The 144,179-nt window shown below is 39.9% G+C and overlaps 1 protein-coding gene and 1 long non-coding RNA gene across 4 annotated transcripts; one reads left to right on the top strand and one right to left on the bottom strand.

Moving 5' to 3' along the window:
* Nucleotides 1–12,465: 12,465 nt before the first annotated feature.
* LOC119157882 lies at nucleotides 12,466–22,504 on the bottom strand. The gene is made up of 5 exons (XR_005107690.1): nucleotides 21,955–22,504; nucleotides 20,843–21,395; nucleotides 16,777–16,915; nucleotides 14,879–14,929; nucleotides 12,466–13,913 (listed from the first exon to the last, which is right to left on the bottom strand). It is a non-coding gene; the product is annotated as an uncharacterized LOC119157882 (long non-coding RNA).
* A 3,675-nt stretch (nucleotides 22,505–26,179) lies between these two features.
* Nucleotides 26,180–108,506, top strand: TOX3 (TOX high mobility group box family member 3). 3 transcript variants are annotated; one of them, XM_037409260.1, is made up of 7 exons: nucleotides 26,180–27,205; nucleotides 83,525–83,590; nucleotides 87,540–87,794; nucleotides 102,097–102,366; nucleotides 103,725–103,952; nucleotides 105,241–105,321; nucleotides 107,504–108,506. In XM_037409260.1, the coding sequence occupies exons 1-7, from the start codon at nucleotides 27,107–27,109 to the stop codon at nucleotides 108,239–108,241; spliced, it is 1,737 nt and encodes a 578-aa protein (XP_037265157.1). In that variant the 5' UTR covers nucleotides 26,180–27,106; the 3' UTR covers nucleotides 108,242–108,506. The 3 variants fall into 3 exon arrangements, with proteins under 3 accessions (XP_037265157.1, XP_037265156.1, XP_037265158.1); XM_037409259.1 differs by lacking the exon at nucleotides 26,180–27,205 and adding an exon at nucleotides 31,438–32,451; XM_037409261.1 differs by lacking the exon at nucleotides 26,180–27,205 and adding an exon at nucleotides 32,350–32,451 and having other exon boundaries at nucleotides 87,543–87,794.
* Nucleotides 108,507–144,179: the final 35,673 nt, after the last annotated feature.

Raw genomic sequence — 144,179 nt, 5'->3', positions numbered from 1 at the left:
CATGAATTTGCACTTCTACATAATTTTTATAGAGTCTACCTAGTTCACATACTTGTGTTTGGCTGCACAGTTAAGTGGACTATGAAAAAACAAAGTGCATAACCTTCTGTGTATACAAATTGCATGCACATGATTCTGAAACTCAGGTAGCAAGATTTATTTTAAAACTATAAATACAGCTTTGTTTCAAATTTTTTTGCAATGAAGTTTGATGATAATAGTATATTAAAGGAAAACTTTGCAGACCTACAGAGAAATAGGAAATGTATGAGCTCCAGTGAATATCCTAAAGAGACCCAGGCCTTTCCAGGAACTTGGTAACAATGTAAGGTAGTTCAGGTTTGTGTACCTTAAAATTAAAGATTGTTTTTAGCTGCGTGCTCTTGCAAGAATATGTTTATGTTTTGCCTTTACTCCGCCAGAAGAGGAGTTAAGCACATGCCAAAGCATACTGTTCAACGTTCAGTGAGGTCACAATCACGTAGCAGTGGATCAGAAGCATTGGTCTTGTGTCCTTGAGCAAATTATGTAACAATTTATGACTACCTAGTGCTTGAGGTGGTATCTGCTGATTAATCTAAATACAGTCTTACAAACAGACCTTAATGATCAGTATTACTGCTTTTAATAACTTGGTTATATACAAAGGCTTTGGAGCAGGGGTTGCTTTGCTGTTGCTTGGACTTGTCATTGTGGAAGGGAGTATTGATTCACATTTCCTTGGTGCTGCTGTGAAATGAAAACTAAATAACAATTATTAATAATAATTTGGAAATGTAAGTCAAGTGATTATTTTAGTTTCTTAAGATGATTTTCTGTCTTTTTCTTGCTGCTGCTTTGACTATGGAAAGTCACGTTAGGGGAAAGAGAGCTCACTCATTTTTATATGAAAGGCAAAACTGAAATATCTTACTGATCATGAAATTAATGAAAGAATTTTAATACTAAGTGAGCAAACAAAACTAGTGGATGTGACCCTCTGTTACTGTTTAAATGATCATTATGTTTCTGCTTCACAACGTACCTACTGTGTGAGTTAAGCTGTTCCAAGTCTTTTTCATGACTCAGATCAATTAAGAATAGAAGATATCAGTGAATATCAGTGTTTGTGTACTCATAAATACAGTTGCAGTCTTCCTCTAGAGAGTGTATAGATTAGAAGAGGCATTTTCTGGAAGGAATAGACAGAATAGATCTGGATGACAAGAAATTACTAGCGCAGTATTGACAAAGCATTTCCTACATGAAACATAGAAAGTGTATTAATTTGCATGGTATCCAGTAACTATACACTGCATTACTCAGCATGTCATGTACCTACTTGTTTTATTTCCTTATAATGTTATGTGTCTATATAATAGATCATAATTTTCTGCTGATGAAGATGAAAAAACAAAAGGAGTATGAAGCAGATATAACCCAAAAGTAATATCTACTCATACAGGAATATTTCCAATCACTTGTTTTTCGAAGGGATCTCAGGGTTGGACTGAGGGAAACCTATCTCATGTTATTTTAAAATCTTTTTCGCATGCATCTCAGCATTGGAAAGAGCAGTGGAGTCAAAGTAATCTTCATACTGGCTTTCTTATATACAGGCAAAATATCTTTAACAGGGAGAATTACTGCTATTTTCTATTGTGGTTTTATCTAATTCATGTTATTTCACCTGTGTACAGACGACATACTGGGTTGGGTTCATAATGTGTCTGTTATTGTGAATCCACTAACTTCAGCACAGCAGTATGCACAAGCTGAAACCTGTTCTTTGAATCATGTTACACCCAAGTGTAGGCTTATTTGTATTTATGTTAGTTTGGACTGTCTCCCCTTTCTCCTGTCTTCCATTTCTTAAATAGTGAAGATGCTTACCCAAATCATGGGGGAAAAATAATACCTATTGTGTAAAGAAACAGTTATCTGAAAAGAAATAAATCTGTGATACGGTTAATCTTGGACAGGGGAAAGGCATGAACTGCCTGGTGCTCTCCTTGCCTTACTTCTTGTTCTGGATGAAGCATAGCAGGAGAAGGTAAATCATTAGTATGTTACAGGAAAAATGCAGCTCAGTAGTACACTCGGTGGAGCAGACTTACTGAAATGAGTACTGTTAGGAAAACACTATTGCATAGGCAGTGACGGGTCTAAGACTGCTTTTCCAGCCCCTAAATGGTCAATCGTATGCATGTAAATGATCACCAATGTAGCTTTTAGGCTGAAAAGTTTTGACAGAGGTGTTCAAACAACCTCCACGGAGCACTGCAAAGACAAATACTCTTTCTAATGTCATTGGGGGTTACAGATTGTTATTTGCTGAATGAAAATGCTTTCACTCACACAGAACACAGAATTTCATCACATTCATGTATCTGAAATAAGCTGTTGAAAAGGAAGATACTGGAATTCAGAAAGAATTTTCTCGAGTTCTTATGGTGATAATAGGCTCTCTTTCTCTGATGCATCACTCAGCAGGTGTCAGCACTGAAAATGTGGTCCTAAAATTTTCACATGGAGTTTTCTCCATTATGTTATTATTCTTTAAAAATAATATAAATAGTGGGTTTTGTTGAATCCAAGGAAGAAATTTGTTATGACTGTAGAATGTGATTTTGTAGAGGAACAATGTGTAATAGCAAATAGCCAATGAATCATACTTTCCAAACAAAAACTAGTGTAAAAAAAAAGATCAAGGTTTATTATACCTCACTTATTATCCAAGAAAAATGTACCGGCAGATGCAATGTTAGCAAATTCATGGTGCACTGTTCACGTTTCCACAGCAGATGAATGACTGTCATTGATAAACTGGTCAGACAGACTAGAACAAAATAACGTTTATCTTTTACAGATCAAGGATTCACCTTCTTTCTTTTCCAAGAAAAACATGAAAGTTGGAATGAAGTTTATTGGAAGTGATGCGCCTTCATTGTCAATAGCAGGCAAACATGTAGTGGAGTAACAGAAGGTAAGCTCAATGTTCATATTTAATATTTTATTGCTAAGAGGCGTGGGATTCTGCGTCATTCACACTTTTAAGAGCAAGATTGAGCAAGACTCAGTGTTCAGTACCAAGTGATGAGGCCAAATGATTTTTGAAAATTTACTGCGTGGAACAAAATCATTCAACTGCTCAGTGTATCTCAGGGTGTGCGGCATGGACTCAGCAATATGGAAAATAACCATGAGGTCCTCCTTCAGCCATATCTCCTTCTTGCTGGATGGTATTTTTCTTTATGGTATACCTAATGACTCCATGGTTTTTTTGAGGGACATTCCTCAGTGTGTTTAAAATGTTCTTGAACACCACAGGTTATCTTTGTACATCAGAGGAGATGAGCCCATCCACACTGGTAGAAGAGATCTTTGGTCCACACGCCTCCCCCCCTTGCCCCAGTTAGACTGTATGTTTTGGGTACAGGAGAAATGCCATAATAAAATGTTAATATAAGGACAGTTTTTGTGGACTTTGGTTGTCTTCCAATCTTTTGATTTTCTTTACAAGAAAAATACTGTGCCTACATAATGTACTACTCTAAATTTGGAAACAAGGTAATTCCTAAACGATAAATCTGAGAGCTAGGTCCCCGCTTTGGTTTGATTACAGAAAAAGGTTGGAAAAAAATATATCTTTGTCTTTCGGTTCCTGCTATGCAGACTAACTCATCTCCTTGTTCACATTAGTGTGTTTCTTTTATAATACTAAATGTAAACAGGCACTGGAGAACTGAATCCAGTGATGGCTTTAATGGGTACTCACTATATTTGTAGTAGGAAGAGGCAATAACTTAAAACTGTGTGAAACAAGCAGAAGACAAAGTTGGTGGTCTTATAAATCTAATTTTATCCAAAAATTTCCAATTCAATCAAGGATTTGCAGAAAAAAACCCATTCTTTCAATAAATATCTGTTATTCTTTAAAAAAAACACAGCATCGGGGGTACTGAAAAAAAATAAGGGAAAAGGGTTTTTTTGCTGCCACGCTATCTAAAGTGCACAGCCTTTGCAATGAAGAAATCCAGTATAGAAAGTAACTTTTCTGATGAGAGCTGAATAAACACTAGGCAGTTGGGCTTCATTTGCAAACTGTTAAATTTTCAATAACCCTCTTTAAACACTATGATTCTCTACTGTACTTAGCTGATATATTTCTTTTTTGTGGTATGGCTGTGTCCTTTCAATACGTGTTGTCATACCTCTGATAAAATGGAGTTGAGAGTGATGACAAAACCAGAAACATCTGGGAAATGAAAACAGAAAAGCTAAGTGTCAGATAGCAATCAATGGATCACTTACGGCAGTTATGCTTAGAAAGTGAAAGTAGTTCCTATGATGCAATTTGCAGATGATCAGGCTGGTGAAGGGAGTCAGTGCCGCTTCCCTTAGGCTGTTACAGAGATGTCTGTGCAGATGTCTGTCCCAGAAATGCCACGCATTCAGGAGAAGCTGTCAACTCCCTGAGGTACCACCCACTTCAGATGAGACAGAAGAGGGCATATGCCCTGTGGCAGTGCCATCCATTAGAACAGTCTGTGTAAGCTACACTGTAAAGAAATGAGCAAACTGGAACAGAATGAAACATGAATTGTAAAGCATGGAAAAGTTCTCCTTCCAGTCAGTTTAAGCTTCCTGACTCAGTCCAGTCTCGACACCTCTCCACTGACACATAACTTCCTCTGTTTTGCCAGGTCTGCCCTTTCCCATTTGTCCAAGTTTACTTTTTTGTCATTTCAACTTAGCCCATTTTCCTTCTCTACGTTTTCTAGTGCAGTTAATGTAGTGATTTTGCTCCTTTCCTTTTCACATCATGTCCCAAAATCACTTGCCTATATTTCTCTTGCCTCAGTTTGGCTAACGTTTCTCCTATGCAACAATTCAGCTTTATGCGCCACCTCCCCTTAGCGCCCCTTCCCGCCTCCCCCTTATTATTTATTAATAGATTGCACAACTCTTCACCAAGAACCTTGACATATCTTAAAGACGTTCAATAATTAAGCCCCACAATGAGCCTATAAAGGATGCAATTATATTATCTATTTACCAGATGGCTAACCAGGAACAGACAGAAGTTAGGTAAATTGCCCTGGGTTAAAAGTTGGGGAAAGGCAGCACTGGGAATAGAATCCAGTGTCAGTTGAGTTTCTTTGCCAAAAGCTTGTACTACTACAAAGTACATACACCAGCTGTTGGGGAATCGCTGTGCTGGCCCAGAATTGTCCTGTTCTAGCTAAGAGCTTAAGATCTATTATTGAATAGGTTTTCAAACTCAGTCCTTGCCCTTCTCTTTCCTAAGGGGACAACAGAAATTGTAAACTTAAAATAAAAGCCTGCCTATGTTTTCGGGTCTATCCTGTTCTGTAGGTTAGTGAGGTCTATGCATAGCCGTTTTTTTTTTTATTATTATTATAAAATGTGTATTAGCAGCAAAACTGTTTCAAGAAGAGAAGGTCATTGTCTGTCTGTCTATCAATCTATCTATCTATCTATCCTAGTGTGAACCAGTCAGACAGTCTGTCCATAGCATCGAAAAGCTAGGCTAGATTTGTTATCTGTGCAACCATCTGGACTAAATACTAAATTCTCTGTCACCATTAAACAGATGAATCACACTTTGTAAATAGTGAGGTTTTGCTAGAGCTACTTGTTTTGAGAGGTTTGCAAATTCTTAAGCAGTCCTTGTAAGATTAGGTCTTTTTGAGCATGTTCGTCCTATTATCATGTGTATGATCCTCTTTGAGATGTAGAATTTTGAACAGAATATAACCTGTTGAATATTCTAGATGCAGGGTTTGCAGGACATCTGTGAAAGCATTGACATGGTGCTCTAACCATTTTCATGAAATATTTTAGGTTGATTTTAAGCCTTTTTTGGGGAGTCAGTGTTGCATTGCAGTCTCCTAGTCATTACATGATCAATTAATACACTGTGATCTTGAAATCTCATTTTAGAGTAGATATTCTTAATTTTCATGATGGGAATTAATCTATGAAGGATAATGCTTATGGTGGACAAAAGTTCTGATTCTCTGCTGCAAAAAGCTGCAGGCCAAAGCATGATCATTTCTGTAAGGTGGGTCCCATCACCAGACATTGTGTCCCTGCTCTCACTGTCCTAAACTGCACTGCCTCTATGAAGGGAGAGCTGGCGTGCAAAATATTGCCATCATGCAGTTGAAAACATGAAGAAATGCCTTTTGGTCATTTTGCCTTTTGGTTTTTGATGTTTGCCTTGAACTATTTGTGGGTTCCTGGAAGCTTTCCAGTACAAACACTGAGGGCAGTAATCTCCAGGTGTTTGGTGTTCTCAGCAGATATCCAAACCTTCAGGAATTAGTGCGTTCCAGTGCCCGAGGTGGTGCCTTGCAGCAGGGCTAGTTGCAGTATCTTGCGTAAACTCAGTGGAGTTGCAGATCTGTAGGGGCCATTTGACGTTTTTGCAGGAGAAAGACTGAATGCTGAAATATAGATTGTCTTTCTATTTTGTGGAGGAAAGAAAGCCCATCCATATGAAATTGTGCTCATTACTGAGGAAAATAAATTCTTGTCTCTCAAGCAAATGGCCAGCCTTTAGAAGTGGTTAGACTTGCATATCAATTACTAGGGAAAAACACCACCTGTGTACACTAATTATTTCTTTAATGGAAGGTTTTCAGATATAGAGTCAAATTCTCCATTTGCATCAATTGTATGCCAGAAAAATTTCATTGTTGTCAGTGAGATAACTACTGATTTACATTGGTAGGTGTTAGAGTAAATTAGGTGAATAGTATGTTATTGCATACAACAGGAGTGGCATCCATAATAGGTGATGGCTTTAACTTTTAAACATGTACTTTATATATTCTTACGTGATCAATGTCCCTTTAAATACTATTTGAGTTAAATTGAGTACAGTTTTATTTCTTGCCTTTGTCTGATGTTTGTTGACTTTTTACTCTCCTTACTACTGTCAAAAACATTTTGATGCTATAAATAAGAGCATGGATTAAATACATTCTTTGTGACAAGCACTGTGCAGTGTATTCACTTCATTCTTCTAGACGATATATTATCTTTTTTATTATTTTGAATCTGCACTCTTCCGTTATTCTGAAGATCAGTAGAAGTACCTCTGAGACCCAGTTATGAAAAAATGATGTGTCTGTGTGTGTATATATATACACACGTATACATACATATATTATCCTTGTGACAGATATATGCTTGCACCTGAAAATATCCACAGTCATATGAACTACAATTTTAAGGAAGTTGCAGATGCTGTGTTGTTGGTTTTATTCATTGGAGGGGTTCCATACGATGCTGTGATACCATATCTTGTGCTATGATGAGATTGCATATGATTAATAGGATAAATCAATTAGGCTTTAAGTCTTCCTTCTGGCTAAAGAGTTAGGTATGCAAAGGATCAAAATTGGAGAGGTCATCATGCATTGGTTGTACCTCCCTGTGCCCAGGCACTTGGGTTGTGTCTTAATTCCCACCACAGCCAAGCATTCTGCAGTGTCTGATGTTCTGGCAGGTATGTTTATGATTTATACAGATATGACCAAATCTTTTGCACGTGTAAGTTGACCGGCGTGAAACTGTGCCTGTTTGCATTAAAAGAAAATATCACCGATGATGTGCATTATACCCATTGCACAGGGAGACTGATGCCTTTTGAAAATCTGACCTTGTTACTCCCTGTGGTGCACAGTACAGTAAGGATTCACTTTAAATAAAACCAAGATACACACAGGAGGAAGCATCAAGGGCAGTTAGGTATACATTTTAGGTGCAGACAGCAGACATTGGCAGACATTGTATATTTTCAGGTCATATATTTTCACTGACTATTAGGCCAGTGATTTGCAGGCAGGCGGAAGACAGAAAAAGTCTTTCCCTGTGTAACTGTCGTAGGGCTTGCAAAGTCCAGTGACTATGAAGTCTATTCTCGTCTCAGGCAACTCTGTTTTATATTTGTCTTCATTATTGAGCATGCTTCATGTTCTCTTCCTCAGCTCACTGCGGTTTCATTTCTTCATTTTATGTATCAGGAAGCCGGACAAAGTCAGCTGAGCTGGCAGCAGAATTTAGACTTTTATTAAATCAGATAGGAATCATCTCGCTCAGTAATCTGGGAAGACGGTGAAATTTGTGGGTTTGGCACGATGGTCTTTTTTAATTACTGTGGATTTCTGATCTTCTGCATTTCCCTGCAGTTTAGTATATAGTTGTGAACTTGCAACGTGAGTGTCAAACTCCCCTCTAGTGGTTGCTCTACACAGAGAATAAACGTTGATTTACTCGACGAGAACTATTTAACTCTGGACTGAAAAAGATGACAATTCATATGAGTTTCTGATGATTGTGTATAGCAAAATTTGTTTTTTGTCTTTCTTCCTCTTTTAATGATTTAGTTACTTCACATGTTGAAATACTGCAATTAAAACATGACTCATCGTCAAAGCAAACAAACAAACAAACAAAACCAGACAAAAAGAATTATGGCACTAGACTCTGCAAAATGCGAATGTGCCACCTATCGGCGATGGCTCTGCAATTCCTGATCACTCTCCAGCAGGTCAGCAGCAATGTCACCACGAACAATGTCATTCGTCCCATGCAACACAACAGAGCCGCACACAGCCCTGTGCACAGTTGTATTAATGCAGTACTCGTGCGACAACAATATAAAAGCAAGAATTGAGCAATAAGTGTGAAATAAAGAACTGAGTGTTAAAAATGTGCAAAGAATAGAGTGACTCATTAAGTGTCATTAAGATTAAAGAGTTCCATTTCTCGCTAACAGAGTTCTTAGCAGCAGATTGTGGAACCAGAAATATACTCTACAAGGCAGAAGTTTTTTGCTATGTGTGAAGAGGAAAGATATGGTGAACTTGTGTGTTTCTCAGCCATCTGAGCTGTAAATTTGCACCTCTACAATCCTCTCAAGAGAATCTGTTAATAACTTTTTGGAAGCTATTCTGCTCAAATCTTATAAGGCACTAAGATTGGACCTTGCATGCACAGGGTCCATGCATGGAAAGGAAAAAGCCTAGGGACATCTGACTTTGCAAACTCTTTTGTGAAGGTTTTATTTCCCAGTTTTCAAAAGGAGCCTTCGTTCATCCTTTCTGCATATTCAGAATTACATTTGTGTTGATTATACGTTTTACGCAGATACCCCTGGTCTTCTGTAAGTGCCGGTAATTACACTTGTGCATGCAGAAGTGAAGACTATATTTTAAAAGTGTAGTTCTTCTAATTTAATATTCTTAAGTTTTACATAGCAGTTATCAATTTTTCCAACTCTCCAGGATAATATTCAATCACTGCTTATGGTACAGTACCACTTCTACTTCATTTTATTTAGTAGGAAAAAATTTAATTGTAATATTACTGGTTTCCTCAGTCTAAAAAAGAAAACCTGCTGTTTAGTAAAAATTTTCGAAATACGTTTTTGCTCATAATCTTGCTGCTTCCTCACAGCTTAGTTTTGGTGGTGGTTTGGGGTTTTTTTGTTGGGTTGGGGTTTTTTTGTGTGAGTGGCTTAGCTTAGTGAAAGGACAGAGTCAACCCTGACTGGCTGGAATAAGCTAAGCACTGGTGTGTGACATTAAATGTACACACTAGAATGTAAGATGTCAATGAAAACAAAATCAGTTCTGGAGAGATAAGGTAATAATGATAGCTAGCATACAGCAAGCATGATTAAAATACACTGCAGTATAATATATGACTAATCATCTAAAAATATTGTTTTTCCTTAAACTTGAGATTTTGTCAGAATAATAAACCAACCCAGCAACCTAGGTAAAGCTTGGAATGAAGAACCAAAAAAGCACGTTTGAAAAGATGGGGTATGTTGTTATACCCATAAAGATTGTAAAGCAATAGCTGTGTCAGGTCCTCTTAAAAATAATATGCTTTCATCTTATGTCTTAATGTAAGACCGTCTTTTATAGCAGATGTTCGGGGAGCACACCCTCCCTTACGCAATGACAGAAGCATACCAATGCTCCTAGAGAGGTTTACCTTTCAGAACTGACAAGTGTTAAAAGAAAAGGGGGGTGAGAACAGGTTTATAATCTACATCACAGATATGTGGGAAAGGGTTTTAAAATATACTGTGTAAGGGAGAGGAGAAAAAATCAGACACATTAAATAAAATCTATATAAATAGTAACAGTGAAGTCATACAATGATCTTTAGCAAAATAAGCCCCGCTAAAGCAGGCCAGGAGCAGTGAGAGCCTGCTATTTCTTATGGGATGCAGTGATAAAGAAATTACATACTTATTTGAGAGGAACATAAATAAAGATTAATAGGTTAATGAGTTATTTTCCTTTCATTACTATACTATTGTACTTTATTATAATTGCTTTGCACTCATTTAATTAAATTTGAACTAGGGCCAACACAAGATAATTTGTTTTCCCTGTACTAAACAATGAGTATGCAGATTGGAAGTACTGAAGCAGTAATCAGCCCTCTGTTTGCAACACTTTTCTACTCTGAGTAGACATTATAATTGATAATTTGATTGTTGCAGCACTCTGTGCAATATATTTTAAAGCAACATTAACATAATGGAAATTATGTTGTGTGCCTAATCCGAGCTTTTCACTGTGTAAGTATACGAATCCCATTCTGTAACGAATTAGGGCACTATCCACCAAACGTTCGTACAACCTTTGCATGCCTCATTTTGGAATAGAGCTATCTGCTTCTAGTCTCCATGCAATGCCTTCCCTATCAAGTTATATCACTTAAGTTGAACACAAAAAGAGCAAAAGTCACAAGCTAAAACAGCTAAGCTAAGCATTTCAGTAAAAACTGATTTGTTCTGACATAAATCTGTCATTAAAATTAAGTAGTTTTTGTATAGTCCCTGTACAATTCTTGCGTTGTTTCAAAGCAAGATATTTATCCAGTCCATTAGAATTTATCTTTCCATTGTCTCTTTCCAACTTCTGAGAAACCTGGTAGCAATTGACCTGAGTAGCAAAAACATGATGTGACTCAGATATCAAGGTAGGACTTTTCAATACCTGTAACATAAACAAAGCTACCTCAGGCTCGCTTTTTTATATTTTTATATGCATTGGACTTATTTTAGAAAAAACAGTATCATCTGTGCATGTTCTGCAAGAATAAAAAGAAGGCTGGGGTTCTGTTTCATCTTTGCTTTATCCCAATCACGTGCCCACCATGCACTTTTAACATGTTGCTTCCTGGTGCCCCCAGTACCTGCTGAGGACTGCGTACGTCCTGACTGAATGAAATGCTGAGAACGGTGGGACAGTCCTCAGCAGTTGTGTGCCACCTCAGCAGTCACCAAGGTTACCTTGCCTTTCAAGTCTGGGCCACGAAAAAGAAGTGGAAAAACAAAGTGAAGTGCCATGGCTTATAAAACTCTGCCAACACTGAACTTTATTTGTTTTCTGGCAAAATAAGAGTGGCTTTGCTTGCGTAAATGTTTGAGTCACCTCACTTAATATTTGCCTATTTACTTTTACGGCCTGAAGTGTCCCTGTACTGAAAAGGTGAGTTGTGGGTTTGCAAAATAAGTTCAGCTTCTGTGAAAAATTGTTGGTAGAGGAGAGTATTTCACTTACTGTCTTCTAGGGCTGAGCTTGCAAAGCCTCCTATGATCTTCCTTAGGCAAGGAATCCTACTGAAGAATAATCATGATTAGTATTTTAGATAAGTCATCATGAGGTTAAATGCGCCTGTTGGTACGCTAAATGTGTCTGGTCTGGTCTGGTCACTCTGCTAGTGAGTGTGGGGTGTCCAGGTTGCCCGCACAAGCTTCTTTTGTTCTGTACCAGGTTTTCAAAGGAATTTTTTTAAGAAGGCAGGAGACCTGACTGACACTTTTTTGGTTCTAGTGTGTTTCTCTAGGAGAATGCTGTGGGAGATGGTGTCAAAGGTTTTTCCAAGGTCCAGGTGGACAACATCCACAGCCTTTCCCTCAGCCACGAAGATGGTCATCTTGTCATAAAGGGAGATCAGGCTGGTCAGGCAGGACCTGCCTTTTATAACCCACGCTGGCTGGCTCTGATGCCCCAGCTGTCCTGCCCATGCCGCCTGATGGCCCTGGGGGTGATCTGCTCCATAACCTCCCCCAGCACTGAGGTCAGGCTGACAGGCCTGTAGCTCCCCAGGTCCTCCCCTTCCCACCCTTCCTGTAGATGAGCATCCCACCAGCTAACCTCCAGCCTGCTGGGACCTCCCCGGTTAGCCAGGGATGCTGTTAAGTGATGGAGAGTGGCTTGGGGGAGTGCCTCCACCAGCTCCCTCAGGACTCTTGCATGGATCCCATCCATCCCCATGGACTTGTGCATGTTTAAGTGGAGAAGCAGGCCACCGACCATGTCCTCCTGGACTGTGGAGACTTCATTCTGTTCCTCATCCTCAGTCTTCCAGCTCAAGGTACCCAGAGTACCCAGAGGGAAGCTGGTCTTGCTATTAAAGAGTAAGACAAAGAAACCATTAAGTACCTCAGCCTTTTCCTCATCCTCTATGGCAATGTTCCCTGACACATCCAATAAAAGCTGCAGATTATCCTTGGCCCTTCTTGTGTTTCTAATGTATTTATAAAAACTTTTCTTGTTATCTTTTTCAGCAGTGGCCAGCCTGAGTTCTGGCTGGGCTTTCGCCTCTGTAATCTTCACCCTACACAACCTCCAGACATCCTTACAGTCCTTCAGAGCTGCCTGCCCCTTCTTCCAAAGGTGGTAAACTCTCCTTTTTGCCCCGAGTTCTGGCCAAAGCTCTCTGTTCAGCCAGGCTGCTCCTCTTCCTCACCAGCTCGTCTCTTGGCACGTGGGGGCAACCTGCTCCTGCACCTTTAAGCCTTCCTTCCTGAAGAAAGTCCAGCCTCCCTGGACCTCTTGACCCTTCATAATGATTTCCCAAGGCACTCTGTCAACCAGGCTCTTAAACAGACCAAAATTGGCCCTCTGGAAGTCCAAAGTACTGGTTCTGGTCACCCTCCTCCTTACTTCTCTGAGGACTGAAAACTATCACTTCATGATAGCTATGCCCAAGACATTGTCTGATCACCACATCACCCACAGCAGGTCCAGCAGGGCACCTACCCAGCTTGGCTCAGTGACCAGCTGCATCAGGAAGTTATCTTCCACACACTCCAGAACTCATAGGCTTTTTCCTCTCTGCTGTGTTGTATTTCCAGTGGACATCTGGTAAGCTGAAGTCCCCTACGAGAAGAAGGGCTAGCTGTCTTGAGACTTCTCCCAGTCGCTTGTAGAATGTTTCATCTGCCTCTTCGTCCTGTTTGGGTGGCCTGTAACAGAGTCTCACCATGATATCTGCCTTGTTGGCCCTCCCCCTCATTCTTACCCACAAGCACTCAACCCTATTGTCAGCATCATTCAGTTCCAGGCAGTCAAAACACTCCCTGACATACAGAGCTACTTGGATTTTTGGGACTTCTGCAGATTTCCAGCCTTGTAATAGGTACTTGGGGAATCCTGCCCCAGATAGTCTTTCTCTCTCACATACTGAGGTTTCACTAATTTGCACCCTCAAGATCTATTTAAAGTCCAGAAGTAATGAGGTGGACTTCGTGTCAGTAAAATGAGATGGAGCTAACTGCCAGCGGTGAGGCACGTACGTCGGGACGGGGCTCGGAAGCCAGTGTCCCATCTGTAGGTTAGCATGTAGGGGACCTCCTCTCTTCTTCATTCAAAGCCTGTAGGCAGGTTTCTTTCCCACAGATAATAGCACAAAGCACAGGAGCCTTTTGTAACCTGTTTGCTGTGAGGCCTAACCAAAAAGTCTCCTGAGTCTTAATAAAGGTTGCAATCATCCTCAGTGCAGTTCAGTTTTGCAATAAAGGCTGATGCATTTCAGCAGCTTTTGAGTTTCCCAGAGACAGGCTTTGCCTGAGCAAGGAGACATGGGATCTGTGGAAGACAAGGCATCATTTAGTCTTCATCTCAAGGAGTGGTGGGATTTTTCCACACCACCTTAGAATTTGTTACGGTGGGTTATGCCTTCAGAAAAACTAATTTATATTTCTCAAGTAGAAAGTGGATCATAAGTGCTCTCTCTTTTTATACAAAGCCAATGCTATCAGCCCACAAGGCAAATCCAGGGAGGTTTCTGCTTTCCATTTACCGTACTTTTCAATTGATTGGTCAGTGGTGTGTATCCTTTTTCAGTTTCTTTATTCCCTCTCTTTCAGACTTGGTATATCATTGCCTGAAATCCTGAGGGTAACATTATAGATTTCTTTTTCTTTCACACAGAGACCTTTAAACACACAACATGCCTGAATTGCCCCTCCATCTAGCTTTAATTCAGTCTGGGTGTGTAGCCCAAATCACAGACTGAACACTATAATATTGCTTCTTTACACAATTTAAAAGGTTGGACTAAAAAAGGGAACAATCCTTGTCATAGGTGTGCATAACAAATATAGCACAGCTGGAGGTTTAAGAATGGGAGAATATCTCAATATGAGGTGTTACAACCAAGTTTGGTTTGTAATTAAATCAAAAAGTACATGAAAAAAGAAAAGCTTTAGAAAGCATGAGGATCATGGAAAGGTATGGGTGGAAAATAAAATAGGAGATTTTCAAAGCTAAAGTTTTGTAGCTAGAGAATTACACCTGCCATCCAGTGTGGATATTTATTTGGGATAAATAAAATAGCAGTTGAGACTGCTGAAATGCATATATCAATCATCGGCAAGATAAAGCTGGTGGGGAAGATTGAAAGATTACAGAACAAAGGGAAGAGTGCAAGCAAAAGGAACAAAATAAAAGAAGTTTGTGCAAAGAGCTAAGATAAGAGACTTTCTGAATACAAAAGAAACGAGGTCACTGGAGAAAGCAGTAGAGTTTGAGACATTGCAAAGGTAACCTACCTTTGGTTAAGAGAAATGTTTTTCAGATGTTAAGCGTTTTGACTCAGTTTTCTCAATGAAGATAAGGATAATACAAATAAGAAAGAAACACAAACAGAAAAAGAATAAGGCATTAATATAGACACAATACTGACAAAATCCAGGACTTTAAAAAATCAACCCCGATTTCTGTGAGAAGTTCAGACACTCAGGAGCAGACATGAAGGTGCTGACCATGTCATGGGAAATAGCGGCTGGCTGGAAATGCCTGGTGACTTGAAGTGACTTCTAATTCTTGGCAGATTGTAAATCATGCCAGATGTTTTGGACAGTCTGTGGTTACAAGATAATAATTTTGCACACAGCAGTTTCCATTATCCTTGTGTACTATGTGCTTTCTTTTTTTTTTTTTTTTCTAGTTTGCTTTAGAGAGAAGGGCATCAAAATGGGACCAAGTTGAGGCTGATGTGGAGGAGCAGTGATGAGAGGCCACAGACTCATTCTGTTTGAGCAGAGTATTTAATGGTAAATTTAACAAGTAGAGCAGTTGAAGAGGAGAAAGAATCTGCCAAAGCAAGGTTTCCCAGTGCTTTGCTAGTGCTTGTGTTCATCATACCATACATAATCTAACCCAAATTCTTCTATTATAAATACAGTAAGGAAAATTAGACATATGGAGTTTCTGTACAGGCAATTTTGGGTTGTATACACTCTTAAGTAATATGTATCCTATTCATCATCATCCCATACAGTTCCAAATGCTAGGCATATGTAAATTCTCCTTAGAAGGAGAAAACACAAAGATATGCAATGACAATTTTAGATGGAAGTAGAAGTAATTTTAAGAAGCTGACTTAAAAATGTGAGAAAACACAATGAACAGTACCGAGGAGAACAGAAAAGACTATGAGCTCACAATCAAGTAAAGAACATATGAATTATGCCTTCAAAGACAGCACAAACCAATGGACAGCAGTAAGGCTGAAGAGTTTTCAACAGCAAAAAAAGAATGAACAAAAACAATCACAGCAAACTGTGAAATGCAAATACAGAAGCTTCAGGTAGTCTGATATTGGTGAGAGATGACAGTCTTATGGTAACGCTCAAAAGACCAGTCTCTGGTTTCAGTTATTTTAAAGAAAAGTTATCGTACAAACAGACAAGGTTCAAAACCAATGCTAGTATGGTCCAAGGGCAGAGAGACCTTAGTTATTTGTTAAAGTTAGAGAAAGCAGGTCTGTAGAAGAGAGGAAATGAAGAGGTTATCTCACTGAGTCAGAGATAATTCTGAAGGGAATAGGCAGGATAAATGCTACCAGGTTAGTTGAATTCTTCTGAGATGCAAGAAAAAAGGAGCGTGCATGAAAAGAAATCGATGGCAAAAATATTTAGCTGGAATTTCTGACACAAATAGGGGAACAAGTGCATATATAAAATATTTCACTCATGGCAGCAAAAGGAAAAAATATTTGAATCAATGATTTGAAGGGTTAGGGTATATAAGGTTTAAAAATTACAGACATTTAACATTAGCATGTGCAGTGAGCTCTTTTCTTTGCGAATAATTATGCATAATCTTTTTGCAAGGCAGCTCAATTTTAATACAGAGTAAAAGAAGGCAGAAAAACTTTTAAATAGAAATTTTAATTTAGAGGTAGTTATAATTCTGGTTATTGGAAAATTTTATGCAATGATTCCCCAGCAGCACAAGTGTGTTCCATGGAAAGGGGGAGTAAAAGTTACTTCACTAATATATTTTTGTGTCTACCATTTACCCAGTTTGGAAACATGTATAGCAAAAGGCATTGTGTCATCAGAGGAGTTATTTGTTCCTTTAAAAACCCAATAATTTAATCTTGCATCTATGCAGAGGAGTACACAATTGCACACACCAAATAAAACACAACTCAGGAATTTACCTGTTGTAGCTGTGAAGAAAAATTGTAAGAGCACTTCAGGGATGGTGCTTCCTGAGAGCCTCCCTGTTTCACCGGCAGCTCCCCTTATGCTTCAGCCATGGCCCTCTTCTGTAGCACAGCCCTTAATGGAAAGTGCTAACTGGAATGTGAAGTAAAAGGAACACATACATTAATTTCTAACAGGAGACAAGAGACCTCCTGGTTTAATGGCAAAATGGAGCATTCCACCTGTGGGTGCTACAGCCTAACACGTGCTGTATTTGCTTTTATACTTAGGAGTCACGCAAAAGCTCAGATGAGGCTGTAACATCATGCCTACAAATGGGAGCCTTTCTGCCAGGGTGATGATGGATTGTGAGATTCACTCTATCAGACAGAAATCTTAATCTTGAATAAATGAAGCTCAGGTGTCATGCAAGACCACTTCCATGCATCCAAAGGTGACCGTCTGTATAGAAGCTGTCAGCAGAGGTCCCTATGGTCTGCCGAAACCTGGATCTTCCATTTTTCTCTGAGGATATGAAGATGGGCAAAAATGTAAATTAATAGTAAATGATGAAGCAAATTGAAAAGTGGAGAGGTGTATGATTGTAAAGATGATCGAATATTGAATTGCTGTACATTGACACAGGAACATTGATTACTGTAGATTTTAAATATGCTGGGGGGGGGGGGGGGGGGGGCGGCGGGGAGGGGGGCATCCTCTGTCCAGGACATGTGCTTCTAGTATGTGTGCTTAAGAAGTTGAAATAGATGTGCATAACCCTAAAAAAAACCCTATAGACTCAGAACCGTTCCTGAAACCTGCCTAGATTGGGGTTTACTTCACTAAGCTTATAGAAAAGAGAGGATTCTCCCTTCTCCTTCTCAGGCAAAGTGGGTCCCAAATTGGTTTGAATCCTGGTAATCCAGCCTGAGGAGTGAAATATTCTTGAAAAAAGGGGGTACGCTGTCTGCAGTACAGACTATGCCGGGGCTGCTGCCCTTAAAGGCATATCCAAGCTGGCTTTAAATTAGGTTGCTCAGCTAGTAATGTAGCCACGGCAGCACAGAGCCGGCATAGGGCAAGCTGTTTACCCAGTTTTTCAGCCATGGAACAACATTCACATCAGTGAATGCAGTGGAGACATACCCAGAATAAGAATGTGATTTATTCTTTCAATGTGAGAAGCAGCTATATGTTCAACAAAGGCTTTCCTTAGACTAATGGCCAAAGTAGGCCCCAGTGCAGCTCGTCTATAGACTATAGAGAAGAAAGGATTGTTTGTTGAGGCCCAACTGTCCCCAAAAACCAGTCTGCTGAGTGGATTCCGTCATGTATGAGTTCTCTGCTCACTTCATTGTCACGGGTGTTTCCGCAAGCCTGCCATGCACAGCATAACTGGGGAATTTACTACAGCAGTTGCTGATAGAGCAAATAATTCAAAGTCCTGTCACAGCTTGAAAAGAACAGATGACTACTATAAACCAGTTTAATATATATAAGATATTGTTTACTGATGGAATACAGGACAATGTGATTTTCTATAGAACCTCTCATTCTCAAGGAACGGCAAAGCATTTAATGAAGGGATGAGTTAGAGTCGTGGTTGTTCAGGCCAGAGCATGGCTGGTTTAGCGTTTCAATGCAAAATCATTATGTGCTCAGCAGTAGCTCACAGGGCCATGGCCAGCACGGGCTGTCATGCTGAGGCAGGGGACACTGGCCCTGAGATTGTCTTTGTCCCCTTGAACTGTTTGTGGTATTGCTTACCCTCTCCTTGGATGGGTACCAGAGGAAGAAAGAAGGAAACTTTTGTTAATTCTGAGCATTTCCCCAATGCCAATGACAATAACTTTGACCATGTGGCACCTTTAATAGTTAATTGCAAGGGCTGCAACTGGGTGAGCTCTAGTTTGTGTGTAGGAATTCTGTTCTCCACAACTATTTTCTTGGTCAGCATGTGCCTTCTGTATTCTTGTGAAACATGGGCTCTCCTGTTCCAGTGAAGATAGCTACCCTTCCCAAACAGTTGAAACAGCCAAGAAGTACAAGTACACCATTTTCTTTCCCGGGAAACTTGACTTCAGTTATATTTGAAAGCCATTTATGCATCTAATTCATGTAAACTAATGCTCCTGAAAACTGCTGCTTTTTAACCCCAGTTTATTATGTCACTCATTTTGGATGCTACTCATTTCCAGCCTTTTGAAATACTGATTTCGTTTGCATATCTCTAGCACTGATTCTTGGATGTAACAGTGCTGTTTCGTTTGCCTTTCTTAGTATTAGGTTCAGGTTTAGGTTATCATTACAGAAAAGCAAGACCACTCTTCCCAGCAATGATGTGTCTCACCAGTGTATTGCAAGTACATTCAAGCACGTGATGCAGAGCAAATGGTCATGCTTGAACCAGCTTGCATGTTTGAACTGCATGGGTTTGGTGTTTGTACAATTTGCAATAAACTTGGCTGGAAGGGTAAGATGGAAGCAATCACCCTTAAATAAAGGCAATCAGCTGAAGGACGTAGTGTAAATCTAGGAAGCTTGCAGAAGAAGGGAAAAAACGCATGCTTTCAGTTGTCTTAGGTGAAGCTTGGTTATAAACCATGTGCTAGAGCAGAGACTAGTCCAAAAGGGGCTAAAACTGCTGAACCAGAAGATCATACTGCTCATTTGACATAGAAAATGGTTTTACTCTGTTCTGCTGCCTGCCGTCTCTGAATAGCACATGCAAGTTTTCCATTAGTGGGGGAAATTTATTTAGTTGGACTAATATTGTTCTTTTTCTGTCTGTAAATAATACCAAGGTGGCACTGAAATCACAGCTATTAACCTTTGAGATCTATATGGCCTGAAAACAATGGAAATGGCTTTTGTCCTATGCTGCTGTCATTAGGGACATTCAAATCGCTCTCCTTGGTCTGCAGCAGACAGTATTGTTCTTATAATATTCTGGGAACCTGAACCACAGTGTGGATGAAACAAAGCCTACCAAAGCTTGCTGAGCAGATGCACAGCCTTGGATGTTGCAGGCAGTGTGGCTCATCTCTGAATTGCAAGTGTTTCCCGAGTTCAGCTCTGTGGCAGATGAGGCAGAACTCCAGGAGCAGTGTATCTGCCCATGGCTGGCCACACGGTATCCCTGTATGGGCGCTGTGGCTTTATGGTAGCAGCAAGCTGTAGGTAGGTAAACGTTGGGTTTCTGAGGGAGGTAGCTGGAGGCAGAGTTTCATTCCAGAACGCCCTGCAGTTTCTCTAAGCATGCAGCTCTCGGCACAGACGAAGCCCAGGCTTTGTGAGATTCTGACTTACTATTTGTCCCATGCATTATGTACTTACTATGCAGGCACTGGCAACGTGCAGCTGGCAGGACATGAAGATGCCATGGCACCATGGTCAGAAACAGCTGGACTATGATGGTAAAATGCAAAAGATCTGGAAAGACCTGAGAGGATGATTTCTCAAGGGACAGGGAGCAGTTTATGGAAGTTGCTAGCTACCTACAGTAGCTGCTTTGGAGCTGCTGGGGTCTTAGCACATTATTAATGAGGGGCACTGAGTGCCTTTCTTCAGTATCAGTTTTCTGGCAATTATTTCAATACAAATTAAAAAAAAAAAAAATTGTCCATTCCAATTTTTTAAATACTTCCACTCAGTGATTGTTCAGGCAGCTCGCAGTTGTCTGGGAGCTTTGTCTTGAACAAATACATAACAATAGAATATTTGCAATACTATTTTCCCCATTTAAGACATCATACATTGAGGTTGCAATAAAGCAGATGTGGGGGAGCTAACAGTCTTTTCTGGAGAGCCCTGAATTTGCTCTTTCTGGAATGGCATGCTTTTTAAAGCTAAATTACCACTAATCCTTCAACGAGTGAGTTTCAGGACAAATTTTAAGTTACTTGTTGGAGAATATTCATCTAGAGTTATTCTGAATAGATAAATATGAGATTTTTCAGAAGATGATCAATTATTTCCACTTATCCCTCACAAAGAAGAGCAACTATACATCCTGACTGCTGAAGCCAGTAAAAGGCAACAAAAGAAACCCAGTCTAGGCATTTCACAATAGATACTCACATAAATACTCACGATTTATAGGCCAGTAAGGTCTCATGCTTGGGAGCATGAGACACATTCATGGATCCCCAGCTTTGCTCTCCCTGGTCCAGCCCTTGTGTATCATGCTGTGGTGGCTCAGCACAGAACCGTAGCTGCTCTCCAGCCCGGGTGTTTGCTGACCCACACATGGTGAGTGGAGCCCCCGAGCAGGACAGGGGTCATGGCTTCATGATCCGCAAAAGCAGAACTTCTCCTCAGAAGGCTGTTGTGCAGGTCTTCCTCAAATGTGGCTTGTCATTACGGGGCCTCAGGCTTCAGTACTCAGAAATGCGAGCGGTCTGGTTTCAATCCGTGTGAACAGATGCAGGTTTATTGAGAAGACAATACTCATAGGGGTTCTGGTTCAATCACTTAAGCACATCCCTACCTTAGCTGTCTGGTCCATTTAATATGTAATGATACGTACCTTTGGAGAAAGCACAAGCTGTTCATGACACTTAGTGGACAGAATGGGAGGCTGTGCGTGTCAACTTTTTTCTGCTGGAAACTATTCATTCAGGTGACCCTTTTACTGTAAAAGTATGGAATTGGGAGTGAGTCACGCCAAGTCCTTGAGGGGTAGAGTCACCCCATTGCATGCAGAATGTGGAAGAACAGGCGAGAGGGTGGGGAAAAAAGAGCTGCTGCACCCTCGTGCTCCTAATCCCCAAAGCACTGCATCGGGCACCGACGCTCCGCACCCTGGTACGGCGCCCGGGCTGCCGTCGTGTGCTCCTCTTGCTGGCCCAGCCCCGATGCTTCCCCCCACGTTAAGAAGCTGATTTCACAGTACCTCTCTGTGATTGTTTTGCCTGCCTCCCCCCAAATGTCCCATGGTATTGGTGGCCCGCAGTGTCACTGGGCAAATGCCCTTCCCCCTGGGCACACTGTGGGTAAAGCTGCCCCCACTGCCCCCTGTCCCCCTCTCAATTCACCCTGGGGGGAAGAGAAACTTTGCAGAGCTGAAGCCTTGATTGCCACGAAGGGCCTTACAGTTACCTCAGCAGCTGGATGGATGTCACTGGGAGCGAGAGAAGGGAAAAAAATAACCCCACAAAACAAGTTTTGGAAAAATCCTTGTCAGACAATACCTGTTGTAGGAACTGCTTTCAGCGAGATACGAACACATTATCCTTTCCTTTCTGCAACAGTTCTGAGCTGCTTCATTAATAACAGACCTGTTTTGGAGAGTGACAAGATGGGAACCAGCACTGTAATTACACACTGCTCTTTTTGTGAGGACTGCCATAAAAACAACTGTGTATTCTCATTACCTCCAAAGACAAGCAGCAAAACAAATTTCTAACACCTTGCCCTCCATTACAGCTGGACACTGTTCCAGAATGGCATGAATCATTCAAAAGTGAAAATGTAGCCAATAGAAATGTTATTCAGTAGACTTCATACAAAAGAAGGCATTTCTACTTGCCTAATTAAAGGATAATGGAAAAAAATATGTATCTTCTTGGCAGCAGTTGTGGAAGTACATCGCTTTTTTTCTCAAAAGTCAGATCATCATAGCACAAACAATTTGAAAAAGAAAAATGTTTCCTTTTCCTGGAGTTGAGTAATTAAAAACTTTCTCCCTGATCAATTCACCAAACACCAAAGGAGACATTCCATGGCTCTTTAGTACCTGGAATGCCATATTTATTTTTTTTTTCAGTTGAAAAACTGTATTAGAGTTAACCAAAATACACACGGCTTACCTGTGCTCTTTAAATAAAGCAGGGATAATCTTTATCATTACTCTCTTGACTTTGTTTCAACATGCTTTTTAATGCAAATTTCCTAATCTAACTTGTAAAACATTTAATATTTAGAATATACTCCTTTAAGATCCATCAAAAGAGGCAAAGCTGCATAACAATGCCTGGTGCTGGAGCATTGTGAGCCTGCTACAAAGGAATGAGGTGATTCTTTCTTTCAGGTCAGAAGGTCAGGCTTCACTGCATTAATTTTGCTGAGTCTCTTTGTTATTTATAACAAACAAGGTCATTTATTTTCATTTCCTTGTTTCTAATTGCATGCATCTCCTTTGGAGTATGAACTCAGTAAACAGGTGGCTGAAATGCTGGGGAAAATGCTTGAAGCTGTTCCAGAAAAAAGGGCATGTCCCACACTGGTAAAGCAATTTGATGAGTTAGAGATTTAGTCATAGCAGGATGTGCACCTGCTTGAAAGCAAACACGCTTCTCTTTGGCACACACAGATACATGCAAATTAAAAGAGATTATTTCACTCTGAATGGTGGGTTGATATTTGATCAAATTTAACATTGTATATTTTAAATAAAGCCTTGGTGTATATTAGTGAAATACAATCTCTTTTCAGCTGCTTTTGATTTTTTTTCCACTTCTCTTTGATGAGTATTACAAATGAATGATTTTTTTTTCACTAGCTGAGCCTACAAAAAGAGTATGTCTCCGGAGGAGAACTTTATCAGAGAATCTTTATGATGAGAACTACCTCCATGCACTGCAAAAACTGGAATAATGAAAAGCTAGGATGTTTGACTGACAAGGAATAAACCAGATCTTAAATTTTTAATTCTTAAACGAACTCCCACAAATTAAAGGGCATTCATCGCAGTGATAGTAATATGTCTTTTTAATCCAGTAAGACCCACGTTTCCAGGCAGCCCAAACAGAACTCCTAAATATATTCAGGGCAGCTTTGCATAGGTAGTTATTGAATTTGCATTGAATACAGGCAGTATATGGCTAAATCTGTGCCTGCTTTGTCCTGAAAGGGGTAGGTTATGGACTACCTTGATTTTAGGGGCAGTTCAGAATGTGGCAGGAAGCATTAACTGTCTGGCATGGTTGGGCTTTTCTTGCTGATAGTTGAGAAGGGCTGAATCAAGGGAAGCAGAGGGAGCTCGTTTGGCAAGGTCTTCTACTTCCCTAAAGAATGGGAAGGACTGTGCCCTATGTCCCAGGCTCTGTGGCAAGCTCTGGGTTTAAGAAACTACCTCTAAGCCAGGGGGAAATGTGGGATGAAAGCTGGAGAGATGGTCGCGCCATTCCAAGGGACAATTGTTTTGTCCATTTTCTAAGATTGGGTATTCTAAGATTGGTGGGGGGCATTTGGAGGAAGCACCGCAAGGTCATGTATCCTCCTGCTCTCCCTGTCATTTATCTGCAGATTATTTCCTAAGAGTGGTACAGGGAAGGCAATTTGGTTGTAAGGATTATGCTACAGCTTTCATTGTTTAGGATGCATACTGTAGCCTTTCTATGAGAAGATTACTGTCCTGGCTTCTTCTCCATGCAAACACACTTTGTAATTTTAGGGATAAAATATCTTTAAATGGAATGTTAGAGGAAAGAAAATATTTTGTATCTTGAAAAAAGACAAGAATCCAAACCCTTTCTTAGTAGCAAAATATTTGTTTCTTGAATGTAATTATAAATGTCATTGTACATTCTTCCTGACTTCAATGCTTATCTTGAAGAGTTCAGTGAAAATAAATTGTTTTCATGAAAGCAGAGAAGCCATTTGATAAACACACTGTTTCAGAAAATTGTTCCTGAAGCAGAGGTCGTTCTCTCACTTTAAAAGAGAGTATGTTTTAGAAAACAAGCCAGGCAGCAGAAATAAGCATTTTTTTTGTTTCAGTCAATTCATTTTAAAAAGCAATGTGTAAATCACATGGAAAATTCTGCATTGATTATTTTGACTGCTGTAGAACCCTGGAATAAATGGAGTTGAAATGGACTTATATCAAAGAACATTGCATTTAGTAGCAAGTTGGAGTGTTATTTTAGTACTGATTTTTCTTAGATTTGGTTTTGTGATCAGATGTTTTATTAAATATTAGCCGTTCATGGAAATGAGGGCTGATTCTTTAAGAACAGCTTGGCACATACTGTTTATGAGCTTGGGGAAATAGTCTAGAGAACTGGATGAAATCTGTCTTCAGCTTTTCAGTGTTGAAACCCAGTTCATCGAAGCATCAAAAACAGAGGTTCCACTCTATAAAATGAACATAAGTCTCCTGAATGAAAGTATAGCAGTTCAGTTTTGAGATGTTTTTGTGGTCCCTAGATCACACTTCTAGAAATCTGTTTGTTAATTTTTAATCTGATGAATTTATATATGCGTCTGTTACTAAGTCCCAAATTCTATTGTACAAGTACTTATAAAATAGTGTTTTATTTTTTTAATTCTCAGCTAGAATTATGCTGCTATTAATACCAGAATTATTAATATGCTCTCAAAAGACTACATTATTAATTAGGAGACCTAAAGTATAACTAATGAGCCCTTTGGAAGACTACTCCCAGTTATTGTTGGGACCTGATCAATCTGAGTAAAGCTGTATGTCTAATGTGGATAAATTTTTGTTTATCTTCACATATTTTCTAGCATTGGCCACTAATTATTTTACAGTATAACCTGTGCTGGTAGAAGGTGGCATTAATATCATGATAAGTCCCTGCAAAATTTGAAAGGGCCATGAGAACAGCAGCATTCTTAAATAATGGCTTCTTTTTTAAGGCATTACTATGAAACTATGCATGGCTTTTTACTTTAAATCTTGGCAGCATCTCATCAAGTCCTTCAGTGCCTTCCAAGCAATGACCAAAAGCCCATCCCCTCCATACCCACCAACAAAAGATGTGCACTGTGGTCACTGAGAACGTACACAACCGCTTGCACAGCTGCCGGGGACAGCCAGGGCACTGCTGCTCGCAGCTCCCCAGGGTACCACGCAGGCTCTCAAGGGTAAGCGTGCCGTCCCTTTGGGGAAATACAGTATCATTGCATTGAACCCACCAAAGCACAGAAAGAGATTTTCTTGATTACTTCAGGAACATCGCCACAGCCTTATTTAGATGCTTTATAATGAAATGTGTGCACCTGAAATCACCAGAGGTCCTATAGGTATATGCCGTAGATCTCAAATAGCTACCTAATAGAACACTGGATGAAATTAAAACTGAAAAACATGTATGAGTGAATCTGGTGCAGATACAAAGATTAAATGTAACTTTTCACACCTGGAAATACTCTTCATCATATCTTACTAAGACTTTTCAGATAAGTTTCATTAAAATAATTCTTTCAGTAATTAGCTTTGGTTCTCCTGTAAAATGGAAGTTTCTGCCTGACAAATTCCACTAGACTAAGACTGAAATTTAAAGAAGAATTTGGGTTGCTCATGATGAGCATATTTTTCTTTCTGTAGATACTGTCCTTGTAAATTCCTTTAAAAAAGTATATGCCAACAACACACACCACCACCACCCCCCCCCCCCCAGTCATTCTTTTAGTTTAAATTCAGCACATATATGAATGTGGAGAGGGCTGGAAGAGGGAAACAAACAAACAGAAACATACTACACAGCTTTATGTCAACAGATGATATAAATACTATATATATACATATATACACACAGACACACACAGAGCCATCTCTAAGCAAGTTTTTCTGTCTTGCTTTAAAATGGCATCCCTGGAAGAAAGGAGTACATTGCAACAATTTCTTAGTTTCAGTTAAAGCTTTTATTCTTTAATGCTAATCTAGAAATGACACTGTTCCAGTCATTGTTCTCTTAAAGAAGTCAATTTTTATATTACTGGACAGTTCCCTTTCTGTTTTCAGTACTGCAATCAGTTTGTTTTTCAGCGTGGTCTTTATCTCACAATAACTGTATACTAGTATGTCAGGATACTGTAACACTGCAGTCAATAGCAACAGGATATTCACCCTGCCAAAAAGTAATCCTATATTGTCCATTACACACAGGTTATTTTGGAGGGTTGTGGAATACTTTCTTTAAAGCGGCAGAAACCTTTTTGCTGTAACATAGTTCAACACTATTAGTGGTTGTCTCTGCTCTGTAAACAACTCAAATACCTGTTTTTCTGCTAGAATATAGTTAAAGCTGTCATATGTGAGTTGATGTGGTAAAATACTTCAGGTAAGATAAGAGACTTCAGAATCCACAGAAACATCAAAGCAGGCACATGTAAATGTTTGAAAAGTTTAATGTTTGTTTTTCCGAGTTTCACAAAGTGATGCGTTTCCTGACTTGGGCCTGAAAGAAATAGAATTTTCACAAACCAAAACCTTCCAGTTGTCATTATTTTTTTCCCTGCAACACTCCATACTTGTATTTTGAAGTACTGGTTGGTGTTTTTAAGGAATGACTATTAAAAATACTTTTTTTTTTTTTTTAAATCCTTTGATCTACAATTTTTTTAGATGCAGCAACTGAGACAAAGAGAAGGTAAATGATCATCTGGCAGACAAGCACTAGACTCCAGCTCCCCCGATTATTTGGCTGTTCCCATCTGCTGGCTGACATCCCCTCCTTTACTGCAGGAAACATGGTCAGTGACTAATAAGTGTTTATTGATCTCTGCTTGAGATACTTGCTGAGAAATGTAGATATCAATGAGTATTTGATCTGAATTAATGCTAAGAACAAAAGTTTTTTCTTCACTGCCTCATTTATATAGGATATTCATGCCTGCATGATCACTTATAAATGCCAGGCAGCTGACTTTACAATCTGATGAGAAGGGGACTTCAGTGAGATAAACTCTAATGAATTAATATGCCGTTAATTGTACTTTTTCTTAGCCAAAAGTTACCGGTGTAGTTGTTGCTTTGAGGGTTAAGTCAAAATTTTATTGATTCTCAGCAGCTGTACTTGATAAGTAGAATATAGGTCTAATTCAAAGCCCATTGCAATCAATTAAAAGGACTTCCTATTGATTCTAGGAGGCTTTAGATTATTTTCTAAACCAGACCTGGTTGGTGCTCTGTCTTTCTCTTCTTCTCCTGTGTTCCATCCTTTTTGTTTTGTGTCCCTTTCAGCCTCCACATGCTCTGGGAGGAAGGGGCTAAGACACTGCTCCTTAATAAGGTGACATCAGGGATGTTGTATTTGTCCATCTCCTCTCGTTCATCCCAGTTCTCATAGGAGCCAATAGGTGTGGGCCCTGCACTGTGAAAATGAATGTCAGTTTTTTTAAAATGTGGATTCTGCATCGTGACACTGGAGTGAACGGCCGCAGTCCAGTCTCGGTTCATTCCACCCCTTCTCCCCTCATCCTGCCCCCTCACACACGTGCCGTCTTTGCCAGTGAGGGGACATCGGCAGAGACGTGGGGTTGTTGAGGTGCAGTACTCGGGGAAGGCTTGGCTGGCTGGCTGAACGTTTGGGTGTTAGGAAGCTGGTGTGTCTGCTCTTATCTCTGAGCTTTCTTCCTGACTACTACTTGTTGGAGTAAATCTCCTCCCAGTGCCTTTGACTTCTCTATAGTAAAAAGAAAGAAAATGTTACCAAGCCTCTGGTACTTGATAAATCAAATGAGCTGTAACCATTAAGAATGTTCCCGTGCTATATCCCGGTACAAAGAAAAGGACGTGCTAGGCGTGTGTGGGAATCAGCTAGGCCTGGAACATTATATTTACCTGTGCAAGCTGAAAGGTTTCTGAGCAGCAGTGAGAATTTGTGCATGCACACTTTCAAGTTTGTGTGTGACTGATTCACTTCAATACAATTTCTGCACTTACATCAGAAAAGCAGTTTGAGTGTCATTAATGGCTTTTAAAATTGAATTGTGATGATGAGTCAGAAGTATAGCTGAAGATGGAACAAAGTCACAGTTTGTGTGTTACTGCCTGAATCATAATTGTTGGCATCTGTAGGCATATATTCCAATCTTTATGGAACAATGCTTTTCAAAGTTTCTTCGAAATCATGGCTACCTAGGACCAGGGAAATTACTGGAATACTCCGCTTACAGATGCTTACTTTTATTAAACCAGCAGAAAAGAAGGGAATACTTACTCAACATTGCAAACACTTCATATTTTTAACTGCTCTGAAATACGAAAATTAAAAGTAGAATTCCAAAGCCATAGTTTTACTGAAGGACCTTAAAGAGAATAACTTGAGAGAAGAATTTGTTGGATTCCTTTCAAGTGATATGTACAGAAAGATATAAATACTTTTGCTCATATTTCATCTTTAATGTACTTCTGAGATAAATGCATTGTTACTATACATCATGTATATGGATTGAAAGTGTAGCACAGATGACTCAAGTTTACTTATTTTATAAACTATATCAAGGGAGTGTTGAGAAAGGAAAACACACTTCTAGTTTTTTTAGTTTGTAAAATTCTCTCTGGCATGACATCACACAAAACCTAATATTTTGTTTAAGAAGAAAACGAAATTAGCATATATATCCCAGTTTCTCTTCTGTTTTTCTTTAAATCACTCATTAATCTCACTGCAGTCTTTCTAGTTTTGCAAAACACTTAATTTGGGCACTCGGTAGAGGTGCCAAACCTAGATTATAGTCAGGAACTGGAATTTTTTTTAGTTGGAATTATCTCCAAATTTCTGTATTTTAGTTTCATAATTGCATAAATAGACAGTATTCCAAAGCTTTTCACCAAATATATTTTTGGGATAAGTCTTTTGCGTACCTGGAATTTAATTTTATTTTTTTAATTCTGACTTGTTCCATTTCAATTTTACATTAACTTTCTGTGCCAGTAATGTCAAGATGGAATATTTTTGGGTTTTTCTATTGCACCTGTTTTTTTATTTTCTGAAGAAACTGTGTTGGAAATGGTATATTCCATCAGAATACTTAAAATAATCATTATTTACATCACCAGCATTTGCTTATGTTCTGAGTTTAGGACTTCTAACCCAGAGGCAGTAGTTGCCAGCCCACCATGGCACCGTGCCTGCTTCCTGGGTGCCACCTCCTGCTCCGCAGGCGCCTGTTTCTGCCCCTGGAGCGGCGGCCAGCGCCAAGGCTGTGGGACAGGAGATGAGCTGGGCTGGTCAGCCTGGGGGTGCCCTGTCAGGCAGCCCCCACCAGCCAAGGCAGGGTTGTGCAGCAGCCAAAGCGCCTGTAGGCCCCGTGCTGCCCAGAAGCCACGCATTATGTAGGTCTGCAGCCTTTCAGAGGCTCCTTTCAGTACCATAACGGGACCAAACCCTGAACTTGGGAATATTTGCTGCTCATTCCTCACTGAAGCAATCCCGTTCTGAATTCAATGGGAATACGCTTTCAGATTTTGTTAAAAGTGTAGAGCACCAGAGCAAGGCAGTCTGGAAATACCTGTGTTTACATAGCAGAGCACCTCGGAACTTGGTGCCAATGATCCGTTCCCATACCTGAGAATCTGCTTATTCTAACGTGTGCACGTGGGTTTACAGAACGGCTCATCACCCAATGAAGAAAACAAAGCAGGAATTTCTTTATTAGCCTCGGTTGAAATGAGTAGGCTGTGCCTATACACTACCACTTTTCTGTCACTGCTTTGGAGGAACGCTCTAACGCAATGTCACATTCTGAAACAGATTCAGTATCGTCGTGTTTCCGAAAAATTTGTTTCTCTTAGGAGCATAAATTATTTTTGCCACAGGTATGGGGCGTGCCCATGTGAATGCTCTGCGCTGCATGTTCCTCAAGCATTTCCCTTCTAGCAACAGAGGAGATTTTACATTTTTTCCCCTTTGGTTAAAAATGGTTGACACAACAAATATGAAATTGGATTAGGTATTTGACAGAATATTCCTGTCTTCTTTTCTACCAAGACATTTACCACGTACCGATGTATATCTGTGCTATGTTTAATTCTGCTCTTAGTGCCAAATGTCACTTCAGAGATCTTTCTTCACTTCAGACTGTGACACTTCAGGATCAATACCCTGGATAAGGGTGATCTGGTGTTTCCTGTGCTAGCAGGAGCTACATGTGCTGCTGTAAATATTGAAAATCAGATTTCTAGGAGTGGAGTTGGGAAGATGTTCCCTTTCTACAAGTCGTAGCTACTACCTGTTTTACGGTTTGCTCCCCATCTATCTAGACAGTGCAAAATCATGCCTGGACACGAGGAGTGGGGCATTAAGCTCCTGAGCAGCTTCAGTCTGAAGCGGGACTGCAGCACAGGCCCAGGATAGCTGCCCTCGGCAGCCATGGCAGAGACCTTCACAGAACATCTTGCTGCTGTTGTACAGTTAAACCTTGTGTACTTGCGCTGTCGCTGCTATTTGGCAACCGCATGGAGTAAATTCAGTCTGGGGTGTATTTCCAGTTGGGCCATAACCACACAGGTGCCAGCCCCAGACCCAAGAGGCGATTCTCTCCCTGGCATAGAAGCTTTGAGGTTAAGGGCGCATTTTCATCCTTCTTCCTCACATCTTGTCTGCAGGGCACAACTCACCAGGTCAAACAGCCTTTGTACTGCTTTAGTGTTTCCTCCAAAAGTTCTGGAGCGGGATTTTGGGTTAGGGTAGCTCCACGCAAGGCGGCACGTAGGGCTGGGCAGTGCCCATGGCTGACTAAAATCTGGATTGTTGGGGGATGCTTTGAATCAGCATCCAAGGGAGAGCTGAAGAAGGTTTCTGTGAGGCAGGCTACCGTGTCTTAAAGTCCTGCTCTTGTCAGTACGTTTGGAAAAATCTCCTTTTTCTGCCACCAACCTGACGCAGCAAGGCAGCGGTGTCAATCAATAAAGTGCATTACCAAAAAAAAAAAAAAAAAAAAAGGCAGAAAACTGGTGGAAGCGGTGAAAGTTACTCACCTAGAACCTTCCAAGGAAGAGGAGAGCCATGGCAAGGGCCGGCTGCCGCTGCCGGCCCCGCTGCCGGCCCGGGCTGCGAGCAGCGGCGCGGCCCCGCACCGGGCGCCGGGGGGGCAGCGGGCGGGGCGGGGAGGGGCGCGGACCCCGCTCGCTCCTCCCGGAGCGCGGCCAGCGCGGCGCCGGCTCCCTCGGCACTTGGCCCCGCGCTCCCCGCCCGCCCCGGCCGGCGCAGCCCCTGTTGCACCAACTCCGGGGCGGCTGCCCCCTCTCCGGCGGCCGCGGGGCGGCTGTGGCACCGCAACGCCCGGCACCCCCGGCCCCCGCGGGAGGCGGCGGGGACGGGCCCCCCCTCCGCCTTTGTCGGCGGTGCGGGCAGGGGCTGCGGCGGGCAGCGGCCGCCCGTCCGTCGGTCCGGCCGCCCGGACGCGTGGCTCCTTTGTGTACGGCAGCTGCTCCTGAATGCGGAGGCAAAGCCCGTGGCTTGGCACTGAGCTTTTAAAAAACAACAGCCCTCCCTCTCTCCCTCCCTCCCTCTCTCTCTCCCTCCTTCTCTCTCTCTCTCTCCCCCTCCCTCCCTCTCTCCTGCCCTCCCTCCTTCCCTCCCCTCCTCCCGCCGAGGCGGACGGGCACCCACCTGGGCTCCGCCGCCCACCTCTCCGCTCCTCTCCTCCTCTCCTCCTCTCCTCTCTTCTCCTCCTTGTTTACCTGCACTTTTCCTCCGCCTCTTCCCCTCGCTGTCCCCCGCCGTCTCCCGGCCCGCGTTGGTGCCCGCTCCCGGGAAGGCTCGGCGCCCCGCCGCGCCGCTCCCCCGACGCTTTGCCCGCGCCCCAGCCCCGGGGAAGGCACCTGAAGGTGGATCTATTAAACCTCCCGGCGGCCTCTCCAAGTGCACTTCTGGGACCAAAGCACCGGCATGGATGTAAGATTTTACCCGGCTGCGGCGGGCAGCGCGCTTCCCGGAGACCCCTCCAACCTGGACTTTGCCCAGTGTTTGGGTTACTACAACTACAACAAGGTGATTATCCCCGCGGGTGTTAATTCCTCCTGCCCGCTGCCAGGGCCGGTGCCCCGCAAGCCGGGGCTCCGTCGGGGCGGGGAGGCTCGGGGCTGGGGGATGCCCGAAAGCCCGGGGCGGCGGGGCGCGCCCGCGGGGTGCCCGTCCCCGCAAAGTTGGCGGGGGCCGGGGCAGCCGCGCCGCTCCCCCCCGCCAACCCGCCGCGGGGCTCGCCCCGGGGGACCCCCCCGCCAGGCCGCGGCCGGCCTCCGCCTGGCCCCGAGCCGCGAGTTCGAAACCCGCGCAGCCCCGCCGGTAACTTCGGGGTGCGCGTCCCTGGGCGCCGCGGCCGCGGCACAAAAGGCGGCTTTCCCCAGCGCGCAGCGCTCCGCGGCCCGGCCCGGGACTCGCTGGAGTTGTCCCCGGGCTGGCGCCGCAGCGGCTGCCCCGGCGGGTTGGGCAGAGCCCTGATGGAGCTCGGGCGTCCCTGCGAGGGAGGGAGGGAGGGGAAGGGGCGCCTCCCGCTGCTCCGCTCTGCTCCGCCGGGGGATTCCGGCTCGAACTAAGGGGTTACTCCAAGCAGGAGGGTACCGGGGGCGCACCGGCTGCTAGCAGGGGAAGGCAGCCACATCTCGGTGTGCCGAGGATGGGCTGAGAAGTTGCGGTACCACTTCCCCCTGCTTGCACCTCTCTGCGGCATGTGTAGTTTCTGGAGTAAACGTTACGGTCAGAAGCAATAGTCGTTTCCCGGCGCCTACCTTCATTTACCAAAACGTGTTTTAATCATACGGGGATGATTTGTTTCACAAATTGCCCAGATCTGGGAAAGGCAAAGTTAAGAATGACACTGTGAGTCATGCTATTTTGAAAAAGACTTAGCTGTTTGCACTGGGATGTGTCAATAGCACATTGAGCTATTAGCACTGGGCCCTCACACATGCACATAAAGATCCCTTTCACACTCTGTTTTTCCTGGTGCTATGTTTGTCCAACCTCTGGGGCCTTTTGTGAGGCGCTCTACGAGATGCTGGGGAGAAGAAGGGTGCTGCAAAGTCTGAACTTACGTTAAAACCTGGCCTTTTTAGAGTCCTTTCCCAACGGCTAGGTAAAGTTTGATGAAATACAAAGATGACTTTCAGAGAGAGGAGCAACGTGGGCACAAATAAAGAGATTCGGTAGCCGAAGAAAGCTTCTGCTAGAGAAATTGCATCTAGGTAGATGTCGCAGGGGTACTTTCCTGTTGCTCTTTGCGATAACCTCCGGCTTGGTTGCTGCGACGTTCAAGTTTGTCGGTACCGATTTGGTGGCTGCCTGCCTTGTGGAAAGGCACAGAGCTACTTTTCAGCGGAGACACAGCCCAGCGTTCCGTGGAGCGTGCACAGCCCCTGCCTCGCGCATGCTCGCTGGGCTGGGGCTATTAGCATGCTGCTTTGTTAGTAGTTAATATAGAAAGACACAGGAGCATGAATTAAAGATGAAATGTCAGCCTTAACTCTGAATGCTGCTAAGGACTTCAAGAGCTTGAAAAATGCATAGTAAATGTTCGCTGTTATCGGATATGCCAACTAATTTTGGAAACTTGCAACACTTACTGACAAACAGCATGCTTACTGTATATTTCACTTATTCAGTGACTTTATTGTGTTATGCATGGCATGCGTTTTTTCAGGCTGTGTTACAGGTTACTGTATGGGTTCTTTTTTATTTTTTTTAACATCCAGATTCTCAAATGTCTTCTGAAAACCAGTAGTTTATTGTGTCCATTAACTTGCTGCAAACGCACAGTTATATATAACCTTTTGACTGTATTTCCCTTCATGATACAATGAGAACAGAGCACGCATTCAGAAAAAGTCAAAAGTAACTAACTTTTGACCTATTCAAAAACTCATTTCAGTTGCTGTGCTCTCGAACATAATTTTGGCAAGTATCTCGTAGGCCAGGCTTCCAATCTGCAGCAGAAAATATTTTAATTAACAGAGTGCAGCTCATGATGCGTGTGCCTTATAATAGATATCTTTGTATGCAAAAGGCCCGAGCCAGAGCAGGCTGACACATGCAAAACGGTGTTGCTGTTGCTGTGAGCTCTTCTTCAGCTCAGCTGGGAAAGCAGCAACGTGGTGTACAGGTGTTTCAAGGACAGAAGAGGAATTTGTGAATGAGTTCCTAGAAAGGAGGATCTTAACTGCATTAATCTAATCTCATGTTCTGCATTGTTTCTAAACAGTAACTATAGGGATCATTGTAAGTTGGGTGGGTTTGGGTTTTTGTGTTTGTTTTTTGAACTATTCTGACAAAAGAGTACATTTCTTTTGAAATCTTTCCTCCCTCCCTCGCTTTCCGTCCATTCTGTCCTTTCCCCTGTGTTCATAAGGAAAATAAATGATTATTCTGTTAGGCTCTGAGATGACCAGAAGGCATAGAAAAAAAGAGTTGAAATATTTACTCGGCCGAAGTAAATGGGAGAACTGTTATTGATTTCACTAGGGACAGTATTTCACCTCAAGTCTTTCTGAAACTCATTTGAGTAGCCTGCCCACTCATCCGTGCCTGCTTCATTGTTAGGAGCTGAATCCATATTCTCCTTGTGACAGTGACATTGCCTGTGACAACTGCTGGGAAGCAGGAAGTGCGATGGGAAGAGTAAACATGCTGCGTGGTTGTATATATGTGCAAAAGCAGAATTATTTATGGGAAAATATTCTCAGGAACATTAAGACATGGAGTTGATGGCATGTGGCCTACCTGTGGAAAAGCAGACCTTGTGTCACAATGCCTAAAGACACTGAGCATGAAGCCGGTTGGCGTAAGTGCGTTGTCTCGGCCTGTGAGACAATGCTGTCTTCCACCTGCATGCTTTAAACAGATTTTCCCAGGACTGCACAGCCTTTTTCTTCATGCGGGTATAGCACCGGCAGAACCGTGGCAGGCTTACTGATGGCTCCCCGGGCAGGTCTTGGGGTCTCACGTTGCCCGGTGAGCAGAAGACTAGCAGTGGGTGGGGAATGGCAGCGTGAGCCCTGGGCTTGTAACCACATGGGCCTGGGAGCTGCCCCGGCCCGTACCGGCAGGTCCCCTTCGGTTCCATGCCTTCTCCACAACTGCTCTTTAAGAGCAACGTTGTGCTTTTGAAATTGGTTGTCAGTACTGGATAAGTAGATGTAAGGGTAAGGGATGTCGCCTTGGGTTTTTACGGGGGGGAGTGTTAGTTCTGAGTATATGACTTGCGTATCCCTGCCATTATTTGTAGTACAGCAGTTTCTAGAAGATTCTAGATTGGGATTATTTTTGTTGAGAGGGTGTGCAACATGACAAACACACGTGAAGGGCAAAAGAGAAATACGGTGATTTGTCCAAGGTTACACAGTTGGTCACTGACATAATCAGGGCCACAACCAAGGTATTCTGAGATTCAGTCCAGTGGTTTATGCTGAATCTCATTTACTCTAATAGGATTACTTACATGTTTAAAGTAAAGCATGTGCTTAAGTGCTTTGCTGGATCAGGGCCATATTTGATAAGTTTTTAGTGCTGGTGTGAGAGTACATAACTTGACCCTGCATGTGTCTGGCTGGTGGTAGTTTGGGATAACGGCGATCCACCTCCACTTCATGGAATTGCCCAAGTGAAATTGTGGTCTGCCTGCTTCTAGAAGAGTCCTGCTGTCGTGTGCTGAAAAAAACTCACCAAAATGTAGCTATAAGAATTACAGAAAGTTGAAAGAGACCAGCTGTTGTAAAACATTCTGCTTCTGTTTTGAGCCCTTTTACGGTTCTGCAGATGGAAAATGATTTTGGACATTCGCTATGGTTGAGTAGTTTTTTTCTAAACAAACTTTTTCACTTACTAAGTTACATATCACGTACTAAAAATATTTAGGGAATTCATCATAGCAAATACATTTTTTTGTTAAAGGAACCATAATTCTTATAACACAATTTGAAAAAGGGAAAACTCCAAAACCTAAGCACGTACAGCTCAGTGCTTGAGTTATCATTATGTTAAATTCCAGAATTTTTACTTCATTATTTAGCTGTCAACATTTTATAATGTTTATCTCTTCTACACAGATTGTCCTTGAAGGATACAAATTTCAAACATACATACCTTAATTTAGGCACTAGCATACATATGTGAATGTCAGAGCATGATGTTTTGGGCTGAAATATTTTGCATTTCACAAAGGAAGCTCAGGAGGGTTATCTTGTTCTTCCAGAGGTAAAGCAAAGAGAGTGGTAGTTTGGTAGCACGCTAAACTGGGGCTGGAAGTCATTCCTATTAGTGCACGTTGTTAGGAAAAATGGATTACAGTTATGCAAACAATTGAAAATTACTCTTCTTGCAAATTCAGTGTTGCTATATATGCATAGGTTTTTCTTTCATATAGCAGATGGTGGTGAGAGACAATGGGTGCATGTATGCTGTTAAGATAGAAAGCTCACTCATCATCTGCCCTGCATATGTGTTAGTTTACATCTGGGCTTTGCTCTGATGCAGACGGCATGGTCTCTGGTGTCCAGAAGGTGATGCACGCTGCGGTCATGCATGTACCTATGGTCTGACCGTGACAAGGGTGGCCCCAGGTGATGGGAGAGTGCCAGAAAGCACCAAGGAGCTCCCACAGGGTGGAGAGTAGAGATGCATAAGCAGAGACACAAATATGGGTCTCACTGGAGACAGCTGAAGGAAAGGGTTGGGAACGTTCTGTTGCAGTGTCAACTCAGTAAATACCATTTTATCTTCAGTATTTCCCATTGATCTTCTGGCACATGTGGCAGGTATGCTGAACTGCTGCTGTCCCAGAACAGCCCTCCCCTGCCTCCGATGCCTCAAAACCTCAGGACTACGCAGGCAAGTGCTGCTGGGGAGCAAAGAAGTTCCCAAAATACTTGGTTGTCCAATCCAGCATTAAAAATGTTGGATATATGATTCCTGGTGCTTGGAAGAAGAAGTGCAAGGATCAGATGAGTACGTCCACAAGAATAGAAATTATAATTTGTATCCTTACCACGGCTTGCATTATTTCATGAGCAATCATCCCGCAGGTTTCATGACATATTTGGAGAGCTAGCTGTGAAAGGAAACCCCTGTATGCCAAAGGCATCAACTGGGTGAGAACCTGTGTTGCTCAGAATGAAGATGTAGAGTGGTGATACTGGCTGGATTGTGCAGTGTACAATTTTTCTGTTGCTCAAATAATGCAGTTCCTATACTGAATGTACCATCTGTTATCAAGACATAAGGAATTGGTTGTACACAAAGTATACCTAGCAGAAGTCAATTTTAGAAAATATTTTTTCAGAAGTTTTCATTACAATGGGGTTACGATTGTATTAGTAAGATATTTGTAATAATGCACAGTAATATATGAATATATGCTTAGAAGTAGTCTGGAGTATTTATGGCATGTGTGGAAATGACTAGTGGGTGTGTTTTTAAAATAATGATAATTTGTAGCAGTCACAACTCTGATGTGTGGGTGCTGTGGACATGGACACCCACTCACGTCTGGCTCTAGAGTGAGGAAATATTGACTAAATCCATGAGGATGATAAGAGGCTCGTTCCCATAGCATCGCCTGCATCAAGCCTTGGACTTCACGGGGAGGTACCGAGTCCAGCCTAACCCTATAATGAATTATTGTGAATTTCCAATAAAATCCAAAATAGAAAGACAGGAAATAACAGCTTCTATTCTTTGGCAGATAGTGGAGATGAGAGGAGCTTGCGTTGACTGCAAGTTGTGTGACTCATTTGTTGCAGTTTTGTGCGGTGTCTGGCAAAGCAAGGCTAATCGAACTGTGACCTTTGTTTTGTGCTGCCGGCTTTTATTAAATTTACAGTTAATACATGCCTATATATTTGTTGAATTCTGACGCTCCCTCAAAACCTAACTAATGCTATTGAATGATGATAATCTAATTTAAAGAGGAGAAAAATTTGTACAGCACTAATCCTACCTTTTTATCTGTAATCACATTTCTCCTGCCGTAAAATTGAGTCCTGTTGTACAGACCTAATGGCAGGGTTGAATTTTCAAATGCTTCAAACTCTTATCTGATAGCCATCTTCTATACTGTTACCTGTCTGTGTGATGTATTTATAGAGTGCCAGTCACCATAGTATCTTTGCGATGATTGCTACCAAAATTGAGAACTCCGAGGTGAAAATCTAATCAGGACTTTAGATAACAGTGTCACATAAGCGCCTTCTGGTCGTTGCCACTATGCTCCGTTTAGATGAAGGCTTTGATGAGATCATGCTTGCTGCCGTGTTATTCATTATTTATTTTTGTAACAAGATTTCTAGGCCATATCTTTTCCACTGCACGTTAGCACGTGTCAAACCAATCCAAATCCTGTTTTGAATGTGTTCTCTCTGTTTGGACCTGGAACAATGTATGGAAAAATACAGGCATTACAGGGCTGCTGAAGTGGCAAAACCAGGAGGGGGGGACTGTCGTTACACAACTGCTTCTGCCGCAGGTACCTTGGATATCTGAGCAGGTGTTTTCATGAACTTCTTCAGACACTTTGTGGTAATGGGCAGGCAGGGCTGAAAGTACTATTTTCATCACATTAAAAATAAAAATGAGTTTTATGAGCAGAGTGCTGGAGGTATGATTGAGCAGTGCTGCAAACTCGGTTCCGTTGGAAGAGGTATGCTACTAAAACTAGACAATATTGGTTTATTATTCAAAATGAAAAATATCGTACACAATTAATCTATTTTTCAGTTTGTTTGTATAGTTCATGTGCCAGCTATTGGCATCAGAGTTCTCTGTTCACTCCTGCATGGCCAGTTTGCCCAGCAGACCACGTTTTGTTGAATAGCCCTGCATAAGTATGAGGAGGGAAGAGAAAAGCAGTCCATTCTCAAAAAATGCAAGTTGAAGGTATCCTATAATATCCCTTTAAGTTTGGTTAAAACACAAAGACAGAAATCTGATTATTCCCCTCCCCCCCCCCCCCCCCAACATCTCAGCTTTTTTTATGCTCATTGGAGACTGATTCAGTGTGGGCATCTTTCACTTACTTATACGGGCATTACATCAGGCTTGCTCTTGGCATTTCATGGGAGAAATTTGTTATCAATTTGATGTTTTATTTTTGCTGTTGTAAAGTTATAGCTCTTCTTACTGTCTGGGTCACTATGACCATATATTATCGTTCCTGGCCAAAGACTTGTGAGAGCTAAGACTAAATCTTATGGCAAAGAGTGGGTTGTGACATAGTGAAGTTAAAAATGAAGGGTATGTTGGGATGAAATGCCAGGGTTTGGACTGGCAACCTCTAAAGTAAGGGATCTGTTTGTCTTCTGCTTTTTTCAAATTATTTTTTGTTGTTGTTGGCATGACCTTATGTTCTACTGGCTGAGGTGAGAGCTGCAGAGGCAATAGCATGGGTATTTCCTCGCTTTCCTCATCTGCTTTACAAAGTGTGTAATTGATGATTATGTGAAATCATTATGTTAAAGCAGAATATTGCTTGAACAGACACATTTACATTGGGATTTTCTTTTCTCTGTATTTAATATTCTGAAGAGTTCTGATCGTCCGGGCAACCTAACAAAAGGTTGCATGTATGTAAAATTACCAGTACAGTGGGATTTGTGGAAAATGAAGTCTATGTGCAGATGTTTTTGGTCACTTCAAGCAGGTTGTCTTTATCTGTTGGTTTCATTTTCTTACAAAAAATTTTCAAGAGTATCTCTTAAGTACTCTTTTCAGCACTTGAGTTTAGCACTCGAGGTGGATGTAGTTTACACTGTAATTCTGTAAACAATATGACAGAAATTACATATGGATCTAAGAAACCCTAGTTTTAGATATGCAAATAATAAAGTATTAGGGGTTTTTTTGTTTTGGGACGTTTTTGTTTTGTTGTTTTTGGTGAGGTTTTTTTGCAAGGAACCCACGTATGGGAGGCAACTTGAGCTGTATGAGTCATCATTTCTGTCCCAATGGGACAACTCCTAGGTTTAAAGTCACTGAATTATATAAAGGTTTGTAGGTTCAGGACATATTTAAACACCTCAGTATTGATTAACTGTCTAATTTTGATATGAAAAATTGTGTTAAAACCATGCAAAAATCAATTGCCGCATGGTGGAGTAGCTTATTTTCAGAGCGGAACATATTTATCTGCTGTTCTTATGCTACTTTCCTTACATTCATGTGGCTTATATAAATAGTTGAATTTTGAATGGTTTAGGATTCTGTATTTCAGCATTACTCTGTTATTAATAAAAGTGCTTTTGTTATACTGTACTTTTAATCAGTAAACTTTTATTGATAGAGGATTAGCAGACCTCTTTTTTTTAAGCAATTTGCTTTCTTAAATAAAAATTTGATTAAGCGTGGGAAAATAGGCATTGTGTTTGCTCTAGTAGGTTAATGCTGTTACTTTTGTGGGTACTTGGTAAGTGTGTGATAAAATTATATTAATAATAGGTGATATTAATTGCCTGTTGTAATGTAAATATGGGGCTGTCATGGTATTGGTTTGTTCTAGTGAAAAACTTGATAGTTGTGGTTTCCTACCACAACCCAACATGGTTCTGTTTTCTCCTATTCTTTTGCTTGATATGGTTTGAAATACATTAACCTTGCATTAAAATAAAAAAAGAAAAAGCCTACTGTGGCAAAATAAACAGAAATTTACAATGCATTTTCTGTTCTTTTTCACAGCAGAACTGTACGTAAAGGCAAGACTGATCTCAAGACTGCACACTGGACATACCACAAACGGAAATACTTTGTGAGGTGCAAACACAAGAGCTTAATTTAGTCTTGCACTACAAAGTAATCATTAAAGTAAATAGTATGTTTAGACCTATATGACTTTCTGTTTGTGGTTTTCTGAGTGTGTCTTTATCAGTTTATTTTACAAGTACGAATAATTATTAGTGGAAGATACTATTAAGTAAAGGGATTTAACAGACGCTTCTGCTGTGCTTTCCTTCTGACATTTTTAAAACCTACTTAAAGTTATCTTTATTCTCCCGTGGTGGTGCAACTGAGACCCAGGGAGCACGTGTGGAGTGATAAATCAGACTTTACTTTATACAAGGCAGCCTGGCTTCCTAAACGGTGGCTTGCATCATTGCTTCCACGATAGAGACCTGCGTGTTGTTTGTGACATAGCAGAAGCACTGGTAAGGAAAGCCGCCTTTGGTTCTCATACCTTAGTCTAAGCCTTTTTTAACATAATAGCTTTGTACTGGGATCTTGGATGGTGTTTGTAGGGTGTCTAGGGTATTCTGGGGCTTGTTGAAAATATGGAATTGTTGTTTCAAGGATCTGACAAGCTGTATGTCCGTGCGTTCTCAGTTCTGATGGTTGCCTTGCCTTGGTCTTTTTAAAGTAACGTTTGCATCAGATGTGTGCAACAGTGGCTTCAGTGAAGTGTTTCAGTACCCCACGCTCTCCCAGTTGTCATGCCTTAGGGGAATGATGACTTGCTTCTGAGATTGTGCCTTTGTGAAATCAGCTTTGTGGGTGCCTTTCTCTGTGAGGGGACCTTTGGAGCATGCTCTGCGTCAGCACATTCCTTGGGTGGCTCCCTCATGTCCCCTTGGCTCTGCTGCCTGCTTTGGCTTGGGCTTGCTGCCTGACAGCACAGAGCAAAAACCTGACATTCGTGGAGCCACCCACAGCTGGGGCAGAATTTCAGTTGTTGTGCAGCTCTGAACAAGGTGAGAGGCCCGCAGAGTCATCTAGGGCTAGATGTCATTGAGAGACATTAATCAAAGATCATATGAAAGGAAAACATGGTGGTTTGGTTCATTAAATACATACTCAAGTGTGCAAACCAATAACACTTTGATATTTTGCATACACCGGTTTGTGGGATGTCCTCTGTACAGCTTTGGGATCAGTCTTGCTCTTCTACCTGTAATTCCTCCCCAGAAACAGCTATGGAATCATATTGTGGGTTTCTGTGTTTATTTTGCCTCCGTCTCTGGCTATAGCTGCCCAGTTTAAGTAGCAAACTGTTTTTCTAAATTTAGTCAGCAAACAACTTGTGATAGGATAGCAGCCTTTTTCTGTCTTGTCTGTTAGAAAGTGTTTTGAGTAAGGATGGCGAAGATTGGCTTTGATTTCTATCAGCACAAATATATTGCTGGCGATAACGTATCATACGAGTATGCTGCCTATCTTCCTGTATTCTTGTCTCTAGTAAATAGCAGTTTTTCAAGGAAGGTCTCAGAATTTGCCCTTTTGTTAACAGTCTGGTGGAGAGTTTACATACCAGAAAAGATTCCCGATTCTTCACTTGATAATGTATTAAAGGGGTGGTTTTCTTGAACTTTGTGTTGGTTTTTGTAAAGAAAATTGGCAGCTGTTACTTGTAACGCATGTAACTAATAAAATGTGACTCAAAAACGTGACTCTTGTAGAGTCACACATTTTTAAAGCGCAGACAGTGTGTATTGGTCTGCATCACTTGTAACCATCTTCCACTGCCTGGAAAATGTGGGGAGAGGCTGTTTGCTGCTGTGCAGGGCATGTGCATCAGGACACATCCATCTTCTCTGGACATCTTGGGGCTCCTTAACATTGCTCATAACTTTTGGATTGCTAATTAACTGGATTGCACTGTAGCTCTCTGCATCATATTCCATGCCATTTGTGTGTTTATGAGGAATTACTTGGAAATAAAAGTATTTAAGGTTATTCCATCATGAGGCATAAGAGAGAGACAGTGATGATAAAGAACTTGATTCATATTATGACTAACTGCAGGTGAACGTTATGCTGTTATGCCCTATTCTCAGTGTTTCTGTGACTCAAAAATGGTAATAAACTCCATTAAATACCGTGACATCAACACAGTGAGTATTTAAAATACATATGAAAGGATAAAGTATAGAAATAGTAAGAAAATAGAATAGCTATGTAATTTTAGACTGTATAAAATATTTGCAGATCTTTGGAGTTTCATCAATTATCTGCGTGGGTGAGAACTGATAGGAGCATACACCTTGCTTTCTGCCCCCCAGATGTAACCCTTTTCTTTTAAAATAAATGTGAAAGTGAAAAAGAAGGAACAATTTTCATGGAGGAAAATAAATTATAGTCCTTCAGAATCATGAACTCAGATTGATACTTCTCAGCTATAGCGCATACGAGCAATGCACCACAAATCTGGCACAGAATTTTGACAGTAAGAAATATTTGATCTCCTACTTCTTTAACTACAGTTTTCCTATGTCTTCTTATTTTGTTATATTTTACTGTTTTACTCCATCTTCCACACTGCTGTGGTAGGAAGCAATCATTGCATTCTCTGTTGCCAAAGGAAATGACCATTCATTGATTTAGAAAAGAATAGAGAAATGGCTGTGAAACACCTTAATGAGGGACTGGTGGCTAGGGAACACTGCTAAATACTTATAATTTTAGTATTCAGTATTTTCAGGTCTGTCTGAGTTCCTAACCTTCCTGAAGTTCTGAGTGTTTGGGTTTTGTTGTGGGGTGGGGTGGGGAGAAGAGGGTTAAATTACATATTATTCACATTTCAGGATTTCCTGTACATTTTGGAGAACTGATCTTGGGGTCTCATTTGATGAAAAGAAAGGTTCATGTTTGCTTCTCTGTTGGGTTGGCTTGCGGCACCCAAACAGAAGAGCTCCTATTCTGCAGCCTTTTCCCAAAAACTCTAGTTGCCAGGGATCTTTGAATGTAGAAAAAGAAATAACAAGGTTTTAGGTGATGAATCTCAGTAGGTATGCTAGAGCAAGGCTGCTTGCTTTATTGATCCCAACTACCGAAGTTTTCCCTGTGAAGATGATTTATGTTTATCTTAAAAAAAAAAACCACAAAACAATCAATGATACAAACAAACTGAACTTCATGTAAGAACTGATTTAAAACATACTCAACTTTTTCTTTCTCATCCTTTCTAAAATCTTCTATGGATTCAAAAGAAATGGGTGCAGTCCTGCTCTTGCACATAGGAATATATACCCCCTTTGAAGAATAGAGATGTTTCTGCTTTTGAATTGAGCTTCGTAAACTTGCTGGAAAAAAATCAGCTCAGAGGGTGTATTTTGAAGTAGTAGTTTCTTGGGCACTGAACCGTTCATTTCCTAAAAGGGTAAAGTCACTTTGTACCTGCTGATGAGACAGAGGAATCAGTACTGATAGTATGTTACCAACCTTACAGCCTGTCCCCCATGTAAGCATTGCTGTGGCTGCTGGAAAGCACCAGTTCTATTTGGTCCCTTATCCTTACCATAAGCAACACACCTGCTTTGCTGGAAATCATAAAAATGGTCTCCAATTGGTTTAGTCTGCACACTTACTAAATAAATGAACCATTATTATGTTTTCTCCAGCTTAGATGCAAAATGCTACATTCAGCTGCTTCAAATTGAGAAGGTCTAAAGAATCTTCATCTCTGAAGTGTGAAAGAACTGACACATAAAATTGCAGATCTGGTAACAAAGTTGTGGGGTTTATATATATATTTAATAAGTACCGAACAGTTGGAGAATTTATTTTTCTTAAGAAAAGAAGACATAAGGGACCTGAAGTATCTCTGCTTTAACAGTAATGCTGGAAACAGCAGGGTGAGAGAGAAGACCGTGTTGTTCCAAGTGTGGCTGTATAAACACTGGCTATGAGCTGTAAACAATGGGAATGAGAGGAAAACCTTCCGGAGGAGTAGGGTGCTGAGGCAGCCTTCCCGGGATAGTGGGGACAAAGGAGCAGCAGACACTCTCAAGGCGCTGAGTTTATACCAAGTATTGTACTGTGGTTGGCTGAAACAGGGACCAGGGGGTTGATTGTAATTTTAATCTTGTTCAACGTAGATCTTTTAGGCTTCAAGTTTATGTTTGTAAACTTACGGTATTGAAGTTGTGTTATGCACTCTGTGATGACGAGTGAGCCTCTGATTTGGGCGACCATAGACATGAGAGTTATTTACAGACTCAACAATTTTGGAGTTACGCATAATGGCTAGTAAAAAACATTCATGCCTGAAGTCTAATTTTATAGTGAAAACCTATTATAAATGAGATTTACACATGCTGGGGAGTTACCTCATACCTGTGACCATGGAGAGATTACCCAGGTCTTCCTGCAGAGATGGTGTGCTCTTCTGTGGTGCTGGTGGGGAGGGCAAGGCTGAAAGTGTCTGAAAGGTGACGGGAAACCCCCACCTCTGGAGATTTGACAGTCTGCAGAGCCGTGGGAGTGACCGATTACCTGGTTTGTCTTGAGGTGGGTGTTTTGAGAGTGCCCATCAGATAATCATCTGCTTCCTTCCCTCCATGCTCTGCTCACTGGTACCTGCCTCAGTTCAAAGCTTCTAAAAATACTCTGGTCTTGCGGATCTGAATGAGAACTTCATTTCCAAAAAGCGTTTGGACAGCGGAACTAAGCAGCCCTTTGGAGAGGTGTATGAAACACGCCAAAATTTGCAGCCCATTTTAGTGTCCATTTGTGTTCTTTAGCAATGCAAGTCTGTTTCTCTAGAGGCATAAAAATTGAAAGTGATCTTTATTTTGCCTTTAATCCATAAAGACAGAGTATGTAGTCTTGTTTGTGTAAAAAGTTCCATCTGCCAGCACTTATGTAAATATTCCAGCTGCGGAAGGAGCAGCTACTACAACTGTGTGGTTCTTTGCAGATAGACTTCCACCCCAATTTGGACACTTAATTACCTGACCTGATTCATTTGTGTGGCAAAGGGAAGACTCGTATTCCCTCATCCAGTTGGTATTTTTTGCCATTGCAGAACATAACCTTGTAATTTTTAAATTTAAGCAAAGCTGTTGACAGTACCAGTTGGTTTTATATATATGAGAAAAGTGGAATTACAGTAAATTAAGAATAAAATTAAATTATGGATTACTAGTTAATACCAAAAGTACACAGGTACAGCATAATTCCATTCTTTCAAAATTTCGAAAAGTCCAGTTGATAGTCCTATTAGATGGCAATTTGATGCATTTTATACAACTCCTTATATAATTTTATAGAGTATTTGTGCTTGTAGACATAGTAATGATACATATTTTTGTCTAGAGTTGCAAGGAGACTTCTAGCCTAGTTTAACTTTGCTAGACCAGTAAATTAATTCAAAAGGAATTTAGTTCTAAAAGAAGTCTTGTGTCAATTTTCTGTAAGCAAATCGCAAGTTTTTGAGAATGCAGCATGCCCAAGAAATAAGGGTTTGTGCTTTATCCTGTGATGTTCACTTGTATCTGTATTTAGTTCAGTGTACAAAAATGACAGCATAATTTCTTATCTACCGTACAGGGAAATTTCTACTGTCCTCTTACTATTATTATTATTATTAATTTCTAATTACTTTTATGATATATTTTGTATATTGCCTTTTCCTGGCCTATTATATGATAGAAAAATGTAGGTGGCATGTTTGTTCATTTTAAACAAATAATGTCTGGTGACTTCCTAGAGAGTCATCTGGTTAGAGTATATAAACCTGAACCTTCCTCCAATTCATTTTCTTTGAAAAGCTGCATTAAATAAGGGTGGAACTGAGCAGAAGCTGCATGTCAACAGTCAGTATCTTGAGAATTCTTCAACTGGGGTGGAATCAGTTTAGTTATTGTTTACAAAAGAGATGGCCCAAACGTGTGGTACGGTAGTCCAAGACCTGGTAGATCATAGACCTGTTTGAAAGCATCTCATTTGCAGCTCTGGATGTGGCGGGATGATGTTGCTGGAAGCGGTCATTCAGTTGAACTGGTTTTGAGTCTCAGGCTCAAGAAATCTGTAGATTGATTTCAGAAGTCCAAAAAAATTAAAAAAAAAAAAAAAAAAAAAAGCAAATACCTCCTAGTTCTGAGGTTTTATGAATTGGATGGCTCTTTTGGGACACCAGTAGCCTCATTTCTAGAGGTCTGATTGTTTCCAGCATGATTTCTTGGGAATTACTGAACTCTGAAATCTCCCGTAAAGATTTGCTGCTTGGTTATAAGGCAGTTTGAGTGCAAAAATCTTACTGTCAAGTTTCATTGCTGCTGTTTCTTACTGTGTCCTGGGACAGGTATGTAATGCTGTGCAATTAAAGTGTGATTAAAAACCAGTATGCAATTTTTTAAAGAGGGTTCTAGCTTTGTCCTTTTTTGAAGTGTGGGTTCTTTTGTTGTTGGAGTTAAACTTTGAAGCAGGTGGCTATAGCTGATGTAAGTTTTCTTTAAAGTGTCAGTTATCCAAAATAATGATTCTTCCTACTTCAGCTGCTTAATGCTAACAGTAGGATTTTATCTGTTGTGCTTGCCTGTTATATTGGTAATTATTTTACCTGGGCAGAAAAAATGGAAAAGGAATTTTTCTTTCTTGTAAAGTGGACTTTAAAAAAGGGTCTGGGAGACCTGCGAGGCACTTTTAGCATGGCAGAGCCCTGAAGTTCAATGTTGGTGCATTTATCCTTGGCCTAATGTATGAAAACCTTGTTATTGTGTATTGGCTTGAGAGAGAACTGTCTGGGGAGCAGATCCCTTGAAAAGGACCAGTGGGTCCTGGTGGATAGTAACATAAATCAACAACCTGGAGCGAGTTCCTGGTGGGCTGGCAAGACGGTCAGTCCCTGGCACCCTTGCCCTGGGAGCAGAGGCTCAGGGGGTGGGATTTGTCCAGCCTGGGGAAGGGAGGACTCGGGGGACTCGACAGCAGCCCCAGTACCTGCGAGGAGATGGAGTCAGGCCCTTCACAAGGGTACCTGGCAGGAGGATGGGAGGCGGCAGGCACAAGTTGAAGTGAGATATTCAGACTGGACATAACAGGGGGGAAAAAATCACATGGAAAGTAACGGGGTATTGGAATAGGTTGCCCAAAAGGGTTGTGTCTATCCTTGGCAGTTTTTAAGACCTGACTGAAGAAAAGCCCAAGCAATTCCTGACTTTAGCGTGGCCTGTGCTTTGAGCAGAGGTTGATTAAGAGACCTCCTGATGTCCCTTCCAGCCAGAATGCTCCTAGGATTGCACAGGTGAATAGGCAGCAAAGATTAGCTAGATCCTCCCTGTACTATTTTAGAAAGACATGCCTCTGGAAGAGCGGCATTGTTTCACCCTTTGCCTGGAAGGTCCATGCGGTGGGAGAACTGGGCACTTGGTTCATATTCAGGATAGCTATCTTAACTCGTCTGGTGAAGAGTTGGCTTCCAAGTTGAAGAGCCAGGCTGGGGATCCCAGTCCTGTGAGGTGTGCAGGTGTGGACTGGTGTGAGCGAGCTGATAATTGTGACCTGTCTAGAGCATATAGATTTAACATAGCCAGCTGGATACTCCTCCCTTTATAGTTGCATGTTAACTCATGACATCCTAGAATAAATTATTTTTGTTTAGCTCCATGTAATCTTGCTGTGAGGGATTGCAAGTTGGAGCCCATCGGTTTGGTTTGGCAGATTTAACAGTGTAGAAATATAACAGTGTGTAAAGACACTTTCTTTCAAACTCCAGTCTGGAATGTGTTTCACTGGTACCTGTTAGCTTTTTATATATGTGACTAGACTGTTGCTTCTATAATTAAGTTTTAGAGTTTCTTCTTTCTTTCTTCAGAATTGCAGTCACATGATAATTCAATTTTTATTCTCTGTAGTGCTCTTTAGAGGAAGGTAGTTCAGGCACCAGAATTTCCTATAAACCCTGTTACTTTTGACACACAGAAGAATAAATCACAGTAGTTTAGCACAGATTTGGAGATGTAAAGTAGTTTTCCCAGAAAATAAAACTTTGTTGTGCACAACATTCATGGAAGAATCTTTGTCGAAGGAAGCTTTTAACGTAAGTAAGTGTTAATTACTGCATTCTTCATTTCTTCTTCCTCTCTAGTTTGATGCCGATTGCTGGTTGCGTGGAGGCTAAAGTGCTCATGTGTGAGAGGAATGGGGAATATGGTGAACTTTAAAATCATGGACTGAATAATACTTTTAAAAGTCCTGGTTCCAGCCTCAATCTTTGTGGTATGTAATGGTACCCAAAATGTTTGCGTGTGGTAGCGTATTTTGGATTCTACGTTCAAGACACTAGAAAAAGATCTGATTTTCAGAGGATGGGTATTATAGTTATGAAAATGAAGCCCTTTAAAATGTCACATGTCCATGTCCAAACCCCTCCCCCTAATCATCATCTGTATTGTAATAAATTAAGCATTGACTGTTTTAGTGCAATCTGAGAATAGGAAGTGTGAGAATCATCATGGTAGTGATGCAGATCATAGCTACAAGAGAGTAGCCTAATCAAATTGCTTTGTTTGGGGGGCAGGGGGGGTTGGACCCAAACTCTAAAATTGAAAAAAGCTCATGATTGTCCTCCAAACCCAAAGATTTCACTGTCATTGAGATCTACTCCAAACACTGAAAGGCATAGTAGGTTGAAAAAAAAGTATCACCACTTTTATATCTGAGTACATTTAAAAGCAGCTTTTTTATTCTTATTAAAGTATTTTATAATCACATTAATTTATTAATCAGAAATAATTAGCTTTTCCATCTTCAGAGACGTTAGTCACAGACATCCTAGAGAATATGGACCAAGATTTCTTACATCTGGCAAAAACATGGTGCTACCTCTCTGGAAATGGAGTTTTCCCTGTGTTCTTTTGTATTAGTTAATAGAAACCCTCCCTGAAAAAGGATACTCATCAAAGAATGTTTTATGAAACAGAAAAACAGTACTCATAAACCCTGTTGGATTCCAAGAGTTATTACATTTTACATCATATATAGTTTATTTTTCCAGATGCCACAGTTCAAAATAATGTATTTTTAATACTGCTTGTAGAATTCTACAGATTCATAATAGCACGTGACACGTTAATATCCTCTGTGACATCCTACTGGTCATATCCAACTGTGATAAACAGTTGTATATGCTATAAAAGTGACATCTATTATAAAAATAAGGATAATGCAAAAGGATACAAACAATTCCTTAAATTTGTAAAGACTGTTACAAATCTTGAATGTTAATTTGAAGGAAAAAAGTAAATGCTAATGCTAAGTTTATGTCTTCAGTTAATAGTCCTTTATTCCTTCAGGAAAAAAAATCAAGCAGCTATACTTTAAATGAATTTAATGAACTGCAAAGACTGACATTTTCACTATAAAAGTCACACTTCATTTAATGAAGTAGTTAAATATTGATGCTATATTAAAATACAGGCTGAATAAAAATGGCAGTATGGTTTTCAAAATAGGAATTTGAGCTGTTTTTTTCTTGTTATATTGAAAATTTCATGAACTGACAAAAGGGAAATACAGCAGAATATCTCCATAATAAACACAAAGCACTTTGTTGAAATAACATTAAAGTTGAAAGAGACAAACCCGTAAAAGCAAGGAAATTAAGTCACTGTACTCTTAACTCGGCGTCTTTGTGCTTAAGCACTGAATCTCTTTAACAAATGGATCCCACATCATCACCATTAGATGTGCAATATTTTCTAAAATTCTTGAAAACGAAGACAGATTGTAACCCTGTGCCACAGGTGGTACATAAAAGACCTAGCCATGTGTTTACCCAGGATGAATAGTTATATCATGATACTGTTTGATCTTAATTCAAAGTAATTGTGTTTTAAATGCTATGATTTCGATGGATATATTCTGGCAAAGGTATGCTGCCTGTGTTGCGGCTTCCACATATTTTCAGTGATATAATTTGAATTTTCAACTTCATTTTTACATCTGCGCTTTCACCATAACAACGTAACACTGACAGTGGGTAAAGGAATATTGCTGACAAACACGGTTGAGGTTTTTTTCCCAGCTCCAACACCTCTGCGATGGGAAAGGGAAAAGAAAACAAGAATAAGTCTTACCATGGATGTGAGTAGGAATGATGATTGAGTGATGATATGATTGGCTTCACTTTGATGGATTGAATTATGTTGTACTGTACTTCATAAAGCTGTACTAATTCCGACATCAGGCTTCTGTGTAGAGTAAAATACTGAGGATGACATCTTTGGCCTGTTGAAGTCAATGGCAAAACTCCCATTAATTTCAGCTGTCTGTGATTTCATTCTCAGTGGCTGACTTGTAAAACAATGGCAAATTGATTTAGTACATTTTTATTTGTCTTCCTCCCTTGGGAAAGATCTCTACTCCATGTAAAATGATTTGTCTTTTGACTTTGATGCTCTTACTCTGAAAATATAAATTTTAATTCAGGATAAATATAGTCTGATTTCTTCCCCGTACCTATTATCATGTAAACATCAAAGATGATGGAAGAAAGTGGAGCTGTTTTGAAAGTGGTAGGTTGTATACGCAGTTATATACGCAATTATTAATAGAAACCAGTGATAAGGAATGCAGCTTTCCTGTGACAGACTAATGAATCATTTCTGTAACTAGCAGCTCTCAGATGCGGTCTCTAGATGTATTGGTGGAAGTGTGGTTTTTTAGGTGTTTGCTTTTTCCCCCCTTACATGCAAACAGTTTTTCTTTAAAACAACAATAGAAAAGAAAACATTGGAATATGAAGAAGTAATTATATAAATGTATTTGTATTTGGAATATGTGGTATTTGTGTTTATGATAATGATCCTCAAAATTCTTCATAAGATGCTAGATCAGCATCGATTTGCATAGTTATGTCTCTTGGTATTTTGCCACAGCAAGCACTGAAATGATCTACCTAATAGAATATAAAATTTTGTAGGGTGTTATGTAAAATCACCAAAATTTACTGAGACTTAATAGAGCATTGAAGAATTTCTTCCTTTTCTAGACATCCTTCCAGGGAAAGGAAGAAAATTGATGTCAGAAATACATTCATGCTTTTCATTGTCCAGCTCTGCAATAGTTGTGGCTCGTGGTTGCGTCTGATCTGCTTTCCGCTTAAGGCAGCGGTCCCACTGAATAGAAGAGGATAAGGCATAACCCAAAGAGAAACATTTGGTGACGTTTAGCGATCTTTGTCCTTTCGTAGGTACTGCAAAAGGTATCTGAAAAGGTATTTCTATACTGCACGTACCCAATGGTTACATATTAGAATGCTAAAATTAAAACTGTAGCAGTGCTGCTGTCTTTAACAGTAGTATAGGGAAAAAATGTTTTATTAAACACTAATTTCACTAGTTATTTAAGAAGTAGTTGGCTTTGCACACATTAATCTCTTTTTCTTTTTAATTCAAGGTTGATGGTCTAGGTCTTACACATTGTATTTATGAATAGGGCACTCAATAACTATGCAAAATATCTATTTCTCCCGTGGGAATCTGTGCTTTGATATATTCTGATCCTTATTAAATTTAAACAGGATCAAATTTATACAGCTTTGGCAGAGATTTATTAAAATACACTGAGTGGACAGCTTGTGGGAGTGCAGTGTGCTGTAATAACATATGCCTTTTACCAGAGAATAGTAATTATTGAGAATCAAATAAATCTGTAGGAGGTTAAGTATATATGGAAAAGATATCAATTGTAGTTTTCTACAACCAGACAGAAGTACTGTCTGAAGATTTGTTGCTGTATAAAGAAATGAACTACTCTTATAAAGCCCTAAATATCCAAAATGTCATTTACCAACAAAGCTAATATTCATCCAGTCTTCAAGAAATGTTAATGACATTTGCTCAGTAGCATTAAGTTAATTGTTTAGTGCTCTTCAGCTGCATAAGCAGCTATTCAGCTTTATACCAAAGATTTATTAAATGTAATTGAAAATTGTCTTTGTTATGAAGTTTTGTGAATTTCTTTTCTTAATCAGAATCATCATGTCCTTGGAAAGGAAAATCCACAATAAAGGTTTACAAATTAACCACAGAAGTTTTATAAAGTTAAAAATATGTGACATCCATCATTTATCCAGAGTTCAGCAATATTCTGTTTAAGCTTAGACACTTTAGCCTTTTAAATTACTGTATGTGGTAATTTTAGTAGTGCAAGAATTGAAAAATTGATATGTGGGTCAGTAAAAGCAGTAACTTCTGGCATAGCTGTGGTTTGGATGAAGTTACCATATTTTGTAATGCAGTTCTTTGGAATTTCAAAGCTTGAGATATGTAAAAATGACAATTTTGTCAATAAATGTGGAAAAAAAAAAAAAAGACAAGCAAACCATTAGTGGGTAGGTGGGAGGTGACAGTATAAAGCTTATCCCTGTCTTTGCTGCTCCTGGCAAAAAGACTCATGGTTACATGTCCAGACAGGAGGATTTGGAGAAAAGCATTGCAATTTGTGAATCTTGAGGAGGTTGTCCTGTGCTCAAGGAACACAGCAGGGAGAGGTGAGTCGTTCTGGGTCTTGCGTGGTTTGGAGCTTCGCAACAACTTTTTTTGGAAGGCCAAAACAGCGGTCTGCTCAAACACCTCATTGGTTCCTTCAGTTACGTACGGAGTTTCTCTACCTTGGTTTCCATGTCTTCTCTGCCCTTTCAATCTAAAACAGATTTGTATTTAAGCAGTAGTTAAAAAATCTGTAATTTTTTGTGCTGTAGTAATTTGTAATAAGCCATGATCATCATTTTTATGGGTTAGGGATGTTTGAAAGTTAGCAGTATCCCAGTCTGTTCTGTGCGTGCAGGAGTGATTCAGCACTAATGCGACCTTGGGATTCTGCGCTTTGCTAGGGATGGTTTAAGCAAGTAGGGCTTCGTTTGGACTATTCTACTTGCATTTCTCCCTGTGGCATGAATGGAATGGAGTAATTTCAGAGGGAAATGTATTTCTCAGGGCTTAATGTATTAAGAAAGTGACTTTTTAAAGAAAACGCATTTAGATAGAGATTATGTTAATACTAGTACCATCAGAATTCCTCTGTATTTTATTACGAACATCTAGTGAAAGCTGTCTAGTTTCTTGGTAAGAAATGTAAAAGATACTAATTTTGGTGAAAGTCTTTATGCTTGAACAATTGTATCCTTTTAAAAAAATTCACCGATTCACATTGATGTGGATGTGTTACGAATCCAGTTCACTCCTTATCAAATTGGTGGTGGTTCTTTTATTAGTCTTTTATCCTATTATTCTTCTTTTGTCCCATGGTTCCAAACATAGCTCAAGATTTTTCTAAACAAACTAATGAAACCTGATTATTTCAAGCTAGCAAGTGTGCTCTCTTACAATAATGTATGTTCTGTTTCTGCCCTTTATTATAAGAGAAGAAACACTGTGTATTTGTTAAAATAAAAGTCAGGGCATTTGGGTTCCAATCTCATTTCAGTTATTACATTGCTGTATGACCTTGGGCAAGCCGTTTATTGTGCCTGTCCCTCACTGACTTTTTCTATGGAAATAGAGATGATAACATATAGGGACCTCCTGGTAGTGCTCTGAAGCTTAATACATTGCTATCTGGGGAGGGCTCTGGGAGACCTGCCTAGGCACTACCGTGGACTTTTCTATACGTTCGTGCAGATTATGACTGTGTGTAATGCATGTTGTTAAAGATGAAGTAGATATACATAATGTGTATCAGCATGTTTGACTGCCATCCTGTGTAATTATAGTTTATATTAATGAGTCATCTTGTGACACTACTGACATTTTTGTTTTCTGTTCATGATTATAGTAGAATAAAGATGTAGGAAGTAGGAGCAAATTCTTTTTTTTTTAAATCCACAGGTGTTTTGACTCAGAATGTCTTCTTTCTGTGAGTGTCAGGTGGGTTTTTTTGGTTGGTTTTTTTTGTTTTTTTTTTTAAAGTGGATACACTGTAACAATATACATATGTATTTTAATTTATATGGGGTTAACAAAAACTGAATAATTACACTAAAAAGAGGAATTACAAAGTCAAATTACTAGAATAGCAGTCTGCTTACGTCATTATACAGATAGCTATACTGTATGGTAGGTGGCTGCCTAGTTGTCCTAAATTTTCGTGTTTAAGGCTGTATGGAATCAAGTAATTGTGGAATAAAACTGAGAATCTGATGTGCCGCAGTTCTAAGAAAATCTTTATCTCATCTGTTAAATGTTTCTAGGTCATGCTTTTCATTTTCTAAGCCAATTAAAGAAAGCATAATGTTTTACAATGGATTCCTGTTGTGTTTTCTTGGGAATACACTAATTTCCTTTGGCGCAATACAGATTATGGAGTCCTTTGCTTATAAACAGACATGAGACAGTTTCTAGTTTAAGCACAGGGAATTTATTGTTAAAAAAGATAGCTTTATTTGTTGATGGAGACTGGCCACGTTGTGCTGGTTTGTGTTTACTTTTATTAAATCTGATATGTGACAGAAAAATTGTAAATCTTCCGGGGTTTTTAAGTATTTTTATAAGGACAATCATCTTTTGAAATCATTTCCTCTTTTAATGTCTCAAATCAAACGTATTGCGACAAGCTATTAGGCTATGAATTTATTCATTCATTACAGTAAATCAAGTTGGCACAGTGGCTTATAAAAGATCTTCGTCTATATCGGTATCTTCAGGGTCAAACAATCACATTGCTTCTTACTTTGAATTGCTGCTACTGTCTATATGTTTTACTACAGGCCTTAATAGAGAGGAAGATTCTTGACTGTATTGAGGGGTTTATTAAGGATTTAAAAAAATTTCTTTTTTCTTTTTTACCAAAATTTTATCTTGCCTGCAATATTTGGATATTTTGTACAATGCAACGCTAAAAATTGTTTGCAGATGTAAAGCAATTTATGTAATGATTACTTGTGTATGTTCTGTGAAGACAGCATAAGGGAAAGGTAACAGCCTTGTAGTATTTGGAGAAAGCTAAATAATTGTTCTAAAATGTCAGTGGCTGTGACATTCTGAAAACACCGACTTTCTCTTGAATTATGTCTGTTTCTTCTTAGACTTGCATTGATTAATTAATAATGCTCAGATAGTAAAAGTTTTAATTTGAAGATAACATATGAGGTACAAGATATTAATTGCACCAAAGATAACATGCTAATTAAAAGGTTCATGCACAGTTGTTGAAGGTTAACAGCATGCATTGAAATACTTGGAAAAGAAACCTAATTATAATCTCTGAATGCTGTATTTTTGCAAAGGTAGCATCTTTGGTGCTTTCTGATTTTCTTTTTCTGGGGAAGAATTCTTTGCAATGTTCCTTTTGCAGTGAGGTAGTTTGATACAAAAACAGACATTGTAAGGCAATGATTTAAAGCAGTATAAATGGTTCTGCATTGAATATTAGTTCCAAATGTGGTTGCAAAGAGTGTCAAAACAAATATATTTACAGTCACAGTTTAGAAGAGATGCGAATTGCAAACCTCTTGCATCTTTAAAACCAGGACATTGTTTTCAGCTGTTAGATGCCTTCTTTTTAGGTAGAGGAATGACGCACAGTGTAATCAAGGTAATTGATAAGTCTCAAATATTAGTGCCTACAGTTTATGTGGTGATCTGGAGTCTGTCTCGTGGGCCAACCTCTGTCTCATTCTCTTAGCAAAAATGGAAAGGAGAAAAATGCAACTCCTGTGGCTCTCCTGTGATTTATTCTATTGCAGTGCAATTTTCCAGCACAGCAGTTTCTACCATTTCTTCCTCTGTCCTCGGCAACCTTTCAGAAGTTTCAGTGTCACCTTATCTAGCTCACAGGAGTGAAGCGAAAGCTTCTAGCTCGGGAAGGCATTGGTTTTCAGCTACAGGAAGGCTGCAAGTCAGTGCTGGCTTCAGGCTCAGTGCGATCAGTCTGCCACTTGTGCCATGATTAACATAAATAAATAGCATATATAATGCAAGTGTTGTAGTTTAGGGTACAAAGATTATCTCACGTTGAACATTCGTGACTTGCTATGCAGTGGAAACACCTACCTTTACGTTCTGCCTAGATCAAAATGGAACCAACAAATTCACACCAGAATAAAACTAGATTAAGTGGTAGTGAAGTGGGTTCTGAATTCTTACCGGCAGGAAGGAATGGCTTTGGACATCGACTGTGATCACAAACCAGTGTTAACATTCATTAATTGTTGGCTTGGAGGGAGCAGCCATTCTTAAGCTCTCTGAACCATTTATACAATTCACTTACTCAAAGTGCAGGAGCAGTATAACTTATATTTTAAATCATCAAGGTGAATAATGGAAAAAAGTCTCCATGCAAGAAAATTAAGCAAATATTTAAAGAACATAAATCTTCAGTCTTGGCTTTCTCCAGTGCTACTGTGGGCAGCAGCAGCAGTTGCTGCTCTGTGCAGTTATATGCATGTGCAGGGGGAGGTACTGAGTTGCACGTGAATACGATGCGTACAGCTAAAGTAGCTTCATATCACTAATATTGTCCAGTCCTCTTTTAATGAGGAAAAAAAAAAGTCTTAAATTATTTGAGCCAGCCAGATGAGTTATCAGAATAAAATCTATCAGTCCCTTCTGATCACTTGTTTCAGTCTGTGATCCTGTAGTGCCAAGGACTAATTCACCAAATAACATTTCTGTCATTTAGGAACCTGAATGGTTTAGAAGTTTATACCATAGTATGTAGGACTGATGTCTAGACAGAAAGTGTCTAAATCCAAAAGTGTGAGCTTTAGAAATTTCTGCTTTAGTGTTCTTTTCCCTAAAGCCCATAGAAACCTGCAATTTTTTTCAGAAGTGTTTATACCTAGAAAAAGTTCCTGTGTTTCTACAGGCAGCCACCAATGCCATCCGTTTGCAGAAAGCCTGGCAAAGAGAAGACCACAGCTTGACAGGACCTAGATCAAAGAGAAGCTTTGCAGTTGTGACTCCTGCTTTCACTCAGGGCTGTAGCTTCTGCTGGGGAACTCGGATGCCTACGAGTTCTGTGCAGGCAAGAATCACAGAGAGTGTTTTGCAGATGGAGCCCTAAGCCAGCTGAAGGGGACTCTGTTTTAAACATGCCCCTGTTACCCTGGTATTTGTTTGCTGCTTAAGTGTATCTCCAAAGAAAGACTGCTACCTCTTAGTTCAACCTGTAAGTGTGTGGCTTTCTGTTGCTGTTTTTGGTTGTCTGACAAACATTATTTAACAGAAGTACAAGCAAATATCAACAATTAGTTTCTAATCGGCAGTTTTCTATGAATAGAGGCTGTATGAACATTATCACCTTTTTGGCTCCTTAATTTGATACCCAACTGGATGTTAACATATGGCTTGGTGATTATATTTTGGAGCTTGATTTATCCTTATAGATTTTAGTGCTTTTGGCTTATTCTCTTTGGCTTTGAACAACAGTCCTTTAAGTTTTCCTATGTATGTTTTAGTGGTACCTAAAATCCATACCCTGTGATGTTAGAAGCTTTCTTCTTTTTGTTAGATGCTCAGGGCTGAGAGTTATGGAGAAGTTAAGTAAGTTGATCAAGGTCATGCAGACTCAGGTGGCAGAATTAAGAACTGTACATATCTTTTCTTAGCTGTAACTCCATCCTTCCTTTCCTAGTAAGATGCAGAAACCTATAGGTAACTCCCTTGAGACTGTTACATGTGTATCGGTGGTTCCAGGGAAGAAATTAAAAAAAGTGGAATTGGATTGTAATCAGTAAAAGTCCCCAGGCTGGTTACAGTTCCCTGGGCTCAGGAGATTGCACCGTAGCATCAGAACTATTTCCCCCTGCCCCTTGGCACAAGTTGGGGTTTCTGCCATTACCCCATCAGTGTGTCTGAGACCTCTCGAACTCTTCAGGGAATCGTGTTCAAGAAATAAATAAAAGAATCTGTCTTCCAAGAGTAACGATTTCAAATCAGCCGTAACAGATGTGAGAATAACTTACTGTGCCAGAAAAATAAAAATAAAAAAATCACAGGAATATGTTCCTGTTGGTTATTGCTCAGGGATAGAGACACCTTCAGATTTGATTCAAACTTAAATGATGACACGTACCATTGTTTAAAAAAAAGCTTGAAATGAGTGTACATAGACATACAGATTTGAGTTAGAAAAGTGGGGTTTTTCTTAGGGTATTTGTGCTTTTAGTGAAGTGCTTTTACTTGGATGGACATTGTTTAGTTTATGTGCTCTTAATTTTCTTTTTCTCGTCTGCTTTCAGGAACAGACCTTACCATCCAATAAGGTGCAAAGTAATTTCTTCCAAAATAAAAAAAGATCTGAACTACCAGCTATCTAAACAGTAAAAGGCAAAGACATTACATTTTGAAAATCAAAACTTCTGCATATGTTTCTTTCTTAATACACTAAGCCCTACAAAAAAGGTAATGTTTTTGAATGTTTTCCTGAAAAACACTGAAGTGTGTGTTTTGCATCACATGGCATTAAGTTCTTTTCTTGGCATTCAAAATACAGCTTTTTTCAAGGCAGCTTAGTTTGTAGCATCTGGATGTTTGAAAATAAAGAATCCATATTTCATAGTCAATAACAACTTGGGCTTTTTCAGCCTGTAGGTGCCTGGGTAACAACAATTTGATATGGCTGATGCTTCAGTTCAGCGAATGCCCAAGTTTTCCATTAGTCATGATATATTTTTTTTTAACATAGTGTGGTTATATGTAAGAAGATACTCTAACAGCATTCGGAACAGAATGCTGAAAGTGCTTATTTGAGTGGAATGGGCTGAGTTGTCCCTATCTCATTGAGCAAGTGATGGTTAGTACATTGCCCAGTGGTGTGACAACTTTCAGACTTTGCAAATACAGCCTTCAGGGCAACTTACCTAACTGTGGTAACAGCAAAAGTTAGGGCAGTTACCTGTTTCACAGAGGTTATTATGTTGGTGTCATTAATATAAAACCAGAGATCATTATTTCATTGTGACGGGTTCATATCAGGAAATCTGGAAGACTGTGTTTCAAGGAGTTATTGTCTTGGCAAGTCATAAACAAGTCACTTCTGTTCAAAGCTGGTGAGTGTGCTGTGTGGAGGCAGCAGTGAAATTCCATGTTAACAGAATATTCAAGGGACAAAGGACCTTTTCCAGCACCTTTTGATCAGCTCCTTCTAAAGAGAATTGCTGTTATGAGTACTACAGAAAACAGTATGTCAGTGGCACTTATCCTGGAAAGATCATCAGTAACTCTTAGCACAGCATATGTCAGAAGTATTATAGCCACTGTAATAGGTGTTAGGTAGAAAAAAAAATATCTGAGAACAGTTTAAACAAGCTGTAACAAGAACTAAGGCAGATTAAGCTACTACACTAAATGAGGAAGAGATGCTCAATGAAATTATATCCTGAGAACAACATGTGTCAGATGAAAATATATTACTGCCTCGGAAGGAGGGCAGTGTGGGGTTCTTAATTTTAAGCATAATAAACAGCTGGCGTAGCGAACTGGTTTGATGATTCAGGGCTGATTGTTGGGGAGGGGAGAAAAAAAGGGACTTGAATTTTAAAGTATTATAGTTAGAACCCAGCTGTGTAGACCACAGAAGCTGTGTACATGGAATACGTAGTCATTGCTACTGTGGAGGAGTGCGGGAGTGCCTGCCTGCAGGTAGCTGAAATAGGGGACAAACAGTTGTCAAAATCTGGGCCTCTCTAAGCCATACCTGGGAACGAGACTGATGCAGACCATCTGAAATTGCTCTTCCCTCTAGCCCAAGTTGTTCCAAGCATACTGAACTAAAATTGGAAAGAATTCTTTCCTCTGCAGGAACTGGAAACATGCTAGAGGTAAAGCTCAATGTCTTTTTAGGTAAAGTCAATGACTTTCTAGGCACTGCTATGAAGTGCTTAAATTTTGAACCTAGGCATCGAAGTCTTTCCTTGCAAGCTTTTTTTATTGATGCACATTTCATAACTGAACAGGTTCAGTATCACAATGCGGTATCACTGTATTTGTTAAAAGAATCAATGTGTAAAAATCCAGTTTTGAACAAGGGGAGGCTGTCGCTGTGCATACGTAATGATTTGGAAGTCCAAGCCTGCACTTGTAGGCGCTGTATGTTCTGACAGCAAGCGTTACTGTTCACTGGGTGATTAGTTGGCCTTCTACCCTGGATATGTACTACTTACTCTTTTTAATGTGATAGTTACTATTAAATGTTCTCCTAATCACTATTTTGGAAGCCCTGCGCTAGTATAGCAAGCAGCTCTATAGTCCACCTAAAATATGAGTTTTGTGTGTTTTTTCTCCTTGATGTCAGCTTGTGCATCATAATGAAAAAGAGGAAGAGAAAAGCCATGACAGCTTAAGTTTTCTACTACTTTGTACTGAACAGTGCTTAAACGGTATTACAGAAAGGACAAGAAAACTTGCAGAGCCTTTAGGAGAAGTTATTTATTTGTGCTTCTCGATATTTCTACTGGAATATTTGCATTGGGAAGGGAGTTGAAGTGGTTTAGTTTTTAATGTCTTCTCCAATGGTAAGAATGTATCTCTCTGAATTTTGTCAAATCATTATAATAGCTTCACACCTTGTATAACATTTCAGATTTTTGCCATTGTTATAACCTTTGCTAATGAAAATGTCCATTAAAGTGCCACAAATATTTTAACTACATATTCATGCTGTGCTTGAAATTCTGCACATCGTTTTCTAAGCTAGGCCATTAGCATTGATAGATACTGTTATTTTGCAAATCTTCACTTCAGCAATTTGTACATGTCAAATTTAACCACCGCAGAATACCTATATAGAGTAAATAAAACCATCTGAGTTTAGTGCTGTCTATACACACAGCTCTCAGTATCTCTTTTGACGGTTGATAACGATCATGCTGCTAGATGTGTTTTGCACTGTATAATGTGGAACACAGGTCACTATTGGTAAACCTGTTCTAATCATGGCTTCTCAGAACACAAATCCATTAACCTGTAGCGATAACCCTGCTGCAAAGACTTGACACGAACAATGCTGCACTATAAATGATGGAGTTCATGGCTGAACTGCATTTGAAAGGGCATTCTGAATGAAGTTAGGAAAGTAATGTAAAAGAAAAGTTAATGAAATTTAAGATGAGTTGCCTGCTAGCAAGCTCCAGCTGCATACTGAAGTTTCTACTCAGACAAAGGCTAATTCCAACTAGAATATCGCACTAACATATGCATAGCCTAACTCAAGCAATATAGAATACTTTTGCCTCTTTTTTGCTGAAGGTGTTCAGCAAATACTTTTCCAGGTTGCTTCAGTGTCACTCAGTCTTGAAGAATTGAAGAGCCACTTCATAATCAAGAGCTATAGAATAATTCTGGCATGACAGACGATGGTGATGGTAAAGCTGACATTATCATAACACATCATCATCACTTTCGATGAAACGTTCCACAGCAAACATCAGCTAGTTAAGGTGAAAATCCGCTTTGCTTCATGTTCAGCTTCACTTCTTGGGATGGGTGGTGTTTGCTTGGGCTTTTTCCCCCCTCTTAATTCTAGCATATAGGGATTCTCCTATGTGTGTGTGTGTGTGTATGTATGGCTTCTTGGAAGTAGATGAAATGATTGCTTTTTTTTTTTTCCCTTAATCAGGTCTTCTGAGACCTCAGGTTCTGTGACTCGCCTCCTTAGACTTTTGTGTAACAGAAAGTCTCTTGCTGTACGTAGGATCATCTTTGGGGCTGTGCTGAGATCTCTTCTCTCACTTGTGTTTTTTCAACAAGTTCCCTGAAAACTGCTTCAGGCCTCTCTCTTTCATTGTTCAGCATTTTGATTTTTCTAGCTCCCAACCTTGGCAAAACAATTGTTTTAATGTTGTTGCAACCAGGCTTCGTTCAGGAACTGAATCCTGTGAAATACTGAAAAGTCATTGTCATGCTGGAACCAGAGGTTCCGTTTAAAGCATTTGTTTCATTGTTAACTTGATATTAATCTTTCTAGAAGAAATCACCTCAGGCAAAGAGAATTGGTAGGTAATTGGCATGTGGCTGGTTTTGAGAACCCCTGGATCTGCAAGCTGATCTTGCCAAGCCACTTTCTGTTGAGAATCAACTGCCTGCAACAGCCGTAGAGTGAACCAGATGTGAAAACCACTTGTGAAGTTTTTTGATCTCCCTGTCATCATGGAGACATTCGCTCCTTCTTGAGAATGGCCAAGGCCTGTGTCATCGGGGAAGGAAAAGTGACAAACTTGGAACTTGGAAGCAATGCAGAGGGCCTGAAATCTTCAGCATCTCAGATGAGCAAGTGAAAGAGGAGCCAGTTTTTTCCTTCCAAAGAGAAGGCTCAGGGTGTGTTGGTAAAGGCATTTGCAGTCACAGATGCTAGTGCAGATACACGGATGCTCATGCAGATAATACCAGTCCAGCATAATGCTGGATTGGCTGAGGTGAAACCTAATGCCACCAGCGGCTTTCCCGTGAATTGTCCGTCCTCTTGTAAAAGCCTGACAAAAATGTCACCAGGGAGTGTGGTGTGATTGCTCTAATGCTGATGTAAGAACATCTGATTAAAAGGAACTTCAGATCAGCATCCCAGCTTATAGACAAGCATTCCTTCTGTGGTGGAGGAAAATGCACCACCTTAGCAGAGATTATTTAGTTACTACCTGTAATGCATTCTGTAGCCAAGAAATTAAGGTACTTACCATAAATACACCTATGCCAGGTCTTGATTGTACATTGCACACCTGTTAATTTTTCTTGTCCACGCTTTTGGAAGTATTTTCAGTATTTCAGCATAGTTTCTGATACTCATAGAACCCTGTAAAATAATGATAACAAATAAGATGTTCTGTGTCTTCCCTTGGTAAGATACAGTTTGGATGCTTTAAAAAAAAAAAAAAAAAAAAAAAGAGAGTAAAAAATTTAGTGCTATAAATCCAACTTAGCATGACTGAAGTATCTGTTTGTTAAAAGACTTATTTGGTTTGTATAAAAGAAGTCTGGTCATTTTCTGGAGATCTCAGTGAAATCCATCTTACCTCAGTATTGTACATACATATTTTCTGTTTGATTCTGTGGTCTTTACTTGCATTCAGCAGTGTTTTCCTGGATGGGTAAGTCCCTGGTGTGCTTAGCAGCTCTATGGAACCACTCATGTAAGACCTGATCAGCATGAAAAAGGGTTGAAGAACTTACTGCCTAAAAGAAATCTATGTGGGTGTATTTTAATTGCTACATTACCATGACAGTCTACAATATTTATAATTCTAAAGACTTCTTTGAAAAAAGAAAGATAAGCAGCTTGTGTGCAATAGAAAAACAGAGTCAATACATCCGACGTTTGTCAGATAAACATTTTAGATCTACCCTAACGAAGGTATTGCAATTGCATGAATGTCTGTGATAGTTGTAATGTCTAAAGCTTAACACCTTTTGGTGCTTTTAGCCTTTCTGATTTCCCTAAGCGATCATAAAGTTATAAACAGTCTTTCTAGGAGGTCTCTAAGAATCCTGTTAGAAGCTTTTTATTATACTGGCAAATTCATATTGAATTGGTATTCATTTTCACTATTACAGAATAATCGAATCAGTGCTGTTATTATTATACTGTTGAAAAAGAAAATAATGGGGGTGTAATGTAAAACTGGTAATGTGATGAAGAGCTCTTATTGTGTTAAGTTAAGAATGCTATGGCTGCTTGTCCCAGCTTGCTTGGAGCAGCGATTGAGGGAGGAGATGGAGGGTGTCTGGTTTGTGGCAAGAGGTTGCATACATTCTCATTTGAACCTGTAATTGTCTTTCAGTGGCCAAAAGCATGATTGCTTTGCCCACTTGTGCTCTCTGCTGGGCTGTGGTGTGGGTTCTGGGCTGTAAGAACGCTACTGTTCCCACAGTCACTCATACCGTGCTGCCATCTCCTTTTTTTAATCACGACTAGTATATGGTTCTCTCTCCAGAAGGAATGGCTCATATATTCTTTTATGTTCATCTGAGTTTTTTTCCAAAAGGGAATAGAGCTTTTAGAGTACATTGTTAGAAGTACAACAAGCCCCCTGAAGGTTCAAATTTGACAGGGATGTTAGGAGGCAGGTCAAGTGACTGCCTAATGAAGATGAATGGAGAAAATTGCTGGTACAAGAATCACGTGGTGGGTGCTTAGCCCAGGTTGCTGAAAGTGTGATGGAATCTCACAGCTTCATTTATCAGTGTCATATTTGGGCTAAAAGTGAGCAGTATTGTTCTCATTTCTTCCAGATGGATAGGTCAACTTTAATATTTATTGCTCTTGTAGAACATTTGTTTGATGTATTTCCATTAGCTAGGCAATAATAGAAAAGCAGTGGAGAGAAACATAAAACAGCTCCCTTACTCTTCAGCCGAAATATGGCATTCACTAATGTGTAAATATTTCTAGGACTATCACTGTTTTTAAAAAATATTTTTTAATTTGATGACATGATCATATATACTGGAATTTTATAAAAATAATGGAAAAGCCACATCACGAAAATATAAAATATTCTACTTGTGGTCTGTGGTTGTAAATCTTCTAACTTTTCATGAGCTTATAGTGCCTTTCGGGAGTGGCTTTTGCTAAAGAATGTCAACTTTATACACATGTATATATCTGCCTCTATAAAAAAAGACAGAAGAGCACTGTGTTTGAAGGACTGTTGTAAGACTGGAACCATTTTAGCAAAATCAACTTCCAATTTTAGATTTCTAAAATGGAATATAAAGATTTTGTTTCTGTCATATTTTTTCTTCATTTCTGTTGTTGCTAATGACTTTTTCTATGATGGGAAAAGACCACTTAATCTGGGTGGGTGTAAAATTTTAAATAAACAAGGAATCTAACAGTTACAGAATGGTGGCTTGTAGCTAATAGTGGTAACCCCTGGTTACTGTTTATTAACTGATTTTTTTCCCATTTATAGGAATCGGGTTCAAGGTGTTTGACATATATTATTTAATACTGTGGAAGGAAACTTAGCTGTTTGTGAAGCAGGTGTTGTGTTAAGTGCAGTGCAAACATTCTAGCCATATGTTTCTATAATTTAAATTAATTTGGTACAGTCATACTGTTAATCTTTAGTGACTTGTTGATTGGCATTTTGCAGACATATTTCTGGAAGGCACCCAATACCATTTTCTGTAGCCTTTCTGGCAGTAGCAGAGAGTAACATTTCCACAAATTGGAATCTTGTACAGCTCTGGGAAGGGAGCCAAGATTTAAATTAGACAATAACCTCTGCTCTGTATATAGCTTCTATTCTTCAGCTGTAGGGAAAGTGATTTGTTTAATACAGTCAGCTCTGTAGCATATAATAGACTGATATATGAGTCACTCCTTGGCGCTGTGTGTTTCTTAAATTTATATAGATTGAACAACTAGTTGGTAATGTACTTAGTTACAGTTGTGCAAACAATAACTATTAGCAGAGCTGAACAGACCTAGAAAAAATCGCATTTGGTTGGTGTTTGCTCAGATTCTGCAGAACTGTTGTTTTTTAGAACAGTCCTTCTCTTCAGGTGCAGAGGAAACTGTTTCATAAGCATGAGTATTATTTGAGCTTTGGAAAATCAATAATAAAGCTTTTACATCATAGTTTAGTGTTTCTTGCATTTTGTATATGGACATGTGTACACAATGTTCCTTAAAAATAAACGCAGTATCAGGCTGTGTTGTAGCTACATAATTAGGTTGCAGCTCTTTTTGTTTTGCACTTGTATGGTTTTTTTTCCTCTCTTCATGTTAAAATCTGATACTGTCAATGGATATCTGTGAATGCAAAGAATTCTTTTCTTTCCAAACAGCCAGGATCTTGTCTTAAAAGGAGAGCTCTTTACACCATTCGGTTCATGTTTATTTAAAAGCTTAAAATCATTAGACCAAATCTCACTTTTTGTCCAACAGAAAATTGATTTTGCTAACAAAAATGGTGTGGGCCTGAAAGGGAATATTCAGAAATATGCAAATAAGTAGAGATAGAAATCTGTTTGAGCAGCTGAACAAAGCAATCAAATTTTTCCCATTGAAAGTTTATTTAGCTTCACTGTGAGCATTTTTGAACAAAATTATAAACTGCCGTTAGTGAAATACTTCTTTTTATAGGGAAAAGGGGATTCTTTTTAAGTAGGACTATTTTTAATACTCTATGTTTTTCTGCCAGGTTTTATATTTTCAAAATAAAGCACATTGTAAATATTGAACAATACACAGATATATTTCCTAACAGTTTATAGTATGCTGCATATTCTGGGTGGGTTCCAAGCAGTAGTTAGTATAAATGATATGCCAATCAAAATTATTTTTGCAACTATAACCTGTTATAATGCAGTCTCTTATCTGAAGCGTCAACTTGATATAAGCCAGATCTTTTTTCTTAAGCTTTAACTCTTACATGTATAATTTCCCTTGTCCTGAACTAATCCTGCTTCTGGCCCATAAGCTTCTAGGTAGTGCACGACAGCAAAGCACAATTTATCTACTGGTTATATAAATCTTAATCATCACTGCTTCCATTAGGTCATATGCATTTTATTCCTTGGTCAGGTGTGGTTTTTGTGGATATCTGACGTACTTCGATGAGTAAATAAGGTTTGCAAATGTCCCGCATGTCCCTTCCAGGCCAGTTTTCTAATGACTCAGCTTCTGTGTAAAAGGTGGTTTTTCTTAAACAGTCCCCTGTAGCCAGCAAGGTGATTATTACTGAAAAATTGACTATTGCCATTGGTAAATAAAGGTGTGATTTCATAATGTGCCATGTTGGTCATTTTAGCTAGCTTAAGGGGCTCCTTCTGCCGCTCTTCATTCCTGCCCCAGATGAAAAAGAAACCGTAATTGCACTTTCCTCCCCAAATCCTAATGAGTTCAGTATTTCATTTTTGCAGTGGGACCTTAGAAACAATTGTATCAACATAAGCAAAGGGATACTGAATTAAAAAGCAAAAACCTAAACAAATAAGTAGGTGGAGGTTTGAAGCATGATGCATAATGAGATCTCCGGAACTTGTGGCCACTTGACAGCATGGCTGCAGGTGGCAGTGCCAACATCGTGACTTTGAGTCCCTGGAATGCCCATTGGTTTGATTCTCACTGCTGCTGATAGCTGAAATTGAATCCTGATGATGACCATTTTATGGAAGCTGGAGATGCTGGAAGTCTCCTTCGTTGTTGTTGATGATCATTCTAAGTGTTGACAACGCTGTTTAGATGACCCAGGAGCTTCTGGTGTGAGGAGAATGTGTGAAATTGCCATTTTTAGGTTCTGATAATAAAAAAAAAATCCGTTGATGAGGTTCAAGTGCTGTGATATTCACGAGCTGAACACCATTCTATCTCTCTCTGAAGGATCAGAGGTTGCTGAGGCAGCAGCACGGTTTGTGCTTCTGAGGGGATGAAGAGACCAGAAAGGGGCCTGACTTTCCCCAAATTTATGTTTACAGAGCAAGACGTATGAGGAGTGCACAGCAGAGAGAGAATTTGCATTTGAGAACGGTGAAGGGTTTATAGAGACTTGCCATATTCACAGAGATGGGGTAGTCTTTCAATTTAGTGTACATCTCTGTAAGGAATGTAATCAATATCTGCACCCTCGCTCGCTCTTTACTACCTTTTCATTTGTGCATGGTTAAGTATTACAACATGGCAGAAACTTTCTTCTTGTCTCAGAAGATGATATATTTATATGTTGACATGAAAATTGATAGCCCTTTTATTTTTTTATAGTAGCTAGTTTAGCTAAAGATGATATTCCAGTTACTGGAATATAGCACACAACCACCGCCACCATCTGAATCAAATGGTACAGCCTGATTTATGTTAGCACACAACCCTTCACCGTTCTTCTGCCTGGTAAGTACCACTGCAGATTGCTGGTCTTCCTAGGTGACTCTTACACAATTTATTGTTTGTATTTTGGTTTTATGAGCAATGCGGGGGTTTTGGCATATGTCTCTAGAAACGGAGGTGTTTCTTGTAACCAGTGGCTTGTATGTATGGTTGGATGAAGGTGTGATTGTAGCACTGGAAGAGATTCTTGAGTCACCTGTAATCTGTCGTTATTGGTTTCAGTGGTGGTAAGGAAGGTCTCGCATGGAGATGTTTGAAGGATCGTTGTGACATGTTACCCAGAATTTTCCATGGATGTATGTGAGCTTGGGTGTGGACAGCTGTTCCATGCTGTTGGGAAGGCAAAACCATAAGATTGTATAGGAGATGATGGCAAAAGACCTTTTTCTGTAGAACTACTAGTGGTCTGGAATTGTGAGATTTAAGTTAAATTTCGTATTCACTGTTACAAGCTGTCTGGTTTTTCAAAAAATAAAAAAATGACTATGTGACAGTTTATATAAATACGTATGCTTTGAATTGCTTCTAGATGCTCTCAAAATCATAGTTTACAAGATACTACAAACTTCTAAATCTTTTTTCTTTTAATTTTGAATAACTCCCCTTTGTTACGTGTTACTTTTTCCTCAAAGGTTATTTTCTTACCTTTTCTCATACCAGTTTTCAGTTTATCTTTTCCTTATCTATCAGATAAGCTGATTTCTGTTATCCTGCTCTGATAACTTTCTTCCACTCTTTCTGTGCTTCCTAGTACCCAGCACTTGTACATCATTTTATAACACTTGTATATAATTTTATTCCTCTCAAAACCAGACTATGTATATCAGGTTGGATGGGGCTTTGAGCAACCTGGTCTAATGGAAGGTGTCCCTGCCTATGGCAGTGGGGTTGGAATGAGGTGATCTTTAAGGTCCCTTCCAACACAACCCATTCTGTGGTGATGATTCTATGATATTTAACAACTCAGTTCTCCCATTAAAATACATATATATTTTTAATGTTGTTAACAAGTTTTGAAAATACCATTGAGCAACCTGGTTTTGATTTTTGAAGGAAATCTCTTTCACTGGAGAACTGTTGAAATAATTCCAGGGCAGATCAGGCAAGCAATTAAAGGCAAAACCATTATCTTAGGGATTGTTCAGTCTGGGGATTTTGAAATGTAAAAATCACTGGACAACAAAACGTTATCAGAAACAATTCTAAAAGCTTATACAAATGAAGAGAAAGTCCTGATTTATAATACCATTTCATTTTTACTGTGACCAATTAGTTATTTACCCACCCTTGGTTGGTATTTTCCTCTTTTGATGGCGAGAGAGCTGCCAGAACATTCCATGCTATTCCTCTGTTCCTGCCACCTTCGTTGTGTTCACACTAACAGTGTGCAGTGTCTCCCAATTCAGGTAGAAAAAATTACTGAGAAGTTTTATGGTAGAGCAGAATCTCCCCAGTTTTGCAGACAATGAAGCAACCAACCTTGTGGATTTCCTGTGATTTGTTCTTACTGTGAACATATAAAGCAATTTTCATGTTTCATACTCCCTTGCATGGTTTTGCATCATTTTACTTGCTCACCAGAACTGGACGTGGGATTAGTAGTTCTCAAATTTTACCCAACTTTGATATCACATAAAGATAGTCTGTGTCGTAAAACTTGGCTAAAGTTATGTGATCCGAAATATAATTTAGTGATGAGGCAGCTTTAGCCCTGGGCATTTGGAAAAAAACCCAAACTCCAAATATATAGGATTTTCTGAAAGTACACTGAGTCCAGGTCTTGCTTCTACTACACAAAGATTTCTGATCTCTGGGAAATTTTCTACTTAAAAGAGGGATGGAATGATAAGGTTCAAGGTGTCAAATAAAAATGCAAGAACTCCCAGTAGTTTGCAGCTAATTGTAGCAGGTAGCTGCCTGCCAGAAGCACACGGTTATGGTAGGATGTATTATTTGTTTCCATCAGGATGGTTTCTGTATAAAAAAGGCTGTCTTCAAGACACCTGAGGAAATATTTCTGTAGACCTGATCATGCCATCAGCTGGTAGGAAAACTTGAGTGCTACATGAGTATGAGCTTGTGACTTTTCCCGTTTGACCTCCAATTATTAACCTGTCTTGTAATTAACAGGTATTCCTAGGAATATCTTACATAGTTTCCAAACATTCAGACGAAGAGGTTCATGACAAGATTACAGCTAATTCATACATCTAATTTGAATTCATACTAAAGCTAAATCTGATTATTTAAATTCAACTAAGAAGTACTCAACTTCTCACACATCTTTGGCGTGAATAACCCAAGACTCAATTGTCTCAGTCCACTAAATTGGGAGAATGTTTTCAGAGCATGAGTTGTGAGCTGTGGAACAGCTTGGCAGCAGAAATGCCACTAGGATCTGATGTCTTTTATACTGCAAGAAAAGAAACTCAAGAATTTGCATGTATCAGAGCTCAGGCTTGCTTACATCAAGACATGAAGGGTAATACTTGATGCTTCAAGAGAGCTTTTATTACCATTTTTAGTCATATTTAAAAACATGGGGTTTTTTATGGCATCTGAAAATTATGAGGAGAAATTACATTACTCAAATGCCTGGTGTGCTTTTTAATATGCGTTTAATTTTAACACTAATTAGTTGTTTGTATTTTGAAATATCAGTGCTGAAGATCACCTGAAGACTTGAGAGGGCAGAGCTTTCATACAGCACTAGGTATTGCCAGCCCTGCATTTGATAGGCTATCGGTCAGGGTGCGTTTGAAATAATATTGTAAACAGAGCAACCAGATTCTTCTTAACTGGCATTAATTTGCCTAATATAAGATTTCAGTATTCTAACATGAGGATTTTCATGGTTGTTTTTTTTGTTTTGTTTTGTTTTTTATTACTGGGAGTGAAGGTTTTGAAATTTCCTTCATTTCACTCATCATAAATGGAATTTGCCGTGTACCCTTTGTGTGTCCTAAACTCTCAGCAGAACCTCAGGGGCTGCAATCAATATCAGAAGTAATTTCTGTGCCCACTTACAAGAAGAAATACAGTGACCCAATTAAGTGAAGAAAATGCTAGACTGTAGTAATGGATGAAAATGCAATTAAAGTAGGTTACTCACCTACAAAATAAAGTTTCTGCTGCCCAAAACGTTGCCTTTAGGTTGGAATGAAACAGTGGGAAGCTAAAGATAGATAAATTAAGCTTGATTAGTCTCAGTGGCATAAATTAGGAATACAAGCTAGCATCAGGGATTATTTCACTCTTAAATTTAAATCTTCTCTACTGTTATTGCAGAGCATTGCATCCAATTCAATCTTGCATGTTTAAATAAAGTTAGTTGTTGCTGAAGACTCTCCAGAGGCCTCTCTGCTGTGGGATTTGTAATCCAGGCCCAACTAAAAATAGTGGAGAAATCCTCCAGGTTTAAGGTCGATGGAACATAAAGAGACAGCAGGAAACAATGCATTATGTGCCTGTTTCCAAAATGCGTCTATAATCTATATTATATTGGCACGCAGAATTTTTCTAAATTGGAGAACATTTTCACCTGAGGAAAATACCCAATTCTCGTGCCTGTCAGTCATCTCACACAACTCCTGCTTTTGCAAGGAGAGTGTATGAATTCCTTGAGCCTCACCAGTGCTTCCCTCGTGGAAGGGCATTGCTTACTGCATGCTGCGGCTTAGAGCTTTGGTTGAGGGTGGCCATCACAGACTCTGGTGCTAGAGTCGGTGTCCTGCTGGGTGGCTTTCCTCTGTTTCTCATGGATGTGTGTGTAATGAGAGTGGAGTTACGTCCTACAGGCTGGCTTTGCAAGAGACCGCGTGCTTCGTACGGCCTGCCATGTGGTGAAGTAGAGTTAGTATAGATCTTAAAGAAATGCTATTTTTTCTATTTGATTATGATTAGTATTTCTAAAGTGGAAAGTATTTAATTTCAGAAAAAATCACAGGCACCCACAGTATCAACCTGTCTGAGAGTTGGGATATTTAAGATTTTATGCATGTACTGATTTTAGCCTGAAAGTGTCTTGACTGATCCTCCATTATGATTATTATAAAATGTCTACATCTGCTTCACCCTTTCTCTATCAATTTTATATTTAAAACTTGATATAATTTGCTAGTGTAGTAGAGCTGAATCATAGTCTAGAATGGAATTTACAATTTTCACTGGAGTGAGTGAAATTTGATATAAGATTCTAAGAAAAGCTACTTACAGCCCAATTGCAGTATAATCACATCACTTTAAATTTGTGTGAGAAAATGTTGCAGTAATCTTGAATATAGTGATATAAAACTATTTCTTGGGATTCTTAGAATAAAATGCTCTCATTATGTTAAGAAATGCTTAGATTCAATGCTTAGACAGTTTATATAAAATAAAGGGGGGATGTTGGAAATTATTAACACCTTGGTTGTATGAACTTAATGCCTTGGAGAGGAATGTGAAACAGAAATGTTCATATGGCAAAACCAGTTCCGTATTTATGCATTTCCCCCTAAAAAAGCTATAAAAATTTTCCTTATAGCAGTTAAAAATAAATGGTTGGGGCTAAAAGGATACTCGGATAGAGGTGTAGGGTTGTCTAATACCCCTGCTGAGGGGGCGCTGAAGAAGGACCCTTAATAGTGACCTTGGTGTGTTATGGCAGGAGGTGGCATGGGGCTGCTCTCTCATGGGACCTTGCTGGCTTTCAGGTCTCATGTGTGCTGGAGGGCTCCGGTCACCGAGCAGGGCATGGGCCTGCAGCCTCCAGTCATGGCACCAGGAGCTGGCATCGGTGTGCCTGTCGCAACCCGGAGGCGCGTGGGAAGGTAGATTGGAGGGGCGGCCCCAGAATCGGGTCCACAGGTTTGCTTTGGGTCTTTCTTGCAAGTTATCTTGCAGTACCACGTGTTGAGGCCATTCTGAGAGGCTGCTGGTCTTCTTCCATTTGGAAAATGTCATGGAGAATAGAGACATTTCCACCCTCTTACAGGGCCACAGAAAGGGAGCAATTGTGCTTTACCCTTTCTTCAGTTCGTTAGAGCAGTTGTGGAAAAAAGCATCATTTAATCGCCATCTGTCCTCTGATGTCATCAGAAATAAGATCCTATGTGTAATGTGAGCTGTTCAGAGAAATGTAACTCATAAAATACGTACATTGAATGGATGCTGTGAACTGCGTATTTGAGAAGACCTTTCTCATCTGAAATTCAAATTGCTACAAAGTTCTAGAAAAATATATATAAATAAGAGACTTAGCCGTATAAGTTCTTTCTCCATTTTAGCAGTATATTCCTTCCATGACGTACATGTCTAATCTGGTTTATTCCAGCAACAAGTACGAGCTCATGAGAGCGATCACAAAAATCATTTTGTGATTCATCACCACAAACGTCTCTGGGTTAGAAAGCAAAGAAAGAAAACATGTTCTTTAAATATTTGTATATTTTTAAACAAATGCTTAAATCACACTGGCCTCTCCTTGGCTTTGCTACTGAATGGGTTTATCTTAACACTGGGACTCTTCCTGTATTTTAAGTTTCAGGCAACAACAGGGTGCAGTGATACTCAAAACTCTTTGAAGTAACATCTGTAGATCTTGTAGAATCTTTTTTATGTAAAACTTAGTGGGTTGATCTGAGTTTGGTATTTGTATTAGCCTTGTCCAGAGGAAAAGTAGCCTTGGTGTATGTAGGTGTGTGCAGAGGTCTGCCCAGAATCCATGTTTGATTCTCCGTTTTACTGCCTTTGAAGGCAGTGTGGGCAGAATGGAGAACCCATTCTCGTCTACAAAGAGCCAAAATGGTAAATTGAGACTCTTTGAACATGTGACAGCAAGGTATTTGCTATGTTTGTCTTGGAGAGAACTGTCAAGATTCAGACTAATTATATAACACCTTAATCTTGTATAAAAATTAGGACCAGGACTGCACTTTGGACCACCTTTTACTATTTATGCATTTAAATGTGGAACAAGTAGCATTAAAAAAATGGTATGTATTGAATTGCCTTGACCATAGTCAACAGAATAATAATGCTGTGCATATTCATATAAAGTTCTTGCATATAAAAACTTTTGTAGGCTGTATCCTTCTTAAGAGATCTGAAAATGTCTAACATGAGACCATTAAATATTCCTTTCATTTCTGTTCCTAACGCTTGTGCGGTATCACACTTTGCAAAATATCATTCAGTTACTGGGTTTGGCCGTGGAATTCACTGAAGAAGTTCATATTAAAGAGTTTGGCTGGAATCTGAGAGATTAAGTCAGTGCTTTTTATTGTTATTGTCGAAGTTTTTTATTTGCTGGCTGAAAGCTTTTAAAGTAACTGCAAATGTTTTCATTCTAATTGCTTTCCTAAAACTTTTAAATCTGTACTGTCTGCAAACAGTGTGTCTGATGGAGGTTTGAGGATATATGAATGAATTTTTCTTTACCATCTCGCTCAAGTATTTTATCCCACTGAGATCTTTTTGGCTCTAAGCAAAAAGTAGAGAATGTGTGTATATGTATATACACGCATAGATAGACACATGTATATGAACATATACATAACAATTAGGGTGGCAGATGCTGAAGACTCAAAAATTGGAACCTAAATGGTCCCCTGAATTAAAGGCTTTTCAGTTTTTAAATATCAAAAGGTTGTCAAATGTATGACTGTACAGATACTTATGTACAGATTCAATAATTAATGAACCTCTAATGAGATTATTCATTTGCCTAAAATTCAGCTTTGGAGATGTGACTGCAAAACCGGGTACTTAGCTACATTCATTTTTACACGTTGTGCTCCTGTCTGTTGTTGGCTAGCTGTTCATCAGCGATGTGTTCTTAAGCTAATGAAGCTTTCTGGTGTGAAATCCCCTATAGAAACTCCTTTTGTTTTCAGTGGGGTCTGCATTTCCTCCTGGTTATTGCAGGATCCTCTTATGATGTGTTAGAGAATCTTGATGTGGAAGAAGCAGGGAGATTTAATTGTGTAGTAAGTTCTGGTGGCCAAAGTCACCGAGGCTAACACTGCTCAGGCAGTTTTTCACATGTACGTGAAGTTCTTTCCTATAAAATTTGTAGGCAGAACCTAGCAGGAAATAAAGCTGCTTCCAGATGTTATTTGCTGAAAATAAGAATAATACTGTAATATGTCTCAAAAAGCTGATTTCTATTGCACTATCCTTTAATAACCATTATAAATTTGCTGTAAGAACATGAATGGAAAGGTTGAAAAACTTGACATATATAATGAAAAACTTGACATATATAATACATGCTGCCTGGTGGTCCAGTACTTCATGAAATTCTTCAAAAATTTTACCTTTTGCTGACAAAAGCATTGTCTCTGTGCGTGTATCCATACCCTGGTGCGCACACATGTAGTGGTTTGATCTTTGATGTAACCGCGATACCTTATCTGCTGACTCTGTTTGGTCAGAGGCTGCCCCAAATGGCCCAACCACATCTCCTTCATACTCAGCGGCTCAGTCCTTAACCTCCAGTAGCTGCATCTTGTCTATGGTAAATAATACTTCTTGCGTTTGGCAGTGCCTGCTCCTTCTTTCAACACGTTAGCGTGCTGCCAGAGGAATACAGACATTTCAGTGGGTGGCCACGTAGCGTCAAAATTGAAGGTACCATTTTGCATGCGCTCTGAGATAAAATTACTTCTTTATTTACGAAGTTGTAAAATATGCTTCATTCACTTAGGATGGTACAAATCCCCAACATTTTAAGTGGTATTGTATCCGTGAAGTAGCTGCTAAAATCTGCCTCGTTGTTTCTAGTAGTAAAAATAAAACAGAAAACTTGTATTTTGTAAAACAATATGAATACCACCTACTGCTTCTGAAGGATTGAAACTGTCGTGAAGGACTTTCTTTTCCAGAAAAGAACACTCTGCTCCTGCTATGAACACATCACGCTTAAAAGTAAAGCCGCTACAGAGATTAACTGGATATCCATCTAGAACAGAAATGACCGGAGAATTCTTGCCTGTTATTTTTATGTTGTTCATTGAGAAAATAAATTGTGTTTCCTGATGAGAAAAAAAATAATATTTAACTTAATACATCTGGGGAGGACACTGCTGTTCATAGATGGTGATAGTTGATACTATTTTAAAGAAAAAAAAGACAACACCCACCTTTCTCCCAACCCTCCTCCCACTCCATCTACTTCTGTTGCCAGAGTAATTTTAGTGTATATTGTTTTGTTTGGAGTAATCAGGCTGAAGTAGCATTAGTCCAGCTCTCATCTTTTAATTACAGACAGTTTATTGTCTGTGCTGTCCCACTTTCTGCATGGTTCCCCACCAGCCAGCTAGACTTAGCAATCTCCATTAATTTAATTTGGCATTTCATTCAATCAGGCAGGCTGTGAACATGATGAATTTTTTTAAAAAAAAAAAAATAACACAATGCTCATTTTTAATTGATGTCCTTATCAGACATTGTATTTGCCGGAGCTGTAATTATTGGTCAGGCTGCAAAATCAAATCTGCCCAAATGCAGTGAAGATGTTCTGCAGTGAAATTATTAAGATACAGTAGTTAGACCTGCAAAGTAATTTAGTTTTGGTCTGTAATTACATCTTTTGGGATCGTTATCTTTCTTTTTACTCATAAGGATAGTGTAACCTCAGAGGAATTAATTAGCCAAATATGAAGATAGAAATGAGATCCTTGCCATAATATATATTTGTGCAAGTAGATATTATTCTACATAAAAAAAATATGAGCAAGCTTACACCATAAAATAATGATTTTATTAATGGCCATATTTTTAAAAATATGTTTCTAATTTTATTGCAGGAATACTGGAAATGTGATCAGTTGAGGCTGCCATTTTCCATAAGCAATAAATTGGCATCAGAAGTGATAGAATTTGGATGTGTAACTATCTAAAATACATATGTGAGTGGATATGTAGTGCTGTGACAGAGCTGGTTCTGTGGATAGGAGCCCAGCATCAAGCCAGTGAGATTTTTGTCTGGAGATAATATCCCGAGAGAAACTTAAATGTGTATTTTGACTAAACAGTAACCAATAATTATGAAAGGTCTGTTAGTGTTGTGATAACTCAGCCTGAATTCTGGTTTGCAGTAAGGGTTGGGATATGGCTTTCTTTAAAAAAGGGTGTGTGTGGATTGTGTAATAACTTATTTTTTTTATTCTTTCTCTTATTTATGATATGTAGTCTTTGAGTACAGAATTACAGTCATTCCTGTTAAGCAAAATTTAAAGTCTCAGGATTAGTTATGAGAAGATGATAAAATGTGTTTCATTCCTGTTCCTATTTTGTTTGACTTTTTCATTTGGGACATTTATTCACATTCTGTGGTTTTGGTGGTATTCCCTAACCCTTCCAATAGTTTTCATCCTTGTGGTTGCACTATTAAATTAAGCAGAAATGTTATAAAAAGTATTATTTAGAACATCTAATGTATTAGCCTGAGGAATCTAGTTTTAATGTTGAGCATAAAAATACTAGTATTTAAAAATTTCAGTTTTGTTCCATTGAGATGCTCAGATAAAAGTCTGGTTCCTCTATGTCTGGTTTTAAAATAAGTATTTCTGTATTTGCTCTTTTTAGGAAATGAATAATGGCTGTGAGTTCTAATGTTTTTCAAGTTAGAGTTGCACCATGATTGAGTGGATTTAAAGACTGAAATGTAGACAGTTGCAATAAATACGAATGACTGAATGTTGTAAGTGAAATAATTTCTCCATTAAAATCCGTTGCAACATTCCCATTAACTTTTATAGGTTCAAAATGGTATTCTCTGTGTCCATAACGCCTTCAAAATCAGTTATTTGCTTTATTTTCTACGTTTTTTTTTTAATGTTATGGTTGTGTCGCGTAAACTCTTTTGCTTGTTTTATTTCTTGCTGTGCCTTTTGACTCATCACAGTTGCAAAAGTGGAGCCCAGACAGGAGTCACTATTTAACCTTTTGAGATTTTCTGAAGTTTGGTGGGGTTTTTTTGTTTGTTTGGTTTTTTGTGGGTTTTTTTGTTTTTTTTCCCCAGTAAGAATTCAGACTCTGTGGACATTTAATCACTGATCTTTTTTATCCCAGACTGCCCAGGTTTTCTGTGATGTTCATCATATCAGACTTCTTTCTTAAAACTACTGTTCAGTAGCCGGAGCTTTCATGACCAACCAATTTTTAAGCTCTGGTGAGTGCAAAGGGGAGCCTGAAAATGCAAGCAGCGTTGTGCGGTGCTGACTTAGGGTGGCTGATCCCTTGATTTGCAAACAGGTATCGTAACGTCTGGCCTAGGAGGTTTGGTCTTTGAAAACTTGCCGTTTGTACAAGTGGGGCAGCAATACAATTTTTGTATCCCTGGTCCTGGGCAGGAGTTGGTTTGGTCTTCACGAGGGCGTGTGTTGGGAAGGAGTAGAGGGCGTGAATTTTCCCTTAGCATTGCAAATACACACCCTTCCTAGAAAAGATGAACAAGACTAGGTGTTGGGCTCTAGGTTTGGTAGTCAAAGCTAAAAGAAGAGCTTCAACAAGCTATTTAAGAAAGAATCGATTTTCTTGACGTTCTTTATATGAGGTATTAGTAAGCAAGCATCCAGTCTCTCTTGTTACAGTCTCTATGTCGATTCCAACAGATTTCAGCGGGGCCAAGATTCAAGTGCCCTTGTAGTATAAAAGGCTGAACTGTCGTAGTTTTAATGCACTGATTTGCATGAAGAATCAAAACTGTGATTCATAACAAGTTCAGAAGAGGTTTTGTTTGCCTGCAGTCCATTTACTGAAATTGGCATATGCCTGCAGTGTCCATGGGTTTGCTGTGGCAGTAGGTTATGGTACTTACGCTTAATATATTTATCAAAACCTGAGATGGCGTTTGAACTCCTGAGATCAAAGGAAACAAGTAGTAGTTTGTAAAGCAGTGGTATGTGTTGCCAGTGAAAAGATTTTATTCTTTCATTGGTACGGAGCAAGGGTGCTCTGAGATCTTTAGATTCAAAAGTTTATGCAAAACCTCAGTAATTGCTATGGCTAGGTCATTTGCGAAGCATCCCAACACCACCACAAAACACAAAAATAACTGGACTAGGTGCTGCTCTCTGTCCCAGGGAAACCCAGCAGGGGGGACCCCTCAGGAGTATACCTGGGCAGACCAAATTGCTGGATGTCGCCTTTCTTTTGAGTGCCTGCTGTCAACTACAGCAATGCTCTGAGATGTTTGTGAGGGGTCTGAGCAAGGGATCCTTTAGAAAATAATTGGAGAAATTCGAGAAAATAATTTGGAAAATAAATGGAGAAACTGTTGACTGCAACAAGAGTTATTTCACAAATAACATCTTTCCCAAATTATTTTACTAAAATAGACAAGAACCCCTTGTTCTATTTAGAATGATTTATAACTGTTCCCAGCTGATCACAAAGTGTTTCTAAATTAAAAGCCATTAATTATAGCCTTATATAGATACAAAGATATGCAAGAAGTGCTTTGTAATTCCAGCTCTGCACTTCAGGTGAGAGCTTTTTAAATTACTTGGACCGTTGGAGCCACCTGCTTGACTAAATGCTGAGGGCCCTGTGTTTCAGTACTCATCAGTGCATTGCAGTGTTAACATTGTTACTGATTTTTCTCATTTCTCCAGGGCAAATACTAATTAATGGATACAATTCACAGCTGATTAGCTGTAGTTTCTTCAGTAATTACATTCGCAGACTAACTGTTCAGAAGAGGATTTCTAACCCAGTTCTTATTTCACTCTAAGCTTAATTTGTTTTTTGAATTGTTTAGGTCCTTAAGATAATAACCATTTTATTTTCTTTTGTTGTTATTGGTACCATTAGATAATAAGGAAGTTTAATCTTAGAAGTACTCACTGATAATTGTTGCGTGCCTTCAATGGATTTCTAACTCAGAGACAAAAAAATAAATTTAAATATTTTTTAGTTACCATCCATTCCAACAGGAGCCTAAATATGCTGGGTTCTGACCTCAGTGCCCGAGTCACACACGACAGATAGGGTCTTAAATGCGGTAGCCCAAGAACAGAACGTATCTAAGGATATGTACTTGTAACTTTTAGCTTTGACTTTCCTCGTTACATCATTTCCTTCCACAGTCCTAATAAAACGGAAAATTATGTTGTCACTTTCCTTATTGTCTTACTTAAATAAACCAAAAAGGAAGAGAACCACTTGGCAACCGGAACAGCAGTAGCTGTGGCATAAGGAATACACGTAGATCAAAACAATGTAGAATTTTACTCCTCAAGGTAAAAATCAGCTACATTTCCATTTTGAGGCACTGGAGCCCCTAGGATGCTAAGCTCATTAAAATAGGATGGGGTTTGCTCCCACTTATTTATCCAATGTTGGAGCTATACTTGCCTATTGTACCTTTGCACTTAGGTAAAATTTGAAAGCTTGATTATCATTATTTATTTAAATTTTTTTTTGTTACAGTAGAAAGAACAGCTCTATTGAAGACGTTTGAGTTTTTAATATAAATACTTCTTAGTTTGCCACTAACCGAGATGAAAAAAATCTATCCTGTTGATCTCACTGTTGCGCTGAAGTACCATGTCTTTGTGCAACAAATCTGCACACACGTATCCTTATGTGCCAAAACAGTAATTTGAATGTGCAATTTTATTTGAATTTTTTAATCTCCAAAAATGGGTGACATCTGGGCTTTTAAAAATGGATGACATTGCTTGAGTATCTGCATAGCTGGGGATAACAGAGTTTTAATAGCTATGAGGCAGCCTACATATTGTGTTTAGACCTCGGTTGCTTAACATGTGATATAGGTTGAAAGATTCAGCATGTTAAGTACACAAATGGAATTTCATACTTCAGAAAGAGGGATCTCATCTCATATTCCTTCTTCCGCATGATTGTTTTCTGATTTTGTTGATGTCCTCTTTCGTCAATCAGACAATTCATCAGGTACACGAGACTCAGTTCTTTGTGTCCGTCTTCCTTCTTGCATCCTCTATCACTATAGTTTCCTCCCTTTTTTTCTTTTCTTTTTTTTTTTTTTTTTTTTTTTTGTTTTTCCTCCTTTTGATTTTTGGTCTTATTTTCAGAAATGGATTTTGGAGTTTTCAGGGAAAGAGCCTTTCTTGAAAGGATCGCTCTGGCCCCTCCACTGCTCTAGGATGCTGGAGGAACCTGGGGAGAGTCAAGGTCTGAAACACTTCCCTGCTACAAACAGTCTTGCACCAAGTACTGCAGGAGAATTGAGCTGGAGCAAAGTGGTTTTCCTTTCTGGATAGGGTCAGCCGCTCGGAAAGCACAACGGCCTTTCCTGCTTGGAAAGAAGAGTCTGTGCAAGTGCATCGTTACCCATCCTCATGCACTTGTTGCAGAGCTTATGCTGGTGGTGTTTGCTGTTGTGGTTTGGCAGGGGGGCCGGTCGGCTGAGACAAAACAAAGCCTTCCTGAAAAATTTGCTGTACGGAACTTGAAAATGGGAGTTAAGGGAAGAATGTGGCTTTAGCAGCAATGACGTGGCAGGGCATTGCAGGGACAGCACAGGGACATTTCTCTGATTTGCTACTCTTACGTTGCAGCGTGCACTGTGCCTGATAATAGAAATGGGAAAATGTGAAGGCTTGTGATTTAGTTTTTAGTGGTAGCGGTGTAACAGGCATGGTGTCTGTTCCTTGAAGCAAAAGCAAAGGTGTCTGCCTGTGCAGGGACCACCCGCAGAAAGAGTTACCAGGCTACCTGCTTTTTGGAAGTGCCGTTTGAAGGAATAAGGCTCACTAATGAACCAATTAACCAAATGCTGATAATCTTTCAATTCTATGCTCAGTCTGTAAAAGCAAAAGTACTTGTCGTCTTCAACAAATGTTCAGAGTTGAGAATATGGAGGAAATGACTCTGTGGCATCCGGGAGGATCATTTCAGATCGCTCCTGTGTGAGGGGAGATGCACCTCGGCAGGAGCAGGTGGGTGCTCAGCCCCCTCCACCCCAGGTAGATCTCAAGGTCTCAGTGTGATAGTTTCTCTGATTTGCAAAGTCTTCTGGTGTTAATATCCACTGGGGGTGTGGGAGCTCAGCTGGAATGAAAGATAGACAAAGGGGAATGCTTGGCTTTTTAATTTTGTGGAAAGAATGGGATTTTAAGAACAATGCTGCAGATTCTCCTTCTTCCCCTTATTGACCTTCATCTCTTTAAAACCAGGTCTACTTGGAATAGTAATATGCCAGCTACTTCTAGCTGCAGCAATCCTCTGGATCAGGATCATCTGCAGAAATATTGTAATGTGTGCCAGGAAAGATGTAGTAGAGTCGAAATATCTTTTTGGGAGAATATTCTCTTTCTAATGGACACTTAATTTCCAAAGTCACCTCTAGGTCTGTGGGGTGGCTTTGCTACATGGACAAAGAAATTTGAAGAGATACGCTTGGATATCTACCATGTACAGACCTGGGGGTGCAGAGTATGTAACAACAACAATAATAATAATAATGTTGACTCCAGTCTAGTACTGACTTCAAAGGACATCTGCAAAGTTACATCTTATCTGTTTGTTGTTTTGTTTTTGTTAGGGTTTTTTCAACTTTTTCTATGCCAGTGAGGGGGTAAAGAAAAGTTTGTTGTGGCATACATTAAAATCCAAATATTTATTTTTCTTTCAGTTTGGAAACAATAACAACTACATGAACATGGCAGAGGCAAATAATGCGTTTCTTGCTGCAAATGAGGTAGATGTTTTTCTTTTTTATCTATGCTCATGTTCTGCTGTTTGCTGTGATAATTTAACAGACTTTGAATGGATGAAGAGTGAAGTGCCGAATTTCTGTGTGTTTTATGGAGCACAAAATAAAGACTTTAATGAGAAAGAAAATAACCTGACAGCTCTCCATTACTAGTCAATTTAGCTGTCCATAAGGCTGTTACTTACATAGCATGTCAATAGAAACAAATCTGCTTTGTGTATGAAAAAAATTATAAACAGAAGGAAACAAATAAAAGGCACAGTAGGTGTACATTTTGAAAGCAAGCTTAGTAATAGTCATTACTAGCTAATACACTGATTTCTGTTATAGATATAAACGTTTTAATTTGGGTTCTTAATACTCATGTAAGCTAGAAAACAAAAACCAGCTTTGTTGCAGGAGGTGTATGTGTTGCATGAAGGAAACTTCTGACCAGGATCAAGAACAAACCCATGGCCGAGCTGGTGGAGGCTGGCTGGGCTGCGGAGCCTGGTGTATTTGATCCCTGCCTTTGAGAATGGAAACAGGAGGAAAGTATGGCAGCTACCGTCACCGTGTGTTTGTTACAGTGGCCCTGCCATACAGCCAGTTAACAGACTGTCAGCCTGCTAATACCAACCCCAGCTCCAGGCACAAACACTTATTGCTAAAACCCCACAGCGCTAAAAACCTTTATTCCAAAGGGAAGGATGGAAAGTGTAAGATGCACCGCCTAGTCACGTGCATAGCAATACGGAGAACAAAACCTGATGGTTTGTATAGGGCGCATGCCATAAATATCTTCCCAACATGAGGAAAGGTTAGAAAACTGGGCAGCCTTGATTGTACATGTTGTAAGTGGTGATGCAGTCGCAGATGTTCTTGTGCACTTTAAAAAAAAAAAAAAAATCCATCTCAGAGAAAATAGGCAGAAAGGTATAACAATAAATATGAAGGTTAGAATTAAGAGTCGTATTTTATAAATCATTTATACAGTGGTCACCATCTCTTTTTACCCAGCAAGACTGCTTAGATAAGGGAATATTGTTTGGCACTAGCTCCAGTGTTATTTGTGATAATGAACACAAACCCCATCTGTAATGACAACATGATGTTTCTTTCTGTAGAATTTCTTTCCTACATTTGAATCAAACATTGATGAAAGCTCTGCTGCCAGCAGCTGTTCAGAGACAATTTAATTCCAGCTGTGATAATTCACCGTGTCAGACATTGGCTGTTATATGTTGATACAACAGTTCTCCAGATTTGCATTTTTATCAAAAGGAACAAATGTTTTAAACATTTCAGTACAGATGGCATTTAAACATGCACACATTTTTTTTTTTAAATGTGTAAGATATTAACTTTTCAAATATTTATAACTTTGAAAAATGTGATTGTTAATATAAATCCCACAAATGTTATACCATCTTTTGGTCATAACAGCACCTTTCTGCAATCCCAAATTGCATAGTATTCAGGCTCTTTTTACAGACTGAATAGCCCAGTGATTTGGATTTAAGACTACTTCACTCTGGGGCTTGCTTTCTTCTTAGATTACATCTATTTTATCTTCAGTCTTAGGTCCCTTATATGTTTTTACAAAAAGATATATACATGTTTGGATAAGTTATATTGTGAGAATTAAATTCACATTTAAAAAAATGTGAAGGTTTCCATCAGTTTACTCTCCCTTTTGTAGCAAGCTATAAGTATGAAGACAAATGCTACTTTTCTAAGTAAAATATTGTATTATTATCTAGCTGTGTTATATATTTATACAGCTGTCCTAGAGTTATTCTGTTAGATGGGGAAAAAAAGACCCAGTTCTTATAATTACTACTATCTCATGAATATGTCAAGTAAAGAGAGGTTCAAATGTACTATAATAATACTGATTTCAGTGAACCCTTTTGCTTGAACAAGGAATAAAAATATGATTAAGTGTTAGCGTTCGCATTAAAGCGTGAACCTAACTTTACAATTACTGCATTACAATGTATTTAATTACAGTGTTTTTACATTAACATGAATGCAGCTTTCTCGCTGTGATTTTGGGCCTGAGCGCTGCTAAACTAGAAACCCATTTTATTCCAGTAAATAATGCCTTAAGAGTGTAATCCTAGAGCACATTCAGGCTTAGAAACCACACGTTTGCTTTATGTTTTCTGTCTCTATGTCATGATTACTATGACCCATTTTAAAGCACCTTAAATATTTATTGAAATAATATTTCAAGTGTTAATTACAGTGGTAATGAAAACAGCCAAATGCCACATATCAAGAATGAGTGTTTATCCGTATTGTTAATGTGATATGTTAGATTTCATTAAGCAGTAATGGGGTAGCAAATGAGTCACAAATTACAGTTGCATCTGTTACTAGACCACATTAGTGCCAAAATAACTGCAAATGCAGCCATAGGGTTACGTTCATTAGCCAACCACTTCTCCTGGCCAATCCATCCTTTGTGTTTGTGAACTACGGGGTCCACAGGAAGAAAAATTCACACCTTTTGTAATATAGCAGCGGGGAAGTCAAACGTCTCCCTAATCCAGGCCCAGCTTTCCCATCCAGAATTAAGTTACAGTCTTGCAGTTGGAGCAAGATAGGGAGGGTTTCGGCAGACTCGGAGGGTGCTGCAGACTGCAGCAATCTGGGACCTCATCATTTCTGGTGTGAGACCAATAATGACAGCTGACAGGTTCTATATGCAAGCAAAGGTTTTTCTTGTGTTTCAGTTTCCATCTTCTCTCAAGCGGTTATTAATTTATATCATCATTAACAGTTTGAAGGATGACAATTTGCAGCAGTTAATGAGATCTTTCACTGAACTTATCATTTTTAAATTAACTGGCATTAAGTCACTCTTTCAAACAATGTAAATAATACATAAAACAATTCCGCCCCCCCCCCCAGCCCCCAACTCGAATCCTGAACGAACGCAAACAAACAAATCTCAGAGCAGCCTTGCATGTCCAGAACAAGACAAGGGTGCCTATTTTAGGACTGCCAACTGCCCAATTTGATCAAGACGGTTCTGATTTGGGTACCTTTAAAATGGCCTAATTTCAAGCACTGAATTTCTATTATTAAGTAGCAGTGGACCTGAAATAATATATGAAAGTTCATTTAACTCGCAAGAAATTTGAATAAGCATAGCTCATTTGTTTCCCAAAGAAAAGTCAGCAATGTTGAAGCCAGATACAGACTCTACTTGAATAAAGATTATCTTTGACAGGCACATGCACACGTACAAACACGCACAAACCCTGAAGATAACTGGCAGTAAATGTTTTGCTCAAGGCATCTTAACAGGTGTTTAGTTCATAACAAACCTACTGTTCAAACAAAGCTGGCTTGCTTCAGAAAGCACTGGAAGCTGCTGTAATCACCCTCACTCTTTCATACGTGTCTCTGCTCCAAATTACAAGCCTCGTTTAAAAGGGTGCATTGTACTTTTGGGATGGAAACGAAAAGAAATGAAGACCAGAATTACTATATTTCATGTTTATTAGTGGATAAAAAGGAAACAAAAGATGTGAAATGGTCAGTGCTGAATTAATGGGTGTGTGTGTGCGGGCGTTACAAAATTGTCAGTATTTTATGAAGCATGAGAGTAATGTAAGCTGTTTGTGCTCTTTTACGAACATATCAATAAACTGGCAATTTGTTATACAGCCAAATCCAATGTAGCTGATATTCAGACTAACAACAGACAGATGTTGCTAATTAAGTACACATTAAAAAACTGTTAATACTGATACTCCATTAAAACCATATGATAATGAGACTTAAATCTTTAATCAGAATGATCCACAAACCTCTTCAGCATACACAAAAATTTTGTGGCGTATAGAGTTTGCATTTGGGAAAGGTTTGGACCTCGGGTCCGGAGGTCGTTGCCGAGAGCGGTGTGCCCTAACGTGGTTTGCCTTGTCCTGTCCTTTTCTAGCAGACGTTCCATACGCCAAGCCTTGGGGACGAGGAGTTCGAAATCCCACCCATTACCCCCCCGCCCGAGTCAGACCCTGCACTGGGGATGGCAGATATACTGCTGCCCTTTCAGGGCCTTGGTGACCAGCTGCCTGTACAAGGAAATGAATTTACACCTCAGTTTCCCCCCCAGAGCTTGGATCTTCCCTCTATTACAATATCCCGAAATCTCGTGGAGCAAGACGGTGTCATCCACAGCAATGGATTGCATATGGTAGGTCCGGTTCTTTGTGTGATTCTGTTGCCTAATACTGTCTGTCAAAGCAGAGTAATGTAGATTTGTGTCATCTCTAGTTTTAATTGACCTCTCAGAAGGTCTGTATTATTTCTTGGTGTTGTAGCCTGACTAAGCATTTGCTAATGTTCTGTGTTGTGTGCAGATGTATTCTGTATGAATGATGACACGTGTTGTCAGTGTTACACAGCAAACAATGATCTGCTATTATTCAGTTCCCTAAGGCAGTTGGCAAATGGTGAAGGGTTTGGGATTGGTGGATTCGGGAAGATAAACATGGCTGTTAATGTACGGTGCAATGTTATACGGTCTGTTAACAGATCTCTTGTGAAGAAGCAGACAGGCTTTATAAACAAAGTTTTTTAATTTTGGGAATGGACTTGGAAGCCCATGTCCATTGGCAGCATCTGCGTCCCAAGTGCTGCTGAAGTTCAAAAATGTGTTGCACAGTTGACACTGGCACCAAGAGTTGAAAGACCATTGTGTTGGCTAGGGTGAACGACAGCACTGAGAAGAAATTGCTTGTGTGTATTTCAACTCTTGGACCCACATGTGAAAGCCATCAGGGTATTTTGGAAGTGCAGGGTTGAGAGTAGCTCAGAAAAAGTGCCAGAAACAGTATGCCAGCAGTAAAAAAACCACGTATTTCCCTATATTCTGTATATTCTATGGGCTAAATCTTTATAAGTGGTAATTTATTTATTTATTTATTTTAAATTAAACTCATAATAGAAGCGATAGGGATGTATTACCTTGACAATACTCAGAAATACCAGGCAATAAGAAAACTTTGTTCTGTCCATTGCTGTTGTTGACCATAGAGGCTGGGGCAGGTTGGGCTATTTCTGAGCCCTCTGGAAAGGGGAGGGATGATCAGGATGTGGGGAAGGGCTGAGTGCCGGCGACAGTTAGGCTAATTCCAGTGATCATTCCTGTTAATTAGAACAATCAAAGCCAAGGCCTTACGGAGTCTTCTCCAGAATCCATACAGGCTGTGTGGCTGTGATCTCGGTGGGAGGCTATACAGTGCAGTTTCTGCTTTCATGTTGTGTTTCCCTTTCAGCTTTGGGGGATCTCCCTGCTTGGGTTTCTCAAAGATTTGTGCAGTAATGTTCGTACTCGCAGTGATGAGACACAGCTGTGAGTCAGTTTATCATACTTAGCATTTTAAACTCGGTGGTTACAATTAGAATTAGTTTCTGTATTGCATATTGAAGACAGAGTGAATGTTTAGCTTGAACAGATTTTTTACGCTGACTATTTTTTTCTGATTAGCTGTTTTATATTGGACCTTTTTCTAAACTTGGTGTAGTGAAAATGGAGATTTACTGCAGGACAGTAATAAAGGTCATCGTGTTGTCATGTTATAATTTCATATGAATCTTTTTTTTTTTCTTTTTTATTATTCTGGCAAGTGAAAATTAATTAAAGATTTACAAATCAACATGCAGCAAATATGAATTCTGCAGGCTCCTGGCTTTGCTGCAAATTTTAATATACCTTGGAGGTCACAAAGTGTAGCTAGCACTAATACAGAATTAAGTACAAACTGCTCACTACTGAGGAGGTACAGAATTCAGTAATTCCATAGGTACAAAGCAGACACTGCCTAAAAAGAAGCCTTGGAGGATATGGTACTTCTTTTCGGATCCCATTTTGCATGGGATTTTGTATGCACTGGACACGTTGGGTGAATATTAAAGAAAGATCAGAGTTAAAAAAAAACAAACATAAGAGCCAGGAATGTTGTGCCCCAAAACTAAAGTAATGGAGTGTGTACATATAGGCTGGATCAGTGTTGTGTTACATGTGTGACAATCCCCTCAGTGTTATCAAGCAGTTTGTAACCTAGCCCAGTTTTGTCTTTTAATTTTGCATCCTTTCACCAAATGTGATTCTTTGATGATGCTGCCACCCCAGCAGTGCCAGCCAGAAGAGGCATTCTCTCACCTCTTCTTGCTCTGGATGAGAGGCATTACATCTTTTCCTTTTTTTCTGGACTGTGCAATGTACAAATTAATGGCATCTTTTACACTGACTTTGGTGGTAAGAATTTCTTCCCGTATAGGCCAAAGAGAAGATCTAGAGAAACTCACGACTTCTTATCCCAGTAGTCCAGTGGTATTTTCTAGGGTGATTGCCAGCTCAGAGCTGTGGGCTGGGAACTTGTGTGTAGTTTTGCTGCAGAGAATTGATGAGGAATAGTGTGATTTGATACAGGGGAGCCACACAGGGAGGTTCGTGTGTCACTCTTCCTCACAGCTGCTTGATTTGTTTTATACTGTGAGATGGAGCGGCCCCTGCCATTGTATTTTTACTCAGTAGCCTTGTTCTCTTCCACTCATAAATGCTGGGTAGCTTCAGGAAGTCAAAAAACATTAACAGAGGGTCCTTGCGTAGGTTTCCCCTAACTCACATAGCTCTCTAGTACTCAAATTTTCCAGCAGTTAATCTGTATTTCAAAAATAGAAAATGAAAACATTCTATCATATTTTATGTGAAAAACGTGCACTTTATTAAACTGGTAAATATTTATTAATAATATTAGAATTCATCTTTAAATTAGACGTTTCATGAATTACCTTGCCTTGGAGCTATAAAAACTTTATTGCAGCAATAAAAAAATGTAAAGGAGGCATTTTGACTATGAAATTTCATTTCATGGTCAATTGAATTTACTATATCTGAAAGAACTAAAGATGGGGTTGTAAAATAATTACGATGTTCGTATACACTTACAGAACAATGTTCTTATCCAGCGATACAAGGATAGTCTTATTTAAAGGCTTTATTAATAGTGTATTGCTAATCACTAAAGCTTCTTTAGCTGAATACAAACTTAAATTCTTTTAATATGAACTGCGTTGAGTTTATTGGTTATCTTGTGAAGCATTAGAGAGCTTTACTGTAAGCAATATTTAATTTGGATGAATATAGTCCTACTCTGTTGAAAAGTCCAGTAGAAGAATTTCACCTTGAAGAAATGTCATGAGATTTTAAATCACAAATGTTGAAGAAATGAAATGGGCTTGGACAGAATTATGATTAATACTGTGTGTCTTTGGCTTTTTTCTATGTACTACCTGACATGTTCACCTATAAACTTGAATGCAGAATCGCTGGAGGCATGGTTAAAAATAGGTTATGTCAAGGTTTTCCTATGTCTCCCTTAGGGTATGGAGTTGGCTAGCTACCTCGTAATACTTCTGCAAGGATCTCACATATTTCCCACAGGAAGGCCAAAAAACCCTCCCACCAAACAAAATACCCAAAACCCACAAAAACCCCCAAAAGGAATAATTCTCTTTTTAACACGTTCTTTGTATATTATTATAGTGAAAAAATCATTCACGGTGCAAGAAAGATATTTATTCTCAGCATAAGTGTGGCCTAGCAATTATTAAAAGATCATATTGATGAGTTAACAATTAGTCATACTATTAAGATATACATACTATGGAAAGAGTGACAATTTGCCACTATGCTGATTAACTTCATTATTATTGGCAACAAACACAACACATTCATCTTGCTTAAACACATTTGTCTCCATTCAAAAACAGACAACAGCAGCAAAAAGAGGAGAGAAAATGGAGGCAGTTAGAGTAATTTTAAGATTTTAGTAATATGCAAATGAAATCCTGATGTTCAGAAATGAGTCACTGAAAAATGGAGTGTTGATGTACATTTGACTTCAAAGAACACATGGATTTACATGATGCAAATATTATCCCCATAAATACTTGAATGTAAATAAGTAGAAATCAACAGCGGTATCCTCATTAAAAATCAACCGCCAATATTTTATATTAATGCTCTCTTTTCTGTTGAGCTGCCCATAGAAAAATTATTTTAATCTGCAAACTGTGGCAATTCTATAAAACTACAACTTGTGCTCCTGAGGGTTCCTTTTTTTAACACCTCTCTCTAATCTGCCCAGCCTGCTGAGTAGCATTGACATCAGTAGTACATCAATTTCAGAAAGTGGATTATTTTTACTAGACAGCTATTGTGACATATTGGGTCAGTCATAAATGAAAGATATTCATGCAAGCATGCAATACTTGTAATGAAGTCTCACTCTGACCTTCTGTATGATTGATTCTGTAATTTAGTTTTCTCAGGCAGTGCCTGAAATGAAATGAAATCATGTTGAACAAGTTTTGAATACCCACAGTGCACCAGGAGAAGAAAAATCTGCAGCCCCAGAGGCTTGAGAGAGAGCAGCTGAACGATTTATCTCCATGCTATTATAGCCTTTGCCAGCATTCAACGTTTCTTTTTTTTTTTTTTTTTTTTTTTTTTTTTTTTTTCTTATTTGGCTTAAGTACTTAATTCTGCAGGTAGCTGTAAATGGGAAAATAAAATGCTGTTCAGATTTAAAATGACAGGACAGGAGTATGTGCAGGGGACTGATAAAATATCTTGAATAGAACTGACCTTTCATGTAGCTGAAAGTTACTGGGGGATTCATCCTCATAATTACCATATAGATTATTTTTATTTCTTTCCTGCAATGAAACATTTCAGAGAGCAGTAGTGCTGATTGAATGAAAATTGAACTTGTTAACATTCTTTTCAGCTTAGCCTGTTGTACATAACAGAAGGTTAGCTTTGATGAATTTCAAAATTCTCTTTCTGATATCTAAGAAACAGACAGTAAAATAATTGTCTCTTTTCAGTCTGATTTTTTTCTTTTATTCAAAAAAGTACAGATGTTACAAAAACAGACTGATAATTTTACATATATTGCTCCCTATATTACTTATGCCGCTAGAGGAAATGTGTTTCCTATTTGATGAAGATTTGAGCCTGTTTATATTTTATAATTGTTACAGTGCTGTCACTGCATTCAGGATTCTATGCAGATAAGGCTAATTCATAGTGGAATATGCTCATCTTTAATTACATTACTACTTAGGAGTGGCATTGTGCTCAAAGGCGTGATGGTGACTATTGCTTTTATTTCAAGAAGAGACTTCTGAAATAAATGGCTCGATGTGGCTTTAGAGAGCTGAGTTACAAATTTGAGCTTATTAAGGCTGCATTCAACAGAAATATTAATGTTTCAGAACAGTGGTGCCTTTTACTTAAAGGTCTACATTTTTTTTAGTAATTTAAATTCCCAAATTACTAATTAACTTTAAATGATTAGATTAACAGAAGGTTGCAAGAATGAAAGCTGGAAAAGTTGCTTTAAAATTTGCAAAAGACTGTTAATTCACTACTCACCTGACTGCATCCCTCTAATTTATATGTTTAATTTTCCTTTACAAAGAAACTTATTTGTAAATCTCTCTTTTAATACCCAGTCTGTAATCTCCTATCTAGAGAGAATGCAGTAGGTTTTCAATTAATACAATGTTATAACAACATTGTTTAATGTGTTGCAGATGAAACAGTTATTTCATGGGTCATTAATGTGTTTAACGCCTGGAACGGTCTATTAAAACAAGCCCTTGTTATTGTTATGAACATGTTTATTGTCATCTTTAATACAAAACATACAAGTAATTCTGGAAGGTTATAATTATTCATTTATAGGAGTAGCAACTAGTTGTGCTAGAAAGAGAGATTATTTTCAGAGTTTTCTTATTTCTGATTTTTCTTTGATTACTTCAGCAGATTACTAAATTCAAGGTTTAAATCAACAGTGGCAGTCTGGCCTGTGTTGGACTTTCCCAGCAGGAATGGTGGCTGTTATCACCACTATTTTTAATAATTTGTGGTACCAAGAAAAATTAATCTCAAAATTAAGTCATACCAAACGGAACGATGCTCTGGTGGCTCAGATCCGTGACATTTGGCTCTATACAGAACCTTTCAAGTGGTGGCGGACGCTTTATAAAATTAGACATTTAGGACTCAGTTGGGATTTTGCAGCTGCGGCGCCACTGCCAGCGCAGCCCTGATGCTGGTTCCTGCCCACAGGTCTGTGCTCTCTGCTTTGCTGATTAACTTTTAAGTCTTTACAGTCATCTTTTTTTTTTTTTTATGGGTGAATAGTTAAATATTATTTTACGTCTCATGTCATGGTTGCACATTTTTTAGTTACCTTTCAGAGAGTGTCTGTGCACAGCTCACGGGGCATCGGGGGAAGGTGGGTGATGGGCTGTAAATCCTGGAGGCAACAGACAGCAGTGGCTACTGCGCAGAAGCTCCATGCTACGACTTTAACATGGTGTGAAGATGGTGCTAGCCTGATGATGCACTAAATAATAGGGTTTGAATAGGTTTTCATGTCCTCAGTGACACTGTTATACTTGGTGTGGATAATATAGTCACTTCTCTGAGGGACATGCTCTTCCTTCCTTCCTCATCAATACAGGCATAATGGGCCATCTGTTAATGAGTCATTATGGTTGGAAAAGGAAATGTGTTCTGGTGTTCTCCTCAAAACCAGGCAACTTATAGTAACCACAAGAAAGGACATGTCAGTAGGAAACGAAGTGGCAGCAGTTGCCAAGGACACCTATCTGAATAGCAGGTACTGCTGGTACTAAAAAAAACCATTTAATTAAAAAATTCTGCAAGTAGGTTGTTACCTATCAAGGTACATGAGGGACTCCCGCACAGAAGAAGAGAAACACAGTAACATTGGCAGAACAGTCTGGGGAAAAAAAAAGACTGTGACTATTTTATATTAATAGTGCCTAAATCAAGATCTATCAGCTCCAGAAAACACATTGAGGTGCCATATGAATATGTGGAAAATTATATACCCCACGGGGAACGCTGTCAGCAATTGGAGTAGAAGCTGAATCTCCGATATCCCTCAGAACAGAGCTCAGAAGGAATGCGGACATATATGACTGTGGACACCAGCTCAGCTTAAGCCTGGGCCATGGGTTTAAGCTATTCTGCCTCCTGAGTTTAAACTCTAGAATCGGGTGCTGCTGTCTGAAGCCAGCCAAATGAGGCAGATGCAGCAGCTGGTCTGGAGATGTTGTACCAGCCCAAGGGCTTTGTTGGGTCCAGGCACCCTTGTCCTTGGGTCACTGGAAAATTTCCTTTGAAATTCCTGCCATTCTCTGCTGTGACCACCTATGTGTCCTCATGGATGGCTTACTATTACGCAGCTTCCACTTCAAGTTCTCAAGCTATGAAGAAATGCTCAGTCTCTACAGAGTTTTAAATTATTTTGTGTTGTCACGTAGATGGATAAAAAAAACCCAAACAACTGGCTCTGGTAATACAAAAGATAGCGAGACAGTGAGATCTACTTTTCTGATTTGCTTTAAAAAACAGCAACAAAGAAACCCCAAAGTCCCCCAAACCCAAAGGAAAAATATACACCACCACCCCCCAAACATAGTTACCAACACTTGTAACAATTTTTAAACAAACAAATGCCATGTAACCCCCAAGTCTGTCTGCCCCAATTCCTTGCACAATTTCTGTTACCTTTGATAATGTTTGTTAGTTGTCATGCTTCCTTGCAGCCTCTCCCCACGTTGCTTACTGCATAATCAGGACCTTTGAAGTCTGCCTTTGATTTTGTAGCTGAAACACCTGAAGTTGCAGAGGTTGTAACAAAACTGCTAACAGCATTTATCTGACATTCTGGGACTTCACTTTAACTCTCCAGGGTTTGTTTGCAGTGTGCCATCACTGTTTGCATACAGCAGACCTAAGCTTGTACTGCTAATTTGGAGAGAAGCTCCCCATGCCAACAGACTCATCAGATCAGAGCCGAGATCTGTGATCTGAGTCACACATGTATTGTGATCATGCTGTTGGGTACCTTGTCCAAAAGGAGTGTGATTCAATATGCTTTAAAGTATGGTAGATGTTTGGGGAGAAGAGAGTGGAGAATCTGTTTTTAAATGCCTCTACGAAATGGTGTAAAAATTATACTATAAAGAAGCTGTGAATTAGGTGATGCTAAAGCATCAGTACCAGCTGCTGTGGATGGGTGGAGGGTCATCTGAAGCCCATGGTGCCGGTCATCTGCAGGAGCAGAAGGACTCAAGAGCAACCGAGGCACCCAAGTAGGATTGCCCCTTCCACCCATGCTGGGGACTCTGTGAGGAACCTGCTGGGTCACAGGAAGGTAAATGAGTAAAAACAAAGTTCCCAAAGAGCAAACACTCTGTGCTAGGATTGTGTGGCCTCTTGGGGAAGAATTATAAGTGTTCCAGAGAAAAGTCTTTGTCCCTTGGTTTATTAGTTGTGTGATTTTGGCCTGGCTGTGTACTTTCAGTATTTCTTCACCATGTAGTGAGATTTTGTTAGAGACAGCTGGGCATGAACAAACAGTACCACCAAAGGCCACAGAGCAGCGTTGCGGTGGAGCCTAGGCCTGGCCTGGCAGGTGCCCGTGTTGGTTGGCCACTGTTCCTTGGCACCATCTTGCTTGGAATCACATATCTGAGGTGGTGCTGTGCCTAATCCCCGAATGTGATTCCCTAGAAGAAATGGCTTTAACTGGTGACTCGGTGCTCCCACAGGACCCTTATCGGCCTGGATGAGGCCAGGCTGCCTGCTCTGAGGGAGCCGCGCCAGCGGGGGAGGCTGAGGGACACTGTCCATGCCAGGTGGCACAGCCAGCGTGGTTGTGGGTCAGACCCCAAAGAAAAGCAGGGGACTGTAAATCAGAAAGATTCCAATAAAACATGTTAAACTAACTCAGAGGTTGCAGCTGTATAGGAAAGTTCTGTCACATAGCAGGAGGTTAATTTCTGGAGACATCCGAGATCACCAGAACAGGAGGAGATGGCTGCTCGGTTTTGAGGTCTAAATCAGTGGGCCCTCACGTTTGTTGTTTCTGGTTGAGTTTTTGGTCAGGTTTTTGTTGGGTTTTTTCCCCTCTTCATGTCCCTTCTGTGGCTGCTCTCTATTAGAGCATATAACAGTAAATTCTGATTAATCTTTTTTTCTTTCTGATTAGAAAAGAGTAGTTTCTGATGTAGTGGGATGGGGTAGGGAAGCACACAAACCAAGAAATTGCGTATTCTTCATGTTCCTCAGGCAGCAGAACGTGGGTAAGCCTCCTGTCTCCAACTGATCTTTAAGATCTAGCTGCAGACATATTTTTTTTTTTTTCCTGAACTGACATGTACTGTTTGTTGTAGCCTTTATTTGGGAATTAAATTAGGTAAGGTTTGCTTTTCTACAGAGACGCAAAGCAAAACATGGGAGTTTTCTCATTGCCAGAGAAAAGGAGCTGCTGCTTGTAGTGGATCTTCTGGTAACTGTGGTTTGACAGGTCTATTAGTGATGGCACTATCTGTGAGGGGGAGAGGAAGGACACTTCTTCAGTGGTGGCAGCACCAAGTGCAACTGTTTTGTATTCTGTTAAGTAAGGATTTAATCTCTGACAGAGAAAAGCATCCTGTTGGTTTGATTTGTTTTGATTGGCAGTGAATTCCAATCTTGTAAAAATTTAGATTAATGGATTCTTTTATCTATACTTGTGGAGAAAAAGAGTATTGAGGATTTCTTCTAGAGATATGCTGACTTGCCCAAAAGTAAAGGGAGTAATTTACAGACAGGGACAACTGAGGATTTCACTCTTTGCGTTGCAGTGCATTTATATCCTTTAAAATATTACATCAGCTCATGGTGCATTGACAGTGACGAATTCCTAAGGCAATGGAATATATAATGTTTGAAGTTAACTTCTGAAGCCGGGGCACAGTGAGCATAACCATAAACGTTGGGTTCTGCGTAGTTATTTTTGTTGGCAGCTTTCTCACTTCCCTTAAAGTAGCTGCTGTGGTATGGGGTCAGAGTCCAGCCCTACGTCCTCCTGTAGGCGCTTCCATGGGCTCAGTCCTGACATGGCTACAAAGAGTCTTACTGGAGGTGTTGCCTGTGTAAGTGATTGAAGGCTGTAGACATTGATTTTAATCAAGACTTCAGTATTACTCAGAATGTTCTAAAGGGTAATTTCCCAGTTACATTTTTAAATATCATGTTGAATGTTGCTAGACATGAAAATTGTATCAGGGTAGAAATCCAGGATAAAACTACTGTATGTAAATGATCCTCAAAGTGCAGAGTAAGTGGAAATTAGGGCATCTCTCGATTTAACAGCTGGATACATTTATCTGTCAAAATAAATACTGGCTGTATTATTAGCTGTATTAACTACTGGATGCTTAATGAGTTGATAACAGAAGAACGAACTATCTTTTACTACCTTAATTTTTCCCTTAGTACTCAATGGTATGTTTTCCTTTCGCTGGCTCAGGTACAGTCATTGTTGAAAACACCTTTGATAATACAATATAAATTAAAACATGGGAGTTCACACATTCCTTTTTTGTTTAAGTCTCATTGCTCTGTTGTTTGCTCTCCAGTGGCTTTTGAGGAATGGATATTTTATCAATTTTTGAGAAGTTACACTTTTACAAATCACAGTAAAACAAGTTATGTATTTGGCATATACCATGAGAGATGTATCCTTTGGCAATATGACTAAACATGATTTCTTCAGCATGACTATCTAAATAGATTAGAATAGTTGAGAGTAGGATAGTGTGATGGACAGATATCCTTATGGTTCCTTTGAGGTGGCCTTCTATGCATCAAATGTAGAATGTCTTTGTAATGTGTGCTATTGGAGCTGTGCAAGAGGGTGGTGACAGAAAGCCAATGTGCTTAGGTACAGTCACCCTAATGTTGTTTAGAGAAGGAGGAAACATTTTGGACCAGGTTTTGCTTTTTTTTTAATCGACGTGTATAATTGAAGAGACCAGAGAGGTGGCTGGCATTCCCCTCGGTAACTGTCTCTATAGCTTAGGGTTTTTTGTAGCCTTGACTTAGGATAACAGTAGAGAGATCTGAGATAAAGTCATTTCAGTCTGCAGAGGAATCACACAAGTTATTTATCTTTTTTGGTTTTCCGTTTCACACGTTATGTCCTTGTTTGATTGTCATGCTGTGTAAACCAGTGGTTGAATTTTGCCTGACGTGTTAAAACCACCAAGTTTTGCCTAGCTTCAATCCAAGACTGTAAAGCAGATCAGGCTCAATCAAAAGTTGATTCTGTCTGCTTGAGAAGTTCATGAATTTTTGTCAGAACTAATCTGTCATTTTTGCATAATGTTATGAAAATGCTGAACGCTTATAATACTCCTGTATCACACTTACTTCTGGTTAAGTCTATGTAAAAAAGCTTGTGATATTCTCTAAAATTTTCATAGTATTCTCAGTGGATTATTTTGAATACATGAGCTTTTCAATTTTCATGTAGTAATGTAATTAGGATGTCATGTGGATGTTTTAGTGCACTTGTATTTCCATGCATGCTTCTGATATAAGATAATTTTCGTTGTTAAACATTTATTTGATAAAAATTTTGTGCATAATGACATGCTACTGCTCCTTTTTGTTCACTCTTGGTCTTTGTAGTATAAGGGGAAAAATAAGAGTTAAGAGAATTGAAGGAAATTTTGATTTTAGATTCTTCCTTAGAAGACTTTGTTTGCTCAGGAGCTATATACAAATGCTGTGGACTTTAATGTTGCTATTGACTAGCTTCTCTAGTGTCTTGCTACTTGCCAAACCACTGTACAAATATAAAAAATTATTTATACTTCCTTGTCTGAAAGCTCTTCTGTAGGTACCGTAGGTTGTTGAGGCCCACAACACTGTACCACAAAGTAAAAAAATGAAATTCCCATTCCTTTCTGTGTGATTTTTTTTTTAAAGTGTTGATTAGGCATATAACTTAATTTCAAAGTCCAGAAAGTACGTTGTTTGTTGTTGTTATATGTGCATATGATGTAAAGTATAAGAGATAGGAAATGATACAAAGTATTTTCCTTTATATAATATGTCTTAACTGTTAGGCACTAGATAGCCAGTTACCGTTTCCACATCTAGCTTTTACTGAAGTTTTTAAGATGAAAAAAAAAGCTTATAAAATTAAGAAAATATACAGAAAAGAAAAATTGGAATTAAATAAGTGGACATAAAACACACAAGCATCAGATAGTGTCAGAAAAAGGGACAGTTAAGAATTCATGGGCTTGTGTATAAAATTAGATTCTGGGTCAGTGCAAGTCAAGAGAATTTAGTCTCAATAAAATCATAGATGCAACTGAAATGACAAGACTTGGCGTAAATGGTTTGTAACCCATGTCATCACATTTTGTTGCCTGGTGTAAAGGCCAGAAAGGCCTGTATTGTGTGACCATAAAGAGAGAACAAAAGCTAGCCTTTTAGGTGTAGAACACTTCCAAGAAAGTACTGTCTGCAAAATAACAAAGAAAGTTAATTTCTGAGAGAAGGCCATTCTGATGATCTGCACCTTTGCTTTACCAGCAGCGTATTTCTTCGTGCAGTAAAGTAATGTCTATAAACTAAAATGAATGGAGTAATATGCAGAAATTGATATCCTTTTACAAAAGACTTTGAATGACTTCCAGATGCCGCTGCCAATACAAGTCACAATCAAAATGACCCTGTAGTTAACAGTAGTAAATTTTCACAGAAAGGTGCCCTGAAGCAAATGGGTATTTCAGCCGGTAAGTCTGATGTTTTGATCTTTCTATATCAAGTGCACCACTTTTGGCACATGCCTTCAACTCTAAGGAACTACACTCCTTTATTGGAAAACATTAGAAGAATTTAAGAAGTAGGAAAAGCAGTGTGGTGCAGTATGGATCATGAGCCAAGCTGGCAACGGCTTGGAATGCACGGGGAAAATAAGGGTGAGACTTAGTGTATAGGATCTAGATCACGAGCTTGTGGGGTTTACTTCATCTGTATTGCATCCAGGTGCCATGCTACATGTACTTTTATGCTAAGAAGGATTTATTTTTTTCTGTACAGGCTTCGGCAGAAAGACACGCAAGTGCCCAAATCAGAATTAATATGATTTATTGCTATAGGGAAGCAGTGTGCTGCAGCACTTGTATGTGAGATGGATGAGGCAGGCTGTGCGTCTCCTCTAACACACGTATAGCTGCTTTGTATGGCTGCACTTGTCCCGTCCAAGAAAAGGCTTCCAGGAGCACAGACCCCACTGCCTCTGTTGAGGGAAGAGTGGTACAAAGTAAGAGGAAAGTCACTTGGGCTAAACTTACCTCCATGGTGACACAGATTTTAGAAAACGCGTTTGGGCTTATCCACACTTAATAAGAGAGCACTGGGAAGGTCGGATTCCTTTGTGGAAGTCCAGTGGACTGTATGCTGGGCTCCCAGAATCGCTGTTTTGTTCTGTCATTTCATTAAGGATCATTGCACCTGCTACTAATTGCAATGTAGGTTATTAATAATGAAAGAGTTTTCAAAATCTAATTTATTTCTCATGTTTCTGTCTGTTCAAACAATGGCTGTAGATTAATCAGTTTGCTGAATCAATTTGTGAGCTATTTATTCTCTTCACTTACTGTTTTAAAAAGCTTGTTTTCTGTTTAAATGTTCCTTCTTTGTGTATTGATCCATGTGTGGTTAAAAATAAGAAAACTGAGTTGTTCATAGGCAGATTTCAGTTGACTTTACCTTCAGGGTCTGGCTTCTTTTTATTTACAAACACAGTAAGTGGTGTGCAGAGGTAGAAGATGACATAGTTTGTGCCCTCGAGAAAGAGTAGAAACAAACCATGCAAGCACTTGAGTTTCTGAGACGTGAGGTACAAGAAAAATGAAGCTGGTGATTGGTACATAGCTTACTGCGCCCACCCGTATTTGATTGTTGGATTAAATATGTAGGTTTGTGTGATACTTGCAAACAAGGATTTTTAAGAGTGATCGGGATTACTTGAGCGGTTCTCCAGTGTGCTGCAGTGGCTGCATGCAAGACCTGGCAGGGCAGTGTTCTTTGTTTAAAACAACTTTAAAATCCCATTCGGACAGGATTGGTTTATACCTACTACTGTTAGTAGTAACAGCTAAGAATAATTGAACGTCAGAAAATAAGAAAGAAGATTTTTCTCTCTATATATATATCCCCACCCCACCCCCCGCCCCGGTGTTGTTTACTTCTGGCATTTGACAGCAGCTTGTGTCTTCTCAGTTGCAGTGTTTTCCCTGTACCATCAGGCAGGCTGTTTCCCTGTTGTTTATGTGGGTATTTCACACCACATCAAGAGGACAAATGTTTAAAAATGGGGAAATGCTATTTTTTATTCCACAAACCTTCCCCACCGAAGAAGTGAAGTCTAAGTCTGGGGCAAGTACAGTAACTGTTGCTGCATTTAATTTATTAAAAAGAAATGAAACAAACTGCAAGTTGATGGTGTCAGTTCTGTAAGCCGGTGCAAATAACTTGATGTGCTAATGTTGTATGGCAACTGCTAATGACTAAATAATGTTTCCATCTCTTTTAGGATCAGCCTCACACACAAGTTGCCCAGTATCGCCAGGATCACTCTCTGATTATGAGATCTATTGTCCATATGACTGACGCTGCTCATTCGGGAATGCTGCCTCCCTCTCAGCTAACCACCATTAACCAGTCTCAGCTAAGTGCGCAGCTGGGGCTAAATTTAGGAGGCACTAATTTGCCACACACTTCTCCCTCCCCTCCTGCAAGTAAATCAGCCACTCCTTCCCCATCCAGCTCTATAAATGAAGAAGATGCAGATGAATCGAATAGAGTAAGTCACTCCATGTGCTGCAGTGAGTAAGCTTCACATGTCTATGTGCGATGTTTTCAGAAGTGTGGTGGTAGCATCTCAGCTGCAGTGGGGTCATATAAAATACAAATGTTACAGTATAGTGGAAAGTGATTCATTTGCTGTGTAGCTGCTTTACTGAAGAAGTTTCCATAATACCTCCATACTAATAAACTTAAGAATACACGTATATATTTGGTCTAGTACACTCATAATTCATTTCAGATTTTATAGATACGGTGAATCTCTTTACTTGACAACTTTGGACAGTTTTGTCATTTGGGTATTCTCTGGAGTCATATAAAACATAGATGCATTTAGAGAGAAATAAAATAAGCTTTCTTCTGAATGAAAACTTAGTTAATTTACATTTGCTTTCAATAAATCTGTTATAAAAGGAAAATTTTATCAACAAAGCATGAATGTTATTATAGCAGTATATTTAAGGGGCCTAATTTAGACCGCTCCATGAAAGGTTTTCTCATTAAGGTAATGGAAATTGTGCATATGGAAAGATCAGGGTACAGGAGCCTCAAAATATCAAAGTATGATGACTATCATAGGGGTGCATTTAGAGCCGCTTTACCCCCTTGTTGCAGTGACCTGTGCGTAGCTCAATGAAAGAAGGTGCAGGACACATGGCACACATGGGGACAAGTCACCTGCGGTCCTGGCGTGCTGCTCTGGGGGTTCCCCATCCCAGAGGCAGGAGTGGGGCATGGGGCAGGGCTGGTGCCTGGCGCCACGGAGCCTCCAGCTGCAGGCATCCGTCCCTGCCCTGGGAGCGGCAGAGTGGGGTGGTGGGCACGGTGGGCACTTGCTGCGGGTGGATAGAAGCTGCAGAGCTGGTAATGCTTTTTGCCTGAAAGGTGGGCTTGTTAACCCCCTGACCCATGTCGAAGTTGACCATCATATCTGGGAATCAGGAAATGCCTCTGAGCTCTTGTCTTTTGAGTCACCACTGCTGAAATTACATCTTAATGGAAAAACATAGATTGCCTATTCAAAATATACTATAGATTAAATCTTAATTTTTTAAAATACAAATTGGCATTGGGGTGTACTTTTTCAGGTCAGGCTCATAGGATTTGACTCTCCGAGCCATGGTTACAATGAGTAGTACCTATTCATGCATTTAGTTCTGGTAGATCCGACGAGATTAGGCTGAGACTAAGTACTAGCAGGTAGGAGAAAGGCTTGCACAACAGGACTCGCCAGAATATTGCCTACCCAGTAGCTTTATCCATATATTATTAACCCAGACTGTCAATAACTTTTTGGAATTAATCTGACTTTTTTTCATGCTTATATTGACTGTTCTTGTTATTACTGTTTCTTAGGCTACTGGAGAAAAAAGAGCCGCCCCAGATTCTGGCAAGAAGCCCAAGACTCCAAAGAAGAAGAAAAAGAAAGATCCCAATGAGCCACAAAAGCCAGTGTCAGCGTACGCCCTTTTCTTCAGGGATACACAAGCTGCGATTAAAGGGCAGAACCCAAATGCTACGTTCGGAGACGTTTCAAAAATAGTGGCATCTATGTGGGACAGTTTAGGAGAAGAACAGAAACAGGTAAAAAATTGATCGCGGGTTGTCTCACAAGAGGTGACATCATAATCCTCGTAAAAAATTCCTCCTGCCTCTGCTCGGAGTGGACCATGACATTTTCTAGTGTAGGCTCGATAGAGCTCCACTGATTTTTAAGCTTGCTGAAGCCCCGGCATCTAAAAAAGCATTTTGTTATAGGAGCCAGTAGGTAGCTAAATGGCTGTGTTTGTCTTTAAATTTTAAAGGGCAGTTTGTAAAAAAGCACAGGTGATATTGTCCTAGAGTCCTGTTAAGACCATCTTTTGATGATTCCTATTTCAAAGCTCTTGTTTCCTATTAATCAGAAGTTAGAAGAGAAAAGGGGAAGGTACGGCACATTTACCATTTTCCTTTGATCTGCCTTATGAATTTGTTACAAAGCGTGTTGATTTCCAACCTTTGAAGCCAATCCTCTGTGCCTCATTACAATGTTGTGTGTGAAATGTTATCTCCAACTCAAACTGGGTACAGAGTGATGAGTTTTGTTCTTCCTTGAGGGTTATTCTTCTTTCTATACACATGTAACTCCAACACATGGATTGAAGGGGGAAAAAAAATTAAAAAAAATATCCTTTGAGGCTGTTTGCCTGTTGATACGCAGCGCAGCTCCCAGTAAGCTTCTTAGTTGTTCGTGAAACAGATTTGGAAACATTTAATCTGATCTAATAGACAGTGGTGGACATGTTTTAAAGGTGAACTTTAAATTTACTGATGATGAAAAATGCCGATTAATACATTTCTGCCTAGCTGTTCTTGTTTAACTCCATGGGGGTCTTTCATACTGTCTTTGGGGAAAGTGAATTCTCCAAGCTCTAGGAAGCACTTTTTCTAAAGGTATAAAGATATTTTTTTTTAATGCATAGTTCTAATATTTAAAAAGCAATATTGCATAAGCACTTTTTGCTATTTATGCTGCTGCAGATACCTTTTCAGCATCTGAAATACTTAGTGTTCTAATACCCCTGTTACTTACAGTCATTAAAATATATTTTCCTGGAGAAGTAAAGTATGCATAGGTAGTCTGCTCTAGCAAGTTTCTTATTCACGATAAATCAACAGAAATTGTGGTGCAAGTCCAGCAAGTAGACCTGAAAGTCTGTAACCACCTGCAAGAATATTTAGATCTTTCACGGAAGAAAAAGCACATCTAAGAGTAGTGTGTTTTCAGGTTTCTTGGTCTGTGTTTTTTATTTCTTTGCAAGTGATTTTGACAACATTCTGGCAAAAAGGCCTTAATAATTGAAGCTGGTGAAATTATGGTCTTTTTTAATAGGTGTATAAAAGAAAAACTGAAGCCGCCAAAAAAGAATACCTAAAGGCACTTGCTGCCTATAGAGCAAGCCTTGTTTCTAAGGTAAGCCTAATAATGCCTTCAGTGTAATGCAAGTTCACTTTTGGCAATGGTGTTTACATTGTTAAATTTCGGGGGGAGGTGTTACTCAAAATAAAAGTAGAATCCTAGGATTTCTGTGATATGGCTGTAGAAGATGTGCTGCTGCTTGAACAACCCTGCTTAGTCTCTGCAAAGAAAATTTCATCTCTCTAATGGTACAGTTATGATTACCAAACAATAACTTGGTAAACGTGCATCTTCCTGTATCTATGGAGGCAAAATAACACACTTAGCTACAAAAGTGAAATTTAGTCATGAAGGATGTACTGCCCTTTTGCCATTAACATTTGCAAGCTATTCACAGAGTTTTGTTTTTTTTTCAAATGCTCCTTCTCGAAAGACAGACTTGCTTTGCGTGGAGCTGGAGAGCAGTTATTGTCCGACAAAGCTTAAGCATTTCTTGCAGGTGAGGGGGGAAAAAACCCCACGTGGTGGCTCTGAATTTGGAGAGTACTTACAAATGGACTAGCTGGCAGTGAGCCACATGGAGTATTTTAACAGACCTCGAGTTAAAATAAAACTTGTGAAGAAAACAAAGCTCTGCTGTCTTATTTGAGAATTTACCTTCTTAACTGGCAGTGCTACACTGGTTGTAGACCTGTTGCATTTGAATACTACAGATCGAAATAAGCTTATAGGCATCTAAGATATGGGTAAAAATTAATTGAGGTAGTTATTTCTCTAATAACATTTCATAAAGATCCATTACAAAAGTATCTTTGATCTCAAGAAAGCAACAGAAGAAGGTGATGTTATCTAACTCCTGAGAGTATTTGTTTTTATGTACAACTGCAGAGCATTAGTAAATCACACAGATATTTGTGTATTTTAATTAATGATTAAAAATACAACAGCCAAAATTACACACATGCATTCTTGGAAGCTGGAAGATTTCTTCTTCTATGGAGAAGCTGCATGTTTTCTCTTGTCTGTAGGACTTAGATAATATTCTCAAAGCCTTTAGTATCAGTGCTATGTTCAATGACAGCTAGAACTGACAAATTCCATTCCCTCAAAGGTGTTTAGAATTCCAAGTTTCCTTTTCAAAAACATCAGAAATCATGTTTTCTCCCCAAATCTTTGGGACCTGGACAGCCGAGTAACTTGTGGGAAATCACACTCCTAACTCCAGTATCCACCTCATCTGCTCTAACTTAAGACATCCTTGCTGTAGCTTTTTCACCTGAGGTAGCTGCTGAGAGTAGGGGTGGAGTAGGCACTTCTGCAGCACAATTCGACACGTTCTAAGGTAAATGTCTAAAACATGTAAGCTAATTGTGCTGAAGAGACTTTTTCTCTCCATTGTCTTTATATTGGTGTTCTAAGCAACTGTTCTGCGTGTTGTGTACGATACAGATGTGTAAAACTATGAAAGAATCCTACCTTTGAGGCCTAATTATATCTCATTTAAGCATACATAACATTTTAAGATATACTGGCTAAAACTATGCCTTCAAAGGCACCGGAGCACTCATTTATTGCCACAGGTCTCTCTGGACTGTGGTTTTCCCACAGGTGTGTCTCATCGGTGAGCTCCAGGGCACTGGAAGCAGGCAGGATTCCCTAAGCAGTCACCCCTCTGGTGCCGCTGTGCCCCTTCCAGGGGACTCAGCTGGGTGCCTTGACAGTGTTCTCCTGGATGTCTGTCTAAGGTACCTTGGTTCAATACCTTGGATGCGAAGAACGGCAACACCCAAATTTAAAAAGTTTGAGAAGTTTTGTTGTTTGCATGCTCCTCTTACGTTATGGTAACTGGCATGGGGGGAAATGCTTCTGCTCAGATCGGTCTCCTAAAGGACAGGCTTCTTTCGAAAACATATAAATATAGAAGGTGTTGAGCCCTTTTTAGCTCTTTTAGCCACAGAATGTGTATGACTTCTGTGACTTTCTGGTGTTGAACGAGGGCACAAGTTAGGTTTTTTGTCCAGGTAAGAACTGGAGGTACCGTGTACACAGCCAGAAGAAGAGGTGGTATAGTACATCAGTGGATCAGTGATCTTTATCAGACTGCCGATTGATCTTTTCTGATAGAAAACAAAAGATAACAAAGTCTCCCTGAGTAGCTGTGACTTTCATTTCCATGTAAACAGTTAACAATGTTTTTTTTCTGTTGAAAGACAATTAATTTCTTTTCCAAACACAGGCTGCTGCAGAGTCTGCTGAGGCCCAGACAATTCGTTCTGTTCAGCAAACATTGGCATCCACAAATTTGTCTTCCTCCCTCATTCTGAATACTTCTCTTTCTCAACACGCAACAGTATCGGCATCTCCTCAAACTCTTCAACAGTCCCTTCCTAGAGCGATTGCTCCAAAGCCTTTAACCATGAGACTGCCAATGAATCAGATTGTAGCTTCTGTTACCGTTGCACCGAATATGCCAACAAACATTGCAGCTCCGTTGATAAGCTCGATGGGAACAAACATGGTGGCAACGCCATCTCCATCTCAAGTCAGTCCCTCAATGCAAAGCCAGCAGCACCAGATACAGCAGCTGCAGCAGCAACAGATGCAGCAGATGCAACAGCAGCAACTACATCAGCATCAAATGCATCAGCAAATACAGCAACAGATGCAACAGCAGCATTTTCAGCACCACATGCAACAGCATTTGCAGCAGCAGCAGCATCTCCAGCAGCAAATTAATCAACAGCAAATGCAACAGCAACTGCAGCATATACAGCTTCAGCAAATGCAGCAGCAGCAAATGCAGCATATGCAACACCAGTCACAGCCTTCTCCTCAGCAGCATTCTCCGGTAGCCTCTCAGATCACTTCTCCCATCCCTGCCATTGGGAGCCCTCAGCCAGCACCTCAGCAGCACCAGTCACAAATACAGTCTCAGACACAGACTCAAGTACTATCGCAGGTCAGTATTTTCTGAAGATAAATGATCTTGCAACATGGCTTTGTGTTGATGGAGGGGGTAGGGGTAAACCATATTTGGCTGAAAACTGTAAATTGTTGATGGTAGTTATGCAGGGATGCATAACAGATCAAACGATCCTCTAAAGTGTCTATTAGATAGGCAATAAAGAACTACAATGTAGCTGTGTATCATCTTTTAGCTGACTATAAATCATTTGGTTTCAAAAAAAAAAAAAAAAAGCTGTGCTCTTTTTCATGTGATGCCTTTTTAATTTATTTAAGCTTTACCTACAATATGTGAATCAAATGGCCTAATAAATACCTGGACCTTATGACTGCAAAATGGCCTTTCAGAGTTACACGATATATAACCCTTCTTTCTCTAAAAGTGAATAGTGCACTTCAAGGCAGTATGAACTCATGAAGCCCTTAAAGCACAGTTGTAACTACCTGTAAAATGATGATTGGATTTCATACAATCATACTTGTATGACGTGAGTTAGTTGATGGCATTTTTTGTCATGAAAAAATAGAGTAAAACAGATTTTTGCCAAAGCTCTTAATTTTTTTTTTCTCTCCTAAATGTCTTCAGAGAAACAAATGCAAGTAACTGAACTTCAATGTTTGACCCAACCTTTCACTTCATTTCTCCAAATAAACCTACCATAGTTTGTAAGAAAATATATATTGACATTTACCCTCTTATGTTAATTCCAATTACAGAACAAATGTGAATATTATATTCTGTGTCGAAGTGATGAGTTTCAGATTTAATACACTGTATTTTTAAAAGGGAAATGCACTTAAATAAAACTGTTATTACGGAAAGCTGAGATGAAAAATACAAGAGTTTTTAATACGCTCTAAAACCAGTAGAATATTTAAATGAAACTCCACAACTGAATAATCAATGTAAATATTTTCTTTAAAAGTTGTAAGTTTTCATATCATGTGTTGTAAAGTTTTCATAAATGAGGCTTTAATGTAAACACTGGTAACATGAATTATTAATTGCTACATTGCTTATTGTGTTTTTATGCTGTTTTATACTTTTTTATGAGTTATGATAGCAGCAATTAAGTTGTTTGTATTTTGCTTATCTAAAATAAATGCTTTTATCTTGCTATAGAATAAACACATTTCAGTAAAACTGATGAGCCACCAGTCTTTGGTAGAAAAAACAGAAATGTCTCCTTAATGCAAACCCTTGCTTGGAAAAGTTCCTTAACTTTTTGGATTTTCATCAAATGTGCTGGGTAAACAGGTACCGCTCGGAACCGAGAGTGTGATTAGCTCTGGGATCCATCCAGACACGGTGCTGAAGAGTCGCGTGCAACTTCTCTGAGTTTTCTGTGGCTTCCAAGGGGGGAAGCAGGCGCTGAGTGACGGTGTGTTCCTGGTACCCTGTGCTGCATTTAGCTGCAGGAGCAGGAGAGCCAACCTGTCCCGCAGCGGTAGTGCTCAGAGATGCAAGTAAGCACAAATGACTGTGGTTTTCTTTGTATCCCTGAGCTTCGGATGTACAGGCAGCTACTGCCGTGGGCTTCCCGTCTGTAAGGCCCCAGCTCTGGCTCGGGCTGGTCCTGAGGTTCTGGCTCACTTTTATTTTGTCATAAAAGTAGGACATGGTAGAGAGGGGATGGAGAGGGCACGTATTTCATATGAAGGATCTGGAAACATTCGCGTCCAATGTGCCGTCAGGTTATTAGTGCTGTTGATGTATTTTTACTCTGGACAGAGAGGAGAAATCCTTTTATTTTCTTCTTTCTATTCATGCAATATCTGTGCTGTGAGTGCAGTCTGACCACTATCCCCAGTTGTCTGGCATGATTAATTACAGCATCTGTCCTGTCAGAAGCTATAATGAAGAGGTCTTGATAAAAATTGCAAATTACCACTGGCAACAATCTTAAACTGCTTATGATAAAATGAAAATTAAAAACAGCAAGTGTCAAACCTGAGCAGAATCCTAATCCTGTTTGAGGCGATGTCCGTGGCTACCACGCTTAGACCACAACCCAAAAATAATGGAATATAGATCCCCAAAAAGTTGCAGCCAGACTGGAGAGAAGAGGTGCTACACTGTGTGAGTTTATTAATAATGAATTCAGCTTTCAATATTTCATCGTCCTCAGGTACTCTGTTTATTATGTACAAATATTGAACAGCAAGAGATTCTAATTATAAATTTATAGTTTTCTTGGAGCAGAAAAAAAAATTATGTACGAATTGAAGCTTTTCATAATAGGTGTTGGTTGACGGCTACCCATGCTCCTAATAGCCTTAGTATGATATCTAATAATGTCTGGGACAGAGGATGTTTATTCCAAGTGTGAGGAAGCCTCCCTGCATCAGAGATGGCGTGGCAAAGGCTGGCGGAGAGAGATTCTCGTGTGTGTCGGTTTTAGCCAATGTTACATAACAAAGGGAACCATTTTATAGTCGTTTTGAAACCTTTAGACAAATGTCTTCAGAAATAATTGCTAAACTGCATGTGACAGTAATTGTGTATTAGTTCTATAATTGTCATTTTGAAGACCTATGAAGTATCGTTGGAAAAATGTCACTAGTGATAAGAGTTAATTACAACTGAAGTCTGTTTTCAACTATTTGCAGCGAGAAGCAGGTGTTATTACACTCATTAAATGGTTTCATAAATCCTGGGTTTTATCACATTTGATTAAGAGCTGCTGAACTACTGATGTTCAATTCCAGGAAAAATAGTTTTAATTACCGCAGCTAAAAAAAATTAATCATCAAGCGGGACTGTACATTTTAAATATCAAAATTTGAATCTTGAAAAACTGGAGCGTCTCCCTGCTTGCCTCAAAATTATATTTTACATTACCCACGACAGCATATTGCAGAACATCTTGTGTTTCAAACTGTGCAAGTTGGCGTTCGTATTCCCTCAGCCTAAGTGAATAACTTTGCTATCATAGGTCATAAATAAAACTGTTAATTTAAATCGCTTAATATGCAATTTATACAGGAAGAATGCAGAGCCGTCTGATTCCAGCGTCGTGCACGGTTTAAAGAATGTTTTCCTTCATATCATTTACAAGCACTTAACTGCTCCCTTCTTTTCCCAAGGTTTCAGATGCTTTATCACCCCGGTTAACCACATTCTACTTTCACATTAACCCAGGTTGACACATGATGAAAGAACATAAGGAGGTTTAATTTTTAGCTGACACAGGGTCATTAGTTTCTAACTTGGAGAACAAAGCCTTTAAATACCTCTATGCAACATAATCTCAATTTTATATTATCACCTGACCATTGTGGTTTGCAGGACAGATGGATTAAATATCTCAAGTTTAACCAGAAGTCTTGCGGTGACTCTTTTCAGTGGGGATTGGCTGTTTGAATGGCTCCTTTTCCATTTCTCACTTCATGGAGTATTTTGCAGCACTGGACTTCATTCTAACCTTTCCCTCCCCCCTTTGTTTGGCTTTTGTTTTGCAACAGCTGTTATTATCGTTTTTGGTCAGCTGTGATTGCTGGAGGCAAAATAGGACCAGATGGTGTTTTGCTATGCATGAATGGCGAGTTAGAGGAGTTTAGATTGAATAGGCCAAGTTTGAATGGTGTCTATGCACCACCTGCCCTCTTCAGCAGCAGCATACACATCATAGGAGCATGATCTGTCTCAGACCTACTAGAATTGGATGGGAATGGAGAGAGCCTCGTTGGATTTTCTCCATATTTATTGATCTTCCATGCACTAACAGCATAATGCAGTACACAGTCAATTTGAGTTAATTGGATATGACACAGCATGTACGTGTAATCTATCACTGTAGTCTCCTGGTACACTTTAGGTTTTGCTGCCACAAGAACACGCAGTATTAGCCTGCATTAATAAGCTAAGTGGATGGAAGGAAAACAGGATCATTGTAGGGCTTGATTTAACAAAATATACTGTAGTTTTAAAATGATACCCTGGCAACTGCCAGAGATGCAGTTAAATATGAATGTTTCGGATTTGATAGACCGGACTGAGTGTTTTGGCACGGAACAAAATATACCTCATTCCCGTACTTTTCTGAGAGGCTTGCCAGTAAAATTTAAATGAGCAGTTGACTAAAAGTAGGGAGCAGCGTCAGTAGGGATGAGTCGGTGCCGCTCCAAAAGGGGCACGTGTTTATGTGGAGGAATCTGTGTCTTTCTGATTACTGGCCCCTAAACCACAAGCATTAAAATTAGGCGTCCGGATTGGGTTTAGAGTAGCAAAGGGCTCCTTCGGTACCCGAAATCTGGTCACAGAGGCAGAATTCAAACGTTGCAGAAATTTAAGATCTGTTGTATCCTCGGTTAAGGTTGACTGAAAGACATTGGGTGTGCAAGACTTGTGTCTAGACGTTACGGAATAAAGTGCATATGTTACAAATAACAATTAAAGTATGTAACAATAACATATAGCACATAAATTACTTGAACGGTTGCAGCAATTGGGTGTTTAAAAGCCTACTTACGTATGGAACTGGGGGTTGTGATCATGCTCTGCCTAAGTTGGCAGGAGCTGCTCACTCGGTGTCTTTGTCTGCGGTGTCAGGTAGCTGAGTGAGCTACTTTATTATGAAAATTGCATTCAACTGAAAAAATGCTAAATATTTTCAAGTGCCTGTGGGAAAAGCTAGGTTTGTATTAAAGGATTTGGTTCTTAAAGTCACCAAGAAGTTAATGCTTCTCAGGTGCATCTTAGGGAGAGAATTTTTGATTATAATACTAAAATCTTTCAGAAGAGAATGTATGGCTTTGAATGAGCTGTTCTGACACTTCAATGGGCTACGCTGGAGATTTATAGTGTACTCTGTTTACCGTGGTTAAAAAGTAGAAGTGATATTTTAAATAGTGGATTTTGTCCAAGTTCTTGGAGCGTTAACATCTTCAGCCCCTACACAAACCAAAGGAGCACAGAGTTTTCTTACAAGGTTTGAAATGAAATTTATTTTAATCCTCTTGGTAAAAAAATAATGAACGGATAATTGTACTTGACGTGGTGTAGGTATATGGGCGCTTCCTACAGGTATCATTTATTCTCTTTCCTCTGAAAATATCTTCATTGACATAGCCACCTTTGGTCTGTTATTTTCTCCAAACTGGAGTTGTTGCGTTACTTTAACTCTGCTGCTCTAATTGAAACAGAAAGGCTTTGATCCAGCAAATCACTTAAAATGAGTGGATAATTCATGTATATAAGTAGTAATTTCATTAAAGCGACTACTCATATGCTCCGTTACACAGTTGCTTGAGTGCTTTCATAGATCAGGGGTCTAATTATAAAACGTTGTATTTGTTTTCCAAACAATTCCAAGTACCGATAATAAGAATAATCAGAACCTAAAAGTAACGTAACCTGACTTAACACTTTCTGCATTTTCCTTTATTAAATTCTCTGCTAAACCGGTCACAGGTCTGATTTTCAAGTACAGGTATCTAACCTTTGTGCTGGTTCAGTGACTGTGTATCATCATAAATGTGTAAAGAATTAACTACCTCTCTGGTGGTTTGTACACTCAGTTGTTTAGCTGGGGCTGTGCTGCGCGCAGGTCGGGAAGCCTGCACCTGGATCAGCAGCCACAGCTCCTGGCTGAGCAGATGCCTTGACCAAATATTTGTATTTACAAAACAGAGAAATAAATGCAGGCAAACAAAGCACCATTAGACCTGCTGGCAATATTTGTGGAACCTAAAGGCTATAGTTACTGCTGGCAGGTTTGGTTAGTGCTGTGTCCCATAGCGTACTGATAACAAACACATACATTGCAGTAGCATAAAATACGTAAATGATAAATCCCACGTGTAAGGCTTTTTGCACTGGTGGTTATAGGTGCCGAATTTTGGAGGTTTTGGTGTTCCATGAATCATAAGACTTGACCATACAGCATGGATACTGAAAAAATCGTAAGTAGCTGTCCCGTTGCTTAATTTCTCTCCTGTTCCTAATTTTGGAAGTGCTGAATATTCAGTGTCTGAAAATCAGAGCTCACTTTTGAGAATTCTGCCCTATCAGCTGTTGATCAGGGGCTTCTCTCTGCTGCACCAATGTACATGCGTGTATCTAAGCATAAACCAATGGTAGCGAGCAACCTGCGTGTGTACGTGTTGCAGCCTCACAGGAGAGCAGCCGCCTTCCGTGCTCTTTGCACGGGGCAGTAGGCGTTGGGCTATTGACTTCATGCCATGGGACCCAATGGCCGTGGAGCTGCTCTGTAGCATCAACCAAATCATGTTCCCTGTTCCTCCCAGCCTCTCACTTTTCTGATTGTCCCTTTCCACATCTCTCGCTGCTTTGCTCATCACAGTAGCAGTCAGGACTGACTTACCCCACGCCAGCTCTTGCACCCAGCTCCTCCCTGCTTACCACCTTTGGAAAGTTCCTGCTGAAGAGCTTGTCCTCTTCCAGACCCCCTTCTTGTTCCTCCTGTTCCTGATGATTAAAAAAAAAAATGAATAAATAGTCTACATCCGTGATCATAGAATCATGAAGTCGTGGGATCACAGAACGATTCTATGATTCTAAAACCAATAAACAGGCCACGTACGTGATTCCTATTTGTTTAAATAAGATGTCCAGATGCGTGCACTTAATTTTATGTGGAAAATGTCTATAATATGTGTAAATAGATATAGATAAATATGTATCTATGAGGTTTGGGCGTAACATTCTAGGTACTTCGCAGCACAGGCTGCCAGAGGATTTGGTTACTGCTTAGCGTACTGTGGCACTGGCAGAATATAGATGAAGCTAGTGATAACTATCATCCTTGTATAAACAGACTTTCTCCCTTTATAAGATTGTGGCAGATAAATCTGTAAGTGTTTATGTCATTTACAGCAGGTAGTCTATTATGGCAGATCTTGAGCTTCTGGTAGAATACATGTAATTCCAGGCGTCGATTTAGAGATATTTGTGTTTCTATAAGGAACGAGCAGCCTTTCTTTTTTGATTCCTTTATTTATTTATTTTATATCCCAATGCAAATGAAACCCTTATCCTTTGCTTCAGAAAACAGCCAGAGCTTGCTAGCAGGCTTGGACAAATTAAACATCTTTGAACAAAAATAGTATTTAAAATGTAATATTTTGACATTCACTTCTGTTGAAGTCTGCTGAAGCTGTACTTGGCTTTAAATCCAAGGCTGAGTTTGTTCTGATTATTTCTTTCCATTTTCAAAGCTGCTGATCAGCAAAAATTAATTGGTACATGATTCTGCATCTCTTCCAGTTCAGCTGCACAACAGGCAGATCCCGTTGGGAATCTGTTCCAGGCCCAGTGCCCGCAGCACAGCTGATGGACATGGCAGGCACTGGCCATGAGTCCATCAGCGTAGGCTCCATCCTCATCCCATTTCACATCATTTTAGTGCTAAAAGTCAATGCAAGATCTTATGGTTAGTTTCAAAGGGAGCAGGAGTGGCCAGTCGTGGAGCACTGCATCTCCTCGGCCCTGTCGCGATCGGTTGCGCAGCTGCCGCCCCTTCAGCGGGCAGGGGATCGCTTCCGTGACATTGGGCCAAATTCTCTGCATGAGCAACTCCACTGAGCACCGGACCTATTAAAAATTAAAACAAATTTTGCCGTGCTCTCAGGGCTAAGTAACGGGTCGTGAAGCCAGTAGAAATAATCCCAGTGACTTCAGGGGACTTGGGGCCAGGGCTTAGCTGAAGACGGGCACCAAACCGCAGCCATTATGAGCGTGCTTCTGAGTTTTTCAGATCCTGTAGCTATAATTCTTGCATAAAGAGAATTCAAAAGAAAGGGAGGAACAGCAGCTCTCCTCCTGAACTGAGAAAATGAACACTGTTGGGGGTGTGTTGGTATCACAGCAAAGTGTTTCTGCCCAGCCTCAATGCTTTGGCACGTAAACAACTTCCACTGCGATCTGCAAAGTGACTCTGCAGAGCATCTGGGAAAATATTTGTGATTTAAATGCATTAAGCAAAATGATAATGTTATTTGACTTTGGTTAATCAATAACAGAGGAGAAACGTAACACTTTAGTTTGATTAACCTTCTGCCATACACTACAAAGTCAAGGAAATCAAAAATACTTTGTTCTTTTTCCTCATTTGCATAAATTATAGTGGGGGTTCATATCTGGGAGTGTGGGGCTTTTTCCCTTATCTTTATCTGTATATTTTATCTGAAGTTTGTTTGTTGCTTTAGAACAACGTATTTGTCCACTGTAGACAAAAGCACTTTATTCATTTCCTTACTTGAGGTCAAATTCTCTTGAGGAGAACAAGTGTGGGTTGTGTAGCTGTCAAAAGAGGGTTTAGTGCTTGACCCTAAGAAGCATTCAAAGCCCAGATCTCTCTCTCTTTTTTTTTTTTTTTTTATTGCTTTTCATTTTCATTGTTTGTACTTTATACTTAAGAAGGGGCCTCTGCAGAGGGAAAAGCCCCTGCTTTGGTATTCACGACTGGCAGCCTTCTACTGAAACACCTCAAAAGCTTTTCAGGGCAAGAATTTGGAAACCAGGGCTCTGTGTCAGCCCCTGGTGCATAATCGTACCAGCGCGCCGAGGGGCTGGGGCAGGGTGCGGTGGTACACGCGCCGGAGGGAGCCCCGGGAGGGCTGGATGCAGGTGGAGCCAGGGATCCGGCCCACGGGCAGAGATGTGCTGGCAATAAACAGAAAGTACCGGAGGTAGGTGTGCTGGGGTGCAACGAAGCGGGAGTGGCAACCAAAAGGGTAAGTTGCTGAATCGAGGTAGTTTGGCAGAAGATACAGACGATGGCTGTTTAACTGGATGCTCGCGGAAAAAGTTGATGATACAGCTTTATGTATCTGTGCTCAAACAGAAGTTGTGTCTTACGTTCTCTACAGATGGTGTTTATATAGTGTATACAAACTCAGTGTTAGCCGTAAAAAAAGCCCAAGATTTTGTGTAATTATTCACAATTACTATTGTGTAATTGGAAAGTGTAAGTATTATATTACATTTTATTTTATAGCACTACTGTGCAATTAGGCTTGGTAATAGCTGTTAACAGTATGAGGGGCCTCATTTGTAAAAAAACACAAAATACTTGTAGTATTCCTAACTGCACATGAGTTTTGGCTAATATACAGTTGTAGTGAAGGTGGATTTAAAATCCTTTCCATCCCAGTTGGCAAGACTGTTGGCCTTATCTTTTTTATCTCGGGTAGTAACTCACAGTTTTCCAGGGCCATTCCAAGGGAGCCAGGAGCACAAGAGGACCAAACAAACAAATGGGCTGAGATAACACGAGCCTGAGCAGCGGAGGAAGGTCACCTCTTTGGAGAGTTGCACAATTCTTGTGGGAGCCCATCCGTGGCAGGGCCATGGCTCTCATGTGGGGTGATCATGGGTGCTACCAGGGAGGAGGGGGGGGGCTGCGCAAGCCCTCCCTTCCACTGGGAGAGGCACGTGCTGGGAGTAATCTTAGGAAGAGGAAATGACTAGATATTGTCTCATCTACATTACTTTGGGATAGACTACATATACTATGTACTCTGGGATAATTTTCAACCTTAAGAAACCCTAACAAGGAGCAGTCGCTGCGCTACTCAGAGCAAAGACTCCAAATAGGTGGTTGTATGGGGAAGCATGGTTTTAATTACACAGATCTCCAGCCAGCATCTGGGAGCCAAGGAAATCCAAGGGTGCACGAGCACTCTGTGTCAGCGTCGTCTGGTGCAGCAAACCAGAAGCGTTTCACGTGGTACTGGCTTGACAGAGAACACAGGCAAATAAAACTTGAATAAATCAAGAAACTGTACAAGAGAAAAATAAAATAGCTTTCAGGTTATTTGAGAGTACCAAATAATAATAATAATAAAAAAAAAATTATGGACTACATGAGTTTTTATGTGCAGCAAAAATTCCTTCAGAATTGTATTTGTTGCTTGTAATATTCAACTGGGAATAACATGACAGGCTTGCAGAGTCCCTGCAGGGCACGGTGCACGTGTAGGCACTATCCAAGTGATGTTCTTGAGGGCAAATGCTACTTTCCATTTGTTACCGCTGGTTCAGTACTCTCATTTTTATGCAGACTTGAGGCCATACCATTAGTTTTTGATGCCTGTTCTCAGCAGCCAGACAGCAACCCAGCCAGGCAACGCCGAAGGTGAAGTGACTTTCAGGATCATCATAGGAAGTCCCTGAGAGGGGGGGACCCCTCCCTGCGGAACGGGGCACGTGGGCTGGTGCTGGCCCTGCTGGGGGCGAAGGGCATTCTGCCTGCTGGCTGCATCAGGCGGGGGGGAGCAGAGATGCCCCCGCTTTGCAGGTCCCTTCCAAACACTTACCTGGGACGTCATTTCAAGCGCACTCTCCTGCTGATGTAAGGTGCTCCTGCAGGTGCTGCCCGAGCAGGGCATTATAGGAAAGAAAAACCTGTCTGAATTGGAATGCTGTGTCTGCTGTGTGGGTGCTCAAGGATGCCAGTGGCCTGGAGGGGGCTGCTGGTGGCCCTGACGGGGGCTGGCTGCGGAGCACCAGAACAGTGCCAGCTGTGAACTGTGCAGCGGAAAGACAAGAGTGACCGTCGGTGGCTTTTCTTGCCTTCAGTCACCATCGCTAGAGGATCCAGAGCTACAGCCAACACGAATTTATTGGAAAGGACTAGTTCTGCACACATGCAGAAAACATGTTTTGTCCCCTGTAAAATTAAAAGCCTGGGGAGGAGGAGGGATGGGAGCGAGATGATTTCCAGCCTGTAATCATGCACTTCTGAGGGTTTGATGTTTTTCTGTTTCTGTTGCAACGCATTAACTGTTTAAATTGCAACTATCCTGGGGTCAAGGATAGTTTGCTCTGGGGGTGGTGGGTACCATAGTGTGGCACTGATCTGGCCAGTGGCCTCTGGATGCTGCTGAAAAATAACTGGTAACAAGGCGGCGAGGGGAAAGGTGGGACTCGGTGTAATTGATTGGAAATGCCTACAAAGAGAGAGCAGTTCCAGGGGGTTTGCTGTCATCCTCCCGGCTGGTGTAGGTCAGTGAGTGAGAAGAGGAGCGTTACTAACCAGGCGTTCAGCTGGCTGACGTCGTGACGGGTGTTGGGATCAGGATGGAGTATGGGGCACTAACTCGTGAGGGCTGGCCTGATGGCATTGTGGTCCTTACTGTGCACTGCAAAAGCAGGTGTTCAAGCCTATGGAGATTCAGGTGATACTGATTTGGCATGTATTTAGATGTAAAAATCTGATTAAAATTCATAATTTTAATTACAGAAAAATTATACACACTGATAAAAGCCCAGCTGAAATCAAACCGGTCTGTCTCTCCCACAGGCACCAACGGCCTCTGTCGGCCTTTGAGCCCAGAGACAAACTAACACTATCTGTGACCCACCAAGAGACCATTTCTAGTTGCCAGCATCCTGACTCTACCTTGTTCTTCTTGGATTCAATGACTCTTAAGCACGCGCTTAAAGTTAAGCTCCTTATGAAGTATGTTCCTGTGTAGGAAACATAATTAAGATTTAAGAACAGTAGAAAAACCTGTAACTGCTCATAATCCACCTCATCTTCCTCCAGTCCTTGGAAACAGAAATAATGAGAATTCCCAAAGGATTTATGTTTTCGTTTTATTTTAGTTTTTGGTTCTGTTAAGGATTTCACTTTATAAAAGCAAGTTTCTAAAAAAGTTTGTTAAGGAGGTTTTTGTTAAAACCGAAGCAGCAGATTAAATAGGTGGCTTCATGAAAAGCTGAACCAAGTCGCTATTATTCTTGGTGATTAATTACAGTCTGGGATGTTTAAGTGCTGATAACTGCACCTGTTTCTTTAAAACATCCCCCTGGGCTTCCTATGTGGAAAAGTACGGGGTGAGCGGCTGATCCTCTGCAGCTCAAGGCAAATATTGCTGTGACTGAGATTTGCTGGTCAGGTACTGAAAGAAACTGAGTCCTTGGAGCACAGTAGATAGAAGATTCCTCTGTGAATTAAACAGCACTTGGATAAAGATTCATTAACCCATTACGGTATCATATATAGCATTTCCATCCTATGGTTTTAGCTTAGTGCCAGTGGGGTTTTAGCCATGTCCTCTTGAAATCAGTTGTAAAGCTCACTGTGGCTTTGGTGCTACTGGACTAAATCCTGACAGAGCGGCTTCAATACTTTTATAAAGTAAAAGAATTATTATAACTCAGAGCTGTGCTTAAACACCTGCTGTAAGCAAGGTGAAGGCGGTTTTGACTCGGTGCCCAGTGCAGTCCTGTTTAGCTCTGCAGCCCTGCATGAGTGATTGTGAGCAATACTGAGCTTGGGGAAAATTCAGGGATGCAGCTGGTGTTGAAAGGGTTGATACTGTTTCCCCTTGAAGTATGAGTCCGTTCATGTATCTGTGAGTGCACCGCCTTTCTGCACCTCGGCAATTAAGCGGCTAGTCATTACAAAAAAACAACGCTGCCTCCACCCTCCCAGTAGTTGGTTAGAAAGCAAAACCAGTCTGGGTTTTTTTGTCTTCACATAGTGGCGGGATTAGATTCTCTTCCCTACTTCTTTTCCCACTTTTGGTCCATATACAGCTCTTCAAAGCAAAACAGGTTTGCTTAAAAAAAGCCAACCCAGCAGCATAAACCAAAAGCAACTGTGTTCATTGAAGTGTTTTGTACATCATAGCTGCTACTTACCATTCTTATTCATCTGGCGTTTATAGAGAAAGCCTGCCTTGATATCTTGAAGGCACTTTTAATGAGTACACATCTTGAATTTTCCAACTGCTTTTAGATTGAAAATGATTTCCTTTCTATTTGTCACAGAATCATGTTGTTTTACATTTTAAAAGGTTCTTGCACACCTCCCTGGCACCTGGATTGTAAGTGATTATTGGCTATTGTAGTTTGAAAATGAAAGTTGGTAGAATTTACTTCAGGCCTGTTCAACTAAATAAAAAGTTAACTTCTACTTTAAAAAAAAAAAAGAAAAAAGAAAGAAAAGCAGCACGTAGCTACTGTGCTCTCAGCTGAAGACCTGCTCTGATATGTTCATGAGAGAGGTTAAATCCTGCCCTCCTTGTCTGTAAAGCACCTGTACCGGCCATCCCATTGCTCTTACCAGTCATCCCATTGCTCTTGCCGGCCATCCCATTGCTCTTGCAGAACAGATGATCGGATGGTCGGACTCCTCCTGGCAGGGAGCTAAAACTTTATGCGGGGTCAAAGGATGGACTGGTCAAGCTCATCAAGGAAAATCCATTCAGGTTTATTCAATGCAAAGACACCACTTCTGGTTTGAGAAGCCCCCTAGATAAAATTTATTGGAGACTTTAAGGCAAGCTGGGAAAATACCACGTTGTGCCTGTTTGTGCTTACCCTCATCCCAGAGCAGCTGGCGTTGGACACTGGAGAATGGGCTGGGCAAACTTTTGCTGTGCCTATTTTTAGGTTGTGTGTTGAAAGGACTAATTTTAAAACCACTGCAAAGGTTAGTCTGGCTTTGGGAAGTTTCAGAACGGGGAAAGCAAAGCCCAGTTTCACAAACAAACTCTATAGGCAAAATCTGTGATAATGGGAGTCTGAGTGAGTGGGGGGAAAATTTTACGACATTGAGTTGTTAGTCTCTTCCAAGCCTTAAGCCTAATTGCCGAGCATTGAACAGTAACTACTCACTGCCTTTCTTTATGAAACTAAGTATGTTAGGAGTATTCCTTGATTTTATTTTTCAAATATTACTAAAGTTGAGTACGCTCAGCTTTGGCCTAATCCTGCTCTGCCAAACTGGCTGAGTAACTCCGGGTTTCAACGGGAACAGATGGAGGCTCCTGCCTGTAAGACCATGGCTGATGTTTCATCACCACTAACCTTTACTGACTTTACTGACCTTCACGATTCAGTATAAGAAAACAGTGCATATTTTGGTCATAACCTTGTAAAACCTCCGTTTGCATTTCAAAATATTTGGAGTGAAGAGGAGTAATGAACTTTCACTACCCACATTAAATAGATAATTAAGAATATGAATATTAGGAAGCTCAGTTTAAAGAGCTACTGATTGATTGGCTGCGAATTACTGTGAATGGAGTCTGCAAGAAAGAAAACGGGATTACAATTTAAAGATTGCAATTAAATGGGTCAGAATTTGTAGCATTTCCCATTCTCATTACATTTGCAGGAATAAAGCACTTCCGTCTTACAATTTAGCAATTACTAAATAGGGGAAAAGAGATTTATCTTTTCTGCTTTTAATTATTTTGACGACCATACAATGCCAGAAAGCAGCCAAAACCACTGTTATTTTTTAATGTAGGTTGATGACATGGTTTACTGTCTGGGCAAACGTGGCATTGAGTGGTAAGGACCATGTCCCGTGGATGGCATAAGATGAAAATCTTGCTTCCGAGGTTTAACAAAACGAGGCAAGAAATCTGCTGGAGAGCAGCACGCTTCCCACGGTGAGCCCTGGGGAGTGCAAATCCTTCTGGCATCGCAGGGGTGACATAGCTGAGGACCACTGGCTTTCTGTGGTGTGGTTGCCCGCACTCGGAGCACTTTTCAAGTGTTCCCACTCCAAATCCAGTTGGGCGGCTCTGTGGTCAGACCGCTAATAGCGGCCTGTGAAAGGATTCCTTGAAATGGGAGGCTTGGCAGACTCCTGGCAGTTCTCCAGGCTCGAGCAATTTAATGCTGATGCCTGACGCCTAGGATCTAACATACAGTCTGCTCAGTGTTCATATTTAAGGACAAATTTGCAGACAGGGAGCAGAGAAATGACTTGTTTTTTAGCTAGCTATCACATATGGCTGTTCAGTTTTTGTGTGAGGTCTTTACAGAAAGATCTAAGGCTTGTTTTCCAAAACTCACCAGCAGCGAATATGATGGCAGCTCTTATTAGGAAACAAACACAGCTCTATTTATGCAGAAAAGCTGTCTGTTCATTAATGATCTTATGTAGGTAATAGCTAGCAGTAGTGATGGTAATTCATTGCTTGGAACACATTTACCCAAATACTTGTATTTATTTTCAGAGAAGATGACATATACTGACTTGTTCAATACCGATATAAAGAAATATCTGTTGTGTTTTACAGAACAACTGGCTTTATTCTCTCTTTTCCTTTGTCCCTTGAGCTTTAGAGTATGACTATTTAATTAAAGATTGAATGAGAGACCAAGTTTAATTTTTTCTAAACAATAAACTCCAACATATTCAACAATGTCTCATGCCTTCCTGGCATTTTGACGTACGCCTGCAGCAGAGAGTCTATTGAATTTGGTATGTGACTAAAATCTAACAAAGACCACTGTCTACTGAACTCTAAATCTGCTTGGTTAAATCATTCAGTGTGCTGTACAAGTTGTACAGCTGAAACTGAAAATAAGCAGAGCCCTTACAAAACACAGCCAAGAAGAAGCTTAGCTAAAATTCTCAAGACACGACTTAGGAGCTTTGTGGTTGTTTTGGCAGTACAAAACACGCTGAAATTGTTACTTTATATGAATTCACCTTATTGCTTTTTCTTGCTACTTAATACTACTAATCACTACTTAAATTAAGGCTTGGAGAAATGTGTTTGGTTAGATCCTTGCAACCGATTGCCACAATGATTGCTATTTGCGTAACTACATTATTGCAGTAAGAACCCTGTCCGACCAGGACATGGAATTGTCTCAGCTTTGACATCCATACAGTTAGACAATACATCCTTCTTGTGCAGGATGTAAAAAAAAAAATAATAAAAATCCCTCTACTGAAAAATAAAAACCGTCTTTTGCATCTCCAATACATCTGTCTGTCAGACCGTACTCTGCAGGGGAGATGCTTCCATGTATTAGCACATTGTAAATAATAAATAAAAATAACAATAAGACTGTACATTTTCACATTTAAATGACAAATAAAGAAAACAGGAAGCACCACTCACTGCACGTTGAGAGATCTATAAAGACTGCATTTCATGCTAGATAGGGCCTAGAGGAATGGGTGGAAGAAGATGAGAATACTCTCAGAAATCTGTTGAAATGCTGTTTGTTATAAATCCTGTGCTAAGGAGTCAGCTTTGGTCCAACTCTGTTGAAAGCAGTGATTGGAAATAAAAAGTGAGGATATTTATGAGCTTTTTAATACAATAATCTGAAGCCATGTTAAATCTAAATGACGTGTTCCACATGGAGATTGCACCCTGAATTATATTGGGGCAGTTATAATGAAAATAGCAGGTGTCCTATTGCTTTTTGGTCAATTACCATAGTTAATGATTGAAGCAATTTTTTTATTACAATTTAATTACCCAAGATTGTTCAGCTCACTTGCAGCATCTGTTTTTCTGCAAGGGCCTGCTTTTGAACCCAATTTTTTATACAAGTAGGTCACCTAGAGCACAAAGAGCTTGATCGAGCACTGTGCATGTGAACTGCAGACAGAAGGCTGGGGGATGAGCCACGAGGTCAGGGACTGCATCCTCTCGTGTTTCAGCCTGGCACTATTGCATCCACCTCAGAGCTGAAGTCTTCCCACCTCCTCGCTTTTTGCCAGAGCATGTTTCTCAGCTCCACGTTTCTCAGCGCTGTGTTTCTTTCCACCAGTGACTGTGACCACCAGCAGCAGAATGATGGGATTAATATAAATATGGTCTCTGGTTTCAGGCTGTGACTTCTGCACACGTGCGAAGTCAGTGAGCTTAACTGTGAAAGGAGTTCCTCTTCAGGGCTTTCCCTGGATCTTTCCCAAAGTTAAGTACTTTGTCCTGACTCCGCTTTCTGTTGCTGTACCACAGCTGAAGTGCTGGAGCAGTACCGTTAGCCTGAGCACTCTCAGCCTGGTGGGATCTTGCCCAAACACAAGGCACCCAGCTCTTACAACTGGGATGTTAGGATACCACGAGAGCGCTTCACTGCACTGTATCACCTTGGCATTGTCCTTGCAAAATGTCCTTATGGCTCACCGTGCAGTAAATACCTGTGGTACTGAGATGTGCTCCTGCTACCAGAAGACATCAGCTTGATAAATGCTTTATTGAGCAAAACGAGTAAAACTCTACGGCCAGACGAGGTAGCCACGGTGATCCATTCTAGCCTTAAAACCTATTATCTTAATTTTCATTTATCCTAAGGCCATTTTACCACCCTCAAGCTATATAAATGGACCTTAAGTTTTGAATGTTTATAACCCTTTTGAGGTATCTTTATGTTGCCAGAGTGATGCCTCAGTAACCTTTGTGTGAATGAGAACGAGGAGCTGCCAGTGTCTCAGTTGCTATGTTGGATGTAGGTGCAGGGGTTTTGCAGTTGGTTTTGCTTGCTTCTGTGGTCTTCCTTGTCTGGTCAGTACATGTAGACTGTTTGGGAGTCCTTGGTTTAATATTTTATTACCATTGATTCATGTAACTTTGCTTATGCCTTTTGTGCCGGGGGTTGACTAACTAGTGACATAACCAACAGATCCATTCACCTCCAGCATAGTGCTCAAATCAGGGTGTACACATTTCCCAGATGTGATGTGAAATCATACCTACCTGTGGAGAAGTGAAAAGAAAACAAAAAGGACATCTAAAATGGTCTGGGCTATAAGCTTGGAAGAGTCCTAATGGCCCACAGCTGGACATCAGATGTCTCTGTAGAACACAGGTCAGTTTCAGCTGGTGCAAATCTGGGTGGCACCAGGAGCTCAGTGTGGAAGTAGAAAGCTTGACCTAAGGGGTACCTGTTAATGTTACTGTGGTTGTGTCTCCAAGATTGGGTTTTCTGTGTTAAAACCTGCAGTAGGATGGCCCTGATGAGCAACACACGCATGCGCACTCTAGTAGCAGCCTCATCTTCCTTATGGTCTAAGCATGATCTAATAATAAACAAAAGTTCATGGTGGGTGCTTGGATTAGAGGAACATCTGCTCACTAATCTGTTTCTAAACTGCATAGTGGCTCTTCCACATAAACTTTTCACTTGGATGAAAAGAGAGTAAAAAAACCCCAACAAAACACCCACAAAAAAAAAAACCCAAAAAACAAAACACCAAAAAAACCCCAAACCAAACCAAAAGAGAAATTGAGATGCTCCAGATTCCTGCTGGACAAACACTGGCTTTTGGTGCTTGCTGGAGCAGAGCCCGCTGTTCCCCGCACGGAGCCCTCATGCAGCCAACATCCACCCAGCTGCCTCTGAGGGAGAGGGGCTCTCTCTGTTTCACTGGGTATTGAATGCAGCATTACAAGCCTTGACTTATGGCAGGAGAAAAGCAGACACCCGAGGACAGATTCTTCTGTTGCACAATTCCATGGCTGAGAAATGTGCCGGGGAATGCAGAATTATGGCTGAGTCTTTTTCCAGCTTTCCTTCTTGTTTTCTTCGTGGCCCAGTAAGAATCGTGACGGCTGGAAGTGAGAAAGAATGGAGCTTTGCTGCAGCCCAGACTAATCAGCCTTCAGCAATTGTTGTAAGAAGTGACAACTGGTCCTTTTAATAGATCTGTCAGAAGTCTGTGGACTTGGTCTGAGTATCTGTCACAGTTGTTCTCCTAGTCCCAAAAAGCTCCCAGAGGTCTCTGGATGGTAGATACCTCCAAGATCTTCCCACCTGCAAATCCATAACTGCAGCTACTCCCTGCAAATGTCCAGCCCACCGCCCTGCCTCCTCAGCACAAGGAAGAGCAAAGTGGGGCAAGCTAAGCTTCGAGTTACGCAAAGATCACTGTTCATTTTCAACCCCAGAGTAGAAGCTGTTCAAAGTAAACAGCACGGAATACTTCTGTTGGGTTTGGGTTGTTTGGTTATTTTTAATTTTTGTTTTGAAATATGGGAGCTGTCAGCAGGTCTGTGCTAGGGTATATCCCTGCGTTGGGGGCAGGCGGTTGCAGCATGGTCTGTCCACCCCAGTTTGAAGATGGGTGTGTGGTCCTGTGCTGACCCTGCTCCAAGCAGGATGCAGGTCTCAGCAGACCAGGAGTATCGATCACAGCAGCACCCAGCCCTGTCGCACAAGTGCTTTAATGAGGCAACAGGCTCTTTAGAGCTTATTGCTTTGGATTACACCATGTCGCCTTCTGTTACACTGCGTGAAGCCCTAAGCTGGGCTGACATGGTGTAACTCAGGAGACCTTGATGTGGAATGACATTACATGATGCAGTGTGTGAGAAAATCAAAGTTTGTCTCTCCTGGCATCATGTAGCCCCTCCCCGCTTCTGCAGGGACCGTGTGGTCCAGCTTCCAGCAGGTGATCGGCGGGGAAGGTGTTTGGAAAAACTGGGATGTTTTCATCAAGCAATTTAAAATCTCATTAGAAAATTTTCATGAAGTGATAATGCAGTGGAAATATTAGCCTTATTAATCCAAAATGAAAGTCACTCTCATGACACAGAAAAGTGCCAATAAAAGCCTTTCATTTCATACAGGCTAATGGCACACGCACCAGTGTGCTCTTAATGAAACAATGCAGAATTTTAATCTCCCAGAATCAGTTCAAAGCTTTGGAATACAGTGAATTAGTACCAATGGAAACAGTTTTAAAGGTTCATTTTTACCTTCGTAACAGCTGCCAGTACTTGCTCAAATCAAGAATCATTGGTTTAAAAAAAACCCACAAAACTAAACAAAACCCCAAGAACTTTTCATTTAAGCCTGACAGACAGAAGAGTTTTGTGTTGTTGCATACCTCCAGATAAAAGCAGCATCTAGAACTGCGTTTCAGTTGCCAGGACGACTAACCACTGCCACACAGCCCTGCTGACTGCAACGGGGAGATCGAACCCTGTGTGATGGATCAGCTCAACCATCAGCCCCGGTAGCAAGATGAAAGAGCAGGGTTATGGTGATGTCTGGACTGTGTTCATATTTGGCCAATGCTTGATCTGAAGAGAAAAAAAAAAAAAGACGGCCACCATCTATTTCTAATTTCATCTTCAGATGCTAAAGCTTTTTGTAAGGAGATGAATCGCAAAATATATCCAGTTGTTTATACGTTTTGCAAGCCACCGGCTTTCCTCTTGCTCAGCCATTTTCCTCATGGTATCAAATCTGCTTTGTAGAATACATCATCTAAAGCCCGTCTGAAATCAGAGACCCTGCCCCACCGTGTGACTGATTGCAGGGGACAGAGGGAATAGGTGCAGGGCAGCGCTTGCCCTTCTCCCATCTCCCAGCTGGTCCCATCCTGGTGGGTCACAGCAAGGTGGACCAGCCCTGTCAACATATAGATGAACCCCCTGTGCCGCAGCATGCTCGTTCACGCTGTCCCTACTACAGATGTCGTGCCATAAACTCAAGCTCATATACAAGCAGACACTTTGAGGAAGGTATAATAAAATCAACTGTGATTCCAGGCTGAGACCTGTGTCCTCTCCACAAAAGCAGCATCAGCTGGTGCTGAGGCACGGTGCAGAGCCGTGCTGGGTCTGAGGTGGGGTCAGTAATTAATTCCAGCAGTGGGTACTTACTTACAGATGCGGACTAGTTTATGCACCATGAATTTAATTAGGTGGTGGTTTCTCTTTACTATTTTGTCAATTAGTGCGAGCACAAAGTGGTTTGTAAAAAGATCAATAGGGTGGGGGTTTAATTACTTAGAGAACATTATTTAGGTTATTTATCCCATGGTCAGCCAGGTGGACTGTGTTTATAAAAGGGACTTGGAAGTTACAGGGCTGCTGTTGCTGCAGCCCTGGTGGGGTTGGTAGATTGCTCATTGTGTAAGGGATGCTGCTCATGTCAGTAAGTGCTCTGCAGTTTTAGCAAGAGAGGTATAGGTAAATGCTTCCTAGAGGTAATCAGTTTCTTTAGTTTCATACTGCATAAAGAGTTTCTGACTTTAAAGACTCTTTTCATGAATGGGAAAATATGAAATCAATTCCATTTATCTGAATGAATCTTTCAGCAAGCTCAGGGTTTAGTATGGGGGCACTGCAGGCAAAATGTAACAAATGCAGCAGCATAAAAATGATTAAAACATGATGAGCAAGGTTATAGAGATAAAAATGAGAGGGAAAGAGTTGGAAAAGCGAGAACAAGAAATCTGTGTGATACTAAAGGTTTTGTCTATTTTTCATGTTTATTTCTGTGTTCATAATTTTTTGGTCCATCATCAATCACTGTCAATTTGAAAAAGTGCTGTACTTAGGGTCATTTATCTAGGGCTATTGGAGGCTAAAATTATGCGGTTTCAGTCAAATATACATGAATAAAGACTGTCATTTCTGATTAATGACATGTGACTTCAGTGTCTCACAGAATCATCTTGCCATCCAAGCTTTACAAAAAGGTTATTATGTAAGGCCTTTTCCATAATATATCTACTTTTCCTCCAAGAACATTGCAGAAGCCATTTTGCTCACATTAAAATCACTGATGATATCCCTTATTATGCCTCTGGTAGTTGCTTCACAGTTTTTGAGGTTGCCAGAATAAGTACATTTTTGTGGGACTTGAAATTGCATTACTGAGGATGGTTACCAAGCTTGTGGGTTTGGTGCTGTTTCATAGTTTGCTTTTTATTTTAGTTATAAGAGAAGGCCTCGTCTTTTATTGGGGGAAAAAAATACCCATATAAAACACTAATCTCATGCAATGTATTCAAAAAAACACCACACATGGCGTTTCAGCATTAATTACTGTTTTTCATGATTCACCATTTCCCTTATCTCCCCCTGCATAATGCAACCCTTGCACGTGTTTGCCTAAGGAAGGGGAATGGGTGAGAATTTAGAAACTTAAGGAAAATGTCACAACAGGGGGGAAAGGAGGGGAGAGGTGCCTGTGCCAGGGGCTGCAAGAACTTCCCCGCAGCCAGGTTGTGCATACGTTAGTGCTCGCAGGGAAAGTCTCATGGCTGCCTCCGAAGCAGCGCCGGGAAGCACAGACCGCAGCGTGCCATATGTTCTGTTACAGCCTCTCAGCTACTTCACACTCCTGCAAGCGGACTGCATATAGCAACCATCATACGGGCTGTCTCCTTTCAAAGCTGTTTTTTTCAATCCAGGACAGATCATCCCTCTCACAGGAAAGCTTTGCTTCCAGGGGAAAGAGGGAGCTCCTCTGCTGTTTCACCTCCCGTTGCTTGTGGCAGGGTTTGTGGTCTGGCCAGAGACCTTGGGGTGCTGCAGGAAGGCCCCTGTCCTGCTCTGTCACTGCAAGGTCCCCTCTCTTCAGCTCTTCCTAACAGCAACGTTAGTGGTTGCAGCCCTCCAAATGCCCATTTCTGCACTAGATGTGATGGTGGTTAGGCTGCAGCTGTATTTATTAGCCATCATAACCTTTTTTTTTTCCCCTGGTACTGTTGGTGGTAACAAGTCCTGCTCCATCAAAATGTAAGGGTTTCTCTGAAGTCTGGTTCTCACATAGAAATCTGGATTTCTTTTTTTTTTCCCTTTTCCCCGAATGCTGTTAGCAAGACACACTTCTTCACTCGGGCAGCCATAAAACAGAGTAAAGTGTGGTGAAGGCCAGGCATGTCAGAGGAACAGGGGCACTTGCTGAGAGCAGAGTTGCCCATAGAGCTGAGCAGGCAGTAATGCAACTCCTACCCCGGCTCCTCCTTTAAAATCACCCTTTTACTCCCCCGGGTCCTTAGAGAAAAAGTCCAACGAGCAAATATTCCTGCCAAACACCCTTCCCCGGCCCTTCTTTTCCCTGTAGATCCCATCCATATGACTTGATACCAGCAAATTAGATGGTCCCAGGCGCTCTGTATTTGGGCTTGCATTTTCTGAAAAAAGAGTTTTCTGGTCTTGCCTGAAGCCTTTAATGGCAAAGCCCAGCAAAGCTGCGGGGTGACCTTTGCTGGGAGGGGGCAGGTTGTGCAGAAGTGCCAGGTCTGCTGCTGCACCTCTCCCAGGCCTGGGACTTCACACTGGCACTATTTGCTAACTGTGCCAAAGCTGGCCATATAGCTCTGTGTGCCTCTGCACACAGTAATAACAGACTTGGGATAGTCTAGTAGAAAGGCCTAACAGCTGGGTGAATCGATACTTATCATATCATGTCAGAACAGAGCTACGGGTCCAGACTCTCCCCTTGAAGCCTTCTAGTTTTACTACTTATTGCTCTTTTACTATGGTTTCTACATCTGGAATTTGTAATCCTTATGAATTCTGTACAGTCAATGAGAGGAACGGCAATGATAAGGGGTTTAGAAACTAACACCTGGAAAATTATTTTAAAAAACACAATATTTCCCTAAGGAGTATCATTTTTTGTATTTCTCAGGAAGATTAGGGTAGAATTTTGTGTTGCTGTGTAGGTGCACCACACATTTTACACTGTTACTTTTCCACTTTGTTTGTTCAGATTACTGTGACTTTGTTGGGAATATCCTTTGACACAAATGGAAACACATCTTTCAAATAAATGTTGAGATAGACAGAGCACTCCTTGGGAACTGGATTTCCAGCCCCATGAGATGCCATTGTTGGTAACTGTGCTATGAACTGGGTACTGCCCCTTGGGAAAATGGTTCCTGGTCCATGACAAAAAACACATTGGAAGAAGCAAGCAGCTGTGGGATTGGGTGTGTTTGAAGCCCACAGCATCTCCAGGAGGCTCTGCTAGCTAATCTCTTAGTTGCTTTTTGGTTTCTAGATGTTTCTTTTGTAAAAGCCTTCTGTTATTCTGCTTCCTGAAACGCTTGAGAAGTTGCTGAGATGCCCAGTTTCCTTTCTCCCTCCCAACCCAACTGAAGGTTCAAGTATTATCCCTGTATGTTGCAAATTTTGATCATTATTCAAATGTTCAAACAGATCAGGTTTAAAGGAAACTTCCCTAATAGGAACCACCGTTTGTTCGAAAGTAAACTCTTGGTTTTTTCCATTTCTTTGGCATTTGTTGTTCACGATACTGTTAGTAGGGAGAGACCCGTGTGTTTGGCTGTGATAATTTACGTAGTGTTTAGTGGTTAAGAGTTGCAGTCATGGTCAATGAGCTAATTCAGTAATCTCTCACCTTCTGCTAAGCGGTGTGTTACAGAGCCGTGTTGGTACAGGTCTGAAATGGCTGCAGAAGGTGGTGGTGGGATGTGTTGTCCTGCTAGGATACGGCAGCAGCTCCAGGGGTGGGCATGCTTTCTGAGAGATCTGCTATGTAGTAACTGCCTCGAGACCCTGGATGCACTTAAATTTATGACTGTGGTTCTTGTGAATTAGCCTATGTGACGTATGTAGAATCAAAATATGTTAGTATACGTATACGCTCATTAATGTCCGTGAAATGTACGCGCACAAGCACACACACACGTATCATGTCTATTATATGCAGTAGTGTTCAGTTACTAGCAGTACTAACAGATACATTTACCTACTGCAAGAAAAGGTAGCGCTCAGAATGTGAAGGTCTTGCTAGGAAAATAAATTACATGAAGGAGGGCAAAATAAGAACCCAAGGAAAAAAACAAGATCACAGGCCAAAGGAAAAAGATTTTGGGTGATCAATAGACAACAACAGTAAGAGTAGTGAGGAATGCACAAATCCTATTTGCATTGCATAGTGCAGTGTTGTCCTATTTTATGCTATTTTTTCTCTGCAAATCAAATGGTATCCAGAATCATGGCATGATATAGTTCAATCAACTCTCATCCATTATGTTTAAAGACCACAGCACAGGGCATCTGTAATATAGGACTGTACATATTTCTTGCGGTTCTGATACTATTAAAGCTACTTAAGTGTCATGACGTGTTTATTTATGAGATCATCAAAGCCACTTAATAACTTTCTCTTGGTTACTTGTTTACATCTGTGTAATACAGAGCCAGATTGTGCAGCCCACAGTCACATCAGTGAGCACTTACTCATGCAAGTTGTGCCACTGACATAAGGGTTTCACAATCTGGCCCATAATGTATCAAAACACATGAGGCCAAGATCTTATCACTTACAATCATGTAAATCTGGCTTTAATCCATTTAAGCTCCAAGTTAGGTACCTAGATATAAATCAGTGAAATTTTGTTGGCTTCAAGATTTGATTCAGTGAAGCTACTCTGATTATGCTGGGAAGATCAGGCCCGTTAGATTTGCAATTTAGAAATGCATTTGCTCCACTGCATGTATAAACGTTACGAAAGCTGAAATTAACATCACCTCAAAAAAGATTATTTTCAACACTGGCTATTTAAAATATCTCTTTGCACAATATAAACAGAGAGAATTATGTCAGAGTTAGAAGCGAGAAGGTTTAAGAGTCACATATGTCTTAACCTTTACACTGGCTATGAGTACATCAGTTCCTACAAGATGAACTGCATTATAAAGTAAATAGATCTGCTTTAAAGAAAGGTCAGGACACATGTTCTGCTAAAATCTAATTTCAGTCTATTGCCCTATAACCTACTGCTCTCTCGAATACAACAGATATAATAGTAAAGAGCCTGCATTTAATTATCTGTGATATAAAGCCTCCTTATCCTCCTGAGAATATTCACAAGAATAATAGAAGGTATTCGCAAAATACAGTATTTACTTTTGTATACCGAGCGCATTGTTTTAACTGTCCTTCCTGCTTTCTGGCAATATTATTCTAGCACCTTTTATAGCCTTAATCCAGTGTTGTATTACTTTTATGCCCTGAAAGACTAGATTGTTTTACAGATCTAAGCAAACTGTATCCCATACTGTTAGCTGGCGGTAGGCTCCTGCGAGCTTGTTAAGAGCAAGCTTTGGCCATCGTGCTTATACATTAACTGTTTGCTGCTGCCTGTTTCTAAGATGAATTACATTAGGATTCAGTAGCTGAATAATAACATTAATTTTGCCTGATACAAGCCAGAAGAACTTTAAAGTGAAGGGTACTTGCTGCAATCTCAGTGTTAGCCTGGCAGGAAAACAGCTAAAGATAATGTGTAGGCTTACATAAAAGAACAATTAAGATGAGCTTAGTCATGTTGTAACTGATGTGCCATGCAGTCCTAAATCAACATGTCACTTAGGAAGGAGATGGATGGTAAGTTAGCTTTTAACGGTGATCATTCAGGCACCTGTCTGAAATCTTTAAACAATTTTCAGGAAACAAAAGTGAAATACACCTGTCTAGGGCTCAGATCTGAACGAGGAAATTTCTGTCTCAGGTTTGACACTGCATATGTTATTGCAAACAGGCATGTTCAAACTATATTCTGAACTGATATCGACTGGCCTGATTACTAAATAAGAGTGACTCCACCAAAATACAACAGCTGAGGGTCAGGCCTGACCTGGCCAGAGCAATCCATCTCACCTAGATCCCAGGAAAGACTCTCCTGGAGGATGCTTTGAAAGTAAACGCCTCCTAAGAATTAGCATTTTAGCAGAGTATAAGAGGTTTCTAATTTGATTTTTGCAGATGGGTAAGGATCGATTCCCTATAGTTTGACTCCAGAAAATGACCAAGCCAACCACATTCACAGCGTGCTTCTGCCTTTGTTCCTCCATCCATCACCCACTCCACTATATTAAGATGATGGTTCAACGTGTAGGTGAATTAAAACTTCATGTATTTATCCATGTACTTCCCTGGAGTCTTTCCCGTGGAAGACAGTGATAGCCATATAAGGTCATCGTTTGGAGCTCACCGTTCCCATTGAAGTCCAGGGTGTTCTGTGCAAAGGAAGAAAATGATAGGAAAGGAAAAAAAAAGGAAAAGGAAGGAAAGGAAACAGGATGGTTCCTAAAGCTGTGTCAGGAAAATGAATAGCTTGAATTCCGACATCTGTGAGTAGCTTGGGAACTGGATTGGAAATGCCTATGAAATTTTTATGCAAAAAAGATGTGACATCCTCTTTTCTTATGAAATGTCTTACTGTGTTATTGCCTTGTTGGAACATGCTGCTTTGGTAGAGTTTGTGGCAGGAGCTCCTTCCTTGTAAGAAGCACATCGCTTTTGGTATTATTGTGAAGCTGATGTTACATCCATGAAGGTCCTTCCTTCCATCTGCCAACCGCCCAGTAGCTGAAGCACATGGAAGGTCTTGCAAGAACCAGATGATTAAATGTTTAGCCATAGGCCCTTCCAGACACTGCATGGTGATGAGCTCAATACCACTCTGAATCTTTCAAGGGAGGTAAAAAAATAATAAATCACAATATAGTAAATACCTACTTTACGTCAACTGCTTCAGTCTTGCTGCTTATAGATTTCCTGGCCACGTATCTCCAAAAGACCTCCACACCTGGTGCAAAGCCACAGCACAAAACGAGTTACTGGGCCACAGGTAAGTACAGTTATTTTGGGGTATTTATTTATTTATTTTTATCTTGTTTCTTTCAGGAATCACCACAGGGCCTACTTTTAGTCTGGGATTGCTCTAGCACGACTCCTTTGTGGAGGAAAAGGGCTGAGATGACCCACGGGGGGGCTCTGAGCGACCTCCCTTGTGGGCATTTTCTTGCCTTGTTTGACAAGTCCGTAGAACTGTTGCAATCTCATGCACTTTAGAAGTATAAAAGATGTTAAGGCATATGACTGTGCTGGTGAAGCTGGTTTAATCGTACCCAAAGGAGAATAATAAATTCCACCTAGAAGCAAGAAAAATGCCTCTAATTCTCCTTTAGGGAGCATCTATATAACTAACTTTCCTATTCCAGTGCAGTGAGACCTAGCAGTCTCTGCAGAGACTCCTGGTTTTACTGTTTCAAGTTTTCTTAGAAACCATAATACTTCCACACAGGAGAGTTCCTTCTGGGGCATTAGAATACAGATCCCTAGGACCTCTCTTCCATTTCTTGCAATATTAATGGTAATTACCAAGAATGATTAACAGGTTCAGTGCTTATTAGCCTTACTTTTTAGAATTCTGAAACAAATATTTTTTTCTTCCACTTGTAACTGATCATTTTAATTTCCCTTCTTTGTCTGTAATAAAAATTGACGTTAAAGGATGCCTGAGGCAGTGTAATGAGAAAATGAAATTAGTTTTTCAGTTGGCTGGTCAAAAGCATTTTATACATGATAATAAACAGTTTATTTTACTCTTTTGCTTATGACATCATAAATGATAAAAACATTTTCTTGAAATAGATATTGCCCACTTTGCTACAGAGAGCTCAAGCTGGGATCTTTTCCATTCATGGGCTCACATAACAGCTCTGAGGAATGTCTGCCACCTTGATTTGCTTTTCTTAACCTTTTTTGGGTCATAAACAACAGTGGGTCTCCACACTCAGAATGACCAAAAATTTAGGGCTTTTTTCTTCCTCCTTGAAAACCTTGCTCAGAAACGCAGGGTCAATTACACTGTGTAACCTACGAGTAAATCTGTGTCAAGGCATTTCTGAAGAGTGGCTCAGAGTTTTATATAGTATCCTTCAAGCCAAACCACACCCTGTATTTAAACCAAATCATGCTGTTTCATTTGCAAACTTTTAAGCAACAGAGGGAGCCTGAGCAGGAGCACCGCACAGCCATGCAATCCCACTGCACTGGATGAACCCATTTCTTCCCCCCTGTCTTTAAATTTGGGGATGTGGGGAGGGAAATTGGGGTTGTTCATGGTCTGCATAAATTCTTGATTGTCAAACTAGGCACTGTTTTCTGAGGCTGTATCGAGAGTATTTGCAGCTAAGGGGGAAAACAACACAGTTGCTCAGGGTTCAGTGGGAGTCTGTGACCACTTGGGGATTTGGCCCATTTCAGCTGCCTGCCCCTGCACTCATATTTCATGTCAATTGTAAAAGTCTTTTCTTCACAGAAGCTCTTTCTGAAGTGAGCATATGAGACTCCTTGAATTGTTTAGATTGTTTTAGATTGATTATAGAGACTTCTTCAAAGCAAGCAATCAAAATAGGCTAGTGGTGAGATGAACACATAACATATTGATGAATGTAGTTACATATATGAAATGGGCAAGAAAAAGAGAGAAAAGCTGTGTTTCTCGCATCTGATTCTTACAGTTCTTGACAGCTCAAACTCCCACATGCTTGAATAGTTCAATACTGGATTAGTGTGATGCCTGCGTGGCGGATCCTGTGGGGCATAGACTCAGCAAGAAACACATCATTCAGGATTTTGGGGACAGCTTGTAAACTGTCCAACACTACTGGCAATCCCACTCCAATCAAAATCAAACTGGAAGATGGAATGAGTGTGGGGGGAAGAGATGCTGTCTTATTTTATGTTCCCATAATTCATGTTCTAAATTGCGATTAGCCCATTTCTGTAGAATAGTAACAATGAAAGATTTAGTTGCAAAATAATACAAACCTCATTGAGCAAGCTAGAGCATGCTTAATTATGAAAGAAAGAAGGAAATGCAGAACGGACGTGTAAGGACTAAACTTAAATCCTGATTTTTTAAAATTTCTTTGTTATTTCTTTGTTTTAATTGAAGCCCATAGCAAAACTGCCATTATATTTAATAAAGTCAGGGGGTTACCTATTAATATCAGGGCCTGATTTTTTTCTGTGATTAGGGAAAAGGAAAATTCTCACTAGAGCACGTGCACAACTTGTTTGTAAGTGGCAATTAATTGTGTTGAGGTATACCCTTTCGCTGAAAAAAAACCCAACCCAAACCCCATTGTTAAAAAAACCCAAACAAACAATGAACAACTGCACCAGTAATATTAATGTTCCTGTTAACATGTTAATGGCACCACTTTTAGTATGTGCTAAGCTAGTTTTCACTAGAATAATCAAGATTTAGGAACAAATAACCTGTTTGCACATTCCTACTCATGTATATTTTCCCATTGACATTATTAGGAGTGTTCATGAAAGTGAAGATTGCATTTTTGGTAAGACTAGCCAAAGGTAAGAAATGCTGCATCTATATGGTGAGTGAAAATCTTAAAATAAAATGTGGATATGGGTATGTGTTAGAAACAGAGACCTGACACTCTGGTGCTCATGAATACTTTTTTGTTTGTTTGTTTGCAAACAAACCCAAGCCATAATGCAATAGGTGGGAGATGAACATCAAGGTTCAGAATGAAGAATGGCATAAGTTTATGTTGGAAAGACTCCTCTAGTGGTTCCTGAGGGCAGACCTGCTGTGCCAAGGGTGGGGTTTTTTGGCAGTTGTTTTGAATCTGTCCTCAAAAACCTCAGTGGAGAGAGCTGTTGTGTCTTGCACTGCTCAAGGGGCTGCCCAGTGGTGCCTACCATAACTGTCACTTGATTCCTTACCTCTCTGCTAATGTCTTCTACAAACTTTTGAACACTACTGCTGATCTCCCTTCAGTTTTCTCTCTCTCCTTTCTGCTAAACAGTGCAAGTTTAGCTTAATTTTTCTTCCTCAAGTGAGTGGAATTCAAACCCAGCTCAGGAGCCACTTCTCAGCAGGATACCGTAAGGATAATTAAACAGCAGAAATGATTAACAAGGAATACAGCAATGTGTCAATTTTTTAACACCCTTAAATCACAGCATATCTGCTGGTACAAATGTAGGCTACTTGGATGGATTATCTGGTGTGATTCGGTGGCATCAGCTCTGCATACAATTACAAAACTTGTTTGGAAACATGAGCTATGGATATTTCACAACTTCTAGGAAGCAGCTTACTCGCTATCCAGGTAACTGTGTCACTCTTCATCTATGTGTACATCAGGGAACCCCAGGAACATGAAAAGAAATGTGACCATTACATCCAAGGTCCATTTTCCCTGCTGAATAATGGATATTCCAGCTTTCAGTGCATCCCTGCTGGGAAGGGGTTGTGCAGAGTCTAAACATTGCTGCACTTCCCCAGCTCTAAATCCAAACCTGAAAGGGTGTCTCCTTTCTTGGCACCAGCACAGGCCTAGAGATGGTGAAGGAGAGCAGGAATGAAATTTCAAATCAACCTAATGCAGTAAAACCGATTACCTAACTTATACATTGAAATTTACTCTATCAAACTACAAATTAATTATCTTTTGTCATTCCAGATGTATTTCCTGAGAGTGATCTAATTTTGGAGGCGGTGAATACTCCCTCTTAAATTTCTCAAGATTACATCACTATCTAGGGATTTCCTTCAGATACCCAGAAAACATTTTAGCAAACATGAATCCATATAGAGCTATAATTAAGAGTGATTGTTCCACAGACAGTTCTTTTTTCTCCAGTGGTGAAAACTGAGTGAACTTCTGAGGAAAACGTCATTCACACTAAGTATTCTGTGCTTTTATAAGACCTTAAATAAACTCTAAATTCCTGAAGGTTGGTTAGTTGGTTGTTTTTCTATGCAAAAAAATGCAGTTGTTTCCTAATTTTCCTGATGATATGCAAATTGATATGTTAGTTTAAAGAACATCTATCTCTGCTTAGCATTTGATGCCAAAATTTCATTTTAGAGGTATTATCCCCAAAATACTTAATTTAGTTCAAGTGCTTGTCATGTTAGATGAGAAATGGAGTTAAGAATTTCACCTGGCTGCCCCTTCATGGGGTGTGCAGAAGAGGTCATGATATCTTCCACGTATCTCTGACTTTCAATAATTTTCCAGGAAGCCCAAGGACAAGCAGAGTGACCTCCCTTTTATTTTACAATTCAATTATAGAACACAGAAATGTGGGAGGGAAAAAAAATCAAACTTTTTTTTGGAGAGGAAGCAACCACTTTTTGGCACTCAGCATTGCTTCTCCCGTTCCGGCTCAGCCCCCACTCACGTGCAGTGTCCATATGGATGAGGTTTATGGGTATATACGCTCTTCTAACATATCAAAATATTTACCTTGTGCATTTCAGTACAACGTCATTAATTTTACTAACCTCCCATTCTCAGTAAGTGCCAGCTGTCTTTGGGTTTCCAAGGCACTCAGTTCTGATAAGTGAGCTCTTGTGTTAGCACTGTGACGGTCAAAGGTCCGTGTCAGGTCAGGACCTCTGCTCTGTGGGAGAGATAAACTGATTTAAAACTACCAGAGGAAACAAGTAAAGGGAAAAATGGAATTTATAAAGCTTATGAAATGTCATGAGACATGTTGCAGCCTTTTGGACAAATGCTGAATGCAGTTAACCTGGAGGAAAAAGGGGAAGATCAAAAGATCACCTACTAAGAGAAAATAGACCTGGTGCTAAGGATGAGTGGGACATAATGAGATCTTTTTTAGCTGCATCAGCAATGATTCTTCGATTTTCCTGTAAGAGACTGGAAAGGTATAATTAGGACCTTTTTTTTCCCTCTACAGATTCAGCTTGTGAGCTTTATTTAGTACAATAAAAATTCCAGGTAAATAAACGCATCATCATTAATTTGAGTTCACAGTATAACATTTGTTAATATTTGTCTTTTTTTGGTTAAGTGGATAAATCACATAACTATTAAATATGCAAGATATAAACCACAGTCAATTAAATGATAGCTAAGGTACTCTGGCAGACCTGATTAAATTGGTGTGTTATTAGGATTACATACCCAACATCCATGTAACAACATCTCGGCTATGTGCTGTGAAATTGAAAAAGAAGTTTGCTGGAGTTCTGGCCACCCAGACGTGGCTCCCATGTGTTGGATACAAACCCTGAACCTTTGGACTGTCTCGTCCAAATGACTCCTGCAAGTCACCCCACCTGCCTACAAAGGTGAGCTGCACCTTCTCGTATTTATTTGTACCAACTGCCACGAAGGGAAACAGCAGGAGACCTGGCTTGGAAGGAGCTTAGGTGCAGATATCCCCCTTTCCTCATCCAAAGGTTGTGTCCCTGGGGAGGCTTTCACTGGAGTCAGGGAAAAGGCAACAGCCGTTGAAATGGGTGCCTGCTGCATTTCAGCGCAGGATTTAGCCCTGGACATTCAAGGGTTCACAAGCACGAACACCACTTCACCTCTTGTCTGGTTTCCCAAATAGGAAGCGCAAATGTAACTTTTAAAATCTTTAATCAAATCCTGTAGGAAAGACTCATGCTGAAAACATTTTTTCCCAATGGTCAAATCTGTCATAATATTACATGTGTCACAGCAGAATTAGTATTATCTCTTCTCAAATTCTTTTCCTAAGGTTTCTTGATGTGAACAAGTTCAGGTGTTAGGGGGAAAATGAACTATTTAAGAAAATGTAACTAAATTGGGGATTAATTTCGAAGCAAATCAGAAATAAATTTATTTTATTCATCATAATAATAAATGACTACTGCCTTTTTCAGTTTTGCATTTTGAGGCATCTGTTAACATCAGCAGGAAGAGTTATAATGCTATGTAGTAAATCGTTCTTGTGGGGTTCCCGTCCACTCCTAAAACTGGATTGAAATAAGATTATTCTTTTTCCTTGTCTTTTCCCAATAAAATCTTGCATATTTGAATTAGTAGGAGACCGATTTGGCAAAATCTAAACTAAATAAAATGTAAAGAAAATGCTTGGGTTTGAAGTTGTAACGACTCAGTGAAATCGAGAGTTGTTCAGTCTTCCAGGATTTTCTGAGATGTTCTTGCATGGTATTACAAACTTCGCAGACTTTAGTTTTGAATGAACACAAAAGATTTTGATTTGGTCTTTTGCTTTCCTGTAAGATGTTTGCACAGGAATAGAATTGCTGGGAAACACATCCCAAGAATTGCATAACTCACCATTTCTAAAGCAGATACAAGGCTCTCACAGTTGCAGCGTCTCCCCAGGTAACCACGCATGGATGGCTTTTGTTTCTGCTCTGCCAGTCTTTCCAGCATATACAAAGTAAAACTGCATTATCTTGGCACTTCCTATTTTAATTTCTGCATGGCTAGATTGCTTTTCTCCTCCATTTTTGTTAAGAAGGGCTGGAATGGTGCAGAGTTTTGCTAAGCTTTGCCAGGAGATGTTTCTGGCCTATCAAGAAAATTGGGCAAAAGCATGATCAGACAAGTGTGCACATTTGCCATCTTGCTCTGCTCTTGCGGTGCTGACTCCTTTGTCAGGGATAATAACATCAGGGAGATGACCTTGCGAGGTAAACCACACATTTATTTAGTCTCTAAGCTCTGCTAGCATGTTGGTTGAAGTATGATCTTTGTCAAGCCCAGAGATGTAATTACCCTGAGAGTTAATGCTAATTGGTTTATTGAGTTTAATTGGATATCATTAAAAACACTGTCTTATGCAGGAATGAAGACAATATTCTTCTGAAGGAAGAATGATGATTGTTACTTTGTCGTTTGTACACAACCTTATTTTTGCAGCAGTATTTCACATGAACAAGGTCTACCACTGAGGACATTTTATTTTTACTTCTGCCTAATAGTCTCAACCTTTTCCAAAGTTTTGGCTGAAGAACTTGATAAAATGTTTGATGATATCACTAAGGTTAATTACAATTTCAGCTATGGCAAGAGACATGTTGTAAATGCTTTAAAGAATAATGAAACTATAGAGGTCAAAAGAGCTGATAAAGGAGGTTTCAGTCATCATAATGAATAATGAGTTAAAATAATTAGCCAGTTTTAGTGATGATAACCAGAAATTAACATGTGATCTCACTAAAGAGTTTCAACTGCTCTTAGATGGGATTTCTGATAAGGTTTTGAAAAAGGGGCAGCTTATAATTAATAAGGGTATTTTTTGACATTGCTAGGACTGCAACTCAGTATGGTATATATTACTTAAGGAAACAGAAGTTTAGGTGGTCCTAGGTAGAGTTTTTGCTTTGGAGGTGGAAAGTAGGAAAATGACAACATTTATGCTCATTTATTTTTAAGTAAGATACGTCTTAAAATAACAATCCTTTCTTCGGGGCCAGAGTTAAAAAAAGTTTATTTCCTAAAAGAACAGGAAAATCTTGGACATATGCTCAGTTTTGGCTGGGGAATTGAAATTCTGGGGAACTGTCCACAAATTCCAACTTTTTTGTGCCACTTAGATTTCCAAAAAGAACCCATTTTTTATTCCCCCCTCTAATATTGAAAGGGATAGAGTGATCTGGACTTCCTTCTGTTTATGTCATTACAGATGTGATAGGTCTTGACCAGAGTCCCATACCCCACTGTTTGGCAAATAACATGCACCTGGTTGCGATGGGGATGACACCAGTAGCTTCTCTTTGATCACTGGCTAAATCCCAACACAGGTCATGCCGATTTCAAGTCATCTTCAGCCCTTTGCAAGTAAAACTTTGCAGAACTGGGTCCAAGCACAGTAACGCATAGAAAATGGGGTATATTGAGCTTTCCAGTTATTCAGAATATATAATGTTATAGCATAATAAAGATAAGGATTGCAGAGTGTAAATCCTTTATAAAACTTAACTTAAACTTCATACTTAATATTAAAAATGTTTCATATTTCATTCCTCTCTAAGGCCTGTCTAGCTGGTTCCCTTTAGTGTCTCTGACTTGTGGTTACTAAGGCAACTCCAGTATTTGAGAAAGGAATACAATATAAAAATATTTGTTATTTACTTAAATTTAAAGACATTTCTTATGTAAAGATTTTTAATATTAAAGATACTTAATGTATTTTCATTATAAAATGTGTTGTATAAATCTTCAATTACAAAAAATGTGATAAATTCTGGGTGTTTTTTTTTTTTTATATTTAAACTAGAGACATCATTAAACAAATTTTCTCCCAGATACATAAGTAAAAGCCAATATTTAATAGCAAAATTTAACATGAATTTTAAAAGCATTTGTGGGGCAATGCTTTTGCCTCTTATTCACTTCACCAGCCACACATAACCCGCTATCCTAAGACAGATACTGGTATGACTGTCCTTTATCAGCCATCAGTTTGAGATGGACAAAGCCCATGCTGTGAGAGTGGCTGTGTGAAGCTGCCCCTCTGCCACAATCAGATTTTTGCAGGTGGACCCAATAGAGTTGCTATTGAAGTCAGCTGAGTCTTATTTTATTTTTTACTTTAGCTAAGTGTGGCTGATGGGAAGTTATAAAGAGGTTCATTGTAAAGCAGCAGTAAGAATTTCACTGTTAAGCTTGTTTTCCTGTTTACTAGCTGGAAGTTGGAAGGATTTGAAACTCATCCAGGGATTTGAAACTTCAGCAGTTTTTCTTCTGCTGATGTATTTCAGCCAGGCAAAGAAAAATTTCAGGCTGTATTATGACCTTAATTCCTCCATATAACCCATTATCTGCTCATTATTGAGCTATAATAAACATGGAGTCCTTCAAGGACTTTTTCCTCCCTAAATCACTCTAAGAATGAAAGATAGAAATGTTGAATCAAG

Source organism: Falco rusticolus, chromosome 15 (assembly GCF_015220075.1).
Source record: "Falco rusticolus isolate bFalRus1 chromosome 15, bFalRus1.pri, whole genome shotgun sequence".
NCBI classification, from domain to species: Eukaryota; Metazoa; Chordata; class Aves; order Falconiformes; family Falconidae; genus Falco; species Falco rusticolus.
This window is presented reverse-complemented; position numbering and strand designations above follow the sequence as displayed.

Bases quoted from the DNA above. Each gene is read 5' to 3' on its own strand.
- TOX3 (XM_037409259.1), top strand. From the start codon at position 32,350: ATGGATGTAAGATTTTACCCGGCTGCGGCGGGCAGCGCGCTTCCCGGA. The intron at 103,953-105,240 runs GTAAAAAATTGA...CTTTTTTAATAG, and splicing joins TAGGAGAAGAACAGAAACAG to GTGTATAAAAGAAAAACTGA. The intron at 105,322-107,503 runs GTAAGCCTAATA...TTCCAAACACAG, and splicing joins GAGCAAGCCTTGTTTCTAAG to GCTGCTGCAGAGTCTGCTGA.